Source organism: Dryobates pubescens, chromosome 31, assembly GCF_014839835.1.
Source record: "Dryobates pubescens isolate bDryPub1 chromosome 31, bDryPub1.pri, whole genome shotgun sequence".
Lineage (NCBI taxonomy): Eukaryota > Metazoa > Chordata > Aves > Piciformes > Picidae > Dryobates > Dryobates pubescens.
The window spans coordinates 7,961,901-8,093,120 of NC_071642.1; the positions used below are offsets into that span (position 1 = coordinate 7,961,901).

At 64.8% G+C, this 131,220-nt stretch overlaps 9 protein-coding genes across 12 annotated transcripts in view; 4 read left to right on the plus strand and 5 right to left on the minus strand.

Annotated features, from left to right (window-relative positions):
- The first annotated feature begins 2,478 nt into the window (after positions 1-2,478).
- On the plus strand, positions 2,479-7,045 carry ARID5A (AT-rich interaction domain 5A). Its single transcript, XM_054175368.1, has 5 exons — positions 2,479-2,627; positions 3,493-3,545; positions 4,466-4,563; positions 4,638-4,785; positions 5,327-7,045. Exons 1-5 carry the CDS (start codon positions 2,573-2,575, stop codon positions 6,545-6,547), a joined length of 1,575 nt encoding a protein of 524 aa, XP_054031343.1. The 5' UTR covers positions 2,479-2,572; the 3' UTR covers positions 6,548-7,045.
- A 1,207-nt stretch (positions 7,046-8,252) lies between these two features.
- KANSL3 (KAT8 regulatory NSL complex subunit 3) lies at positions 8,253-37,244 on the minus strand. 3 transcript variants are annotated; one of them, XM_054174884.1, is made up of 21 exons: positions 37,007-37,244; positions 35,205-35,375; positions 33,942-34,032; positions 32,774-32,959; positions 32,502-32,633; positions 31,329-31,445; positions 30,343-30,444; positions 30,157-30,228; positions 29,773-29,847; positions 28,146-28,303; positions 26,099-26,162; positions 24,902-25,102; positions 22,411-22,567; positions 20,576-20,653; positions 17,444-17,623; positions 14,028-14,112; positions 12,637-12,788; positions 12,123-12,235; positions 10,939-11,158; positions 10,017-10,150; positions 8,253-8,311 (listed from the first exon to the last, which is right to left on the minus strand). In XM_054174884.1, the coding sequence occupies exons 1-21, from the start codon at positions 37,231-37,233 to the stop codon at positions 8,309-8,311; spliced, it is 2,718 nt and encodes a 905-aa protein (XP_054030859.1). In that variant the 5' UTR covers positions 37,234-37,244; the 3' UTR covers positions 8,253-8,308. The 3 variants fall into 3 exon arrangements, with proteins under 3 accessions (XP_054030859.1, XP_054030860.1, XP_054030861.1); XM_054174885.1 differs by lacking the exon at positions 20,576-20,653; XM_054174886.1 differs by lacking the exons at positions 17,444-17,623; positions 20,576-20,653.
- A 2,363-nt stretch (positions 37,245-39,607) lies between these two features.
- Positions 39,608-65,906, plus strand: FER1L5 (fer-1 like family member 5). The gene is made up of 51 exons (XM_054174902.1): positions 39,608-39,692; positions 39,921-39,976; positions 40,065-40,156; positions 40,242-40,350; positions 40,434-40,592; positions 40,664-40,792; positions 40,884-40,946; positions 41,038-41,088; positions 41,170-41,200; positions 41,728-41,843; positions 41,930-42,041; positions 44,108-44,205; positions 45,288-45,356; positions 45,486-45,529; positions 46,207-46,283; positions 46,379-46,467; positions 46,890-47,003; positions 47,656-47,833; positions 47,911-48,035; positions 48,978-49,123; positions 49,807-49,993; positions 50,091-50,246; positions 51,515-51,694; positions 51,802-51,965; positions 52,071-52,185; positions 52,274-52,376; positions 52,652-52,755; positions 53,219-53,431; positions 54,080-54,188; positions 54,300-54,377; positions 54,457-54,737; positions 55,141-55,299; positions 55,393-55,491; positions 55,839-55,988; positions 56,102-56,318; positions 56,411-56,436; positions 56,522-56,581; positions 58,055-58,186; positions 58,270-58,425; positions 58,511-58,602; positions 59,151-59,321; positions 60,416-60,564; positions 60,643-60,782; positions 61,447-61,535; positions 61,625-61,720; positions 61,800-61,941; positions 62,916-63,015; positions 63,437-63,639; positions 64,163-64,272; positions 65,063-65,210; positions 65,817-65,906. Exons 1-51 carry the CDS (start codon positions 39,608-39,610, stop codon positions 65,904-65,906), a joined length of 6,162 nt encoding a protein of 2,053 aa, XP_054030877.1.
- Positions 65,907-67,683: 1,777 nt separating this feature from the next.
- LMAN2L (lectin, mannose binding 2 like) lies at positions 67,684-78,332 on the minus strand. Of its 2 annotated transcripts, XM_054174988.1 has the most exons (9): positions 78,193-78,332; positions 77,982-78,100; positions 76,333-76,450; positions 75,327-75,409; positions 73,747-73,779; positions 72,078-72,239; positions 70,818-70,932; positions 68,698-68,817; positions 67,684-68,069 (listed from the first exon to the last, which is right to left on the minus strand). In XM_054174988.1, exons 1-9 carry the CDS (start codon positions 78,320-78,322, stop codon positions 67,927-67,929), a joined length of 1,023 nt encoding a protein of 340 aa, XP_054030963.1. In that variant the 5' UTR covers positions 78,323-78,332; the 3' UTR covers positions 67,684-67,926. The 2 variants fall into 2 exon arrangements, with proteins under 2 accessions (XP_054030963.1, XP_054030964.1); XM_054174989.1 differs by lacking the exon at positions 73,747-73,779.
- Positions 78,333-80,134: 1,802 nt separating this feature from the next.
- Positions 80,135-94,613, plus strand: CNNM4 (cyclin and CBS domain divalent metal cation transport mediator 4). Its single transcript, XM_054174903.1, has 7 exons — positions 80,135-81,593; positions 88,225-88,368; positions 89,204-89,341; positions 90,421-90,590; positions 91,677-91,776; positions 93,626-93,807; positions 94,354-94,613. The coding sequence occupies exons 1-7, from the start codon at positions 80,135-80,137 to the stop codon at positions 94,564-94,566; spliced, it is 2,406 nt and encodes an 801-aa protein (XP_054030878.1). The 3' UTR covers positions 94,567-94,613.
- A 5,247-nt stretch (positions 94,614-99,860) lies between these two features.
- ANKRD39 (ankyrin repeat domain 39) lies at positions 99,861-100,889 on the minus strand. Its single transcript, XM_054175364.1, has 4 exons — positions 100,718-100,889; positions 100,467-100,570; positions 100,168-100,371; positions 99,861-100,078 (listed from the first exon to the last, which is right to left on the minus strand). Exons 1-4 carry the CDS (start codon positions 100,815-100,817, stop codon positions 99,899-99,901), a joined length of 588 nt encoding a protein of 195 aa, XP_054031339.1. The 5' UTR covers positions 100,818-100,889; the 3' UTR covers positions 99,861-99,898.
- A 2,141-nt stretch (positions 100,890-103,030) lies between these two features.
- SEMA4C (semaphorin 4C) lies at positions 103,031-118,620 on the minus strand. The gene is made up of 14 exons (XM_054174904.1): positions 118,506-118,620; positions 114,553-114,701; positions 113,927-113,989; positions 112,858-112,956; positions 111,972-112,068; positions 111,781-111,897; positions 109,972-110,123; positions 108,241-108,416; positions 106,505-106,649; positions 106,188-106,410; positions 105,100-105,215; positions 104,847-105,004; positions 104,679-104,749; positions 103,031-104,435 (listed from the first exon to the last, which is right to left on the minus strand). The coding sequence occupies exons 1-14, from the start codon at positions 118,618-118,620 to the stop codon at positions 103,606-103,608; spliced, it is 2,511 nt and encodes an 836-aa protein (XP_054030879.1). The 3' UTR covers positions 103,031-103,605.
- A 4,087-nt stretch (positions 118,621-122,707) lies between these two features.
- FAM178B (family with sequence similarity 178 member B) lies at positions 122,708-126,522 on the minus strand. Its single transcript, XM_054174905.1, has 13 exons — positions 126,267-126,522; positions 125,618-125,877; positions 125,309-125,370; positions 124,863-125,012; positions 124,677-124,782; positions 124,521-124,593; positions 124,329-124,449; positions 124,175-124,259; positions 123,863-124,039; positions 123,677-123,774; positions 123,262-123,366; positions 122,938-123,190; positions 122,708-122,845 (listed from the first exon to the last, which is right to left on the minus strand). The coding sequence occupies exons 1-13, from the start codon at positions 126,520-126,522 to the stop codon at positions 122,708-122,710; spliced, it is 1,884 nt and encodes a 627-aa protein (XP_054030880.1).
- Positions 126,523-126,938: 416 nt separating this feature from the next.
- SNRNP200 (small nuclear ribonucleoprotein U5 subunit 200) overlaps positions 126,939-131,220 on the plus strand; it is a 45,515-nt gene continuing 41,233 nt past the window's right edge. The window contains exons 1-4 of the mRNA XM_054174887.1: positions 126,939-127,069; positions 127,539-127,702; positions 129,026-129,197; positions 130,004-130,196. Of these exons, the coding sequence (XP_054030862.1) occupies positions 127,025-127,069; positions 127,539-127,702; positions 129,026-129,197; positions 130,004-130,196 (574 nt within the window). The 5' untranslated portion in view covers positions 126,939-127,024. The remainder of the gene's footprint in view (positions 127,070-127,538; positions 127,703-129,025; positions 129,198-130,003; positions 130,197-131,220) is intronic.

Here is a 131,220-nt window from a genome sequence, read left to right on the forward strand (position 1 = left end):
CCCTTTCCTCAGTTTCCCTCCTTGGCCACCTCCGGTTTCGCCTCTTCTCGAGGAAGTTTCGCATCCCGGAATAGGCAGCGGGGGGAGGGCTTGGGAGTGTCAAGAGGGGGGGCGAGGGTTAATTTCTGGGGGGGGGGGGAAGCCAGGGAAGGGTTTGGGCGCCGCCGTGGTCCAAATCACCCCAATTTAGCCTTAATTTTAAGGGGGGTGGGGTGGTCAACAATTTGAGGTGTGTGACACTCCCCCCCTCCCCGGCGCTCCCCTGTTTCATTTCAGCTCCAGGGCCCCCCCAGAAATGAAGGACGAGGCCTCGCCCCCCGCGGAGCAGCAGCCAGCCCCCCCCCAGGACCCCCCTGCTGCTGCTGTGAGTGCCTGGGGAGGGAGGGATTTGAGGAGGGGGCCTGGGGGGGGGGGGTGGCGGCACCCCCTCCCTCCCCTGCTTTGGAGGTGGAAAAGTGAGGATGAGGATGGGGTGGAGATCGAAATAGGCCCAAAAGGGGGTGGGAGAACCTTAATTAATCAGCTCATTAGCCTGGTGGCTTTTAATTGCTGCCTAATAACGACTAGGAATTGGTTTCTTTACTGATCCTGATGGAGAGGTTGGAGCCCTCAGCACCCCCTTAACATCCCCCCCCCCCCCCAATTTGATTTTCATCCTTAATTCTTCCCCTAATCACCCTGTTGGGCCCTAATTATGTCCTAATCATCTAATTATGTCCTAATAACGATTAGAAATTATTGGTTTGATTATTGTTCCTCTTGATGGAGGGGGGGAAAAGGTTGGAGCCTGCCACTCAGCACCCACTTAACCCCCCTCCCACCCCCCCAGCCCCAAACTTGGTTTTCATGCTTAATCCTTCCCCTGATCAGCCTGTTGGGCCCTAATTATGCCCTAATCATCTAATTATGCCCTAATAACGATTAGAAATTAGTATGTTGATGACTTTTCCTCCTGATGGAGGCGGGGGGGGGGGGAAAGGTTGGAGCCTGGCACTCAGCACCCCCTTAAGCCCCCACCCCCACTTTGGTTTTCATGCTTAATCCTTCCCCTAATCACCTTGTTGGGCCCTAATTATGTCCTAATCATCTAATTATGCCCTAATAACGATTAGAAATTAGTATGTTGATGACTTTTCCTCCTGATGGAGGGGGGGGGGGGGGGGGAAAGGGCCACTGAGCAACCTCCTCAGCCCCCCCCCCCCCCAAAAAGAATTGAGGCATCTGAGACCTGCAAAGAGATGAAAACAAAGCAAAAGATGCGAAGGGGGGGGGGGGGGATAATGAATTAATTAATTAATACTACTAATGAAATCATTGAAGCAGCTCCCCCCCCCCCCCCCCCAATGCCTTGTGGAGCAGCTGCTTTGCCCAAAAATAGCAACAAAGTTTTATAACTCCGGAAAAATGTGGAACAAACAAAAAAGAAACAGCCCAGGGAAGGAATATTTTTAGCTGCGGAAGGCGGCGGAGGGAGGGAGGGAGGGAGGGAGGGGAGATGGGGAAGGAGGGAGGGGAGTGGGGAAGGAGGAGGAGGAGGAGGAGGTTTGGAAGCTGAGTTTCTGCTCGTCTGGGGTTCCTGGAAGCTGTTCCTCAGCTTCTCAGCAGCCCTTGCAAAGCTTTGACCAACTTGGCTCGGGGCCCAGGCTTGTCCTACGGCGGAGCTCAAAGCTGGGTGAGGGCTGGCAGCTTGCGGCGGAGGGAGGGAGGGAGGGAGGGAAGGGAGGGAGGGAGGGAAGGAAGGAAGAAGGAAAGTGGGGAGGGAGGAAGGAAGGAAGGAAGGGAAGGGGGGAAGGAAGGAAAAGGGGAGGGGAAGGGGGGAAGGAAGGAAAAGGGGAGGGGAAGGGGGGAAGGAAGGAAAAGGGGAGGGGAAGGGGGGAAGGAAGGAAAAGGGGGAAGGAATGGGGGAAGGAAGGAAAAGGGGGGAGGAAAGGGGGAAGGAAAAGGGGGGAGAGGAAGGGGGGAAGGAAAGGGGGAGGAGGAAAGGGGGGAAGGAAGGAAAGAAAGGAGGGAGGAAGGAAGGAAAGGGGCAGGGGGGAGGAAGGAAGGAAAGGGGCGAGGGGGGGAGGGAGGAAGGGGGAGTGTTGGGTGCTTGCTGGAGGCGTTTGCAGCCAGGCTGGAGGTGGCTGTGAGCAACCTGCTGCAGTGAGGCGTCCCTGGCCGTGGCAGGGGGCTGGGACTGGAGGATCCTGGAGGCCCCTTCCAGCTCTCTGCATTCTCTGCTGCTCGGCCTCGGTTTCTCTTTTGGTTCCTCCTCCAACCAGCTGAGATTGGGTGTGAGGCACAAGCTCTGCACCGCGAGGGTGGTGCAGGACTGGGGCAGGCTGCTCAGGGGGGTGGTTGGGGCCCCCAGCCCTGGAGGTGAGGCTGGAGAGGGCTCTAGGGGAGGATGTCCCTGGTGGGTGCAGAGGGGTTGGCCTGGATGAGCTCTGGAGGTCCCTCCCAGCCCAAAGCACTCTGTGCTTTCCTGTAGGCCCCAGAGGATGGAGCCAGGCAGGAGGAGGCTTTGGAAGCAGCAGCAAGCAGTGAGGAGAAAGAGGAGGAGGAAGCCTTCCTCGTCAGCCTCTACAAGTTCATGAAGGACAGGCACACCCCCATCGAGAGGATCCCCCACCTGGGCTTCAAGCAGAGTATGTCCCAGCAGGACCACCACCAGCTGCTGGCTGTGGCCATCCCCCTGCCCCCCTGAGCCCTCATCTCCCCTTGACCCTCCTGTCTCTCACCCTGGTGTCCCTCTGACCTTGTGTCCCCCCAGCCACCATCTCACCCTGACCTCTGCATCCTCCTTACCCTGTGTCCCCCTGACTCATGTCCCCCCAGCCACCATCTCACCCTGACCTCTGCATCCTCCTTACCCTGTGTCCCCCTGACTCATGTCCCCCCAGCCACCATCTCACCCTGACCTCTGCATCCTCCTTACCCTGTGTCCCCCTGACTCATGTCCCCCCAGCTCTCATCTCACCCTGACCTCTGCATCCTCCTTACCCTGGTGTCCCCCTGACTCATGTCCCCCCAGCCACCATCTCACCCTGACCTCTGCATCCTCCTTACCCTGTGTCCCCCTGACTCATGTCCCCCCAGCTCTCATCTCACCCTGACCTCTGCATCCTCCTTACCCTGGTGTCCCCCTGACTCATGTCCCCCCAGCCACCATCTCACCCTGACCTCTGCATCCTCCTTACCCTGTGTCCCCCTGACTCATGTCCCCCCAGCTCTCATCTCACCCTGACCTCTGCATCCTCCTTACCCTGGTGTCCCCCTGACTCATGTCCCCCCAGCCACCATCTCACCCTGACCTCTGCATCCTCCTTACCCTGTGTCCCCCTGACTTATCCCCCCAGCCACCATCTCACCCTGACCTCTGCATCCTCCTTACCCTGTGTCCCCCTGACTCATGTCCCCCCAGCTCTCATCTCACCCTGACCGTCCCTCTCCCCCCTGCTGTCCCCCCCTGCCCCCCACGCCCCCTGCCCACCAGCATCTCCTTGTTTCCAGTTAACCTCTGGAAGATCTACAAGGCAGTGGAGAAGCTGGGAGCCTACGAGCTGGTAAGGGAGGGGGGCCCTGGGTGCCAGGATGTCCTCTGGGCGCTGAGATTGTACTTGGGTGCCCCCCGAATGCCAGGATGTTCCCCTGGCTGCCAGGGTGGCTCCTGGGTGCCAGCATGTTCCACTGGGTGTTTGGATGTCCCTTGGGTGCCAGGCTGGCTTCTGAGCATCAGGATGTTCCCCTGGGTGCGGGGCTGGCTCGCGAGTGCCAGGCTGTGCCCCTGGGTGTGGGGCTGGCTCCCGAGTGCCAGGCTGTGCCCCTGGGTGCGGGGCTGGCTCCCGAGTGCCAGGCTGTGCCCCTGGGTGCGGGGCTGGCTCCCCAGCGCCAGGCTGTGCCCCTGGGTGCCAGGCTGTGCCCCTGGGTGCGGGGCTGGCTCCCGAGTGCCAGGCTGTGCCCCTGGGTGCGGGGCTGGCTCGCGAGTGCCAGGCTGTGCCCCTGGGTGCGGGGCTGGCTCCCCAGTGCCAGGCTGTGCCCCTGGGTGCGGGGCTGGCTCGCGAGTGCCAGGCTGTGCCCCTGGGTGCGGGGCTGGCTCCCCAGTGCCAGGCTGTGCCCCTGGGTGCGGGGCTGGCTTGCGAGTGCCAGGCCGTGCCCCTGGGTGCGGGGCTGGCTCCCCAGTGCCAGGCTGTGCCCCTGGGTGCCGGGCTGTGCCCCTGGGTGCGGGGCTGGCTCCCCAGCGCCAGGCTGTGCCCCTGGGTGCCAGGCTGTGCCCCTGGGTGCGGGGCTGGCTGCTGAGCGCCAGGCCGTGCCCCTGGGTGCCAGGCTGTGCCCCTGGGTGCGGGGCTGGCTCCCGAGTGCCAGGCTGTGCCCCTGGGTGCCGGGCTGGCTCCCGAGTGCCAGGCTGTGCCCCTGGGTGCCAGGCTGTGCCCCTGGGTGCCAGGCCGTGCCCCTGGGTGCCAGGCTGTACCTCGCTCCCCCGCAGGTGACGGGGCGGCGGCTCTGGAAGAACGTCTACGACGAGCTGGGCGGCAGCCCGGGCAGCACCAGCGCAGCCACCTGCACCCGGCGCCACTACGAGAGGTAGGGCCCCGGCCAGGGCTGCCCTCTGCCTGCCTCACTCTCCCCTCCTGCTTCTCACTGCCCCCACCCCACAGGCTGGTCCTCCCGTACGTGCGGCACCTCAAGGGGGAGGAGGACAAACCCCTGCCCCCCAGCAAGCCCCGCAAGCAGTACAAGGCCTCCAGGGGCAGCCAGCCCGGCGAGAAGGGCAGGAGGGCCAGGAAGGAGAAGAGCCAGGAGCAGGTGTGTGGGCATCACCCCCCCTCCCTGTGGGCATCACCCCCTCCGAGAGCAGCCCCAGAACCCCTCTGCGGGGCTTGGGCTGTGCCAGGAGGGATGTGGCCAAGCTGAGAACTGCCCAGGGAGATGATGGAGTCCCAGCTAGGGAAGCATTCAAGGAACTTGGGGGCAGGGTTTGGTGGCCAGGGTGGTGTTGGGTTGATGTTGGATTTAATCTGAGAAGGTTTTCCCAACCCAAACTACTCAATGATTCCAGAAATCCTCTGGCCATGGCACCTGGGGACAGGGTTGGGTGGCCAGGGTGGTGTTGGGTTGATGGTGGACTGGGTGATCTCCAAGGGCTTTGCCCACCCAAACCATTCAGTGGTGAGGAGCCCAAGGGCTGTGGACAAAGAGGAGCGCAGAGGGGCTGAGGGCAGCCAGAGGTGGGGCTGAGGGCAGCCAGAGGTGGGGCTGAGGGCAGCCAGAGGTGGGGCTGAGGGCAGCCAGAGGTGGGGCTGTGGCAGAGGCCAGCACCCACACCTTGATCCCCTTCTGCTTGCAGAGGCCTCCAGACAAGGTGAAGCCAGAGGATACCAGGAATGAGGCGGAGCAGGGCCAGGTGGCTGAGGGAAGCTCCAGCCCGGTGGTGCCAACCCCCAGCCCCTCAGGGGGGTGTCCCAGCACCTGCAGGCCCCACACTGAGACCTACAAGCGCCTTTTCTCCAGCTTCTACTCCAAAGGCAACCACCACATCATGTCTCCTCTGGCCAAGAAGAAGCTGCTGGCCCAGGTGAGCAAGGCCGAGTCCTTGCCCTGCCACAAACGCCACTGCCCCGAGGGCCAGCGGGCGGCGAGCCAGGCTGCCCACACCCCCCAGCCCCTCCGGCCACCCACCGGCCCCCACCTCCAGCAGCAGGAGAGTCCAGAGCCAGCAGGAGCTCAGGACCCAGCTCAGGGCAGTGGGAGCGAGGTAGGACCCACCCTTGGTGGCAGAGAGACCCAAGGCTGCCCGCGGGCCGAGGACGGGCAACAGGCCCCTGCCACCTTCACCGGCTGCTTCCACGCCTGCCGCAGCGAGGGGCTGAAGCCCCTGGGCTGCCACCCGCTCTGGGGGCACTGCTCCAGCCTGAAGGAGTTTTTGGAGCCACCTTCCAGCTTCCCACCGTCCCCACCCGAGGAGCCCCAAGACCTGAGGAGCCAAGGGGGGCAGCGGTGGAGCGGGGACGGCCAGCGGGCAGCCGGCAGAGGCTGCTGGGTGACCCCCGGGGCCGCGGCGAGCGGCAAGCGCGGCCGGGAGGAGGAGGAGGAGGAGGAAGAGGAGGATGATGAAGAGGATGAGGAGGAGATGGTGTTTAGCCCCAGTGCCAAGCTAGGTGCCATCTCCCCCTTGCTGGAGGGCAGGGACAAGCGCAGCGGGGGCCTGGCCAAGCCCAAGGCGGTGGTGGCCAGCCCTGGGTACAGCCCGGGGGGGTACACGGGCGTGATGCTGCGCTTCCCCCTGAGCTTTGGCAACCCCCTGGAGCACCTCAAGAGCCAGGGGGTGCCAGTGCCCCCAGCCCTCTCTGCCCACCCCTTCATCATTCCTGCTTTCCCCAGCCCTTTGGTGACTGCCTCCACGCAGCTCCCCGAGCTCTGCCGGCCGCTGGCGCCCGGCCCCGGGCACTACCCAGGGTCCTTCGAGGGCTCCCTGCGGCGCCAGCCCTACCCGGCAGCACCCTGGCACAGCCCTGCCAGCTCCAGCTCCCCCCATGTGTCAGCCTTCCACCACCATGCCAAGCTCTAGGACCCATCCTGCTCTGGAGCAGCCCAGGGAGAAGGCAGCTGGATGGGAAAGCACAGAGGCTGAGGTGGTGCTGGAGCTGACACCACTGGAGGGACCAGGAGGAGCCACCTTGGACCTTCTCCTTTCCACTGCTGGGGACAGAGCTGCTTGTAGCCTCCAGGGTGGTGCTGGGGCCTGAGCTGCCAGAGCCTGGGCTCCTCTCCATGTTATATCCATGTCCATATCCATAAAGGCAAAGGGAGCCAAAGGAGGGGCTGGAGGTTTTCTCTTTTGCTGGAGCAGCCCTGGTGCAGCTGAGCCCAGAGCTGGTCCTTGCCCTGCTGCGGTGCCCAGGAGGCTCCAGAGCTCCACTGCTTCACAGCACAGACTGGGAAGACCTTGAGATGATGAAGTCCAACCAGAACCTGGCAGCTCCCAGGGCACCACCAAACCATGGCCCTCAGCACTACATCTGCATGGCTTGGAAACCCCTCCAGGGATGGGGACTCCACCACTGTCCTGGGCCAGGCCTTGACAACCCTCAAGGGCAAGAAATTGTTCCTCTTGGCCAACCTCAACCTGCCCTGGGGTGACCTGAGGCCATTTCCTCTTGTCCTGTTCCTTGGCAGAAGAGCCCAACCCCCACCTGACTCCAGCCTCCTCTCAGGGAGCTGGGGAGAGCCAGAAGGTCTCCCCTCAGCCTTCTCCAGGCTGAACAATTGCAGGTCCCTCAGCTGCTGAGCAGCCCCAGAGGGGAGCTAAAGGAGCTGTGGGGGGCAAGGGGCTGGGGCCAGACTCTGCTCAGTGGTGCCCAGGGCCAGGCCAAGGGGCACAAAGTGGCACCCAGGAAGTTCCATCTGAAGAGGAGGAGAAAGTTGTTTGTTGTGAGGGTGCTGGAGGCCTGGAGCAGGCTGCCCAGAGAGGTTGTGGAGTCTCCTGGTGTGGAGAGCTTCCAACCCCACCCTGGGCACTGTGCTGCTGGGCAAGCTGCTGGGGGTGCCCTGCTGGAGCAGGGGTCTTGGACTGGGTGAGCTCCAGAGCTCCCTCCCCACCTCCACCATTCTATCATTCAAGGTGTGGCTTCACCTCATCCCATTGGCCTTGGCACATCCCCCCCCAGCCTGGCCAGGTCCTTCTGCAGAGCATCCAGCAGCTCCACTCTGCCACCCAGCTTGGTGTCACCAAGTCAGGAGGCACTGAAGGACAACCAAACCCTTTTATTAAACAGCAACAAACCCCAAAGAACATCCCCAGTGTCTGCCCAGCCTGGACCAGCCCCCCCCGGGCCCTGGGGGCTGCTCCTTCCACCCCACCCAGCCAAGCTTGGGCTTCTCCAAGTGCTGGGGGCATTGTCCCTACAGCTGCTGGCTGTGGTGATGATGATGATGGAGGATGTGCCCAGACTGGTGCCCAGCATTAGGAGCAGGGTGCCAGCTCCTCCTGGCAGCAAGTGGCCGCTAGCCAGAGCTTCTCTGGTGTAGGTGTTGGTGCTCCACCATGGATGGAACTCTCCTCAGGGGCTCCACTCCTCCCTTGCCCCCACTGCGTCCCAGAGGTCCATTGCCCTTCCCTGCTGCCAGCAGTGAGGTGAGGATGAGGGTCTCGGGAAGGACAGGGCCCACCTGAGCGTAGCACTGGTGAGGGTGCTGGCACAGGTGAGGGTGCTGGCACAGGAGGAAGGCTGTGTGCCAGGCAGCTCCAGGGGCACAGAGGTAGCCTCAGCCGTCACCGAGAGCCTGGTGCCAGACCTGATGTAGAGCAGCTCCATGGGGCTGCTGCTGCTCACTGCGGGGAGGGGAGGAGTGCTCAGAGCCCCCGGGAGAGCCTCGGCCTCCCCCCCCCAGAGCCCCCAGGAGAGCCTCAGCCTCCCCCCACCTCTGAGCCCCCGGGAGAGCCTCGGCCTCCCCCCAGAGCCCCCGGGAGAGCCTCGGCCTCCCCCCAGAGCCCCCGGGAGAGCCTCGGCCTCCCCCCAGAGCCCCCAGGAGAGCCTCGGCCTCCCCCCAGAGCCCCCGGGAGAGCCTCAGCCTCCCCCCAGAGCCCCCGGGAGAGCCTCAGCCTCCCCCCACCTCTGAGCCCCCGGGAGAGCCTCGGCCTCCCCCCACCTCTGAGCCCCCAGGAGAGCCTCGGCCTCCCCCCACCTCTGAGCCCCCGGGAGAGCCTCAGCCTCCCCCCACCTCTGAGCCCCCGGGAGAGCCTCAGCCTCCCCCCACCTCTGAGCCCCCGGGAGAGCCTCAGCCTCCCCCCAGAGCCCCCGGGAGAGCCTCAGCCTCCCCCCACCTCTGAGCCCCCAGGAGAGCCTCGGCCTCCCCCCAGAGCCCCCAGGAGAGCCTCGGCCTCCCCCCAGAGCCCCCAGGAGAGCCTCAGCCTCCCCCCAGAGCCCCCAGGAGAGCCTCGGCCTCCCCCCAGAACCCCCGGGAGAGCCTCGGCCTCCCCCCAGAGCCCCCAGGAGAGCCTCGGCCTCCCCCCAGAACCCCCAGGAGAGCCTCGGCCTCCCCCCAGAGCCCTCAAAGCAGCCTCGATTTCTGCTCAGATGGTTGGGGAGCCCCAGCCTCTGCCCAGATCCCTCTGGGGAGCCCCAGCCTCTGCCCAGATCCCTCTGGGGAGCCCCAGCCTCTGCCCAGATCCCTCTGGGGAGCCCCAGCCTCTGCCCAGATCCCTCTGGGGAGCCCCAGCCTCCCTTGGCCTGGATCAGCAATGCTGTGGCCAGCCAGACCTGCTGGTGGTGCCGGCCTCCTAAAGGAGACCTTGCTTGAACAAGGCCAAGGTGAGCTAAGCTGGTTCCAGCAGCACAGCAGTGAGAACGAGCAGGAGCTGAGGACCTCCACTGCTATGCCCAACAGCTGCAGGGCCCAGCCTCACACCAGGACATCCAAGGGTCAGAAAGGGTGCTCTGAAGAAGGCTCCAGCCAGCACAGCCAAGCCCTCCTCCTGCCTCAGCGGGCAGGGCACAGATGCTCCACAGGCAGCTCTCCACCCCCCACCAAACCCTGGCACTGCCAAGCAAACCTTGGACCTTCATCCCCACGCTGATCCCAGCTTTCCCAGCCTGGCTGGAGAGCCCTTGGAGCAGCACCAGTGTGCTATGGAGCACAATCCACCCTGCCACCAACTGCCACCAAGGTGACCTGGGGCTTCTTAACCACTGCCCTGCAAAGTCCCTTTCTGTGTAGCCTCAAAGTTGATCACCCCCAAGAGAGAGGCCTCCAAGCACCCGCACTCCCCCACCAAGAGAGAGGCCTCCAAGGCCCCCCACCACCACCAAGAGAGAGGCCTCCAAGGCCCCCCACCACCACCAAGAGAGAGGCCTCCAAGGCCTCCCCACCACCACCAAGAGAGAGGCCTCCAAGGCCCCTCCCCCCCCCCGCCAAGAGAGGCCTCCAAGGGTCCCCCCGGATGACCCCAAGCACACTTTCCCCACAAGAGCTACATCTCCCCTGCTGGGGTAGGTCAGAAGCAGCCCAGAGGAGCAGCAGGAGGGTGCAGGAGTTACCTGAGGTGCCTGGGTCTGCATGGGCTGCTCCTCCAGCTGGGGCTGGACAGTGCCCATGGTGGCCTGGCTCAGGGTGGTCACTCTGCTGGGCTGCCCACGCAGCGTCACAGTGATGGTGGTTGGGGCCTTCAAGCCTAGAGGAGGCAGGAGGGAGATGTCCCTGAGACATGGAGGCTGTGGGCACCAGCCAGAGGTGCATGAGGCCCCTGAGTCATTCAAGGAACCTGCTCACCTGGGCACAGCTATGGCTCAGCAGGCAAATAAGCTTTGGAAAGGTTGGTCTTGGGGTGATGGAGTGCTCCAGGTGCCTGCATCTCATGGAGCCATGGAGTTGTTTGGGTTGGAAGAGATCTTTAAGATCACCGAGTCCAACCTTTAACCCAGCACTGCCAGGGCACCACCAAGCTGTGGCCCTCAGCACCACATCTCCACAGCTCAGAAACCCCTCCAGAGATGGGGACTCCATCACTCTCCTGGGCAGCCTGGGCCAGGCCTGGGCAACCCTCAAGGGCAAGAAATTGTTCCCCATGTCCAAACCTGAACCTCCCCTGGGGCAACTTGAGGCCATTTCCTCTTGTTCTATCACCTGGGAGAAGAGCCCAACCCCCACCTGGCTCCAGCCTCTTCTCAGGGAGCTGCAGAGAGCCAGAAGGTCTCCCCTCAGCCTCCTCTTCTCCAGGCTCAACACCCCCAGCTCCCTCAGCTGCTCCTCCCCAGCCCTCTTCTCCAGACCCTCCCCCAGCTTCCTTGCCTTTCTCTGGCCCTGCTCCAGCCCTCAAAGTCCTTCTGGCAGTGAAGAGCCCAACCCTGAGCCCAGCCCTCAAGCTGTGGCCTCCCCAGTGCCCAGTCCAGGGGCACCATCCCTGCCCTGCTCCTGCTGCCCACTCCACTGCTGCTCCAGGCCAGATGCCTTCTCCCTCACCTGCTGCCTGGTTGGAGATCTGGGCCAGGCCAGGGAGGCTGCTGGCCAGCTTTGCCAGGCCCCCATTGGTCAGCAGCTGGTGAATGGCTGTGGGCTTCCCACTGGCTGAGGCTCCCAGGGACAAGGAGGTGGCGACAGGGATGGTGCGGACGATCGTGCCAGTGCCTGTGGTCATGGCACTCAGGCTCTGGATAGGTGCAGGGCTCTTCACAGCTGAGCTCTGGAAGGAGAAGCAGAAGCAGTGAGTGCCTAAAGGGCAAGGTGAAGTCTGGAGGTCACAGCCTCTCCCTCCTGCAGAAGGTGGAGGTGGGGAGGGAGCCCTGGAGCTCATTCGACCCAACCCCCCCTGCCCCAGCAGGGGCACCCCCAGCAGCTTGCCCAGCAGCACAGTGCCCAGGGGGGGTTGGGAGCTCTCCACACCAGGAGACTCCACAACCTCTCTGGGCAGCCTGCTCCAGGCCTCCAGCACCCTCACAACAAACAACTTTCTCCTTCTCTTCAGATGGAACTTCCTGGGTGCCACTTTGTGCCCCTTGGCCTGGCCCTGGGCACCACTCAGCAGAGTCTGGCCCCAGCCTCTTGCCCCCCACAGCTCCTTTAGCTCTTGCTGAGCATTGCTCAGCTGCCCTCTGGGGCTGCTCTTCTGCAGGCTCTCAGCCCCAGGGCTCTCAGCCTTTGCTCCTCACAGAGCTGCTCCAGGCCCCTCTTCCCAGCCTCCCCTGGACTCCCAGCAGCTCTTTGTCCCTCTGCACCTGAACCCAGAACTGGACCCAGGACTGCAGCTGTGTCCTCACCAGGGCTGAACAGAGGGGCAGGAGAACCTCCCTTGCCCTGCTGCCCACACTCTTCTTGATGCCTCTCAGGATACCATTGAGGCCTTCTTGGCCACCAGGGCACATTGCTGGCTCCTGGTCATTATGTTCAGCTCCAGCTCACCCCTACCCTCCCTGGAGGTGTTCAGGGCCAGGCTGGATGAGGCCCTGAGCAAGCTGGGCTGGTGGGAGGTGTCCCTGCCCATGGCAGGGGGGCTGGAGCTGGATGGTCTTCAAAGGCTCTTCTGACCCAGCCCATTCTCTGAGCCTATGAATCTCTCCTGCTCCCAGAGCAGACAGCTTCCATCCATCTCTACCACTTTTCTGCCTCTCAGCTCCCCTGCAGGGAGGGACCTGCAAGGCCAGCAGTACCTGCACTGGTGACGCCGCTGCGGCCACGCTGGCAGGCAGGGATGAGGACTTGGTGCCAATGTCCTGCAGGCTGAAGCTCAGCCCTTGCAGCAGGCTGCTGGCAGAGGCTGCTCCTGGTGGGGGGGGAAATAAAACAAACAAGAAGAGGCAAGAGGATAGAAATCAGGCTGGGAGCATCCCCAGCTCTGCCACACGACCTGCTGTGGGTTGGAGGAGACCCTGCCAGCTGCTCCACACCCCCCTCACTGCTGCAGCCACACGTGAGCTTCGTGGTGAAGCTGAGGAGCAGCAGGAGGTTGGGTTTGGATCTCAGGGACTAATTGGCCACAAGCAAGAGGTCACCTGCAGGGAGGCCTCTGCAGGCCCTGCCCCAGCCCGGCGCCGCAGAAAGAGACCCCAGCCAAACCCAGAGCACAGCAGGGCAAGCAAGAGGGAGGCTCCACCACCCCCCCCCCCAGCCCTGAACTTGGTTTTACCTTCTCCACCAACAAGAGGGACGCGGAGGGGCAGGTACCTTGGAGGGTGCTGGCTGGCTGGGCCGGCAGCCCGTGGCTGCTGCTGGCCACCAGCCTGCTCTGCAGGGCGTGGAACGCGCTGGGCGCCGTGCTGGGGATGAGGGCTGAGGCAGCAGGGCTGCTGCAGGAGCTCTCTGCTGCTGAGCTCAGCCTGCAAAGCCAGAAGAGGGAAGAGTCAGCTTAGAGAGAAACCACGCAGGGCAAGGCCGGGCGGCTCTGCCGGCCAGCTGCCGCCGGGCCCGAGCTGTCACAGGACTCCTGGAAGGCTCCGGCAGGGAGCTTGGGGAGCTAACAAACACCCAGAGCAAGAGAGGCTTCCACTTGCACTGCAGCAGCTGCTACAGGGAGCACCCAGGGAAAAGCCATGCCCAGGACCCCAGCATGGGGTGGGTGGGAAGGCAGCTCTGGAGCTCACCCAGCCCAACCCCTCCCTGCCCCACCAGGGGCACCCCCAGCAGCTTGCCCAGCAGCACAGTGCCCAGGGGGGGTTGGAAGCTCTCCACACCAGGAGACTCCACAACCTCTCTGGGCAGCCTGCTCCAGGCCTCCAGCACCCTCACAACAAACAACTTTCTCCTCCTCTTCACATGGAACCTCCTGGGTGCCACTTTGTGCCCCTTAGCCTGGCCCTGGGCACCACTCAGCAGAGCCTGGCCCCAGCCTCTTGCCCCCCACAGCTCCTTTAGCTCTTGCTGAGCATTGCTCAGCTCCCCCTCTGGGACTGCTCTTCTGCAGGGCTCTCAGCCTCAAACTGGAATTGAGCTACTCACAGGTGTGCACCAATGGAGGTGATGCAGGAGCTGTGCCCCTGAAAGGAGGCTGGAGCCAGGTGGAGGTTGGGCTCTTCTCCCAAGGAACAGGACAAGAGGAAATGGCCTCAAGGTGCCCCAGGGCTGGTTTAGGTTGGCCTTGAGGAAGAATTTCTTCCCCATGAGGTTTTTTAAGGCCTGGCCCAGGCTGCCCAGGGCAGAGGTGGAGCCCCCATCCCTGGAAGGGTTTCAAAGCCCTGCAGCTGTGGTGTTGAGGGCCATGGGTTGGTGGTGCCCTGGCAGTGCTGCATTAAGGGTTAGACTTGACCCTTTGGTCTCTTCCAGCCAAAAGCTCTCTGTGATTCCATAACTCTGGCAGACCTCAGTCCCTCCCCACGACAGAGTTGAGCAAACTCAGATTGGGAAACCAGACAGGAAGAGCCCCAGAGCCTCCAGACCTTCAGCTCTCATCCACCTCTGCCAGCCTCAGCCTCAACTGCTGCTGGAGCAACGTTCTGAGGAGCCTCCAGCTCCCCAGCTGACACCAGTCAGAAGACAGCAGGAAGCTCCAGAGGCAGGAGCCACCCCAGGGTGCAGCTCCCCATGGGAAGCCTGTCCCCAAGCCCCAGAGCTGGACTCACTTGGGGGTGGTGAGCAGTCCTGACAGCTCCTTTGCGCCTGCCACAGCGTGGCCCACGGCCATGGGCAGCGGCTTCCCAGCGACCACTGCAAGAGAGAACAGAAGGACTCTCACTCTCCTCCTCCACCAGCCTGGCTCTGGGCTTCCCCACCCCTCACCAAGCCCCTCACCAAGCCCCTCACCAAGCCCCTCACAGCGCTGCAGCCCACGGGGCTCAGCCTGCAGAGCACCTTCTGAAGGAAGCCTCCATGAACAGATGCTCCTGAGGGGTCAGGAACATCAAACCTCCACCAGCACAAGCTCCAGAGGGGTCAGGAGCATCAAACCTCCACCAGCACAAGCCCCTGAGGGGTCAGGAACATCAAACCTCCACCAGCACAAGCTCCTGAGGGGTCAGGAGCATCAAACCTCCACCAGCACAAGCTCCAGAGGGGTCAGGAGCATCAAACCTCCACCAGCACAAGCTCCAGAGGGGTCAGGAGCATCAAACCTCCACCAGCACAAGCTCCAGAGGGGTCAGGAGCATCAAACCTCCACCAGCACAAGCTCCAGAGGGGTCAGGAGCATCAAACCTCCACCAGCACAAGCTCCTGAGGGGTCAGGAGCATCAAACCTCCACCAGCACAAGCTCCTGAGGGGTCAGGAACATCAAACCTCCACCAGCACAAGCTCCTGAGGGGTCAGGAGCACCAAACCTCCACCAGCACAAGCTCCTGAGGGATCAGGAGCATCAAACCTCCACCAGCACAAGCTCCAGAGGGGTCAGGAGCATCAAACCTCCACCAGCACAAGCTCCTGAGGGGTCAGGAGCATCAAACCTCCACCAGCACAAGCTCCAGAGGGATCAGGAGCATCAAACCTCCACCAGCACAAGCTCCTGAGGAGCATCAAACCTCCACCAGCACAAGCTCCAGAGGGTTCAGGAGCACCAAACCTCCACCAGCACAAGCTCCAGAGGGTTCAGGAGCACCAAACCTCCACCAGCACAAGCTCCAGAGGGGTCAGGAGCATCAAACCTCCACCAGCACAAGCTCCAGAGGGGTCAGGAGCATCAAACCTCCACCAGCACAAGGCTCCTGAGGAGCATCAAACCTCCACCAGCACAAGCTCCAGAGGGATCAGGAGCATCAAACCTCCACCAGCACAAGCTCCTGAGGAGCATCAAACCTCCACCAGCACAAGCTCCAGAGGGATGGAAGCACCAAACCTCCACCAACACAAGCTCCTGAGGGGTCAGGAGCACCAAACCTCCACCAGCACAAGCTCCTGAGGGGTCAGGAGCACCAAACAGAGCAGAGCTGGCAATAGAAATGAAGGAGCTGCTGGTGTGGAAGTGTGAGGCCAGCTGGGGAGGAAGGACTCAGGTCTGGAGTCTGTCAGCAGACATCTCAAGCCCTCAGCACCAAATCCAAAGCTACCTCCATGAATCTTCCCCCCCCTAAGCCATCCTGGCACAGCTCCCCCATCTGGGCCCATCAGGTGGGCCAGGGCTGGCCACCAGTGGTGGCTCTTGGAGGCCCTTGACAAAGCACACAGGGGAGGCAGGACTCAGAGGATGTGTTTATTGCCACGTCTGGGGGGTACAAGTGCACTGATCCCGGTGTGCCCCTGGGCCAACAGGGGACCTCTGCCTCTGCTCTGTGTCCAGCAGTCAGCTCCTGGCTGTGGAAAGAAGTAAAGGGTTGGAAGATTAAAAGAAAAGGGGACCTGGACCTGCCAGTGCTGCACTGCCTGGAGCCAAGCTAACAATGGGCTGGACCTGGAGCTCTGGGATGCAATGTGAGGACAGGGCCAAGGGCTGGGCCCTGCCCTTGGGGCACAGCAACCCCCAGGAAGGCTCCAGGATGGAAAGTGCCTGGTGGGGAAAAGGCCCTGGGGGTGCTGGGTGCCAGCAGCTGGAGAGGAGCCAGGGGGTGCCCAGGTGGCCAAGAAGGGCACCAGCAGCCTGGCCTGGAGTGGGCAGCAGGAGCAGGGCAGGGATTGTGCCCCTGGGATGGGCACTGGGGAGGCCACAGCTTGAGGGCTGGGCTCAGGGTTGGGCTCCTGACTGCCAGAAGGACTTTGAGGGCTGGAGCAGGGCCAGAGAAGGGCAAGGAAGGTGGGGAAGGGTCTGGAGAAGAGGGCTGGGGAGGAGCAGCTGAGGGAGATGAGCCTGGAGCAGAGGAGGCTGAGGGGAGACCTTCTGGCTCTCTCCAAGTCCCTGAAAGGAGGCTGGAGCCAGGTGGGGGTTGGCAACAGGACAAGAAGAAATGTTCTCAAGGTTGCCCCAGGGGAGGTTTAGGTTGGACATTAGAAGAAACTTCTTGACTGAAAGGGTTCTCAAAGCCTGCCAGAGGCAGGGAATGGTTGGAGTGGATGATCTTGAAGGGCTTTTCCAACCCAAACAATTCTGTGGTTCTCGGCTTCCAAGCATCATTCTCTGGCTCCAGGTGACCAAAGCTCCTGGACTCCTTTGCAAAGGCTGAAGGGGATGAAGATGGAGCCCTTCAGCTCTCCTTGGGCTGCAGGGACCTCTGCAGCACTCCTGCTGCAGAGCTGGGTGAGGAGCTGGGCTTTGGCCGCCCGTGGTGCTGTGGCAGACTTCAGGCCCAAGGGGGACCAGCAGAACCAGCTGAATCACGAAGCCTGGAGGCATGGAGGTCTTCCAGAAGAGGAACATCACTGCCATCCTCAAGCAGGAGCATGTTCCAGGTGAAAGCAGGCAGCAGAAATGAGGAGCAGCTGAGGGACCTGGGGTTGTGGAGCCTGGAGGAGGCTGAGGGGAGACCTCATTGCTCTCTACTGCTCCCTGGAAGGAGGCTGGAGCCAGGTGAGGGTTGGTGTCTTCTCCCAAGGCATAAGGGACAGGAGAAGAGGAAATGGCCTCAAGTTGCCTCAGGGGAGGTTTAGGTTAGGAGAAACTTTGCTCCTGCAAGAGTGGTCAGGGATTGGCAGAGGCTGCCCAGGGAGGTGGTGGAGTCCCCATGCCTGGAGGTGTTCCATAAGCCTGTGTCTGTGGCACCTGGCCATGGTGGTGCTGGGTTGATGTTGGACTGGATGATCTCAGAGAGCTTTCCCAAGCAGAACACTCCTGTGACTAAAAGGTCCCCCAGGACCAGAGTCCTGCTTCCAGCAGCAGCTCAGTGGCTCAGAGGAAGGCGAGAGCTTCACCATGCAGCTCACCAGGCTGGGGTCAAGGCTTTCTCTGGAGCAACCCCAACAGCAATCAAGAGGCTCCTGCCCTGCTCCTGATGCTGCCAGCCCCCAGCACTGCCCCACCAGCCCCAGCCTCCCTCACTACTTGAGCCTCCATCCATTTCCTGCTCCACAAATCCACCACAGCTCCCTCCCCTCCCCACGTGGTGGTGGCCCTGGAGCAGGAGGTCTGGGCACAGCCACTGCCACCCTGCCAGGGTGGTCCATCAAGGAGCAACTCACTTTCAGGCTGGGTGCTGAGGGCTGCTCCTGTGCTGTCAGCAGAAGGGACAATGGTCACCTTGATTTTGGCTCGCTTGGAGGCCTTGGCGCACTGGGGTGGGCTGGGAGCTCGATGCCTCTTGAGTGCTGTCCGTCCATCATCTTTGTCACCCCCTGCCAAGTGCTCTGAGGAGACTGGAACTAGGGGGACACAGAAGGAGCTGTTTGAACATCAAGGGTTGATGGCTCCAGGTTGGGGCTGCTCCGCTGGGTGCTGCAGGGAAGGAGGAGGAGGAGGGACACACGGCCATGCACAGCTTCCACAGCTCCCTCCACGCCAGCCAAGCAGCAGGAACTCCTCCTCTTCACCACCCAAGGCTGACTTCTGCCTGCCCCGAGCTGCTGGCTGAGGGGCAAGGGTTTGGCTCAGCTTCTGCAGCGAAGGAACAAGGGATGCTCACAGCCCCAGCGGGGCAGCGCTGGTGGTTCCAAAGCGTGGCACAAGCGGTCAGGCCCCTTGGCTGTCCCAGGTTTCCAGGAGAAGGGATGAGGGTGCAGAGCCATTGCAGAGCTGGTGCAGGAGCAGTGGGATGGGAGGTCACCAGAGGTGGCTGTCACTCGGCCCCTGCTGGGCGGCCCTCGGGGGGCAGGACGGAAGCGCAGCGTCGTGAGAGGCACCAAGCGAAGCAGCTGGGAGCGCAGGAGGGGCTGCAGCTGAGCCCCTGCCCCAGCAGGGGGACACTGAGGGGCTGCAGAACGTCCAGAGAAGGGCAACGAAGCTGGGGAAGGGTCTGGAGAACAGGACTGGGGAGGAGCAGCTGAGGTGCTGAGCCTGGAGCAGAGGAGGCTGAGGGGAGACCTTCTGGCTCTCCCCAGCTCCCTGAGGAGGCTGGAGCCAGGTGGGGGTTGGGCTCTTCTGCCAAGGAACAAGGGGCAGGACAAGAGGAAATGGCCTCAAGTTGCCCCAGGGCAGGTTGAGGTTGGCCATGAGGAACAATTTCTTGCCCTTGAGGGTTTTGAAGGCCTGGCCCAGGCTGCCCAGGACAGTGGTGGAGTCCCCATCCCTCGAGCAGTTCCAAAGCTGTTAGGAGCTGTGGTGCTGAGGGCCATGGGTTGGCGGTGCTCTGGCAGTGCTGGGTTAGTGCTCTTGACTTGACCATCTTCAAGGTCTCTTCCAACCAAACCATTCTGTGATTCCATCATTCTCTACCCTACACTGCTACTGCCAGGAGATGAACACCAAGCTGAGCCTCCTCTTCCACACCAACATCTCCTTTTGCTCCATGTCCTTGACCCTTCCCATCCACATCATCCAGCCCAGAGCAGAAGCTCCCTGGGGACATCCACAACAAGCCCAAGAGGAGCCACAACTCCAGGCAGCCCAGGAACCAACCACAATCAGGAGCTGCCAGACCCTGCCCAGGTGCTCTCCACAGGTCCCCCACCACTGATGCACCATCATCTGGCCCCAGTTTGAACTGGGTGCTCTGGGTTGAAGTGAAGGCACAGACCCATGGTGGGAGGCCATGCTGGGGACAGCTGAACCAGCTCACTCCCTTCTGATCCTAGGTGATCTAGATGATCTTTGGGATCCCTTCCAAGCAACAGAAGCTCCTGGCCCCCAGACAAGCACCCAGAGAAGCTCCTGGCCCCAGGCAAGCACCCAACTTGCTGTGCTGCTTCCAAGTGCCACCAGCCAAGCAGGACAATGGAACAGCTCATGCACAGGTGTCAAGTGTCCCTCAGAGCATCAGTGAGCAGTGACCCAATGTCCCTCTGTGTCCCCACTGCATCACAGAGGGGTCTGCTCCCCCAGGAGGGGCTGGCTGCACCTTAAGGAGGAGCATCCTGCTCCCAGCTCCAGGAGTGAAGGCTCAGAGATCTTAACCAGCTTTCAGTCCCACCAAAAGGTAGCCCAGGCTGGTGTCAGCCCCTCCACACCTCCCCACCAGCAAGGTCACATCCACTGTGGTTCCTTCTCCCCAGCAGATGCTGGGTGGGAGGACTCTGGGTACGTGCAGGGCTCCACACTTGCTCCCAGACTGACATCACTGTGTGGGGAGAGGATAAAAGAAGGCTCCAGGGAGAAAGAAACCTTCAGAACATGCAGCTTAGGCCAACATTTGGCTCAGAAGCTTGTCACCTTGTTTCCAGACCTGCAGTTTGGACTCTGGTTTGTGTTCAGAGCAAGCAGGAAGCCTGCAGCTCAGGAGTCTCCACACCAGGTGCCAGGACACCACCAGCTTCCCTGCCCCCAGCACTTGTTGAGCTAAAGCAGTGAGGTGCTGCAGAGAGCCTGCTCTCACCCACATCAAAGCTCTCAGCACCCTGGGGTCACCCAAAGGGAGAAGTGACACCTGCACACCACCTCCTGTCATGGACTGCAGCCTCTCAGCCTCTCCTAATCCCAGCTCCACACAGATCCACAGCCACTGCCACTCCACACGTGGCTGGAGCTACACAGTGAGTGTCTCACCCCTCAATCCCCAGCCCCCAGAGCTCCACACACACCAAGCTCCACCTCACTGAGCTCCAGCTCCCAACAGGAGAGACCACATTGCTGCAGGCCACTCACCTCCACATGTCTCCTGCTCCAGGCAGTGTCCATCTCCCACCACCTCATCACTCCCTCTCCCCCTCAACCCTCAGCATTTCTGCACCTCCCTCTGGCCAGGAAATGCTGCTCCACATGCCCACACCTGCCCCTTCCAAGTCACTCAGCAGTCCCTTGTTTCTGCTTCCATGTGTTTGGATGCTCCACCAACACACAAGTGGTCTCTCAGCCTGGTGGCCATGTTCCCTTCTCAGCTCTGGCACAGGAAAGGGTGAAACTGATGACCTCAAACCCTGCTCCAGAGAGTTTTAGTCCAGCTGCCTGTCAGAGGGCACAGCTCCCAAGAAGAGGATTTACCCACTGGAGCTGGGGAGAAGCTCAGGGCTGATGAAGCTCAGAAGCTCATCAGTTAATGCTCTCAGCAGGTTTGTTTGCTTTAGCTTCAAACACAGCAACCAGGCAGCAAAACAAGCAGGGGGACAAGGGCACATGTTGGGCCACATGCCCAGCCCAGCAGAAGGAAGGAGGAAGAGGATGAAAGAATGTAGCAGAGACAGAGAGGAGGAAGGAGATGGAGTGAGAAGTGAGGAGATACTCACCAAAGAGACATGAAGAGGTGCCAGGAGGAAGAGCTTTCCTGCCCAGCATGTTTTGTTTCAGAAAAGCAGCAAACTGAGCTGAAATGAATCAGAGAGAATTACAGATCACAGCTCTGAGGGGGACAGGGACCTGTGGGGACACCACTGCCACCCATGAACAGAGCCCTAGGAGCAGGCAGGGAGCCCTGGAGAGCATCATCCTGCCACAGAGCCCTAGGAGCAGGCAGGGAGCCCTGGAGAGCATCATCCTGCCACAGAGCCCTAGGAGCAGGCAGGGAGCCCTGGAGAGCATTATCCTGCCAGAGAGCCCTTGGAGCAGGCAGGGAGCTCTGGAGAGCATCATCCTGCCAGAGAGACCTAGGAGCAGGCAGGGAGCCCTGGAGAGCATCATCCTGCCACAGAGACCAAGGAGCAGGCAGGGAGCCCTGGAGAGCATCATCCTGCCACAGAGACCAAGGAGCAGGCAGGGAGCCCTGGAGAGCATCATCCTGCCACAGAGACCAAGGAGCAGGCAGGGAGCTCTGGAGAGCATCATCCTGCCACAGAGACCAAGGAGCAGGCAGGGAGCTCTGGAGAGCATCATCCTGCCACAGAGACCAAGGAGCAGGCAGGGAGCTCTGGAGAGCATCATCCTGCCACAGAGACTTAGGAGCAGGCAGGGAGCCCTGAGAGCATCATCCTGCCACAGAGACTTAGGAGCAGGCAGGGAGCCCTGGAGAGCATCATCCTGCCACAGAGACCAAGGAGCAGGCAGGGAGCCCTGGAGAGCATCATCCTGCCAGAGAGCCTTTGGAGAACACCATCCAGCCATGGGGCACAACAGAAACATGGCATCTCCTTTGCTCCAGCACTGACAGTGGCTTCATCCCAGTTTGTCCCTCTCCAGCCCCACAGCCATGGGGAAGAGGCCCAGCTGTCAAGGGATGAAGGCAGGCAGGGCCAGTCTGACCCAGCAGGTGCACCAAGAAGCTGAAAGCAGCTGGGAGATGTTCAGCCAGCACATCCTTGCCCAGCTACAGCCACAAAACACAGGCCACAAGCAGCAGAGCTCCTGTCCAAACCAGGCAGCCACCACACACCCCCTGCTCCTATGTCTAGAAGCTTCCTCCCTCAACCACAACAACAAAGGGATCCATTTCTCTAGGCCAGGGTCTCAGATCCAAGCATCAGCCCCTCTCTGAGGGAGAGAAAGATTTCACACTGCTGGAGAAGACAAGAAGCAGCCTGGCCAGGTCTGTCTTGAGAGAAGACACAAGAGAAGGGAGATGGAGAACCACCATTTGCCAGAAGAGATCATCAACATCAACCAAACCACCACCACCAGACTGAAGCTGCACCCTAAGGTTTTCAACCAGCATCCAAGAGGACATAAAACCAGCCCCAGCTCAACCTGGTTTGCTCTTCAGAGCAGGTTTTCCACAGCCACTTGAGCCAAGATGACTCTGTAAATCCCAGCTCCACTGTTTCAACCACAACTCAACAGCCTCAACCATCTCCTGAGCACCTTCAGTCAGTCACCTTCCCTGCATGGGGCTGAGACACCAGGCAAAGAGGCTCAGGCTGGAGAAGACCCAGAGTGCCTCATGTGGATGGAGTCCAGCAGGGCAAGCCAACTCCTCCCCTGTGAGCAGCAGCAAGGCTCCAGGAGCTGCAGAAACACCAATTCCAACCTAACCTTGACCCTGCTGCCTCCAGGTGACAGGGATGGAGAAAAAGGTGTCACAGGGAGCATGGAATTCAGGACAGGACTCAGAAGACCAAAACTGACACAGGTCAGGATAGATAAAGACCAAAAATCCAGAGGCAAAGAGGGTGGGAAAGCTGCAGAGCATTACCTTGTGCCTGCTTGTGTGCCAGGACAGCATCCATCCTCTGCACCTGCCTCTTGAGCAGCTGTGTGGTGCCCATGGGGCTGGGCTTCTGGATGGAGGACACAGCAGCAATCTTTGTCTTGGGGCTTGAGGTAGGGCTGCTGGAGACACTGGATAAGTCCTGAAAGAAGAGGAGAAACATCCCTTAGCCTCTTGATTCACACAGCCCCAGGCTGGGAAGGGTTGGGAAGGGAAGTTTGGAGCTCACCCAGTCCAAGCCCCCTGCTCCAGCAGGGCACCCCCAGCAGCTTGCCCAGCAGCACAATGCCCAGGGTGGGTGGAAGCTCTCCACACCAGGAGACTCCACAACCTCTCTGGGCAGCCTGCTCCAGGCCTCCAGCAACCTCACACCAAGCAACTTTCTCCCCAGGGGCAAACAGAACCTCCTGGCTGCCACTTTGTGCCCCTTGAACCTTGACCTGGCCCTGGGCACCACTCAGCAGAGTCTGGCCCCAGCCTCTTGCTCCCCACAGCTCCTTCAGCTCTTGCTGAGCATTGCTCAGCTGCCCTCTGGGGCTGCTCTTCTGCAGGCTCTCAGCCCCAGGGCTCTCAGCCTTTGCTGCTCCCAGAGCTGCTCCAGGCCCCTCAGCAGCTTCCCAGCCTGCCCTGGACTCTCTCCAGCACTTCCCTGTCCCCCTGGAGCTGGGGAGCCCAGAACTGGACCCAGGACTGCAGATGTGGCCTTACCAGGACAGAGCAGAGGGGCAGGAGAACCTCCCTTGCCCTACTGCCCATAGTCTTCTCCATGCCCCCCCCGACACCATTGAGGCCTTCTTGGCCACCAGGGCACATTGCTGGCTCCTGAGCACCTTGTTGTCCCCCAGCACCCTCAGCTCCTCCTTCTGGAGCTGCTTCCCAGCAGGTTCCCCTCCTCTGTCCTGCTGCAGGAGGTTGGTGCTCCCCGGGGGCAGAACCCTGCCCTTGCCCTGCTTGAACTTCGTAAGGTTCCCATCCACCAGCTCTGCAGCCTGGCCAGGGCTCACTGATGGCAGCACAGCATGAAGGGATGTGAGCCACCCCTACCAGTCTGGCACCAAACTGGCTGAGGGTCCCTCTGTCCCTTCATCCAGGAGATGCTGAACAACCCTGGCCCCAGCCATGACCACCGGGGAACACCAGGGCCAGGGCAGGGGCTTCATGGTTCCCTACAGGCTGTAACTCCGAGCACAGCATCTCTGAGCTAGAGCAGATCTGCTCCTGAAGGTTCCCCTGCCCCACGACGAACCCTGAGTCCCTCCCTGTGCTTTCATTTCCCTCGTCAAACTTTCCCCACACCCCTCAGCAGCACAACAGCATCTGGACACCGGCCCCACGCGCGGGCACACAGGCCCCAAGCACGCCGGCCTCTCACGTGGGCACGCCGGCCTCTCACATGCAGGCACGCCGGCCCCAAGCACGCTGGGCCCCACGAGCGGGCACGCAGGCCCCAAGCACAAGCATGCCGGCCTCTCACGTGGGCACGCCGGCCCCAAGCACGCTGGGCCCCACGAGCGGGCACGCAGGCCCCAAGCACAAGCACGCCGGCCTCTCACGCGGGCACGCCGGCCCCAAGCACGCTGGGCCCCACGAGCGGGCACGCAGGCCCCAAGCACAAGCACGCCGGCCTCTCACGTGGGCACGCCGGCCCCCATGGGCGGGCATACAGGCCTCACACGCGGGCACGCTGGGCCCCACAAGCGGGCATACAGGCCTCACACGTGGGCACGCCGGCCCCCACGAGCGGGCACGCCAGGCCCCACGCGCGCGGGCACGCCGGCCTCTCACATGGGCACGCCGGCCCCCACGTGCGGGCACGCCAGGCCCCACGCGCGCGGGCAGGCCGGCCTCTCACGTGGGCACGCCAGGCCCCCACGAGCGGGCATACAGGCCTCACACGTGGGCACGCTGGGCCCCACAAGCGGGCATACAGGCCTCACACGCGGGCACGCCAGGCCCCACGAGCAGGCATACAGGCCTCACACGCAGGCATACAGGCCTCACACGCGGGCACGCCAGGCCCCCACGAGCGGGCATACAGGCCTCACACGCGGGCACGCCAGGCCCCCACGAGCGGGCATACAGGCCTCACACGCAGGCACGCCAGGCCCCACGAGCGGGCATACAGGCCTCACACGCGGGCACGCCGGCCCCCACGAGCAGGCACGCCAGGCCCCACACGCGCGGGCAGGCCGGCCTCTCACATGGGCACGCCAGCCCCCACGTGCGGGCACGCCAGGCCCCACACGCGCGGGCACGCCGGCCTCTCACGTGGGCACGCCAGCCCCCACGAGCGGGCACGCCAGGCCCCACGAGCAGGCACGCCAGGCCCCACGAGCAGGCACGCCAGGCCCCACACGCGCGGGCACGCCGGCCTCTCACATGGGCACGCCAGCCCCCACACGCGGGCACGCCAGCCCCCACACGCGCGGGCAGGCCAGGCCCCCACCCATCCCCAGCTCCCCGGAGGAGTTCCCACCTCGGAGCCTGAGGGTGAGGCCGGCACTTTGGCTGCAGGCGAGGCAGGCCTGCTGCTCCTCTCGGGCAGCTCAAAGGACAGGTCCCTCCTGGAGCAGTCCCTTGGCTTCTTCTTCTTCTCAGCATCCAGGTCGCGGGGGTCGGAGCCCGAGTGGCTCTCGGCTCGGGTGAGGACTCCAGTCAGGAAGTCAGCGATTTCATCCTGGCAGTGGTGAGAGAGTTGGAGCAAGCAGTTGGAAGGAGAGGAGGAGACTCCCCAGGGGACACAGGGATTCGTTGCCATGGAATGATTTGGGCTGGAAGGGACCTTAAAGATATCCAGTTCCAACCCCCTGCCATGGGCAGGGACACCTCCCACCAGTCCAAGCTGCTCAAGGCCTCACCCAGCTTGGCCCTGAACACCTCCAGGGAGGGAACATCCACAACCTCCCTGGGCTCTTAGGTTTAACAGTCCCCAAAATGTAACCCTAAAACCTCCCCAAGACCTTGGCTTTCTCAGGGCAGTTCCTCTGCTGGGAGGCCAGGCTGAGAGAGTTGGGGTTGTGCAGCCTGGAGAAGAGAAGGCTCCAGGGAGACCTCTGGGTGGCCTTGCAGTGCTCAAAGGGCTGTCAGAAAGCTGGGGACAGAGTGTTGAGCAGAGTCTGCTGTGGCAGGCCAAGAGGGGATGGATTGAGCTCAAAGAGGGAGATTGAGAGTGGAGAGAAGGGAGAAATGTTTGACCCTGAGAGTGGGGAGAGCCTGGCCCAAAAGCTGCTAGAGAGGTGAGAGCTGCCCCATCCCTGGCACCATCCCAGCTCAGGTTCTTTGGGGCTGTGAGCAACCTGCTCTGTTTGGGGATGTCCTTGCTGGCTGCAGGGGGTTGGATTGGATGAGGTTGAGAGTTTCCTCAGACACAAACCAGTCTGAGATACTCCACTGCCTGCAGACACACACCACAGAACTGTGATGGTTTCTCCAGCAGCTGCCAACCTGCTGCCCCAGACAGGTGGTCTGGAGAAACCACAGCTTGCTCAGCTGTGCTCCCAGGAAGCTCTCACTTCTCCTCCTGGACACAGCCAGCCACTTCCAAACCCCATTCAGGGCACAGAGCACCTTCAATCCAACCCCTCCAGGCAGCAAGGTTAGAACTGGGGATCACCAAGACACTCCAGCACAGGTGTTTGGAAGAGCTGAGGTGAAGGAGGGTTCCTCTGCTTACCTGGATGCATCTGTCCACCATACTCTGGGTTAGGCCTTCTGACTTCTTTTTGGCTTTGCTTATCCTAATAAAAACCCAACAGATGCTTGTCACTCCTCTGGTCTTCCACCTTCACACTCCCAACATCCTTTGTCACCTAATCCAAGCTCCCTTCCCCAGTGAGCCACAGAGGAAGGCAAAAGCCAGCTCCATCAGCTCTCCACTCAAACAATGTCCACTCCCAAGAGGTGCTGAGGGAAGGCCCAGCACCCCAAAGCCCTCTGAGAAGCTGAACTGATGTTTCCTTCTCTCCAGAGCTCTGGCTTCACACCCAGGATCAGACTTTGAAGCTGACTGCTTTCCTCTCCTTCACTGATTACCCTCTACTAGAGATTTCATCTACTGCTGGGTCCACCTTCAGCATCAGACCACCCCTACCCTCCTGAACAACCTGCTCAGGCTTCTCAGAGACTCAATGATGTTGGAAAAGACCTTCAAGATCACCCACTCCAACCATTAACCCTACTCTACCAAGTCCACCACCAAACCACATCCCTCAGCAACACACCCACACAGCTTTGAGACACCTCCAGGGATGGGGACTCCACCACCTCACAGTTGTTTCCAGCCACTCACAAGAGGGACAGGAGAACAAGCTCCTAAGTTCACTGAAACCTTGAGGGCCTCTTGCTTCCTACATCTACCACCTCCCTGGGCTGAGACTTGGGGTTCTTCAGCCTGGAAAAACAGGAGGCTGAGGGGAGACCTTCTGGCTCTCTACAACTCCTTGAGAGGAGGCTGAAGCCAGGTGGGGGTTGGGCTCTTCTCCCAAGGAACAAAGGACAGGGTGAGAGGAAATGGATTCAGGTTGCACCAGAGGAGGATTAGGTTGGACACTGGAAGAAACTTCTTCACTGAAAGGGTTCTCAAAGCCTGGAACAGGCTGCCCAGGGAGGTAACACACTGGTTGGACTCAATGATCTTAAAGGTCAGTTCCAGGTCCCTCAGCTGCTCCTCACCAGACCTACTCCTGCCCCTCAAAGTCCCTCTGGCAGTCAGGAGCCCAACCCTGAGCCCAGCCCTCAAGCTGTGGCCTCCCCAGTGCCCAGCCCAGGGGCACCATCCCTGCCCTGCTCCTGCTGCCCACTCCATTGCTGCTCCAGGCCAGGCTGCTGGTGACCTTCTTGGCCACCTGGGCACCCTCTGGCTCCTCTCCAGCTGTTGATAATGAGCACCCCCAGAGCCTTTCCCACTGGGCACTTTCCAGCCACTCTGCCCCCAGCCTGAAGCCTTCAAGGGGTTGTTGTGACCAAAGGGCAGGACCCAGCCCTTGGCCTCTATCCACCAGACCAGATTCTGAATAGCAAAGCTGACCTTGGTGGAGCATTTTTGTGCACTTCTCACACTGCTTCAGAATGGCCAGCAGGAGCAGGAAGGTCATTCTGCCCCTGTACCCTGCACTGGTTAGGCCACACCTTGAGTCCTGTGTCCAGTTCTGGGCTCCTCAGTTTAGGAAGGAGGTTGACTTGCTGGAGTGTGTCCAGAGAAGGGCAACAAAGCTGGGGAGGGGCTTGGAACACAGCCCTGTGAGGAAAGACTGAGGGAGCTGGGGTTGCTTAGCCTGGAGAAGAGGAGGCTCAGGAGTGACCTTATTGCTGTCTACAACTACCTGAAGGGAGGTTGCAGACAGGCAGAGGTTGGTCTCTTCTCCCAGGCAGCCAGCACCAGAACAAGAGGACACAGTCTCAGGCTGTGCCAGGGGAGGTTTAGGCTGGAGGTTAGGAGGAAGCTTTACACAGAGAGAGTGATTGCCCATTGGAATGGGCTGCCTGGGGAGGTGGTGGAGTCACCATCACTGGAGGTGTTGAGGAGGAGACTTGACAGGGTGCTTGGTGCCATGGGGTAGTTGGTTGGGTGGTGTTGGGTGATGGGTTGGACTCGATGATCTGGAGGTCCCAACCTCGTCTATCCTATCCTATTCTGAAACTTGAGAGCTCTTTTGTACACAGCACACTCAGACCTTGCCCAGTGCTCCTGAGAAGACAGCAGGCAGCTCAGGGAGCCTCACCTGAGGCTGTCATCTGCTCCTCCCACCACCACCATGCTGTTATCCGCTCGGATTTTCTCCCTGAAATCCTCCATGGCTTCGACGTTGGACTGCAGGGAATTCTGCCCGACGACGAAGAGGACAGGGGTCTTCATCTCCAGGAGAGGGTCATCCACGTCCTGCAAAGGCAAAGGCAGCTGCCAGCTGGCAGGACTGAGCCAGCACAAGGAGTCTCTGGAGCTGAATGAAAGGAAGACCTCCCAAAAGGGCCCATTTGGGCTCCACAGCCATCGAGCCAAGCTGTCCCCTCTGGTCCAGGTTGACACGGGCAACAAGTGACCCACACAGAAGACCTCAGGAAGGAGGTGCAAAACCACCTCACAGCAGAGACAGGCAAGCACAGGACTGCCTGTGCTCTGTGCTGCACTCCCACTGCAAGGCACAACTCCTCCAACAAAAAAAAACCACCAAACAAACAACAAAAACCCCCAAAGATACAACAAAAATGACACACAGAGTCCCCCAGAGCTCTTCCAGGTCCCACTGGGCTTCCAGGCCCAGCTCCAGGAACCACCCAGAGAAGTTCAGGCTGGAGGAGTGGGGACATGTCAACCTCACCAAGCACAACACCAAGTACCAAAGCCTGCAGCTGGGTTGGGACAAGCCCTGGTATCAACACAGGCTGGGGATGAAGGGCTGGGGAGCAACCCTGAGGAGGACTTGGGGGTACAAAGCTGGACAGGAGCTGGCACCAAGTGCTGCCAGCCCAGCCCAGCCCAGCCTGGGCTGAGCCCCAGCAGTGTGGGCAGCAGGGGCAGGGAGGGGATTCTGCCCCTCTTCTGTGCTCTGCTGAGACCTCCCCCTGCAGTGCTGGGGGAGCTATGGAGCCCTCAGCACAGACAGGGACCTGCTGGGAGAGGGGCCAGAGGAGGTCACAGCAATGCTGGCAGGGCTGGAAGGGCTCTGCTGGGAGGCCAGGCTGAGAGAGTTGGGGTTGTGCAGCCTGGAGAAGAGAAGGCCCCAGGGAGACCTTCTGGTGGCCTTGCAGTGCTCAAAGGGCTGTCAGAAAGCTGGGGACAGATTTTGAGCAGGGCCTGTGGGGACAGGCCAAGGGGGGATGGTTTGAACTCAAAGAGGGAGATTGAGAGTGGAGAGAAGGGAGAAATGTTTGACCCTGAGAGTGGGGAGAGCCTGGCCCAGGCTGCCAGAGAGGGGAGAGCTGCCCCATCCCTGGTACCATCCCAGCTCAGGCTTGATGGGACTCTGGGAGCAACCTGCTGTGGTTGGGGATGTCCCTGCTAGCTGCAGGGGGATTGGATTGGGTGAGTTTTAGAGTTTCCTTCAACACAAACCAGTCTGAGATACTCCACTGCCTGCAGACACACACCACAGAACTGTGATGGTTTCTCCAGCAGCTGCCAACCTGCTGCCCCAGACAGGTGGTCTGGAGAAACCACAGCTTGCTCAGCTGTGCCCCCAGGAAGCTCTCACTTCTCCTCCTGGACACAGCCAGCCACTTCCAAACCCCATTCAGGGCACAGAGCACCTTCAATCCAACCCCTCCAGGCAGCAAGGTTAGACACTTCAGCTGGATGAACTTTACAAGACCCCTTCAGCCCACAGCATTTGGTGACTCTGTGGTCCTTACCCCTCTGGGGCCATCGACGGTGAGCAGGGGGAAGCCAAGGCACACCACGGCTGTGACGTACTCCAGCACTGACACCTGGGCAGGGGGAGCAACAATCAGCATCCTGCTGGCCAAGTGCAGCCAGGTGTGGAGGCACAGAACCACCTCCCACATTTAGGCCTCAATCTGTTGATTAAACTGTGTGTTTGTGGGGAAATAAACTGATTAACTGACTCCAACTCCTCCTGTCCCCCACCCACCAAGAAACTGTCTGAAAGCCAGGTCTTGGGAAGAGAAAAGGGACAAGGAGAAGCCCAGCAGAGCCTTCACCAGCAGAGTAACACCAATCTAAGCCTGAAGAGGTCCTGTGGGCTCTGAGAGGATGCAAAGGACTCAAGGACTTACGTGACAGGCCACCAAGGCCCCCGTGTTCCACCCAATCAGGATGATAGGCTTGTGGGAGAAGTGGCTGTGAATCTACAGGAGGAAAAGAGACATGGAGGTGAGGGAGGGGAATGATGTGCAGGCAGGGTGAAGGGGTGGAAAGGAGCAGCAGAAGCCCCTGGCAAGGTGCTGGTCAGTGTGACTCACCTCAGCCACTTTGGCCCTGACGGCTCCGATCATGTGCTCCAGGCACTGCAGCACTCCCACCCCGCTGCCGTTGTTCAGCAGGTGAGTGGTGATGGGGATCACCTGCCAGGGAACCAAGGTGACACTGGGGACAAGGACTCACAGCAAGGAGCAGGGACTGCAAACCTGTTAAACCATCAACTCAAGCTTTGCCTCTCCCTCTTCCCCCCTGGAGCCCCACTCAGGGCCACCTCTGGTGCTCACCTGGCTCCTACACACCTTGAGTGGTCATCAGGAGGGGTGTGAGCAGCTCTGAATGCAGGAGAGGACCAAGCTGACCTGGGGCCTCTCTCCTCCAACCTCTCCCACCAGCACCCTCATCAATCCTTAATAAGGGTACCAGAATGATCTAAACTGCTAAAGATGGCCTTGGGCAGCAAGAGTCAGGCAACTGTTTTGGATGGAAGAGACCTTCAAGATCGTTGAGTCCAACCTTTAACCCAGCACTGCCAGGGCACCACCAAAACATGGCCCTCAGCACCACAGCTCAGAAACCCCTCCAGGGATGGGGACTCCACCACTGCCCTGGGCAGCCTGGGCCAGGCCCTGAAAACCCTCAAGGGCAAGAAATTGTTCCTCGTGGCCAACCTAAACCTCCCCTGGGGCAACTTGAGGCCATTTCCTCTTGACCTGTCCCTTGTTCCTTGGCAGAAGAGCCCAACCCCCACCTGGCTCCAGCCTCCTCTCAGGGAGCTGGTGAGAGCCAGAAGGTCTCCCCTCAGCCTCCTTTTCTCCAGGCTGAACAACCCCAGGTCCCTGAGCTGCTCCTCAGACCCCAGACACATCAGGGCTGGGCACCTTTGTGTCCTGTGCAGTGTCTCAAATGCTGAACACCGCAGGGGGCAGGTGCCAGCCTCTGCTCTGGGTGCACTGCAGAGGAGCTCAGCTGGCACAGCTGCTGGCTTGAACTTCCCTCCTCTCAAGGCCACCCTCCCACCCACACCAACCTTGCCCAGGCAGGAGAGCTGGGACTGCCAGAAGCGGTGGCGCCGGGAGGTGGGGAACAGGGAGTTGGAGGGTCCGGAGGAGGCGATGAGGATGAGAGGGGATCCAGGCAGCTTGCTCTGCAAAGGGCAGCACAGAGAAATCAGCTTCCCAGCCTGAGAGCCCCCTGCACTGCACAGCCTGCTCCACACAGCAGGAAGACCTTATGGAGCTCATTGACTGTCCTCAGCCAAAGCTGCCTCAGGTGGGGTGGGAAGGGAGCTCTGGAGCTCAGCCAGTCCAACCCCCTGCTCCAGCAGGGGCACCCACAGCAGCTTGCCCAGGGGCACAATGCCCAGGGGGGGTTGGAAGCTCTCCACACCAGGAGACTCCACAACCTCTCTGGGCAGCCTGCTGCAGGCCTCCAGCACCCTCACAACAAACAACTTTCTCCTCAGGGGCAAACAGAACCTCCTGGCTGCCACTTTGTGCCCTCTGCCCCTTGGCCTGGCCCTGGGCATCACTCAACAGAGTCTGGCCCCAGCCTCTTGCCCCCCACAGCTCCTTCAGCTCTTGCTGAGCATTGCTCAGCTGCCCTCTGGGGCTGCTCTTCTGCAGGCTCTCAGCCCCAGGGCTCTCAGCCTTTGCTGCTGCCAGAGCTGCTCCAGGCCCCTCAGCAGCTTCCCAGCCTGCCCTGGACTCTCTCCAGCACCTCCCTGGCCCTCTGCAGCTGGGGAGCCCAGAGCTGGACCCAGGGCTCCAGATGTGGCCTCACCAGGGCAGACTAGAGGAGCAGGATAATGTCCTTTGCCCTGTTGCCCCCCAGGACACCATTAGCGTGTTCTTGGCCATGAGGGCACACTGCTGGCTCCTGGGCACCTTCTTGCCCCCCAGCACTCCCAGGACCTTCTCCTTGGAGCTGCTTCCCAGCAGGTTCCCCCTCAGCTGTGCTGATGCAGGGGGTTGTTGCTCCCCAGGAGCACTTGCCCTGGTGGAACTTCACTAAGTTCCTCTCCCCTCAGCTCTCAAGCATGAGGGGAATGCATCCAACAGAAGGAACCACCCTCATGGAGTAAAGCTAAAGCAGGAGAAGAGCCCAGGAAACAGGACAGAGGGGACTGCAGAAGGAGGACAGCAGAAGGACAAAGCTGAAGTGAGATCAGGCCCTCAGTGCCCACCCCCAGGGAGGCACTCACTGGTTTGTTATGTGACAGGACACCCACAGCTGGGTCCCAAGGTCTCTTCAGCAGCAGGGACAGAGCCTCAGCCCCTGCTGCCCCTGTCTTGGCAGTGGAGGAGAGCAGCATCCTGTCAATCAGGGTGGGGATCTGAAACCAGAACCAGGAGAAGGCCTGAGAAACTCACCCAGCCCCCCAGGAGCCCCCTCACCACCACCCCCCAATGCAGCTGCCTTCAAGGAGCTTCATGAAAGAAGAAGGTTCCAAGTGACAGCAAAACCCTTCATCACCTTTCCTTTCAGTGTCTGCAGGGCATCCAGGTAAGCAGCCAGCACAGGCAAGCTGAGGGTTTCCACCAGGGTGGTGTGAAGCCACTGGATGAGTTTGGTGTCCCAGTTGACGCTGGCCAGGGCCTGGCGCACCCTGCGGGCACACTTATCCACAGCTATCCTCCGCAGCACCGGCTCGTTGCAGGCCTGCACCAGGGACAGGGCAGAGTCACTCACACAGCCACACACCCAGCCAGGCTGGAAAAGGCCTCAGGGATCAGCAAGTCCAACCTATCACCTATCCCCTAACACCTCCTGACAGCTAAACCATGGCTCCAAGGGCCACATCCAAGCCTTTCCTGAACACCCCCAGGGCTGGGGACTCCACCACCTCCCTGGGCAGCACAGCCCAGTGGCCAATTCCTCTTCCTGGGAAGAACTTTCTCCTCCCCTCCAGCCTAAACTTCCCCTGGCACAGCTTGAGACTGTGTGCTCTTGTTCTGGTGCTGGGTGCCTGGGAAAAGAGACCAACCCCCACCCGGCTACAACCTCCCTTCAGGGAGTTAGAGAGAGCAAGGTCTCCCCTGAGCCTCCTCCTCTCCAGGCTAAGCAACCCAAACTCCCCCAGCCTCTCCTCACAGGGCTGTGCCCCAGACCCCTCCCCAGCCTCGCTGCCCTTCTCTGGACACCTTCAAGTCTCTCAATGTCCTTCTTGAACTGAGGAGCCCAGAACTGGACACAGGACTCTAGGTGTGGCTGCAGCAGCTTGGCTTGAGCCAGGCCACCAAGAGCAAGGGGAGCTTGAAGAGCTGCAGCAGCTTGGCTGGAGCCAGGCCACCAAGAGCAAGGGGAGCTTGAAGAGCTGCAGCAGCTTGGCAGGTAGGATGGGGTGAGATGGAGCATTCATGGAGGAAACAGCATGTCCCAGCAGGAGGGGACTTTCTGGGGCTGAAGAGAGGGGCTCCCCCAGCCCCGCCGCCCGAGCCAGGACCGGGGCTCCCCACCGCCACCCCCAAGCTGGGCCCAGGGCTGTAGAGCACAGAGGGCCCCAAATTCCTCTTGCAGGAAGCAGAGAGTCATGAGGAGGACAACATCCCCAGCCGGAGGAAGCCCAGCGCTGCCTCTTTCCCTAGCAGCCCGGCGCTGCAGCCTGGCCCCCAGGGGCTCGGCAGCAGCAGGCAGGCCTTACCCCCTCGTTGGCCAGCCGGGCCAGCCGGTCCGACTGCAGCGCCTTGTGGATCTTGTTGAAGAGCTTGTTCTGGGCCAGTGTCCAGCCCGTCCTGTGGGCACAACCAGACAGGTCAGGACGGCTCCTCTCAGGGCACAGCAGCAGCTGGCAGCACCGCTGCCTTCAGAACGGACTCGTGGCCACCAAGGGAGGTGGTGGTGAAGGGGCTGGAGAGGAGCAGCTGAGGGGATGTTCAGCCTGGAGGAGGCTGAGGGGAGAGCTTCTGGTGGCCTTTCAGGACTTAAAAGGGCCAAGCAGAAAGCTGGGGACAGCGCTGAGCAGGGCCTGTGGGGACAGGCCAAGGGGGGATGGCTTGAACTCAAAGAGGGAGATTGAGAGTGGAGAGAAGGGAGAAATGTTTGACCCTGAGGGTGGGGAGAGCCTGGCCCAGGCTGCCAGAGAGGTGAGAGCTGCCCCAGCCCTGGCACCATTGCAGGTCAGGCTTGATGGGACTCTGGGAGCAACCTGCTCTGGTTGGGGATGTCCCTGCTGGCTGCAGGGGGGTTGGACTGGAGGAGCTTCAAAGATCCCTTCAGCCCAAACCATTCCATTACCCCATGACTTGAAGATGTCTCAACTCAGCAAGAACATCACCATGGATCAAGTCACACCAAAAACCACACATGCCCAAGGGATGGATATTGAGTACTTGATCCCCACACCTGCTCTCCTCATCCCTGTGCCCCCTTTCCCTGTCTTCATACAGGCTCACAGGATGTTAGGGGTTGGAAGGGACCTCTGGAGATCATCCAGTCCAACCCCTGCCAGAGCAGGAGCAGAGAACCCATCCCAGGGCACACAGGAACACATCCAGACAGGGCTGCAAAGGCTCCACAGAAGGAGACTCCACAACCTCTCTGGGCAGCCTGCTCCAGGCCTCTGGCAGCCTCCCAGGGCAGAAGTTCCTCCTCCTGCTGAGCTGCAACCTCCTGTGCTGCACTTTCCATCCCTTGCCCCTTGGCCTGTCCCAGGGTGCAGCTGAGCAGAGCCTGTCCCCTCCCTCCTGCCCCCCAGCCCTCAGCTCTTGAGAGCCATTGAGCACATCCCTCTCAGCCTTCTCCTCTCCACACTCAGCACCCCCAGGGCTCTCAGCCTCTCCTCCCCAGGCAGCGCTGCAGTCCCTTGTAGCCCTCCACGGGACCCTATCTCTGTCCCTCTTGAACTGCCTGAGCTGCTCTCCCTGTCGCCGGCCCTGCTCTCCCGGGGCCCACCGCGGCGCCTCACCGGTTGAGGTGCTCCTCCCAGTCGTCGGGGGGCGGCGGGGCGTCGGCGTCGGTGCGGGCGAACATGACGTGCCGCTCGCACTCGTTCATCACGCTGCGAGCCTTCTGGTTGTCGTACAGCGGCACCGGCGTGGCCGTCACCGTCTCCACGTCGATGGGGACGTCGGCCTCCCTGACAGCGACCGGCGAGAGAGGAGAGGGGAGGCTCAGCCGCCCCGGCCCCTGCCGGGCTTAGCGACCCGACGGTCACACAGCGCCGGCCGCTCGGTATTGCCGGCGTGTCCCGGGCTCACCCCGGGCCAGCCCCAGTCCAGACCCTACACCGAGTCTTTGCGACCCCGACACAGCTTCCTTCCCTGCTTCCCCTCCTTCCCAGGCAGCCCCGGCTCCCCTCCCTCCATTCCTCCTCCCCAGCCCCGGCTCCCCTCCTTCCATTCCTCCTCCCCAGCCCCGGCTCCCCTCCTTCCATTCCTCCTCCCCAGCCCCGGCTCCCCTCCCTCCATTCCTCCTCCCCAGCCCCGGCTCCCCTCCTTCCATTCCTCCTCCCCAGCCCCGGCTCCCCTCCTCCCATTCCTCCTCCCCAGCCCCGGCTCCCCTCCTCCCAGTCCTCCTCCCCAGCCCCGGCTCCCCTCCTCCCATTCCTCCTCCCCAGCCCCGGCTCCCCTCCTCCCATTCCTCCTCCCCAGCCCCGGCTCCCCTCCTCCCATTCCTCCTCCCCAGCCCCGGCTCCCCTCCTTCCATTCCTCCTCCCCAGCCCCGGCTCCCCTCCTTCCATTCCTCCTCCCCAGCCCCGGCTCCCCTCCCTCCATTCCTCCTCCCCAGCCCCGGCTCCCCTCCTTCCATTCCTCCTCCCCAGCCCCGGCTCCCCTCCTTCCATTCCTCCTCCCCAGCCCCGGCTCCCCTCCTTCCATTCCTCCTCCCCAGCCCCGGCTCCCCTCCTTCCATTCCTCCTCCCCAGCCCCGGCTCCCCTCCTTCCATTCCTCCTCCCCAGCCCCGGCTCCCCTCCCTCCATTCCTCCTCCCCAGCCCCGGCTCCCCTCCTTCCATTCCTCCTCCCCAGCCCCGGCTCCCCTCCTTCCATTCCTCCTCCCCAGCCCCGGCTCCCCTCCTCCCATTCCTCCTCCCCAGCCCCGGCTCCCCTCCTCCCATTCCTCCTCCCCCGCCCCGGCTCCCCTCCTCCCATTCCTCCTCCCCAGCCCCGGCTCCCCTCCTTCCATTCCTCCTCCCCAGCCCCGGCTCCCCTCCTCCCATTCCTCCTCCCCAGCCCCGGCTCCCCTCCTTCCATTCCTCCTCCCCAGCCCCGGCTCCCCTCCTCCCCTCCCAGCCCCACACTAACCTCACAGCCTGCCCAGCCCCACACTTTTGCCTCACAGAACCCCCAGCCCCACATTCTGCCCTGGCAGACGCTTCACCCCCAGTCTCCCCTCACAGACCTTCTAGACCCCCACTCTCCCTTCACAGACCTTCTAGCCGCACACTCTCCCTTCACAGACCTCCCAATCTAACATTTTCCTTCCACAGCCACCCAGCCCCCCACTCTCCCTTCACAGACCTTCTAGACCCCCACTCTCCCTTCACAGACCTTCTAGACCCCCACTCTCCCTTCACAGACCTTCTAGACCCCCACTCTCCCTTCACAGACCTCCCGGCCCCCTATATTCTCCGCTCCCAGACCCCCCAGCCCCCCTCTCTCCCCTCCCAGCTCCCTCAACACCCCCGCAAGCCCCACAGAACCCCTTCTCCCACCCTCCACATTCTCCCCTCGCAGACCCTTCCACCCCCTCCACACTTTTCAGCCCTCACAGAGCAACTCCGGGCTGCCGCCGGGGGGTGAGGAACAGCATCCTGGTGGGCCTGGCCGCGCTGGCATCGGGGTGAGCGCTCCAAGGCTTGGCGTAGCTGTGGTCCAAGCACACCAGATCCAGCTCCCGCTCGTGGGCCGACAGCTGCAGCAACAAGGAGGTCCCCATCCTGCGGGCCGACCACTGCAAATCGCGATCCCGGTCGCGGTCGAGGCCGCGCTGAGACATGGCCGCCGGGGCGGGGGGGGGCGGGAGCCCCGCGGCGCCGCGGCGCGCATGCGCCCCGAGCGGGCACCAGGGGGCGCTCTGGGAGGGGGGGGTAGGGCCCCTGCCGCGCCGCGCATGCGCCCCGAGCGGGCACCAGGGGGCGCTCCGGGAGGGTGGGAGGGCCCCTGCCGCGGCGCGCATGCGCCCGAAGAGGCGGGGCCTTGGGTGGAGGGAAAACGTGGAGAGAGGATCAGGGTGCGAATGGGAATGGAGTCAGGGAAGCAGGGAGGAGCGGAGCGGAGTGGAATATAATGGAATGGAGTGGAATGGAATGGAATGGAATGGAATAGAATAGAATAGAATAGAATAGAATAGAATAGAATAGAATAGAATAGAATAGAATAGAATAGAATAGAATAGAATGGAATAGAATAGAATGGAATAGAATGGAATGGAATGGAATGGAATAGAATGGAATGAAATAGAATAGAATAGAATAGAATAGAATAGAATGGAATGGAATGGAATGGAATAGAATAGAATAGAACACAATAGAATAGAATGGAATAGAATAGAATAGAATGGAATGAAATGAAATGAAATGAAATGAAATAGAATAGAATGAAATAGACTAGAATAGAATGGAATAGAATAGAATGGAATAGAATGGAATGGAATAGAATAGAATGGAATGGAATGGAATGGAATAGAATAGAATAGAATAGAATAGAATAGAATAGAATAGAATAGAATAGAATAGAATGAAATAGAATGGAATGGAATGGAATGGAATGGAATGGAATAGTATAGAATGGAATGGAATAGTATAGAATGGAATGGAATGGAATGGAATGGAATGGAATGGAATGGAATAGAATGGAATGGAATGGAATGGAATGGAATAGAATAGAATAGAATAGAATAGAATAGAATAGAATGGAATGGAATGGAATGGAATGGAATGAAATGGAATGGAATGGAATGGAATGGAATGGAATGGAATGGAATGGAATGGAATGGAATAGAATTAACAGGTTGGAAAAGACCTTTGAGATCCTATCACCCAACACCATCTGATCAACTCAACCATGGCACCAAGCACCCCAGCCAGTCTCTTCTTAAACACCTCCAGGGATGGGGACTCCACCACCTCCCTGGGCAGCACATCCCAATGGCCAGTCTCTCTTTCTGGGAAGAATTGCTTCCTAACAACCAGCCTGAACCTCCCCTGGCATAGCTTGAGACTGTGTCCTCTTGTTCTGCTGCTGATTGCCTGGAAGGAATGGCTTTGGTTGGAAGAGACCTTGAAGGCCGTGGAGCCCAAGCATTAACCCAGCACTGCCAGGGCACGGCTGAAGCACGGCGCTCAGCACAGCTTCTCCGGGGCTTTGAAGCACTCCCAGGGATGGGGATTCCACCGCTGCCCTGGGCAGCCTGGGGCAGGGCTGGGCAGCCCTCAAGGGGAAGAAATTGTTCCTCATGGCCAACCTGAACCTGCCCTGGTGCCACCTGAGGGCATTTCCTCTTGTCCTGTCCCTTGTTCCTTGGCAGAAGAGGCCAACCCCCACATCACTCCGGCCTCCTCTCAGGGAGCTGGACAGAGCCAGATCTTTCCTCAGCCTCCTCTGCTCAACACCCCCAGCTCCCTCAGCTGCTCCTCCCCAGCCCTCTTCTCCAGACCCTTCCCCACCTTCCTTGCCCTTCTCTGGACCTTCCCCAGCTCCTCAATGTCCTTCTTGTCTTCTGTAAAGCCTCCAAGACTCCAGATCAACACTGCCACCCAGCTTGATGCCGTCTGCAAACCTGACCTCCTCATCCAGATCACTGATAGAGAGATGGAAGAGGACCTGGGGCCAAAGGGACACAGGGAGGCAGGGACACAGGGATGTGAAGATGTGGGGACTTGGTGCTGTGGGGACACACAGACATGGGCATGTGGTGACAAGGGGACATGGGAACATGGGGCTGCAGTGACATGGGGATGTAGGGACACAAGGACAGAGGGACATGAGGAAGTGGTGACATGGGGACACAGACATGGGCATGTGGGGACATGAGGAAGTAGTGACGTGGGGCCACACAGACATGTGGGGACACAGTGACATGAGGATGCAGGGACATGGGGACACAGGGATTCATCGGCATGGGGACACAGGGACACAGGGACTCATTGGCATGGGGACACAGGGACATAGGGACACAGAGACACAGGCACATGGGGACACAGGGACATGGGGACACAGGCACACGTTGACATGGTGACAGCCACCAAGCCAACAGCAACATCCCTGCCCTGTCCACCCCCAGGTGCTGTCCTGGTGCCATGGTGACAGCACTTCGGTGACTGCACCTTGGTGACGGTGTCTGGGTGGCACAGCCACCGGGGGACGTGGCCATGCTGCGCCTGCTGGTGGCCGGTGCCCACATCCCCAGGGTCTCTGGCTGTGGGCATGGGGTGCACGTCTCTGCCCGCTTCCGAGGTACTGCTGGGGACAAGGAGGGGGACGCCCTGGTGGCATCAGCCATTGCCACCTGATGGGGTGACATCAGCCAGCCTGGTGGCATCCTCGTGTGACAGGAAGGTGCCAACCACACCTGGGGACGGCGTTGGCTACCCTCACACATGGGCACAGTGCCAGCCTTCCCCTGGTACCTCACTGTCCCCACCCTGCCATGCCACCACCTTCCTTCCTGCGTCCTCCCCCTAGGTGTCCCCAGGAGCACCCGGGTGGTGCCAGAGGAGCACAGCCCCACCTGGAATGAGGTGAGGTGACCCCAAGGTGGCCTGCAGTGGCACGGGGACACTCAGGTCACCCCACCGACCCCTTGTCACCTCCTACCCCAACCCCTAGACGCTGGCATGGCCACTGGGCACTCGTCCCCTGGCCCCCACGGACAGCCTGACCCTGCGCCTCCGGCACTGGGGCCAGCCAGCGTCCCAGGGGTGAGTAGCACCCACGGGTGGGCATCCTGGGGGCACCACCCCTAGCATGTCCCCCCCCAATGACATGACCTACCTGTCCCTGTAGGGACCTGGGTGCCGCCACGGTGTCACTGGACCGCTTGGTGGCCGACCCTGGGCTGCTCCTGACCCTCGGTGACATCCCTCTGCTGGACCCTCAGGGACAGCCCACAGGGGTGAGCGCCCAAGGTGCCCTCAGCCGGCAGCACCCCGGGGGTGCCACCGTGCACAGCCCGGGGTGCCACCTGTCCCTTCACAGTGCACTGCCACCCTCCGCTGCTCCTACACCCCCCGCGGCGGGGCTGGGGACGCCGCCGCAGTGCCCCTGCCAGGGCAGATGCCACCTCCAGCCGCGTCGTCGGGGTCACCACCACAGCCCCGCAGCAAAGCGCCGGCAGGGAGCGAAGAGGATTTCCAGGTACGGCACCCGCGGGTGTGGTGGCACCCAGGGGTGGCGTCCCGCCTGCTCGTTGGGCACCTGTGCCGTAGGTGCGGGTGAGGGTGATCGAGGGCCGCCGGCTGCAGGGCAATGACATCCGGCCGGTGGTGACGGTGCTGATCGGAGAGCACCGCTTCAGGACCAGGATCCGGGCGGGCAACAACCCCTACTACAACGAGGTGACAGCGGGGTGGGCACGGGGGGGCCTGCCAGGGTCCCCTCAGCCCACCCTCCCTCACCCTCCCTTTCTTTTTGTTGCCCAATTTTCAGGTCTTTAGCCAAAACTTCCACCTGACGCCAGCCCAGCTGGCAGCGCAGCTCATCCGCATCCAGGTCCGGTCCGGGGGGGCACCTGTGGCACCTGGCTGGGGGGACAAGGGGCAAGGAGGTGACCTCTGAGGAGGTGTTCCCCTCCTCGTCACAGGTGCTGCACTCCCGAGCCATCCGTGCCAACGCCATCATCGGGGGCTCCCAGGTGAGGCTGGGGGCCTGGGCGCGGCGGCGGCGCTGCCCCAGGGCGCCCGGGCGGCTCTCACTCCCTCTGCCATCCCCACAGCTGGACGTTGGCACCGTCTACCGAGCACCAGGTGGGTGGAGGGCTTGTGGCGATGCCACCACCGAGGTGACACCGAGGTGACAGTGGCAGCTGGCTCTGTGGTGGCTGCAGGCAGGAGGGCAGGGCTGTGCTTTGGGGAATGAGTGGCTGTGGGTGGGAATCCAGAGCGGATGGGGACTGAGCACAGCAGCAGGAGATGCTGGCAGGAGAGGGACTGGATCCTGCCCTGCTTCTCTACAGCAACCTGAAGGGAGGTTGGAGCCAGGTGGGGCTTGGTGTCTTCTCCCAAGGACCAGAGGAAATGGCCTCTGGTTGCCCCAGGGCAGGTTTAGCTCGGCCATGAGGAGCAGCTTCTTCCCCCTGGGGGCTGTCCAGGGCTGGCCCAGGCTGCCCAGGGCAGTGGTGGAGTCTCCATCCCTGGAGGGGTTTCAAAGCCCTGGAGCTGCGGTGCTGAGGGCCATGGGTTGGTGGTGCCCTGGGGCAGTGCTGGGGGAAGGCTTGGACTGAATGCTCTTAGAAGAACAATTCTCTGACCCTCTGCTCTCCCACCCCTGCCAGGACGCTGCTTGAGCTGGAAGTGGCTGAGCCTGCAGCACCCCCAGCGCCCCGAGGCTGGCACCCAGGGGTACCTCCGGCTCAGCCTGGCAGTGCTCCGCGCTGGAGAGACACTGCCGGTGAGTGGCCCCCACACCATCCTCTCCAGCACCCCCAAACCTACCTCCCTTGGTGGGGGGGGATCCCCATTTTCCCACCTCCCCAGGAGCAGGAGGAACCAGGGAAGGATGAGGACGTGGAGGCCAACCTGCTGCAGCCATCGCCCTGCGCAGCCACCCTGCAGCTCCGCATCTACTGCGCTGAGGACCTGCCGCAGGGTGGGCACCTTGGGGGGCTTTGGGGTGTCTTGGGGGGTGAGGAACCCCCCTCTTGTTTCCTTCAGGAAACTGCTTGACCAACCTGACCTCCTGAATGGATGAGGGACAGGCTGAGGGCGGCATCCAGCTGGGTTTAGCCTTTGGCACCGTGCCCCATGGCAGCCTTCTAGAGGCGCTTGTGGCTTGGGGGCTGGAGGCTTTGCTGGGTCAGGAAGTGGCTGAGGATCAGGCCCAGAGAGTGGTGGAGAATGAGTTAACTCCAGGTGGTGGTTGGTCACCAGTGGTGGTCCCCAAGGCTGGGTTCTGGGGCCAGTTCCCTTTAACATCTTCATCAATGATCTGGGTGAGAGGATCAAAGCTCCCCCAGCCACTGCAGCTGGCACCAAGCTGGGTGCCAGAGCTGAGCTGCTGGAGGGGTGGAGGCTCTGCAGAGGGAGCTGTGCCAGGCTGGGTGGATGTGCCAAGGCCAATGGATGAGGTTCAGCAGGGCCAAGGGCTGGGTCCTGCCCTTGAGTCACAGCAACCCCAGGAAGGCTCCAGGCTGGGAAGTGTCTGGTGGGAAAGGCCCTGGGGGTGCTGGGTGGCAGCAGCTGGAGAGGAGCCAGGGGGTGCCCAGGTGGGCAAGAAGGGCACCAGCAGCCTGGCCTGGAGTGGGCAGCAGGAGCAGGGCAGGGATGGTGCCCCTGGGATGGGCACTGGGGAGGCCACAGCTTGAGGGCTGGGCTCAGGGTTGGGCTCCTGACTGCCAGGAGGACTTTGAGGGCTGGAGCAGGGCCAGAGAAGGGCAAGGAAGGTGGGGAAGGGTCTGGAGAAGAGGGCTGGGGAGGAACAGCTGAGGGAGCTGGGGAGAAGGAGGCTGAGGGGAGACCTTCTGGCTCTCTCCAAGTCCCTGAGAGGAGGCTGGCGCCAGGTGGGGGTTGGGCTCTTGTGCCAAGGAACAAGGGGGAGGATGAGAGGAAATAACCTCAAGTTCCCCAGGACAGGTTTAGGTTGGACATGAGGAACAACCTCTCTACTGCAAGAGCGGTCAGGCACTTGCTCAGGCTGCCCAGGGCAGTGGTGGAGTCCCCATCCCTGGAGGTGTTCCAGAAACCTGTGGCCATGGCACCTGGGGCCATGGTTTTGTAGCCTTGGAGGTGTTGGGTTGATGCTGTTGGATTGATGTTGGGTTGGTATTGGATTGATGATGTTAGGTTGATGTTGGGTTGATGATGTTGGGCTGATGATGGATTGATGGTGTTGGGTTGATGATGTTGGGCTGATATTGGGTTGATGATGGGTTGATGATGTTGGGTTGATGTTATTGGGTTGATGATGGGTTGATGATGTTGGGTTGATGTTGGGTTGATGATGTTGGGTTGATGTTATTGGGTTGATGATGGGTTGATGTTGGGTTGATGATGTTGGGCTGATATTGGGTTGATGATGTTGGGTTGATGATGTTGGGCTGATGTTGGGTTGATGATGGGTTGATGATGGGTTGATGTTGGGTTGATGTTGTTGAGTTGATGTTGGGTTGATGATGGGTTGATGATGTTGGGTTGATGTTATTGGGTTGATGATGTTGGGTTGATGTTATTGGGTTGATGATGGGTTGATGATGTTGGGCTGATATTGGGTTGATGATGTTGGGTTGATGTTGGGTTGATGATGTTGGGCTGATATTGGGTTGATGATGTTGGGTTGATGATGTTGGGCTGATGTTGGGTTGATGATGGGTTAATGATGTTGGGTTGATGATGTTGGGTTGATGAAGGATCGATGATGTTGGGTTGATGATGGGTTGATGATGTTGGGTTGATGAAGGATCGATGATGTTGGGTTGATGATGGGTTGATGATGTTGGGTTGATGAAGGATCGATGATGTTGGGTTGATGTTGGGTTGATGATGTTGGGTTGATGATGGATCGATGATGTTGAGCTGATGATGGGTTGATGATGGGTTGATGATGTTGGGTTGATGATGTGGGGTTGGGCCAGGTTGGTGTTGGGTTGACCCCAGAGGGCTTTCCCTACCCAAGCCATCCTGTGGCTCCCTGCCCACCTCTGCCCACCCTCCCTGCAGCGGTGCCAGGCTGCCGCTGCCTGCCCTTGGCAGTGGCTGGCGGTGGCCAAAGAGGCTTCGTGGCAGCGGCTGTGAGAGTCACCTTCGGGGGCAGGACAGTGAGTGCTGGGGGGGCCTGCCAAGGGGGGGGCCTGCTGGGGGGGCATCTACTGGGGGGGTCTGAGTGGGTGGGCGACTGATGAGCTTTGGGGGGGTTGATTGAGTTTTGGGGTTCATTGGGGGGGGTCCAATAAGGTCAGGGGGTTGATTTGGTGTGGGTCGATTGGGGGGGGGACAATTGAGGGGGGAGTGTGATTGGGTGGGGGCTCAGCTGAGTTGGGGGTTCAGTTGAAGGGGGGTGATTGGGTTTTGGGGTGCAGTTGGGTGGGGGTTCAGTTGAAGGGGGGTGATTGGATTTTGGGGGGGCAGTTGGGTGGGGGTTCAGTTGAAGGGGGGTGATTGGGTTTTGGGGTGCAGTTGGGTGGGGGTTCAGCTGGGGGGGTGATTGGTTTTTGGGGTGCAGTTGGGTGGGGGTTCAATTGGGTGTGGGGGGGTGATTGGGTTTTGGGGTGCAGTTGGGTGGGGGTTCAATTGGGTGGGGGGGTGATTGGGTTTTGGGGTGCAGTTGGGTGAGGGTTCAGCTGGGGGGGTGATTGGATTTTGGGGTGCAGTTGGGTGGGGGTTCAGCTGGGGGGGGTGATTGGGTTTTTGGGGTGCAGTTGGGTGGGGGTTCAGTTGAACGGGGGTGATTGGGTTTTGGGGTGCAGTTGGGTGGGGGTTCAATTGGGTGGGGGGGTGATTGGTTTTTGGGGTGCAGTTGGGTGGGGGTTCAATTGAGTGGGGGGGGTGATTGGGTTTTGGGGTGCAGTTGGGTGGGGGTTCATTGAGGGGGTTGATTGGGGTTTGGGGTTCAATTGGGTGGGGGCTCAACTGAGTTGGAGGTTCAGTTGGGGGGAGTTCGATTTGGGGGGGGTGGGTTAGATTCAGGGAGACCCCAACTGGGTGGGGGGGGGGTCTGATTGGGTGGGAGGTCAGACTGGGGGGGGGGGGGGAGGCGCAGTTTTCGGGGGGGACAGTCTGATAGAGTGTGGGGATGTTCGATTTGGGGGGGGGCGCGGTTCAGGTGGGTTTGGGGGTTCCATTGCGGGGGGTGTGTGAATTGGGGGGGCCCAAGGGGGGCTCATGGCCCTGCCCACCGCAGCTCTGCACCCAGGTGATGCCCCCCAATGCCAACCCGGTGTGGAACGAGGTCTTCTTCTTCCCGCTGCGGGTGAGGGGACCCCTCCCCAGCCCCAGCACACGTCCTGCACGCCCCTCCCCGGATAAGGGGGACCCCCAAAATGGAGAGGGCCCCCCCCCATTTCAACAATGACCTCCCCCCTCCCCATTTCCTCCCCAGCTGCCCCCCATCTGCGACGAGATCCAGCTGGCCATCCTGGGCGGGTAGGGGGCAGCCCCAGCCTGGGGGGTGGGGGGGAAACCTCCTGCTTTGGGAGGATTCCTCAGGGGTTTGGGGTACCCCTCGGGGCTGGGACACCTCCCTAGCTTCGGGGGACATCCCCGATTTCAGGGGAACCCCTCTGGTTTGGGGGACCCCCTTGGTTTTCCAGCACCTCCTCTGGTTTTGGGGACCTTCTGCTTCTGGGGGACCCTTCCCAGTTTTGAGAGAGCCTCCTGGGTTTGGGGAATCTCCCAGGTTTTGGGGAAGCTCCCCAGGTTTTTGGGGTACCCTCTCGTTTTGGGGGACATCCCCCATTGTTGGGGGACCCCTCTAGTTTTGTGGGGACCCCCTTGATTTCCTAGCACCTCCTCTGGTTTTGGGGACCTTCTGCTTCTGGGGGACCCTTCCCAGTTTTGGGAGAGCCTGCCGGTTTGGGGGTACCTCCCCAGGTTTTGGGGTACTTTGGGTTTTGGGGAGACCTTCCAGGTCTTGGGGGGACCTCCGTTTGCAGGACCCCTTCTGATGTTGGGGCACAGCCTTACCTTTGGGGTGTTTCCCCCCCTCGCCCCCGTTTTGGAGGACCTTTCCCACTTTTGAAGCCCCTCTGATTGTGGGGGGACACTCCCTCCTTTGGGGGGGACCCTGTCCCATCCTGCCCCCCACCCCGTCCCACCCCCAGCTCCTGCAGCAGCAAGGTCCTGGCCACTGCCACCCTTGACCTCTCCCAGATCTCCTCTGCCGGTGCTGAGCTGGAGGGTGAGTAGGGGGCACCTGGGGGGGGGTCCTCAACATCCAGACCTGCCCCTTGGCACCTCACTGAACCCCCTTTCTCGTCCCCCCCCCCCCCCCAGATGGACCCCCTGGCTTCCTGCCCTGCTTTGGACCTTCCTTCCTCCCCTTCTATGGGCCCCGGCCCGATGCTGCCAGGGCAGCTGGCACCGTGAGCAGCTGGGGGGCACAGAACCCATCCCAGGGGGGACAGCACCCATCGGGGGGGACAGGACTCAGTTGGGGGGGGGGGGACAGGACTCATTGAGGGGGGACAGCACCCATCGGGGGGGGACATGACTCAGTTGGGGGGGGACAGGACCCATCCCAGGGGGGACAGCACCCATCGGGGAGGGGGGACAGGACTCAGTTGGGGGGGGACAGGACCCATCCCAGGGGGGACAGCAACCATCGGGGGGGGACAGGACTCAGTTGGGGGGGGACAGGACCCATCCCAGGGGGGACAGCACCCATTTGGGAGGGTCAGCACTCATTTGGGGGGGGCAGCGCCCATGGCGGGGAGGGACAGCAGCCATTGGGGGGGGGGGGGCGGACAGAACCCATTTGCCCCCCCCCGCCGCCCTTATTCTCCAGGAGCTGGGGGTGGCTTACCGGGGCCGGGTGCTGCTGGAGCTCAGCACCCACATGCGGCCCCCGGATGGGCGCCAGCGAGACAGCATCAGCCCCGAGGACATCAGCCGCGTGCAGGTGGGCACGGGGGCAAGGGGAGGTGAGGGGGGTGATGCCACCTGCTGGGCACGGGGGCACAGGGGAGGGGCTGTGATGCCATCGGCTGGGCACGGGGGCACAGGGGAGGGGCTGTGATGCCACCTGCTGGGCACGGGGGCACAGGGGAGGGGCTGTGATGCCATCGGCTGGGCACGGGGGCACAGGGGAGGGGCTGTGATGCCACCTGCTGGGCACAGGGACAGAGGGGAGGGGCTGTGATGCCACCTGCTGGGCACAGGGACAGAGGGGAGGGGGCTGTGATGCCATCTCCTGGGCACGGAGACACAGGGGAGGGGCTGTGATGCCACCTGCTGGGCACAGGGACAGAGGGGAGGGGCTGTGATGCCACCTGCTGGGCACAGGGACAGAGGGGAGGGGGCTGTGATGCCACCTGCTGGGCACAGGGACAGAGGGGAGGGGCTGTGATGCCACCTGCTGGGCACGGGGGCACAGGGGAGGGGCTGTGATGCCACCTGCGGGGCACGGAGGCACAGGGGAGGGGGCTGTGATGCCATCGGCTGGGCACAGGGACAGAGGGGAGGGGGCTGTGATGCCATCTCCTGGGCACGGAGACACAGGGGAGGGGCTGTGATGCCACCTGCTGGGTGCCCTCCCCACTCTTTGCCCCCAGACCCACCTGCCCCGGTGCCGCTTTGGCCTCTGTGGGGTCTTTTACTCTGCCACCATGGTGCCCCCCGGCCCCGAGCTGCTGCGCTTCGAGCTGAGCCTCGGCAACCATGGGGACAGCAGCGATGCCACCTGCAGGCCGGCTGCCTCTGCCACCCAGCACGGCTGTGCCCTCTTTGATGGTGAGGTGGGGGGTGGGGGGGGGTGGGGGCACGAGGGTTTGGCGCCACGGGGGGTGCTCAGTGCCCTCTGCCCGCAGGGAACCGCTACCACTACCTGCCCTGGTTCGGGGACAAGCCGGTGGTGGCTGTCACCTCCTGCTGGGAGGATGCCAGCCACAGGTGGGATGCCCTCAACCTCCTGAGTGCCCTCTGCCGGCGGCTGGTGAGCTCCTGTGGGTGGCACGGGGTGGGGGGAGGCTGTGAGAGCTGGGGCAGAGGAACCTCATGGAGGGCAAGCAGGGCAAGGGCTCCCCTGGGGAGCAACAACCTCCTGCAGCAGCACAGGGGAGGGGAACCTGCTGGGGAGCAGCTCCAGGAGAAGGAGCTGGGAGGGCTGGGGGACAAGAAGGTGCCCAGGAGCCAGCAGTGTGCCCTGGGGGCCAAGAAGGATCCAGTGGTGTCCTGGGGGGCATGGAGAAGAGTGTGGGCAGCAGGGTGAGGGAGGTTCTCCTGCCCCTCTGCTCTGCCCTGCTGAGGCCACAGCTGCAGCCCTGGGTCCAGCTCTGGGCTCCCCAGCTGCAGAGGGACAGGGAAGTGCTGGAGAGAGTCCAGGGCAGGCTGGGAAGCTGCTGAGGGGCCTGGAGCAGCTCTGGCAGCAGCAAAGGCTGAGAGCCCTGGGGCTGAGAGCCTGCAGAAGAGCAGCCCCAGAGGGCAGCTGAGCAATGCTCAGCAAGAGCTGAAGGAGCTGTGGGGGGCAAGAGGCTGGGGCCAGACTCTGCTGAGTGGTGCCCAGGGCCAGGCCAAGGGGCAGAGGGCACAAAGTGGCAGCCAGGAGGTTCTGTTTGCCCCTGAGGAGAAAGTTGTTTGTTGTGAGGGTGCTGGAGGCCTGGAGCAGGCTGCCCAGAGAGGTTGTGGAGTCTCCTGGTGTGGAGAGCTTCCAACCCCCCCTGGGCATTGTGCTGCTGGGCAAGCTGCTGGGGGAGCCCTGCTGGAGCCAGGAGGGGGTTGGAGTGGGTATGCCCCGGAGCTCCCTTCCAGACCCATCCCGAGCAGGCTGAGGCAGTGTGGGTGGGGGGTCACCCATCCCGAGGAGGCTGGGGCAGTGTGGGTGGGGGGTCAGCCACCCCCCGGCTCCGGGCTGGGAGCCTCGGGGCCATCCCTGCAGGAGAGGAACGTGGGGGAGCTGCAGGACGCTCCTGAGGACTCCAAAGGGACCATCGGCAGGAGGCTGCTGCGGCAGCTGGCACAGGACTGCGGGTCAGAGCGGGGGGGGCAGGGGGTGGGGGGGTCGTGGGTGGCCCTGAAGTGGCGGTGGGTGCAGAGCAGGGACACCCCCGGGCCCGCCAAGTGTTGGGGGGAGGGAGGAATGGGAAAAGGGGGAGGGGAGGGGTCAGGAAATGGGATAACTGGGGGGGGAATGGGGGAACTAGGGGGGGAATGGGATAGCTGGGGGGGAATGGGATAAATTGGGGTTGAATGGGATAACTGGGGGGGAATGGGATAACTGGGGGGAGAATGGGATAGCTGGGGAGGGGAATGGGATAGCTGGGGGGGGAATGGGATAGCTGGGGGGAGAATGGGATAGCTGGGGGGGAATGGGATAACTGGGGGGAGAATGGGATAGCTGGGGAGGGGAATGGGATAGCTGGGGGGGGAATGGGATAGCTGGGGGGGAATGGGATAGCTGGGAGGGGAATGGGATAGCTGGGGGGGAATGGGATAGCTGGGGGGGGGGGGAATGGGATAGCTGGGAGGGGAATGGGATAACCGGGGGGGGAATGGGATAGCTGGGGGGGGAATGGGATAAACGGGGGGGAATGGGATAAAAAGAGGGGGGGCATGAGGAATTTTAGAGGATTTGGGGGGGAAATGGGGGCGTCCAGGAGGCAGAAGGGGCATCCGGGAGGCAGAAGGGGCATTCGGGAGGGACAGGGGGGCATCGGGGGGTGGCAAACAGCTCATTTTCGGGGGGGGGGGGAGGGCTGTGCTTGCAGGCGGGCGCTGCGGCAGCTGGCAGCGCAGCCCACCCCCACGCCGCTGGATGCCCACCTGCGTGCCAGTCGCCTTCACCTGCTGCGGCAGGTGGCAGCGGCGGCCGCGGCGCCGCCGAGGGCCGGCTGGGAAACGCTGCTGCCGCTGGCCGAGGGCTGGCTGCGGCGTGCGGCCGCGCTGGCCGTCGAGGTGGGGGACGGAAGGGCTGCCGGCGGCGGGCGCTGAGCTGAGCTGAGCCGCGGCCCGCTGCCAGCCCTCCGCCGTCTCTCTGCCCGCATCCCCTCAGCCCCAGGCGGCGGTGCCCGACGTGGTGCTGTGGCTGCTGCGGGGGGGCCGGCGGCTGGCCTGCGCCCGCGTCCCTGCCACCCAGGTCATGTTCTCCCCGAGGGGCTCCGCTGCCTGCGGCAGGCTCTGCGGCAGGGTCCAGACCCTCTTCCTGGTGGTAAGTGCCCTATGCGTCCCCCCCCCCCGCCCCTCCATGGCACCTCTGGGGCCCACCCGTGAAGCCCTTCACGTCCCTTCCCCTCTACCTTCTCTCCACATCTCTCCTCTGTCCTCTCCACATGTGCTCCACGTCCCCTTTATGTCCCCTCCATACCCACTCCATGTCCCCTCCATATCCACTCCATGTCCCCTGGGTTCCCTCTCCACCTCCTCCATGCACTCCTCAGGTCCTCTTCTTGTCCCCTCCATGCCTGCTCCATGTCCCCTCTGTCCCCCCACTCTGCTCCTTCCTCCGTTTCCCCTTTACATCCTCTTTGTGTCCCCTGTGTCCCTTTCAGACCTTCTCCAGGTCTCTCTCTATGTCCCCACCCATGTCCCCTCCTCATGCCCATGTCCCCTCGGTGTCCTCTCCATCATGTCCCTCCCATGTCCCCCTTCATGTTCCCTCTCCATCTCCCCCATCACCTCCACAGCTCCTTTGTGTCCCCTCCAAATCCCTTCCATGTCCCCTCCATGGTCCCTTTGGGTCATTCTGTGTGCCCCCACAGCCCCTCCATGTCCCCTCCACATCCCCTCCACATCTTCATGGCCCATCTGTGTCCCTCCTAGACCATTTCCTAGACCTTCTCCTAAACCTACTTCTAGACCTCCTTCTAGACCCCATATTAGACCTTGTCCTAGACCTTCTAGACCCTCTCCTAGGCCCTCTCCTAGATGCTCTCCTAGACCCTCTCCTAGACCTCCTCCTACACCTTCTCCTAGACCCTTTTCTAGACCTTCTCCTAGACCCTCTCCCAGCCCTCTTCATAGACATCCTAGACCCTCTCCTAAACCTCCTCCTAGACCCTCTCCTAGCCCTTCTAGACCCTCTCCTAGCCCTCTTCATAGACATCCTAGACCCTCTCCTAAACCTCCTCCTAGACCCTCTCCTAGACCTTCTAGACCCTCTCCTAGCCCTCTTCATAGATCTTCTCAACCCTCTCCTAGACCTCCTCCTAGACCCTCTCCTAGACTTCCTCCTAGACCTTCTAGACCCTCTCCTAGCCCTCTTCATAGACCTCCTCAACCCTCTATTACACCTCCTCCTAGACCCCCTCCTAGACCCCCTCCTAGACCACCTCCTAGACCCTCTCCTAGACCCCCTCCTAGACCCCCTCCTAGACCACCTCCTAGACCCCCTCCTAGACCACCTCCTAGACTCTCTCCTAGACCCCCTCCTAGACCACCTCCTAGACCCTCTCCTAGACCTCCTCCTGGACCTCCCAGACCCTCTCGGTGCCCCCCTCCCCGTGCCCTCCACCCCCCACGTGCCCTCTGTCCCCGCGGGCGCAGGGCTGTGGGGGCCTCTGTGCCCAGCTGCGGCTGCAGCTGTGGCTGGGCCGCGTGGCGGACAGCAGGGACCTGGCGCGGCACCTCGGGGGCACCCTGCACGTCTACGCCGAGACGGTGAGCCGCGGGCCGCCAGGCTGCCGCCCCGGGGGTGCCAACGTGGGGGCACCGCCTCGGGGTGCCGCCCCGGCCCTCCTCCACCCCAGCCTCTCCCCCTCCCCCAGTACGAGAACCAAACCAAGCTGCTGGGCAAGTGGGGCCCGCGGGGGCTGCTGGGGTGCCCGGGGTTCTCCGACGGCGTGGGCACGGCCGGGCTGCCCAGGCACCGCATCCGGCCCCCCAGGGGCTGGCGCTGGGACGGGCCCTGGACCGTGGAGCCCCAGTGGCGGTGAGTGCCAGCTGCCCATGCCGAACTTGGGTGCCTCCGGGAGGGTGATGCCAACATTGGGCACCTCCAGGAGGGCGATGCCAACCTGGTGCCCTCACCCCCAAGGCTGCTGCTGGACGCCGAGACCAACGTGAGCGAGGTGCTGGAGGAGCTCTACGAGAACCAGAGCCGGAGGCCAGGGGGAGAGTGGGCACCTGGCACCCCTGGCACCACGGACAGCGTGAGTGGGGCGGGGCACGGGGGGCACGGGGGGAGGGGGAGGTGGCAGGAGCGCAGGGCAGGGGCTCAGCGCTCAGCTGTCTCTGCAGAGTGGCGCAGAGATGCCACCCAAGGAGGAGCTGGAGTGCCCCCAGGGCTGGCACATCACCGATGGCTGGCGGCTGGACATGGCAGGGGCTGTGGATGAGGCTGGTGAGTGGGGCACCCTGAGTGGGGGATGCTGAGTGGGTGCCCCTGAATCAGTGCCCCTGAGTGGGTGGCACTGAGTGGGTGATCCTGAATTGGTGCCCCTGAGTGGGTGCCCCTGAACTGGTGTCCCTGAGTTGATGACCCTGGGTGGGTGATGCTGAGTGGGTGGCTGGGATGGTGGCTGGTGGTGGCACCAAGGTGACCTCTGGCTGGCACAGGTTGGGCATATGGGGCAAGCCTGGCCCCTGGCACCCCCCCAGCTTCCTGGCACGCTGCAGAGAAGTCCTACCACAGCCACCGGCGCCGGCGCTGGCTGCGCACCCGCCGCAGGGACCCCGCACCACAGGGACCCCAGCAGGATGTGGCCACATCCCTCCAGCTGGTTGGGGTCCTGGGGACAGCAGGGACGGGGGGGGCCGGGCGAGGGGGCGCAGGGGTGTTAGGGTCAGGGGGGACAGGGATAGAGGTGGCAGGGAGGAGGGGGCAGGAGCAGAGTGGCTGGGACAGGGGTGGCAGGGGTGGGAGTGACAGGGATGAGGTGACAGGATGGGAGTGGCAAGGGGAGAGAGGGCCAGGGATGGGGTGGCAGGAATGGGGGTGACAAGACAGGGGTAGCAGGGATGGGGGTAGCAGGGATGGAGGTGGCAGGGTGGGGGTGACAAGATGTGGGGGGTGGCAGATACGAGGGTGGCAAGCTAGGGGTGGCAGGGATGGGGTGACCAGGACAGCAGTGGCAGGCACAGAGGGAGGCAGGGCCAAGCCTCGGCTCAGCAGTGCTGGGCTGTGGGCAGCCCCGGCCGTGCCCTGGTGCCACACCAGGCTGTCCCCCGTGTCCCCACACACAGCAGAGCCGCGGGGGGGCGGCGGGCACGGAGGGCTGGGAGTATGGCTCCCTCTGGGGCTGCCGCTTCCACCTCCGGCCACGGCCGGGGGACGTCTGCCGGAGACGCCGCTGGCATCGCAGCTTGGTGCCCCTGCGGCCATCGCCCCTGGCACCTCTGTTCACGCTGGAGGGCACCGAGGTGGGAGAGCAGCTGGGGAGCACTGGGGAGGATCCGGTAAGGGGGAGTGGAGGGAGAGGGGTGGAGGGAAGCAGAGATAAGAACGGAGGGAGAGGGAGGGATGGAGAGAAAGGGATGGAGAGGGAGAGAGGGAAGCAGGGATAGAGGGAAGCAGGGAGGAAGGGATAGAGAGGGATGGAGGGAAGGAGGGATGGAGGGAGAAGGAGGGAGGGATGGAGATGCAGAGGTGTAGGGAGAGGTGAATGGAGGGATGAAGGGACAGAAGGAGGGATGAAAGGATGGAGAGATGCTGGGATGGGGGGAGAGAGGTGGAGGGAGTGAGGGAGGAGAGGAGGGACAGGGATGGCCGGATGGAGGGACAAAGGGGTGGATGGAGGGAAAGAGGGAAGAAGGGTGGAGGGATGAGGACAGAGGGAGGGATCAGAGGGTGCAGGCATGAAGGGATGCAGGGAGGGAGAGATGGAAGGACAGAGGGATGCAGGAAAGGACAGATGGAGCGACATAGGGATGGAGGGACAGGGATGAAGGGATGCAAGGAGAGAGGGGTGGAGGGAAGGGGGTGCTGGATGGAGAGTTGTGGAGGTGGAGCGGTAGGACAGCAGGACAGGGGCAGCAGCTGGGGCAGCAGGACAGGGGACAGCAGGGACGAGAAGACCCCAGAAGCCGCCTCCCATCGCCCCGCAGGGCACGGAGGAGCCGGCCGAGGACGACGAACCGGCTGCGACCGAGCGGCGGCCGCGGGGCTGCTCCCGGATCCCCCCGCAGCAGCCTCTCATCCTCTGCACCTTCCAGCGTGAGCCCCTGGGGGGCACACACGGCGGGAGGGGACAGCACCAGGCCGGGGGGAGGGTGTTGGGGTGGGTGGGTGCCAGAACCCCCTGCCAGCCCCTGCCTCTTCCTGCAGGATCCAACTTCTTCCAGCTCCGCTGCTACATCTTCCAGGCGCTGGAGCTGGCACCGCCTGGCACCAAGACCACCGCAGGTGCGACAGCCCTCAGCGCCCGCCCCCTACCCACCCCGGGTGGGCACCGCAGGGTGCTGAGGCTGCCACTGTCACCCAGACCCCGTCGCCCACGTCTCCTTCGTGCACGTCAGCCAGAGCACCCGGGCGCTGCCGGGCACCCTGGACCCCCTCTGGGACCAGACGCTGCTGCTGCAGCGGGTGCAGCTCTACGGAGACCCCCGCAGGGTCCGGGACGAGCCCCCCGCAGTGGTGGTGGAGATCTTCGACCAGGAAGGGGGGGTGCGGCACCTAGGGCTGGGGGGCACCCAGGGCTGGGAGGACGCCCCGGGGGGGGTGACAGGGACGGGGGTGGCAGGGATGGAGGCAGCAACAATGAGGGTGAGAGGAGTGGGGTGGCTTGATGGTAGGGCTGGTGATGGGTGGGGGGCACCCATGGGGTGCCAGCGGGTGGGGTGGCAGGGGTGAGAGGGGCAGTGGGTGAGGTGCCACTGAATGGGGTAGAGGGATGGGGGGGTGACAGGGATGGTGATGGGTGGGGGACACTCATGGGGTGGCAGTGGGACGGGGGGGCAGGGCTGGGGCTGGCAGGGCTGGGCTGACATGGTGGCATGGGTGGTGAGAGGTGGGGGGCACCCGTGGGGTGGCTGAGATGAGGAGGGCAGTGGGCAAGGTGATAGTGGACAGGGTGGAAGGGATGGGGGTGACATGGTGGCAGGGATGGTGATGGGTGGGGGGCACCCCTGGGTGGGGGGAGCGCCCATGCCCCAGCAATGCCTTGCAGGGTGCCAGCGGGTTCCTGGGCAGGAGTGTTTGTGCCCCTGAGGTGTGGCTGGACGTGCGGCGCCGGCGCCCCCCCCGGCTCCGGCGGTACCCCCTGTGGGGGCCGAGGGGGGCAGCCGGGGAGCTGTTGGCAGCCTTCGAGCTGCTGCACGACACCGAGGTGAGGAGGTGGCACAGGGAGTGGCATCGGAGGTGGCATGGGAGACATCCACGGGGTCCCATTGTCAGGGTGTGTGTGCCCCCTCCCGGGCAGGATGGATCCCTGGCAGAGGTCAGCACCCCCCCGGGGAAGGATGGGGTCCTCAGCGTCCCCACGGACATCCGACCCCTCCTCAGGCTGGTGGCACTGGAGGTGAGAGCTGGGGACATCCGGGGGGGTGGGGACAAGGACAGGGAGGAGGGATGGAAATGAGGGTGGCTGGGGACCAGGATGTGGGTTGGAGTACTGACGGCAGGATGAGGACAGGATGAGGATGGAGAATGGGACCGGGACAAGGTCCTTGCCCATCCCAGCGGGCATCCAGCCTGAGGTCACCAAGCTGGGAAGGGGCAGGGGCAGGGTTGGGGCAGGGGTGAGGGAAGGACCTCGAGTGGGTGTCCTGGGTGCTCAGGGGTGGGCTGACCACCCACTCGAGGTGACCCCTGAGCACCCAGGATGCCCGAGGGCAGGGTGGCAGCTGCTGGATGCCCCCTCCCCAGGTGCTGGCCTGGGGGCTGCGGGGGCTGCCTGGCAGCGTGCGGGCACCCAGCCTGGAGGTGCAGTGCGGGGGGCAGACCCTGCGGACCCCCCCGATCCCCGACCCCGCCACCAACCCCAATTTCCCCATCAACGCCTTCCTGCTGCTGCTGGTGAGGAGGGGGACGGGCGGAGGAGGGGGAGGAGCCAGCCCCACCCATGGGTGGTGCCACTGGGGGAGGGTGGGGGTGGCACCCCCGGGCTGACTGGCATGGCTTGGCCACAGCGCTTGCCCGCGGAGGAGGAGTTTGTGCCCCCGATCCGGCTGCGGGTGCTGGACTCGAGGGGCTTCGGGTACCGGCCCGAGGTGGGGCAGGGCTGCGTCAGGGACCTGCGGCAGTTCTGCTGCCAGCCCCACGGCCAGGGGCACCCCCGAGGCGAGGAGCAGCCCCCCAGTCCCTCACCCCCCGCGCCTGGCGCCAGGACGGCTCTGCCCAGCCTTGGTATGGCTCTGCCCCATCCCTGGTGCCTTCTGCCCCATCCCTGCCCCCCTCTGCCCACCCCACGATGGTTCATTTGCCCTCTCCCCCCACAGCCTCTCCCTGGGCCAGGATCGCTCAGGTGAGTTCCCCCCAGGCCCAGCACTGGCACTGCCAGCCCTTGGTGTCCCTGTCCCTGTGCCTCAGTTTCCCTCTGCTCCCTGCAGATGCTGCCCAGGATCACCACTGAGAAGGCTGCAGCCAAGGTGGGCATGGGTGTGAGGCCAGTGAGGCCACCAGGGCCACCCAGGCCACCCATCCCCACCTCACCCTGACCCCCAGCAGGCTGTGGAGGAGGAGGAGGATGAAGATGAGGAGGAAGAGGACTGGTGGAGCAAATTCTACTCAGCCACGGGGGACAAGGCAAAGAGCCACAGGAGGAGCACCAGGGACAGGCTGAAGGTGAGCCACAGCCTGGGACATGGAGCAGGGCACAGGAGGAGAATGGGGACAGGGATGAAGGTGGGGCAGGGATGGAGGTGGGGCAGGGATGGAGGTGGGACAGGGATGGAGGTGGGACAGGGAGGGAGATGGGACAGGGATGGAGATGGGACAGGGATGGAGATGGGGCAGGGATGGAGATGGGACAGGGAGGGAGATGGGACAGGGATGGAGGTGGGGCAGGGATGGAGGTGGGGCAGGGATGGAGATGGGACAGGGAGGGAGGTGGGGCAGGGATGGAGGTGGGGCAGGGATGGAGGTGGGACAGGGAGGGAGGTGGGGCAGGGATGGAGGTGGGACAGGGAGGGAGGTGGGACAGGGAGGGAGGTGGGACAGGGAGGGAGGTGGGACAGGGATGGAGATGGGGCAGGGATGGAGGTGGGGCAGGGATGGAGATGGGACAGGGAGGGAGATGGGACAGGGATGGAGATGGGGCAGGGATGGAGGTGGGACAGGGATGGAGATGGGACAGGGAGGGAGGTGGGACAGGGAGGGAGATGGGACAGGGATGGAGATGGGGCAGGGATGGAGGTGGGGCAGGGATGGAGATGGGACAGGGAGGGAGATGGGACAGGGATGGAGATGGGGCAGGGATGGAGGTGGGACAGGGATGGAGATGGGACAGGGATGGAGATGGGACAGGGAGGGAGGTGGGACAGGATGGGGACAAAAATGGAACATGGGATTGGGACAGGAGTGGTTGGGGACAAGGACATGGATGGGGATGAAAATGGGATAGGGATAAGATCAGGATTGGGAATGGGATGAAGGATAGGGAGAAGGATGGAGATGAGGTGAGGATTGGGACAGAGATGGGATGGGGACAGGGATAGAGATGGGATGGGGACAAGGTGAAGGCTGGAGGTAGGGAGGGGAGCAGGCTGGGGACAGGGACAGTGATGAAGGAGGGGAGGGAATGGGACAGGGAAAAGGAGAGGGAAGAAGAGGACAAGACCCCAAGGACAAGAACAGGGATGAAGATGGGATGGAGACAGGGATGAAGAAGAGGGATGGGATGGAATGGGGTGGGATGGGGAGAAGAACCAAGGTGGGGATGGAGACAGGACCAGGGAGGGATGGGAATAAGGCCAGGGCTGAAGATGGGATGAGGACAAGGATGAAGAAGGGAACAGGGATAGGGGAAGCACCAAGATGGGGCTGGGGACAGGAGCAGGGCTAGGAATGGGTTCAGGGACAGGGCCAGGAAGGGGGACAAGGGCAGAACAGGACTGGGGACAGGGCCAGGCTCCTCTCCCCAGATCTACAGCTGCGAGCTGGAGGCAGTGCCTGAGTTCGAGGGGCTGCAGGACTTCTGCAGGACCTTCCCCCTCTACCAGCCTGGGCACCACCCTGTGCCAGGGGAGGAGCCGGTGCCCGTGGGCGAGTTCAAGGTGGGTGAGCATCCCCCCTGGCACCCCAGAGCCGGGTGGGGGGGACACCGTGGGGGGGGTGCACTAAAGGGTGGCTCTCGCAGGGGCTGTTCCACATCTCCCCCATGCCCGAGGCCCCGGAGGCGCCCCCTCCCCCGCGCCGCTTCCAGCAGCTGCCTCCCAGCCGGCCCCAGCGGTGCCTGGTCAGGGTCTACATCGTCCGAGCCTTCGACCTGCCCCCCCGCGACAGGAACGGGCTGGTAAGGGCACCCCTGGCTGCTGGGCACAGCTCCCCCGGCCTCTCCCCACCCTGTGCCACCCTGACGGTGCCCTCCCTGCTGCCAGTGTGACCCCTACGTGCGCGTCTCGCTGGGCAGCACCACGCTGGGGCAGAGGGACCAGTACGTGCCCAACACCCTGGAGCCTGTCTTTGGCAGGTACGGCCGGGGGGGTTGGCATGGTGGCACTGCCACCGCCGGGCTGGGGAGCCTGGCACGGAGCAGAGGTGCCCGGGAGGGCTGGTAGGGCCAGCTGGCCCCTGTGCCAACCTGCCCACTGCGAACCTCTCTCTGTGCCAAGCTGGCCCTGTGCTGCTAGGTCCCTGTGTCACTGGGTCCCCGTGCCACCAGCTCCCTGTGCCACCAGCTCCCCGTGCCACCAGCTCCCCGTGCCACCATATCCTCATGCCACCATCTCCCCAAACCACCAGCTCCTCATGCCATCATATCCTCATGCCACCAGCTCCCCGTGCCACCAACTCCCTGTGCCACATTCCCCATGCTGGTAAATGCCAGCCTCCACCAGATGCCCACACTCCCTATGCCACCAGGTCCCTGTGCCACCAGATGCCCCCTTCCCCATGCCAGCAGGTCTCCATGCCACCCACTCCTCATGCCACCAAGCCCCAGTGCCAGCGGGTCCCCATGCCAACGGGTGCCAGCCCCCCGGGCTGTCTCCCTGGGGCTGATGGCACCCGTGGTGCCAGGCTGTTCGAGGTGACTGGCACCATCCCCCTGGAGAAGGACCTGAGGGTCTCCCTGCTGGACTATGACCTGCTGCCCCCCGACCAGGAGATTGGCACCACCACCATCGACCTGGAGAACCGCCTGCTCTCCCGCTTCCGTGCCCACTGCGGGCTGCCCACACGCTACCACACGTGGGTGCCCCTCAGAAGGGGCATCGGGGGGTGGGGGGCGTCTGGGTGGCACGGTCCTGAGCCCAGGAGTGGGCATGGGAAGAGGAGATGGGCACAAGGTGGGCATGGTGGGATGAGATGGGCACAGGATGGGAATGAGGAGGGGCACAAGGCAGGCATGGTGGGAAGAGATGGGCACAAGGTGGGCATGGTGGGATGAGGTGGGCACAGGATGGGGATAAGGAGGGGCACAAGGCAGGCATGGTGGGATGAGATGGGCACAGGGCAATGGGGACAGGGGTGGGCACAAGGTGGGCATGGGGATGGGCTGAGCATGGGGATGGGGACAAAGAATGGGCACAAGGAGATGGGGATAAAGTTGGCACAAGGATGGGCACATGGTGATGGGAAGGGAGAGAGCACAGAGGTGGGCACAGGGGAACGGGGGTGGCACAAGGGGATGGGCACAGAAATGGGCATGAGGGACTGAAAATAGGTGGCACAAAGGGACAGGCACAGGATGGGGACAGGAAGGTGGGCACAGAGGTGGGCTCAGGGGGATGGGGTCAGGAAGGTGGGCACAGAGGTAGGCTCAGGGGGATGGGGACAGGAAGGTGGGCACAGAGGTGGGCTCAGGGGGATGGGTATAGGAAGGTGGGCACAGAGGTGGGCTCAGGGGGATGGGGACAGGAAGGTGGGCACAGAGGTGGGCTCAGGGGGATGGGGTCAGGAAGGTGGGCACAGAGGTGGGCTCAGGGGGATGGGGTCAGGAAGGTGGGCACAGAGGTGGGCTCAGGGGGATGGGGACAGGAAGGTGGGCACAGAGGTGGGCTCAGGGGGATGGGTATAGGAAGGTGGGCACAGAGGTGGGTTCAGGGGGATGGGCACAGGGTGGGTACAGGAAGGTGGGCACAGAGGTGGGCTCAGAGGGATGGGGTGGGCACGACAAAAGCCTTGAGGAGGTGGTTCTGGGGTGGGCACAAAGGGGGGAGGTTGGCAGAGGGGGTAGGGTGGAGATGGGGTTGGCACAGGGATGAATGCAGGGGAATGAGGTGGGCACAGAGTTGGGGGGTGCCATCACACACACCCCCAGAGCCCCCCCTGTGTCCCCACAGCACCGGCCCCGGGTGCTGGAGGGATCAGCTGCCCCCCAGCCGGGCACTGGAGCACTTTGCCCGTGCCCAGGGGCTGCCGGTGCCCGAGTTCAACGCCGAGGGCACCGCTGTCACCTTCGGGGACAACACCTTCCTGCTCAGCCACTTCGGTGAGGAGGGGTCTGGGGGGGAGCCGAGGCGGGGTCTGGCCCCTTGTGCCGCGGGGGTGTGACAGTTTGGCCTGGCAGAGAGCGCCCCCCCCGGGCACCCACCGCCGGGGGTGCCCCGCGAGCGCCTGGCACTGCACCTGCTCCACTCCTGCCACCTTGTCCCTGAGCACCTGGAGACCAGGACCCTCTACAGCAGCACCCAGCCGGGCCTGGAGCAGGTGGGCACAGGGCCCGGGGGGTGGAGCCCTCGGATGGAGGGGGGCCAGGGCCAGGGGGGGCACCTTGAGGGGCCAGGGAGCGTGGGGGTGGGTGGCAAGGACCCTCCTCAGTGCCAGGGAGTGAGCCCAGGGGGCTGGCACGGGGACAGCAGAGACCTTGGGGGGACAGGGACAGCAGGGGCGGGGGTGATGGGGACCTTGGGGTGATGGGGACCCCAGGGAGGGGTGATGGGCACCTTGGGGTGACAGGGACCTCATGAGTGAGTGGTGGGCACCTTGGGGGGACAGGGACAGCAGGGGCGACAGAGACCCCAGGGTGATGGAGCATAAGAGGATGCCAGGGGGACAATGGGGACCTTGAGGTGGCAGGGACTCCATGGGGGGGTGATGGGGATCCCATGGGTGGGTGACTGGGACTCCAGGGCAGGGAGGGCTGCTGGGGTGGTGCTGGGGGACAGTGGACCGCGGGGGATGCCAGGGGGATTCGGGGGGGATGCCAGGGGGATTCGGGGGGGATAGGCACCATGGGAGTGAGGAGGTTGGGGTAGCAAGGGGGGATGCTGGGGGTGGGGATGGGTGCGATGGGGACACCTGGGACAAGAAGGGACACACTGGCACAGGGTCCGAGGGCTGCCAATGCCAGCCCTCCCCTCCCCGGTGCCAGGGCAAGGTGCAGATGTGGGTAGACATCTTCCCTGCCAGCCTGGGACCCCCTGGACCCCCAGTGGACATCACCCCCCGCAAGCCCCAGAGGTGAGCTGGGGCTGGGGGAGGGGGGGTGGCGGTGGCGTGGGGACACCCCCGTGGGGGTGCGGCAGGTGACACGTCCTTGTCCCCACGAGGTTCGAGCTGCGCTGCGTGGTGTGGAACACGCGGGAGGTGGACCTGAGGGACAGCAGCTGGGGGGGGCAGAGGATGAGCGACATCTACGTCACCGGGTGAGGGGGACGGGGAGGGGGCGGGGAGGGGGAGGGGGGAAGAGGAGGCTGACAGCACAGCGTGTCCCCCCCGGGGCAGGTGGCTGGACGGGCTGGAGGAGCAGCGGCAGAGGACAGACATCCACTACCGCTCGCTGCGGGGCGACGCCGCCTTCAACTGGCGCCTGGTCTTCAGCTTCCACTACCTGCCGGCGGAGCAGCTCTGCGTCCTGCCCCGCAAGGTGCGGGGGCAGGCAGGGACACCCCGGGAGGGCAGGCGGGGGACAAGCTGGTGAAGGGCCTGGAAAAGAATCACAGAATCACCCAGGCTGGAAAAGACCTCAGGGATCATCAGGTCCAAGCTGTCACCTACCCCCTGACCCCTCCTGACAGCCAAACCATGGCTCCAAGGGCCACATCCAAACCACCTGTAAACACCTCCAGGGCTGGGGACTCCACCACCTCCCTGGGCAGCACATCCCAGTGGCCAATTCCTCCTCCTGGGAAGAACTTTCTCCTCACCTCCAGCCTGAACCTCCCCTGGCACAGCTTGAGACTGTGTCCTCTTGTTCTGGTGCTGGGTGCCTGGGAGAAGAGACCAACCCCCACCTGGCTACAACATCCCTGCAGGGAGTTGGAGAGAGCAAGAAGGTCTCCCCTGAGCCTCCTCTTCTCCAGGCTAAGCAACCCCAGCTCCCTCAGCCTCTCCTCACAGGGCTGTGCCCCAGACCCCTCCCCAGCTCTGTTGCCCTTCTCTGGACACCTTCAAGTCTCTCAATGTCCTTCTGGAACTCAGGAGCCCAGAACTGGACACAGGACTCCAGGTGTGGCCTTGAGCACAGGGCACAATGACCTCCCTGCTCCTGCTGGCCACACTCTTCCTGACCCAGGCCAGGATGCCCTTGGCCTTCTTGGCCACCTGGGCACACTGCTGGCTCATGTTGAGCTGCTGCCCACCAGTACCCCCAGGTCCCTCTCTGCCTGGCAGAGGGAATGGCCTCAAGCTGTGCCTGGGTAGGTTTAGACTGGAGAGCAGGGAAAGAGTGCTCAGGGACTGGGATGCGCTGCCCAGGGAGGTGCTGGAGTCCCCAGCCCTGGCTGTGGTGCTTGGGGGGGGACCCTTGCAGAGTGGGGTTCTGGGTCAGACTTGGGGGTCCTGAGGGTCTTGCCCAAGCTGAATGTTTCTGTGATTCCCTTTCCTCCCCCCCCCCTTCAGGAGCATTTCTGGAGCCTGGACGAGACGGTGCTGAAGGTGCCCCCCAAGCTCATCCTCCAAGTGTGGGACAACGACAAGTTCTCAGCTGATGATTTCCTGGGTGAGGCCCGGGGGGCACTGCCAGCCTGGGGCCCTGCCAGGCTAGGGGGGCAGCCAGAGGGGGCACCCACGAGTGATAAAGAGCAGCCGTGGGTAATGGGAAAGGCACCCAGGTGACACCCACGAGTGATGGGGGGCACCCGTGGGTGACAGGGAGCACACCAAAGGGCACCCCCAAGTAATGGGGGCACCTATGGGTGATGGGCAGGACCCACGGGTGCCAGGGAGCACCCCAAAGTGGCACCCCCAGGTGATGGGGGGCACCCATGGGTGCCAAGGAGCACCCCAAAGTGGCAGCAAGTGATGGGAGGCACACATGGTTGACAGGGAGCACCCCAAGGTGGCACCCCCAGGTGATGGGGAGCACCCATGGGTGCCAGGGAGCACCCCCAGGTGACACCCCCCCCGACTTTTCCCCGCAGGTGTCCTGGAGCTGGAGCTCACCAGGCTGCCGCGGCCGGCCCAGAGCCCCCGGGACTGCACCCCCGAGCCACAGGGCACCCCCCGGAGCTCCTGGCCCTGGCAGGGGGCGAGAGCCCCCCCCCGGCTGTCCCTCTTCCGGCACAGACGTGCCAGGGGCTGGTGGCCTTGCACCGTGCAGGACGGGGCGCAGCGGCGCCTCTCGGTGGGCTGCGGGGGGCAGGATGGGGGGGAAGGACACCGGGATCGGGGTGGGGGGGACTGGGACTATGGGGGGGTCAGTGTGTGGGGGGAAACACGAGGATGGGGGGGGGGACGACACCAGGATGGTGGTGGTAGGGAACACTGGGATCATAGGGGGGATACTGGGATAGTGAGGGGACCCTGGGATGGCGGGGGGGGCACTGGGATGGTGAAAGGAAACTGGGATCATGGTGGGGGGACACCGGGATGTGAGGGGGTGGGACACTGGGATCATAGGGGGAGACAGTGAGGGGGAAACCAGGATGGTGGGGGGGACACCAGGATGGGGGGGGACACACACTGGGATAGTGAGGGGACCCTGGGTTGGTGGTGGGGGACACTGGGATCATGAGTGGGACACGGCGGGGGGCGGGGGAACACTGGGATGGTGATGGGGGGCCCGGGGATGATTGGGGTGACACCAATGATGGGAATCGGGGGAGGGGAGGGAGGGACACATCCTGCTCCCCCCCCCCCCCCCGCAGGGCAAGCTGGAGCTGAGCCTGGAGCTGCTGACGGCAAAGGAGGCTGAAGAGCGACCTGCAGGGAAGGGTCGGAAGGAGCCCAACATGCACCCAACGCTGCCAGAGCCTCCGTGAGCCCTGGGGGGGCACCCCGGGGGTGGGTGGCGGAGGGGACAGGGAGGGTGGCACCGAACCGCCGAGGCTGGAGAAGGAACCACCACGGCACAGCCCCGGCTGCCACGGCCGCAAGGCTTCCAGCGCGGCTCCGGGCATGGGGACTCCGCCGCCGCCCTGCGCAGCCCGGGCCAGGTCCTGAGCGCCCTGCCAGGGGAGAAGGTTCTCCTCGGGGCCAACCTAAACCTCCCCTGGGGCAACCTGAGGCCATTTCCTCCTCCTCTCTCACCTCACACTGGGCAGGAGAGACCTTCGCGGCTCTCTCCAGCTCCCTGAGAGGAGGCTGGAGCCAGGTTCCACCTGGCTCCAGCCTCCTCTCAGGGAGCTGGAGAGAGCCCAGGAGGTCTCCCCTCAGCCTCCCTCTCCCCAGCTCCCTCAGCTGCTCCTCCCCAGCCCTCTTCTCCAGCCCCTTCCCCACTTTCCTTGCCCTTCTCTGGCCCTGCTCCAGCCCTCAAAGTCCTCCTGGCAGTGAGGAGCCCAACCAGCCCTGCCCTGCTCCTCCTGCCCTTCTCGGCCACCTGGGCACCCCCTGGCTCCTCTCCAGCTGCTGGCACCCAGCACCCCCAGGACCTTTTCCCCTCACCAGGCACTTTCCAGCCTGAAGCCTCCCTTGGGGTTGCTGTGCCCCAGACCCAGCCCTTGCCCCACGGCTCCGGGTCCCTCCCCGCAGAGCCTCCACCCCTCCAGCAGCTCCAGCTGGGTGCCAGCTGCAGTGCTGGAGGGTGCTGAGCGCTGGTGCCCCGGCAGGAGGCCGGATTGGTCCTTCCTGTGGCTGCAGGCTCCGCTGCGCTCCCTGCGCTACAGCCTGTGGCAGCGGTACCGCTGCCGGCTCAGCCTGGCGCTGGCCCTGCTGCTGCTGCTCGCCCTGCTCCTCGCCTTCGTCTATGCCGCCCCGGTGAGCTCCCGGGGTGCGAGGGGGGGAGGGACCCCTCCTCACGGGCTGGATCCCCCCCACACACACTCCTGCCCTCCCAAGAGCTCCCTTTCCACACCCGCTGGACCCTCCATCCCACCCCAGATCTCCCCCTCCTCACCCCTTAGACGGTTCCCCCTAGATCTCCCCCTCCTTACCTGCTGGACTCCCCCCACCAGATCTCCCCCTCTGCACCTCCTGGATCCCCCCCCAGATCTCCTCCTCCTCACCCCTTAGACATTCCCCCTTAGATCTCTGATGCCCTCCCCCCCCCCCGATCGCCCCCCTCCTCACCCCCTGGACACCTCCAGATCTCCCCCTCCTCACCTGTTGGACCCCCTCCAGATTTCCCCTTCCTTACCCCCTGGACTTCCCCCCCCCAGATCTCCTCCTCCTTACCTGCTGGACTCCCTCCCCCAGCTCTCCCCCTCTGTACCTCCTGGATGCCTCCCAGATCTCCCCCTCCTCACCTCCTGGACCCCCCCCCCCCCCCCCCAGTTCTCCTCCTCCTTACCCCCTGGACCCCACCCCCAATCTCCCCCTCCTCACCCTCTGGACCCCCCAAGCTCCTCTCTCCTCTCCCCCCAGGGTTACTTGGCCATGAAGTTGGTGAACCCCATCCCGAGCCTGCAGCTTGCTGCTGGGGAGCACCAGGGGCAGGCTGGGGGCAAGCCCTGAGGCAGCACCACCAGGGATGCCACCCAGCCCTGGCACCTCTGCAATAAAGCCACAGCTGATGGTGGGCAAAGTGCCCCCAGCTCTGTGGGCTGGGGATGGCTCTTTTTTTGGGGGGGGGGGGGGGGCATGAGGGGGACAGCCCCAAGTGATGGTGTCCTGGGAGAGGAAATGCTGCACCCAGGGGCAGAGCAGTGCCAAGGGGCAGTGCCAGGGTGTCACACACACACACCACTGTTTATTCCAGGCCCCCACTTACAGCTCCAGGGAGGCTCCTGGGTGTCAGGCAAAGAAAAAGCAACCAAACAAGAGGCAAAGAAGCCCTCACAGAGCCTCCCTCCAGGCCACAGCCACCTCTGAGAGCTTCCAAAGGAGCTGGCACCTCCCTTGGTGCCCCCCAGAATGCAGCCAGGTGCCCCCCCTCTGCCTGGGCACAGCCAGGAAGCCTCCTTCCAGGCATCCATCCTGGCTGCAGCAGCAGGACACAGCTCCCCAGGCCAGCACTGGGAGGGTGCTGGGAGAGGAGGAGGTGGCAAATGTGCCTCCCAAGACTTCCCCCCCCCGGGGCAAAGTGACCTCAGGGCTGCTGCAGCCCACCCTGTGGGCACCAGGCTGGGGGTGCCAGGGCGGGGGGAGGGGGGAGGTGGCCGTGCCAAGAAGCCACCGAAGCAAAGCAATCCCTGAGGTAGGAACAAAGGACTCCCTGAAAGGCAGCGTGGGGGAGGGGGGAGGGAAGCATCCCCTGGGGGCAGCTCCTCTTCCTCAGAGGAAGCACCCAGGGGAGGGGGTGGGGAAGCTGCCAGAAGCCACAGACACAGAGAGCATGCAGGGGGCAGCGGCATGCGGAGGGGCTGGCACCCGCAGGGCAGGGGGCACAGGGCCCAGCAGGCAGGCAGGAGCCTGGCTTGGCACCGGGCAGGCTGGCAGCAGAGCCTGCTCCAGGACACCCAACCTGCAACACTGGGGGTGCTCCAAGGAGGGAGGGACCCCAAGGAGCGAGGGGACCCCCAAGGAGGGGAGAAGCAGCCTCAGAGGAGGGAAGGGAAGGGAAGGGAGGGGGAGAAAGCCTCCAAGGAGCAAGGGGGGGGGTCACAGGCACTCCAAGGGGCGGGGGGGGAAGGACACTCCAAGGGGCAGGGGGGGGAAGGACACTCCAAGGGGCAGGGGGGGGGAAGGACACTCCAAGGGGCAGGGGGGGGGGAAGGACACTCCAAGGGGCAGGGGGGGGGGAAGGACACTCCAAGGGGCGGGGGGGGGGGAAGGACACTCCAAGGGGCAGGGGGGGGGAAGGACACTCCAAGGGGCAGGGGGGGGGAAGGACACTCCAAGGGGCAGGGGGGGGGAAGGACACTCCAAGGGGCAGGGGGGGGGAAGGACACTCCAAGGGGCAGGGGGGGGGGAAGGACACTCCAAGGGGCAGGGGGGGGGGAAGGACACTCCAAGGGGCAGGGGGGGGGAAGGACACTCCAAGGGGCAGGGGGGGGGAAGGACACTCCAAGGGGCAGGGGGGACGACACGGACTCCAAGGCCAGGCCAGGGTGGGAAGCAGCCGGAGCAGGGTGAGCAGCTTGGGAAGGTCCTCCTGGAAGTGAAGTGTTGCAGAGCAAGGGGCTGTGGGAAAGCTGCCAGGGCAGGAACCCACTGAGGAAGCTCTGGGGTGCCACAGCCCAGGTGGTGCCAACTGCCTCTGCTCAGGGCTCCTCGTGGGGCAGAGTCAGCTCAGCGCCGCCGGCAGAGCTCCTCCCGGGAGCCGCAGCAAGGTCCCAGCAGAGCTCCTCCAGACACCACGCTGGGATCCCACCTGCAGTGCTGGAGCCCAGCAAGGAGCAGTGACTGAGTCCCCACCGGGCAGCTCTGGGGCCTGGCAGTCCCCACCGGGGGCCTGGCTGTCCCCACCGGGCAGCTCTGGGGACACACACACACATGTGAGGGTCCATCAGTCTCTGGCCACTCTGGGGTGGGTGGGAGTCAGGATGTGGCTGGCCAGGAGCCAGCCATGGAGCACCTCCCAGGGTTTCCCAGGTCAGTAGAAGTGTTTCCTGCTCTGCTCCTGCCACTTGTTGTAGACGATGACTCCGATGACGATGGCGAAGACCAAGGCCACCAGGGAGAAGAAGACAATCAGGAAGAGAGCCAAGCCACTCATGGGCTCCAGCGGGGCCTCCACTGCCAGGGGAGGAAGGAACACAGCCCCTGAGACCCCCCAGAGCCCCAGACACAGCCCCCCACCCCAGCAACCCCCAGCCCCCCACCCCAGCCCCAGCAGTAACCCTCAGCCCGCCCCAGCAAGCCCCAGCCAAGGTTCCAACCTCCACCAGGTGGGGAACTGACACCACTGAGGTTCCAACCTCCATGGGACCTCAGCAACCATCACCAAGGCTTCCAACCTCCACCAGATTTCAGGTGGGGAGAAGACACCACCAAGGCTGCAACCTCCACAAGCTGCCCAGCACAGCCCATTTAGGGCATGGCCTGACCCAAGTGGAGCAGAACACACTGAGGCAGGCAGGCCAAGGACCTCCAGGAGCTTCTCTGAGGGCAAGCAGTGCTGCACCAGAGCCAGGTGGTGCCACACAGAGGGTGAGAAGGACCAGCAGTGGAAGGAACAAGGCCATGGATCTCCTGATCCCAGCTGGAGCTCAGGGAGGCTGTGGATTACCCCTCCCTAGAGGTGCTCAAGGCCAGGCTGGAGGAGGCCTTTAGCAAGCTGGGCTGGTGGGAGGTGTCCCTGCCCATGGCTGGGGGTTGGCACTGGATGAGCTTTGAGGTCTCTTCCAAGCCAGCTCCTACTCACTTCCTGGCAGCTTCAGGTTGTCCACCACTGGCAGATAAACTTCTCTGTCCCTCTTCTCCTCCTCTGGTGTCCTCTCCACTGTCAGCTGGTAAAGCTTCAGAGAGATGATGTCGTGGTTGTCTGGAAGCAGAGACACAGCCCTGAGGTGCCACCCCCACATGGATCTCACAGTGCCACCCCCAAGGGGAGCCCCTGAGGTGCCACCCCCACATGGATCTCACAGTGCCACCCCCAAGGGGAGCCCCTGAGGTGCCACCCCCACATGGATCTCACAGTGCCACCCCCAAGGGGAGCCCCTGAGGTGCCACCCCCACATGGATCTCACAGTGCCACCCCCAAGGGGAGCCCCTGAGGTGCCACCTCCACCTGGGGCTCTCCCAAGTGCCTCCTCCAGCTGGTTCTGAGCAGGGGGTTGAGTGCCACAGAGGAGCACCATGGGATGGTGTCTGGGGCCAAAGGCTGCAGTTGTGCCCTCCTGGGGGGTGGGGCAAAGCCACTTCTGCAGGGCAGGGGATGAGAGGTGAACTCCAGACTCTGCCACCAGAGAACCTTCTAAGCTCCTTAGGCTGCAACCCAAGAGCCCAGAGGAGATCATCTGACTCCAAAGCCCAGGGAACGTGGCAGCACCGACCTCACGTGGTCCCTGCTTGTGGTGGTGCTGGTAGAGGAGGTACTGGAGAGGCTGAGGAGCTGCTGCCAGCTCCTGGGCAGAGCTGGGAGGGAAGAGGAACCTTTTGTGGGGAGCCAACAACGGGCCCAGACACACCAAGCAACAAAGAGCTTTGGTGGGGATGGAGCTCCAGAGGAGCTTAGAAGCTGCTGGGAGAGGCACAAGGGGGTGAGGGTCAGGCCTTGGAGGAGCTGAGCTCCCTGAAACCCTCAGCTGCAGCAGCACTGCTTGGAGGCCTGCTTAGTCCTTCTCTTCATGGTGGGGGTGTGATGGCTCTGGGGGGATGGAATCATGGAATGGGTTTGGTTGGAAGAGACCTTGGAGACCATGGAGCCCAACCCTTCACCCAGCACTGCCAGGGCACCACCAAACCCCATGGAGGCCCTCAGCACCACAGCTCCAGGGCTTTGAACACCTCCAGGCATGGGCATCCACCACTGCCCTGGGCAGCCTGGGCCAGGCCTGGACAAGCCTGAAGCAGAGGATATTGTTCCTCATGGCCAGCCTGAGCCCTGGGACAAGTAGAGGCCATTTCCTCTTGTCTGGCTCCAGCCTCCTTTCAGGGAGTTGTAGAGAGGCAGAAGGCCTCCCCTCAGCCTGCTCTTCTCCAGGCTCAGCTGCTGCCCCCCAGCCCTGTTCTCCAGATCCCACACACCCAGGCATGTCCCAGAGGTGGACCTGGGAGACCTTCCAGCTGAGCTGGTGGAGCTGCTTTGCTGCCATGGGACTGGCTGACCCCACAGGAGCTCCTGGGAAGAACTCCCTGGACAAAGCCCTGAGGAGAACCTGCCCAGAGCAGGCTTTGGGCTCCTCAGGAGATGCTGCACCAAGGCTCCCACTCAGCTGGAGGCTGTTTGAAGCATGAGAAGGTCCTCAAGTGCTTCTGAAAGCCCCAGCAGGTACTGAGCTGCACCTCCTTGAGTGCTGAGGGCAGGGTTGGGCTCCTCACTACCAGAAGGACTTTGAGGGCTGGAGCAGGGCCAGAGAAGGGCAAGGAAGGTGGGGAAGGGTCTGGAGAAGAGGGCTGGGGAGGAGCAGCTGAGGGAGCAGGAGGCTGAGGGGAGACCTCCTGGCTCTCTCCAACTGCTTGAAAGGAGGCTGGAGCCAGGTGGGGGTTGGGCTCTCGTGCCAAGAAACAAGGGACAGGACATGAGGGAATGGCCTCAGGGGAAGTTTAGGTTGAACATCAGAAGAAGCTTCCTCACTAAAGGGGTTCTCAAAGCCTGGCCCAGGCTGCCCAGGGAGACGGTGGAGTCCTGGAGGCGTTTGAAAGCCTCAGAGCCGCGGTGCCGAGGGCCAGGGCTCAGCCCCAGCCCTGCTAAAGCCAGAGAAGGGTTGGGCTGGATGACCTGGGAGGGCTTCCCCAGCCAAACCCACGCCATGGTTCCATGGCCTCAGCCATGCCAAGGTGTGCAGGAGCCACTTGGGAAGCCAAGCAGCAGGGCAGTACCTGACAGGTCCCCGGTGACAGAGGAAGTGCCGAAGTAGTAGCCGCGGGGCAGGCGCACGCCCGGCACGTCGATGCACTCCCTCCACTCGTGCTTGCCCTCGATGTCGATCAGCACCTGGCACCAGAGCAACCTCCTCCTGAAGCTGCTCCTCTACAACCACCTCCCCTAGAAGCAGCTTCTTCAGTAAGCAGCTCCCCCCAAACAAAACGAAGACCCTCCAGAAGCAGCTGAAGCTTCTCAAGAGGCTCCCCCAGAAGACATTGAAGCTCCTCCAGAAGCAGCTCCCTAGAAACTGAAGCTCCTTCAGAAAAAGCTCCCCCAGAGGGTGAAGCTTCACTAGAAGCTCCCCTAGAAACTGAAGCTCCTCCTGAATCTCCCCCAGAAGAAGCTGCTAAAGCTCTAGAAGAGGCTCCCCCAGCAGCAGCTCCCCTAGAAGCTGAAGCTTCCTCAGAAGCTGAAACTCCCCCAGCAGCAGCTCCTGCTCAAGAAGCCAAAGCTCCCCTAGAAGCTGCTGAAGCTCCCCCAGAAGCCAACTCTCCCCCCAAAGCTGCTGAAGCTCCTGCAGAAGCAGCTCCCTTAGAAGCTGCTGAAGCTCCTCCAGAAGCTGAACCTCCTCCAGCTCCCCCAGCAGCCACTGAACTTCTCCCAGAAGCTGAAGCTCCCCCAGGAGCAGCTGAAGCTCCTCCAGAACCGGAATCTCCCCCAGCCCAGCTCCCTCAGAAGCTGAAGCTCCCCCAGGAGCAGCTGAAGCTCCTCCAGAACCGGAATCTCCCCCAGCCCAGCTCCCTCAGAAGCTGAAGCTCCCCCAGGAGCAGCTGAAGCTCCTCCAGAACCGGAATCTCCCCCAGCCCAGCTCCCTCAGAAGCTGAAGCTCCCCCAGGAGCAGCTGAAGCTCCCCCAGAACCGGAATCTCCCCCAGCCCAGCTCCCTCAGAAGCTGAAGCTCCCCCAGGAGCAGCTGAAGCTCCTCCAGAACCGGAATCTCCCCCAGCCCAGCTCCCTCAGAAGCTGAAGCTCCCCCAGGAGCAGCTGAAGCTCCTCCAGAACCGGAATCTCCCCCAGCCCAGCTCCCTCAGAAGCTGAAGCTCCCCCAGGAGCAGCTGAAGCTCCTCCAGAACCGGAATCTCCCCCAGCCCAGCTCCCTCAGAAGCTGAAGCTCCCCCAGGAGCAGCTGAGCCTCCTCCAGAACCGGAATCTCCCTCAGAAGCCGAAGCTCCGCCAGCCCCAGCAGCTGCATCCCCCCCGTGCCGAGCCGCTCACCGTCAGCCTCCTCTTGACGTAGCGAATGACCAGGAAGGTGTCGTGGTTGAGGTTCCTGACCATGGCTGTGCAGCCTCCCAGCTCGGTGGGGCGCCCGTCCCGGTCGTGGTCGTAGGTCAGGGAGCCGTTGTTGACCATGGCCGAGATGTAGGGGAAGACACGCTGCCGGGGGCGAGGCTGCCCGTCAGCTCCGGGGGTCCCCACGCCGTGCCCACCCGCCCCAGCGCGGCTCCAGGCAGCCCTGGGCGACCCCAAAACTCCCTTCAAGCCTTGGGGACCTCGAGAGTCTTCCTCGGCAGGAGAACAGCAGGAGCCTGCCCCAGCCCCTGGCTCCCCCTGGCCGCCCGTGGCTCCCTCCGCACCCCCTGGCTCCCTCCGGCTCCCCCTGGCCGCCCGTGGCTCCCCCTGGCTCCCTCCGCAACCCCTGGCTCCCTCCGGCTCCCCCTGCACCCCCTGGTCACCCCTGGCTCCCCCCGCACCCCCTGGCTCCCTCCGGCTCCCTCCGCACCCCCTGGCTCCCTCCGGCTCCCCCTGGCTCCCTCCGGCTCCCCCTGGTCACCCCTGGCTCCCTCCGCACCCCCTGGTCACCCCTGGCTCCCCCTGCACCCCCTGGTCACCCCTGGCTCCCCCTGCACCCCCTGGTCACCCCTGGCTCCCTCCAGCTCCCCCTGGTCACCCCGGCTCCCTCCGCACCCCCTGGCTCCCCCTGCACCCCCTGGTCACCCCTGGCTCCCTCCAGCTCCCCCTGGTCACCCCTGGCTCCCTCCAGCTCCCCCTGGCTCCCTCCACCCTGCCCTGCACCCCCTGGCCCCCAGACACACAGGGTGGAGGACAAAGGGTGGCCAGGAAGCCTCTGCTGGCTCCCACTGGGATTGTGGGGTTCACAGCGGGATTGTGGGGTTCACAGCGGGATTGTGGGGTTCACAGCGGGATTGTGGGGTTCACAGCGGGATTGTGGGGCTCACACTGGGATCTGTGGGGCCTTATCCAGAGATTTCAGGGCCCACCTCAGCATTTTGGGGCTCACAGTGGGGTCTGGGAGGCTCACCTCAGCACTTTGGGGCTCACAGTGGGGTCTGGGAGGCTCACCTCAGCATTTTGGGGCTCACAGTGGGGTCTGGGAGGCTCACCTCAGCATTTTGGGGCTCACAGTGGGGTCTGGGAGGCTCACCTCAGCACTTTGGGGCTCACAGTGGGATTTCAGGGCTCACCTCAGCACTTTGGGGCTCACAGTGGGGTCTGTGAGGCTCACCTCAGCATTTTGGGGCTCACAGTGGGATTTCTGGGGCCTATCCCAAGACTTCTGGGGCTCAGCCAAGGACCTGTGAGGCTGACTGCAGGATTTCTGGGCTCACCCCAGGACCTCTGGGGCTCATCCAGAGATGTCTGGGCTCACACTGGGGCTTCTGAGACTCACCCCAGGGTTTTTGAGGCCCAGCCCAAGGTTTTTGAGGCCCACCCCAAGATTTCTGGGGCTCACAATGAGATTTCTGAGGCTTATCCACAGCCTTCTGGCCTCACCCAGGGACCTGTAAGGCTCACACCAGGAATCCTGGGCTCAAACTTTTTGGGGCTCACCCCCTGGCAACTCCTGGGAGCTGGAAAAAGGCAATCCCATGGCTGTGACCCCCAAGAAGCTGGGGGGGTTGCACCCTGGCTGGGTCAGTACCTGGTTTCCAGGGCTGTACCTCCTCTTCTGAGCCTGTCCAGGTTATGGCAAAGCAAGAAAGAGCACAGACAGAAGCAAGAGGGTCACAGATTGGACTTTAGTGTCACCTGCAACCTGGAGGTGGCCTCTCTGGAGGGCTCAGAGGTAGCAGAAGCTAAAGCAAGGAGGAGGTTCAGGTGTTAGGTGCTGAAACCCCCCCCCAAAACACAAGACACACAGCAAGAAGCTGCCCCTGGCAGGTGGCAGCCACCCCAGGAGCTGGCACCTGCAGCACTTCTCCTCCTCACACAGGAGCCAGCACCCCAAAGAGGGGACACAGAGGGCAGGACAGCTCCTTGGGGACCCACAACTATCCTGTCCCTCATCCCTCTGCTTTTTTTTTGCCTCCTAAAGGGGAGAGAGGAGGCAGCTGTGGAGCCAGGCAGCAGGGTGGGGAAGAAAAGGAGCAAAGAAGTCGTGGAGGAGCCAAGCCTAGAAGGGGTCAGAGCCAGGTGGGATGGGGCCTGGAGCAAGCTGGGCTGGGAGGAGATGTCCTTGCTCGTGGCATGGGGTTGGAATTAAGACCTTGGAAGGTCCTTTCCAAGCCAAACCATTCCAGGATTCCTCCACCTTTACCTTTTTTGGGTGCTCTCTCCAGCTGCAGACTGCACCAAGGAGCCACAGCCCAAGCTTCTACTCCTGATTGAGGACCTGTAGGGAGGTGGCAGTGCTGGGGGACAGGAAGGTGCCCAGGAGCCAGCAATGTGCCCTGGTGGCCAAGAAGGCCTCAATGGTGTCCTGGGGGGCATCAAAAGGAGTGTGGGCAGCAGCAGGTCAGAGGAGGTTTTCCTCATCCTCTTCTCTGCCCTGGTGAGGACACAGCTGCAGCCCTGGGTCCAGCTCTGGGCTCCCCAGTTGCAGAGGGACAGGGAAGTGCTGGAGAGAGTCCAGGGCAGGCTGGGAAGCTGCTGAGGGGCCTGGAGCAGCTCTGGCAGCAGCAAAGGCTGAGAGCCCTGGGGCTGAGAGCCTGCAGAAGAGCAGACCCAGAGGGCAGCTGAGCAATGCTCAGCAAGAGCTGAAGGAGCTGTGGGGGGCAGGAGGCTGGGGCCAGGCTCTGCTCAGTGGTGCCCAGGGCCAGGCCAAGGGGCACAAAGTGGCAGCCAGGAGGTTCTGTTTGCCCCTGAGGAGAAAGTTGTTTGGTGTGAGGGTGCTGGAGGCCTGGAGCAGGCTGCCCAGAGAGGTTGTGGAGTCTCCTGGTGTGGAGAGCTTCCAACCCCCCCTGGGTACTGTGCTGCTGGGCAAGCTGCTGGGGGTGCCCCTGGTGGGGCAGGGGGCTTGGACTGGGTGAGCTCCAGAGCTCCCTTCCAGACCTCACCATGCTGGGATTGTGTCACTCTCCTGCTCTGGAAGGCTTTTCTCTGGGTAAAGCTGAGCACAGAACCACCTCTCAGTAGGGAAGGAAACCAAAGCATGCAGAGCACACAGGGACAGGCAGCAGAGAGGAAGCACAAAGTCACCTTGGGGCAGCCAAGAGCTGCAATGAAAGCTACACAAGCCCAGGCCATGCTTCATGTGCAGCTCCTTTCTCCCTCCCAGCTCACCTCCTGCTGCTTCTCCTCATTGGGGTAGGTGTCCACAAACACTCCCAGGCCCAGGAAGTTATCCTTGCTTCCAAACACAGGTCCTAGAAGGAAAGGATAAGGCTGGTAAGGGCTGGTGGGCACTGAAGATGCTGAGGGGCCTGGAGCAGCTCTGTGAGGAGCAAAAGCTGAGAGCCCTGGGGCTGAGAGCCTGGAGGAGAGAAAGCTGAGGGGAGACCTCCTGGCTCTCTACAGCTCCCTGACAGGAGGCTGGAGCCAGGTGGGGGTTGGACTCTCCTCCCAAGGAATAAGAGAGAGAATGACAGGAAATGGCCTCAGGGGAGGTCTAGGCTGGAGATGAGGAAAAACTTCTGCACTGCAAGAGTGGTCAGGGATTGGCAGAAGCTGCCCAGGGAGGTGGTGGAGTCCCCATCCCTGGAGGTGCTCCAGAAACCTGTGACCATGGCACCTGGGGCCATGCTTTGGTGGCCATGGTGGTGCTGGGTTGATGCTGGACTCGATCTCAGAAGGCTTTTCCCACCCAAACCATTCCCTGTCTCTATGCCAGGGCTGTGTCACCTCTGTAAAGGCCACAGAGCTCTACACAGCCTTGAGTGGCTCTTTGGGGGACCAACCCCCGCCAGGCAGGGGCTCAGCAGAGCAGACTAAACCCCAAGCCCTCCCTCTGCTGCTCAAGGATCAACCTCCCCCTGCTTCTTGAAGGAGCTGCCTCCCAATGGGACACCCCCAGCTGAAGAGCAGGGCAACACAATCCCCACTCCACATCCCCCTGAGCTGACCCCAGCCTCCCAGCACCCCCAGGCCAAGGTGCTGAGGCTCAGAGGCAGCCTCAGTGCTGCTCCCTCTTCACCCACCAGGGACTCAAAAGCCTACAAATTCCCCTCCCTGTGACCCTCCCAACCAAGCCTCCAGCCCAGGAAGGGCAAGCTAGCTCCTTGAGAAGGTGGCCATGTGTCACCCAGCCAGGTCCCCTGGGGGCATGGCCTCCCCCCAGCAGCTGCCCTACCTGGCTGCATGCGGTCCTTGGTGTACCAGATGGCAAAGCCATCTCCATTCAGGTTCTTCTTGCCCTGCCCATGGATTTTGAAGTGCACCTGCATCTCCCAGTCCCTCAGGTAACAGGGCTGCAAGAGGAGAGAGGGGAGGAGGGGCCATCAGGGTGGCCCTCACGCCACCACACACCCCCCAGGGAAGCCCAGAGAGGCTGTGGAGCTTCCTTCTCTGGTGACTTTCAAGCCCCATCTGGATGTGCTCCTGAGTGACCTGCCCTGGGGGATCCTGCTTGGAGTGGATGATCTCCAGAGGTCCCTTCCAGCCCCTAACACGCTGGGCAGGTCCAGCAGGAAGGGACCAGCACAGCCTGGAGCTCCTCATTTCCCTTCAGGGCTCCAGTGCTCTTCCCACAGCTGTGGAAAGCTGTGGGGTGGTTCTGTGGTCAGGAGAATCCCCAAATCCAGCATGGTGGAGCTGGAAGGGAGCTCTGGAGCTCACCCAGCCCAACCCCCCCTGCTCCAGCAGGGCTCCCACAGCAGCTTGCCCAGCAGCACAGTGCCCGGGGGGGGTTGGAGGCTCTCCAGACAATGGTTGGCCTGGGTGACCCTGAAGGGCTTTGCCAGCCAAACCACTCTGTGTGGGCACAGCAAAGGGGGCAGCAGGCACATTCTGGCTGTGGTGGGCCTAAGAGAGACCCCAAGATGGTCAGGACACCACCAGGAGCTGCCACACCAAGGGCCAGAAGCTGAAGCCACCACTGCTGCCCCCCGGCTCAGAGCCCCCATGGCCCTTCCCTGCTCCACTCCACACCCCCAGCCAGCTTCCCACCACCTCTTCCCTACAACCCCCACAGCTCACCCTGACTCCCACCCCCACCTTCACCCAGACCCCCAAACCTCCCCAGCCCAATCCTCTGTCCCCACAGACCCCCAAAATCATCCCACCCCCAAACTCCTCATACCTGCTGGCCTGGACCCCCACCCACCCACCCTCCCTCCCTCATTTGGGCTAGGCCTGCTCAGCCTCCCCCCCAAAAACCCTTCCCAACCTCAGCAAGCTCCTCCCAGCTCGAGTCCCTCTTCCCCCCCAGCCCCCCCCAAATCCTACCCACACATTTATAGCCCCAGCCCCCTCACTGAGGTCGATCCCCCCCCCAAGCCTCCCCTACAACTCTCCCCTGGCCCCCATGTACCCCAAATGCTCCTCCACTGCCCCTCGACCTGTCCTGACCCCACTCCCACGAGAAAGATCCCACGGTCCCGGCTCCCCCCTTCCCATCATCCCACCCCACGGCCCCATGCCCATCTCCCCCCCGCCCCCATCCCACCCTCACAGAGGGAGACCCCACGGCCCCAGGCCCCTTCCCCAGTCCATCCTGGTGCCTCCCTCTCACCATCCCACCATCACGGGGGGTTCCCTACAGCCCAAATCTTCTTCTCCAACCCATTCCGGTACCCCCCCAAGCACGCAGAGCCTCCCCCTCCCGTCCCACCCTCACGGGGGGCACCCCACGGCCCGGACCCCCCCTCCTCGCTATTCCCCCCCCCCAACAGGGGGCACCCCCCGGGGCCAAGCCCCCTTCCCCACCGTGTCACCGCTGCAGGGGGCGCCCCACGGCCCCGGCGCCGACCCCCTCTCAGCCCGCGCCCCCTCAGGACTCACCACGCGGTTCCAGACGGCTCCCTGCTTGCTCTGCACGTCGGGGGTCAGCCGGATGTACTGGGTCATGACCATGGCGTTGCCCAGCAGGTCCCACAGCCCCGAGCTGGCCGAGCCCACACCTACGGCCCGCGCACACACACACCCCGTCGGTACCGGGCAGCGGCGCCGGGCAGCGGGCCGCCGTCCCGCCGCTCCCCCGCGCCCCACTCACCCTGGTAGGGCTTGGAGAGCGAGTGCTCGCGCTTGAGGTGCTCCTCCGTCTGCTCGGCCCGCGAGCCGCCCAGCCCCAGCGCCACGGCCAGCAGCGCCAGCCCGGCCCGCCACCGGCCCGCGGCCGCCATCTTCCCTCCGCCCCCCCGGCCCGCACGCTCATTGGCCCGCACGCTCATTGGCCCGCACGCTCATTGGCCCGCACGCTCATTGGCCCGCACGCTCATTGGCCCGCACGCTCATTGGCCCGCACGCTCATTGGCCCGCACGCTCATTGGCCCGCACGCTCATTGGCCCGCACGCTCATTGGCCCGCACGCTCATTGGCCCGCACGCTCATTGGCCCGCACGCTCATTGGCCCGCACGCTCATTGGCCCGCACGCTCATTGGCCCGCACGCTCATTGGCCCGCCGGTTGGCTGCGCTGTTTGTCAGCTGGGAGGCGGGGAGAGCGCGAGGCACGATAGGCAGCGTGGTTCCGCGCTCCTTAAGGGCACGGCGGCGGCACCTGCCGCCGAGTTCTGCGCACCCCCCTCCCACTCCCCCCCTCCCCCCGCCGGGACCTAGTGCCCCTCCGCCAGGGCCTGTCGTCCCCTCTAGGTCCTAGTGTCCTCCTCCTCTACGTCGTAGTGTGCCACCAGTCCTAGTGCCCCCCCCCCCCCCCCCCTCTAGGTCCTACTATCCCAGTAGTCCCAGTGTCCCCCTACAGGGTGTTAATGTACCCCCAGTCCCAGTGTTCCCTTCCAGGGTCCTACTGTCCCCTCTAGGTCCTAGCGTCCCATCAGCCCTAGTGTCCCCCTCCGGGGTCCTAGTTTACCCCCATCTCTAGTGCCACCTCTAGGTCCTAGCATTCCCCCGCGTCCTAGTGTGTCCTCCCACAAGGTCCTGACGTCCCCCACCCCTAGCATCTCCCCATTTCCTCCTGTGTCCCCCCAGTACATCTAGTTCCCCCCCAGTCCGTGTCCTCCCCTAGGGTCCTATTGTCCCCTCTAGTCCTAGCGCCCCCACATGGCCGAGCGTGTCCACTACAGCAGGTCCTGGCGCCCCCCCCGGTCCTCGCCTGTGTCCCCTCCCAGGTCCTAGTGTCCCCACCCCTCTCCGGCTCTAGTGTTCCCCAGGTCCTAGTGCCCTCCCCAAGGCCCGGCGACTCCACGTCAGTTCCACTCAGGTCTTACAGTCCAATCTTCCCCTCGCTTCCAGGTCCTAGTGCCCCCCTCCTTGTTCTGCTAACGCAGTGCCCCCTGCCCCAGTACTAGGCTCTAGGGTATGTGTCCCACCTGCCCTGGTCCTCGTTTTCCCCCTGGCCCTAGTGCTCCTCCAATTCAAACATCTCCCTCCCTATCCCAGTTTCCCCTCCAGGCCCTAGTGTCCTCCCCCGGCTCCTTCTATTCCTCCCCAGATCCTAACACCCTGTGTCCTCCCCTGGTCCTAGTGCGCCCCCTAGCTCCTACTGTGTAGCACAGCACATCCCCTCAGCTCCTAATGCCCTCCCGGGTCCTAGTGCGCCCCCTAGCGCCTACTGTGTAGCACAGCACAGCCCCTCAGCTCCTAACGCCCTCCCGGGTCCTAGTGCCCCCCCTAGCTCCTACTGTGTAGCGCATCCCCTCGGCTCCTAACGCCCTCCCGGGTCCTAGTGCGCCCCCTAGCTCCTACTGTGTAGCGCATCCCCTCAGCTCCTAACGCCCTCCCGGGTCCCAGTGCGCCCCTCTCGTTCCTGCCCCTCCCCCACCCCCTCGCCGCGTCTCTCTCCCCGTTCATCCTCCTTCCCTCTCCCAGGCTGGCGCCCCCGCGCACGCCGTTGCTCCCCGCTCTTTCTCGCTGCCGCGGCCCCTTTAAGGCCGGAGCGGGGCGGCGGGGCCTGGGCTGTGACGCCGCAGCCCCCGCGAGGGGGCGTGGCGCCGCCGGTGACGCTGCCCGCGAGCGCGGCGGCCGCGAGACACCAACATGGCGCCTGGCGGCGGGCGGCGGCGCAGCGGCGGCGGCGGCGGCGGCAGCGGGCCCGGGCCGGGCCCCGGGGGGGGCGGCGGCGGCGGGGGGGGGTTCCCGTTGCCGTCTCCTCCCCCGCTGCTGCCGCCGTTGCTGCTGCTGCTGGCACTGCCCAGCGGGGCCGTGCCGTCGGGGGACAGCGTGATCCTGGGCATGAGGCTGGAGGAGAGCACGAAGCCGCCGGCGGGAGCCCCGACCCGCGGCCCCATCCGTGTGACGGAAGGCAGCGAGGTCTTGCTGCGGCTCTACGGGCGCGGCCTCGGGCCCCGCATCGGCGAGCGGGTGGCGTTCGCCGAGCTGCTGAGCGCCGCCGGGAACTCCTCGGTGGCCAACGGCACCTGCCCGGAGCGCTCCCAGGACCTGCTGGTCCAGCCCGGCCCCACCGAGGCCAGCGACACCTCGGCGCTGCTGAGGGTCCGCGTCCAGCCCCTGCGCAAGGACGAGCAGGCCAAGACCTACGTGCTGTGCACCCAGCAGCAAGCCGGCCAAGCCTGGCTGCCCCACCAAGGCCCCGACGGCTGGATCGTGGTGCTGGAGGAGAAGAAGTCGCTGCTGCCCCTCTGGCTGCAGGTGATCCTGATCGCCCTGCTGCTGGTGCTCTCGGGGATGTTCAGCGGCCTCAACCTGGGGCTGATGGCCCTGGACCCCATGGAGCTGCGCATCGTGCAGAACTGCGGCACCGAGAAGGAGAAGCGCTACGCCCGCAAGATCGAGCCCATCCGCCGTAAGGGGAACTACCTGCTCTGCTCCCTGCTGCTGGGGAACGTCTTGGTGAACACCACCCTCACCATCCTCCTGGATGACCTCATCGGCTCCGGCATCGGCGCCGTGGTCGCTTCCACCATCGGCATCGTCATCTTCGGGGAGATCGTGCCCCAGGCCCTCTGCTCCCGCCACGGCTTGGCCGTGGGCGCCAACACCATCGTGGTCACCAAGTTCTTCATGCTGGTGACCTTCCCCCTCTCCTACCCCATCAGCAAGCTCCTCGACTGCATCCTGGGCCAGGAGATCGGCACCGTCTACAACCGCGAGAAGCTGGTGGAGATGCTGAAGGTGACGGAGCCTTACAACGACCTGGTGAGGGAGGAGCTCAACATGATCCAGGGGGCCCTGGAGCTGCGCACCAAGACGGTGGAGGACGTGATGACCCCCTTGCAGAACTGCTTCATGATCAGCAGCGATGCCATCCTGGACTTCAACACCATGTCCGAGATCATGGAGAGCGGCTTCACTCGCATCCCCGTCTACGAGGAGGAGCGCTCCAACATCATGGACATCCTCTACGTCAAGGACCTGGCCTTTGTCGACCCCGACGACTGCACCCCCCTCAAAACCATCACCAAGTTCTACAACCACCCTGTCCACGTCGTCTTCCACGACACCAAGCTGGATGCCATGCTGGAGGAGTTCAAAAAGGGTGAGAGGGAGAAGGGGGAGGGTGGAGGGGTCAGGGAGGGTCCCCTCCGCTTGCCCTGCCTCCGGGTGCTGCTTTCTTAAGAGTCAGAGAATGGTTTGGGTTGGAAGGGGCCTCGGAGTCAGGGAATTGGGCTGGAAGGGACCTCAGAGTCAGGGAATTGTGTTGGAAGGGGCCTCAGAGTCAGTCAGGGAATGGTTTGGGTTGGAAGGGACCTCCGAAGGGCATCCAGGGGAAGGACCTCCGAAGGGCATCCAGGCCAACCCCCTCTGCAGTCAGCAGGGACATCCTCCACTAGATCAGGTTGCTCAGAGCCCTGTCCAGCCTCACCTCGAATATCTCCAGGCCTCAACTACCTCCCTGGGCAACCTGTTGCAGTGTTCCACCACCCTCGTGGTGCAGAACTTGTGCCTCACATCCAATCTCAATCTGCTCGGCTCTGGTTTGAAGCCGTTGCCCCTGGGCCTGTCCCTGCAGGCCTTTGGGAACAGTCTCTCTGCAGCCTTCTTGTAGCCCCCTTCAGCTACTGCAGGGTTGTTACTAGGTCTCCTCAGAGCCTTCTCCAGGCTGAACACCCCCAGCTCCCTCAGCCTGTCCTTGTAGCAGAGCTGCTCCAACCCCCTGATCATTTATGTGGCCTCCTCTGGACCCTCTCCATCAGCTCCATGTCCTCACCTCAGCTCCAGACCTCAAGCCTGGCCCCAGGGGCTTCATGGAATGGGTTGGAAGGGACCTCAGAGCTCATCCAAGTCCCAACCCTGGGGCAACCTGTTGCAGTGCAGAACTTGTTCCTCACATCCAATCTAAATCTGCTCTGCTCCAGTTTGAAGCTGTTGGCCCTGCTCCTACTCTTCTCTTCCTCTTCCTCCTCCTTGGCTGGCAGAGGCCAGAAGCCAAACTCGGTGTCCATGCCCTGGGGTGCCCGTGCTGTGGGTGGCTGTGCTCTGGAGGGGACAGGTTCCCTGGGGACACTGTTGTGGTGCTGCTGGGGATGGGGAGCGAGGCCCCAGCCCAGGGGCAGCTGCCCTGTGCCTGCAGCTTGGACCTTGCAGGGGTTGGTGTCGTGCCAGGGAGGGAAAAGCTCAGCTCCCAGCCTCGGGAAGCACTTGGGGAGCGCTGACTCGCTCCTTGGGTTTAATTATGGGCCCTGGAGGCCCTTGAGTAGCTGCCTGAACGTTGCTCAGCTGCCTGCTCTGGGCTGGGCACCTTCCTCCAGGCACTTCCTCGTGGTGAGGAACCGGTGCTGGCCTCCATCCCTGCTCTCCTGCCTGCCCCTGGCACCAAGGCACCTCGCAGAGACAGCTCTGGAGGGAGGGCTGGGAGGAGGGGCAGGACCTGGTTCCAGCAGGGGCTGAGCCCACTGGGAGCAGGGAAGGCTCTGGGGCAGCATTTGTCCATACTCAGGGCTTTGCCAGCCCAGGGAGAGGTCTCTCTTGCCCTCCCCAGCCTGGGGAGGAGTGGAGCTTGGAGCCTGCCCATGGAGCAGCTGTGCTGTGCAGGACACGACCCCCAGCTCTCCTCCAGCTCCCCTTGCCCAGGTTTGCTGCCTCCTCCTGCCTGTTTTGGGAGGGCCAGGCTGAGACTGAAGGGCTCTAAGGATTCCTCCTCTTCCTGCTGAGCTTGGGTGAAGGCTTGGGGGTTGATAGTACCTGGAGCACTGTGCCCAGTCCTGGAGCCCCCAGCATAAGAAGGGCACAGAGCTGTTGGAGAGGGTCCAGAGGAGGCCACAAAGATGATCAGAGGGCTGGAGAACCTCTCCTGTGGGGACAGGCTGGGAGAGTTGGTGAAGAAAACTCCAGGGAGACCTCAGAGCAGCCTCCCAGTACCTGCAGGGGCTCCAGGAGAGCTGGGGAGGGACTTTGGACAAGGGCTGGGAGTGCCAGGATGAGAGACAACGGCTTTGAGCTGGGAGAGGAGAGATTGAGAGTGGAGATGAGGAAGGAATTGTTGAGAGTGAGGGTGGGGAGAGCCTGGCACAGGCTGCCCAGGGAGGCTGTGGCTGCCTCCTGCCTGGAGGTGCTCAGGGCCAGGCTGGATGAGGCCTGGAGCGAGCTGGGCTGGTGGGAGCTCAGGTTGGAGCTGGCTGAGGGGGACATGGAACTGTTGGAGCAGGTCCAGGGCCTTGGCACTGGCTGATCCTGAAGGTCCCTTCCAGCCCAAAGCCATTCCGCGGATCTGTGAACCTCGCGGCCTCGGAGCCGCCCCGAGGGTGAGAAACCTTAGCAAATGCTTTGGCTCCACTTTGAGGCCATCTCATCCCTCCACCCCCCTCCTCCCCCCCACCTCCAAAGCCCAGCAGTTGCAGGAGCAGAGTCCTGCTGCAGGCTGTGGAGGGCTCCTGGCTGCTTGGCAGCAGCTTTCCCTCTGCCGAAGCCTTATTAAGGGATTTGCAGCTCCGCCGGTTCCGGCCGCAAAGCTGCCCCGGGCCCCTGGGGGTATTTTTCCATCAGGTAATTTGTGAGGCCTGGGATGGCTCTGAGGTCACTTTCTGAACCCCAGTCCCTCTGGAGGCAGCAGAGCAGCGACCCTCAAGCTTCGTCCCAGCGATCCAGGCCGTGATGGGAAGCGGGGAGCAGAAGGACCAAGAGGGAGAGCTCAGCGCCGGTGGTTCCCAGGCTGGGGCCTGGCACCAGGCTTCTCCCCTCATGGAAGGGCTTGGGCTGGAAGGGACCCTCAAGATCATCCAGTCCCAACCCCCTGCCATGGGCAGGGACACCTCCCACCAGCACAGCTTGCTCAAGGCCTCATCCAGCCTGGCCTTGAGCACCTCCAGGCAGGAGGCAGCCACAGCCTCCCCTGGGCAGCCTGTGCCCAGAGCCTCCTCACCCTCACTGCCAAGAATTTGTTCCTCATCTCCAGGCTCAGTGTCACAAAGGTGTCCCAGATGCTGGCTGTGGGGTGGCAGCTCCCAGTGACATCAGTGCTTGGCTTGCTGCCTTTGCACAGAACCACAAACTCACAGGCATGGAAGAGACCTTGAGGTCACTGAGTCCAGCCACAGCCTGGGCACAGCTCCCTGGGCACAGCTCCCTGGGCACAGCTCCCTGGGCACAGCTGGTGGAGCATGGCCCTGAGCTCATCCAAATGCCTTTGAAACCCCTCCAGGGATGGGGACTCCACCACTGCCCTGGGCAGCCTGGGCCAGGCCTTGACAGCCCTCAGGGGCAAGAAATTGTTCCTCATGGCCAACCTCAACCTGCCCTGGGGTGACCTGAGGCCATTTCTTCTTGCTCCTAGGGAGAACAGCCCAACCCCCACCTGGCTCCAGCCTCCTCTCAGGGAACTGCAGAGAGCCAGGAGGTCTCCCCTCAGCCTCCTTCTCCCCAGCTCCCTCAGCCTCCCTCTCCCCAGCCCTCTTCTCCAGACCCTTCCCCACCTTCCTTGCCCTTCTCTGGCCCTGCTCCAGCCCTCAAAGTCCTTCTGGCAGCCAGGAGCCCAACCCTGTCCCCAGCTCTCAAGCTGTGGCCTCCCCAGTGCCCAGCCCAGGGGCACAAACCCTCCCCTGGTCCTGCTGCCCACTCCAGGCCAGGCTGCTGCTGCCCTTCTTGGCCACCTGGGCATTGCTGGCTCCTCTCCAGCTGCTGGCACCCAGCACCCCCAGGGCCTTTTCCCCACCAGGCACTTTCCAGCCTGGAGCCTTCCTGGGGTTGCTGTGCCCCAGCTCCTCTTGGTGTGGAGTTTTGAGTGGGATAGAACCCTGTGGGGTTCTCCCAAGGCTGTTGCTCACCCTGCTCATGCCAGGCCCATCCCAGCACAGGGTGCCCCCAGGGTCTGTCAGCCAGCCCCATGCCCTTTGCTCCCCACAGGCTGTTTGCTTTGCCACCAGCCGCTCCCCGCTGGTCCCAGAGAGGACCCAGCTGCTTGAGTCATCAGGGCTGCTCCCACACCCCAGCCCTCTCAGCTCCTGCTCTGGAGGACCCACCACACCTTGGATGCTTGCACAAAAGCTTTGCCTGGCCCAAGCCACGACTGGAGGAGCTTTTTGCTCCTCTTTCTGCAACAGGCTGGCCTGAGCCACAGCAGCTTGGCCAGAGGAAGGAGGAGAAGGGCAGCTGTGTGCTGCCCAGCCCTGGAATCAGCTGTCCCTGAGGGATGAGGAAGGTGGAGGTGATGAGCAGGGTGGCCCCTGGGACACCTTGGCCAGAGGAAGGAGGAGAAGGGCAGCTGTGTGCTGCCCAGCCCTGGAATCAGCTTTCCCTGAGGGATAAGGAGGGTGGAGGTGATGAGCAGGGTGGCCCCCAGGACACCTTGGCCAGAGGAAGGAGATGGAGGACATCTGTGTGCTGCCCAGCCCTGGAATCAGCTATCCCTGAGGGATAAGGAGGGTGGAGGTGATGAGCAGGGTGGCCCCCAGGACACCTTGGCCAGAGGAAAGAGGAGAAGGGCAACTATGGGCTGCCCAGCCCTGAAATTAGCTATCCCTGAGGGATGAGGAGGGTGGAGGTGATGAGCAGGGTGGTCAGCAGGACACCTTGGCCAGAGGAAGGAGGAGAAGGGCAGCTGTGTGCTGCCCAGCCCTGGAATCAGCTATCCCTGAGGGATGAGGATCCTGTGACCACCAGCTGGGATGGAGGCAGTGAGCAGGATGGTCAGCAGGTCAGCTGGGGCAAAGGGAGGAGGAGAAGGGCAGCTGCCTGGTTCCCAGCCCTGACATCCACTTTCCCTGAGGGATGAGGATCCTGTGGCCAGCAGACAGGGTGGAGGTGGTGAGCAGGGTGGCCCCCAGGACACCTTGGCCAGAGGAAGGAGGGGAAGGGCAGCTGTGTGCTGCCCAGCCCTGGAATCAGCTTTCCCTGAGGGATGAGGATCCTGTGGCCAGCAGACAGGGCTGAGGAGGCTGGAGGTGGTGAGCAGGATGGCCCCCAGGACACCTTGCTGGTGGCCCAGGAGTGAGTGTGGTGCTTGAGGAGGTAGAAGTGGCTTTGTTTTGGGGTGTGTTGAGGTCAGGGAGGGAATGTCACCATCCTCCATGCCTTGGTGTCCCCAGGCTGGGGACAGCTGCCCAGCAGGTCGCTGCCTGGCTCCTCTCCCACAGCAGAGGTGAATGTTCCTCCTCCCAGGAGTTTTCCCTGGGGTTCAGTGAGATTTGGGGATGGAACTGGAGGAACAGCACAGAGAGGCTGAGCCTGGCAGGGGCAGTGAGAGCTTTGGTGTGGTGGAGTGGTTTGGGTTCAGCTGGAGTAAAGCCACCTGTGGTAGAGGAACCTCATGGAGGGCAAGCAGGGCAAGGGGAGGGAAGGAGCAACCTGCAGCAGCACAGGGGAGGGGAACCTGCTGGGGAGCAGCTCCAGGAGAAGGAGCTGGGAGGGCTGGGGGACAGGAAGGTGCCCAGGAGCCAGCAGTGTGCCCTGGGGGCCAAGAAGGCCTCAGCAGTGTCCTGGGGGGCATGGAGGAGACTATGGGCAGCAGGGTGAGGGAGGTTCTGCTGCTCTGTTCAGCCCTGGTGAGGCCACAGCTGCAGCCCTGGGTCCAGCTCTGGGCTCCCCAGCTCCAGAGGGACAGGGAAGTGCTGGAGAGAGCCCAGGGCAGGCTGGGAAGCTGCTGAGGGGCCTGGAGCAGCTCTGGCAGCAGCAAAGGCTGAGAGCCCTGGGGCTGAGAGCCTGCAGAAGAGCAGCCCCAGAGGGCAGCTGAGCAATGCTCAGCAAGAGCTGAAGGAGCTGTGGGGGGCAAGAGGCTGGGGCCAGGCTCTGCTGAGTGGTGCCCAGGGCCAGGCCAAGGGGCAGAGGGCACAAAGTGGCAGCCAGGAGGTTCTGTTTGCCTCTGAGGAGAAAGTTGTTTGTTGTGAGGGTGCTGGAGGCCTGGAGCAGGCTGCCCAGAGAGGTTGTGGAGTCTGCTGGTGTGGAGAGCTCCCAACCCCCCCTGGGCACTGTGCTGCTGGGCAAGCTGCTGGGGGTGCCCCTGGTGGGGCAGGGGGCTTGGACTGGGTGAGCTCCAGAGCTCCCTTCCCACCCACACCACTCTGGGGTGCTGGGATCCTGTCCTGCCCACATGGGCTGAGGCCAGCAGTGCAGAGATGTCTCCTCCAGGAGGTCTTCCTGCTGGCCAGGGCCTGGCTGCTGGGGGCTGGAGCTGGCTGGGCACTGCCTGGGCACTGCCTGGGCACTGCCTGCCTGCCCCTGGCTCTCTGCCCTCGGTGCTGGGATCCAGAGGCTGCTGCAGCTCCAGGTGTCCTGAGCCTTTGCACCAGGCTGGGCCAAGCCTGGCTCAGCCTGGCAGAGCTGCTGAGGAAGCTGGGAGAGGTCAGGGCCCTGGCACAGGCCTGATTCAGGGCTGTGGCATTGCCAGCGCCGTGCCAGGGTGCCCGCGGGCGCTTGCCTGGCACCGTGCCGCAGCCTGGTGACGCTGTGCTCGCCCAGGGACGCGTCCAGGGACACATCCCTGGCTCCCTTGACCCCCCTGCCCGGGGCTCACACCCCTCTGAGGCGCCTGGCAGGGCCTTAATGGCCCTCATTAGGCTGGGGGTGGTGCCCAGCCCCGGGGCTGGTTTGGCTTTGAACTGCTCTATTGTTCCCCGGTTGGCTGGGGAGGTGGTGGGGAGGGCAGGGTTGGGCCTGCTGGAAATCTTGGGGTGCTGGCACCCAGCAGAGGAGCTGGGGGTGGCTCTCATGATGCCCATCCACCTGTCTGCCCACAGGCAAGTCCCACCTGGCCATCGTGCAGAAGGTGAACAACGAGGGCGAGGGAGATCCCTTCTACGAGGTGCTGGGGCTGGTGACCCTGGAGGATGTCATCGAGGAGATCATCAAGTCAGAGATCCTGGATGAGTCAGACACATACAGTAGGTCCTGGGGCTTCCCCCACTCCTCCTCGTGGGCTGGGGTCCTGCCAGGCCACCCTGCAGCTGGGCAGGAAGAAGAAGCTGCAGCAGCACAGGTTGGGAGGGGATCTGCTGGAGAGCAGCCCCAAGGAGAAGGAGCTGGCAGTGCTGCTGGGCAGCAAGGGCTGCAGGGCACAGCAATGAGCCCTGGGGGCCAAGAAGGCCAAGGGGGTCCTGGGGGCATTCAGAGGAGTGTGGCCAGCAGGGCCAGGGAGCTTCTCCTCCCCCTCTGCTCTGCCCTGCTGAGGCCACACCTGGAACATTGCATCCAGCTCTGGGCTCCCCAGCTGAGGAGGGACAGGGAGCTGCTGGAGAGAGGCCAAGGGAGGGCTGCAAGGCTGCTGAAGGGACTGCAGCACTGCCTGGGGAGGAGAGGCTGAGAGCCCTGGGGGTGCTGAGTGTGGAGAGGAGAAGGCTGAGAGGGAGCTGCTCAATGGCTCTCAAGAGCTGAGGGCTGGGGGGCAGGAGGGAGGGGACAGGCTCTGCTCAGCTGCACCCTGGGACAGGCCAAGGGGCAAGGGATGGAAAGTGCAGCACAGGAGGTTGCAGCTCAGCAGGAGGAGGAACTTCTGCCCTGGGAGGCTGCCAGAGGCCTGGAGCAGGCTGCCCAGAGAGGTTGTGGAGTCTCCTTGTGTGGAGCCTTTGCAGCCCTGTCTGGATGTGTTCCTGTGTGCCCTGGGCTGGGTTCTCTGCTCCTGCTCTGGCAGGGGGCTGGGGCTGGGAGCTCTGTGGAGGTCCCTTCCACCCCCTGAGCTCCTGGGAGCTGTGGCCCTGACAGCCTTGGCTCTCCCCACAGCTGACAACCACAACAGGAAGAAGGTTGGCAACCAGAAGAGCAAGAGAGACTTCTCAGCCTTCAAGGACCCAATCAATGAGCTGAAGGTGAAGGTCTCCCCACAGCTGCTGCTGGCTGCCCACCGCTTCCTCTCCACAGGTGAGCTCTGGGGGGAGCAGACTCCCAGATCCAGGTCCCCCCCAGCTGGGCAGTGGAAGCACAGCTGTCAGCCATGAGGCCTCCCTTCCCACCTGCCCACCCACAGAGTGTTGCCCCAACCACCTTGGCCAGAAGTTCTGAGCTGCTTGTGTCCCCCTCCTCCCCCTCCTCCCCCTCCTCCCCCTCCTCCCCCTCCTCCCCCTCCTCCCCCTCCTCCCCCTCCTCCCCCTCCTCCCCCTCCTCCCCCTCCTCCCCCTCCTCCTCCTCCTCCCCCTCCTCCCCCTCCTCCCCCTCCTCCCCCTCCTCCCCCTCCTCCCCCTCCTCCCCCTCCTCCCCCTCCTCCCCCTCCTCCCCCTCCTCCCCCTCCGTCACAACAAGCCCAGGAAGGCTCCAGGCTGGAAAGTGCCTGGTGGGAAAAGGCCTGGGGGTGCTGGGTGCCAGCAGCTGGAGAGGAGCCAGGGGGTGCCCAGGTGGCCAAGAAGGCCTGGAGTGGGCAGCAGGAGCAGGGCAGGGATGGTGCCCCTGGGCTGGGCACTGGGGAGGCCACAGCTTGAGGGCTGGGCTCAGGGTTGGGCTCCTGACTGCCAGGAGGACTTTGAGGGCTGGAGCAGGGCAAGGAAGGTGGGGAAGGGTCTGGAGAAGAGGGCTGGGGAGGAGCAGCTGAGGGAGCTGGAGGTGTCCTTTTCTCCTGAGGCAGAGGAGGCTGAGGGGAGACCTTGTGGCTCTCTGCAGCTCCCTGCCTGGAGGCTGGAGCCAGGTGGGGGTTGGGCTCTTCTGCCAAGGAACAAGGGACAGGACAAGGGGAAATGGCCTCAGGTCACCCCAGGGCAGGTTGAGGTTGCCCCTGAGGAACAATTTCTTGCCCTTGAGGGCTGCCCAGGCCTGGCCCAGGCTGCCCAGGGCAGTGGTGGAGTCTCCATCCCTGGAGGGGTTTCCAAGCCCTGGAGCTGTGGTGCTGAGGGCCATGGGGGGGTGGTGCCCTGGGGCAGTGCTGGGTGAAGGGTTGGACCTTAAAGGTCTCTTGCAAAGCCATTCTGTGGCTGTGTCTCTGACCCCCCCTCTTCCCCTCTCACTCCCAGAGGTGTCTCCCTTCACTCCCAACTTCATCTCAGAGAAGATCCTGCTGAGGCTGCTCAAGTACTCCGACGTCATCCAGGAGCTGAAGTTCGATGATCAGAACAAGAGGTCCCCGCGGCACTTCCTCTACTGCAAGAACAAAGCTGCTGACTACTTCATCCTCATCCTGCAGGTACCCAGCCAGGGGCTGCCACTGCCACCACCCCCCTGACCCAGCACCCTGGCAGGCCTCTGACTGGGGTGCTCTCATCCAGCCCAGCACCATGAGGCAGGGAGCACAGCTCCCAGGAGCTCAGGGGTTTGGAAGGGACCTCCCAAAGAGCTCCCAGCCCCAGCCCCCTGCCAGAGCAGGAGCAGAGAACCCAGCCCAGGGCACACAGGAACACATCCAGACAGGGCTGCAAAAGCTCCACAGAAGGAGACTCCACAACCTCTCTGGGCAGCCTGCTCCAGGCCTCTGGCAGCCTCCCAGGGCAGAAGTTCCTCCTCCTGCTGAGCTGCAACCTCCTGTGCTGCACTTTCCATCCCTTGCCCCTTGGCCTGTCCCAGGGTGCAGCTGAGCAGAGCCTGTCCCCTCCCTCCTGCCCCCCAGCCCTCAGCTCTTGAGAGCCATTGAGCAGCTCCCTCTCAGCCTTCTCCTCTCCACACTCAGCACCCCCAGGGCTCTCAGCCTCTCCTCCCCAGGCAGTGCTGCAGTCCCTTCAGCAGCCTTGCAGCCCTCCCTTGGCCTCTCTCCAGCAGCTCCCTGTCCCTCCTCAGCTGGGGAGCCCAGAGCTGGATGCAATGTTCCAGGTGTGGCCTCAGCAGGGCAGAGCAGAGGGGGAGGAGAAGCTCCCTGGCCCTGCTGGCCACACTCCTCTGAATGCCCCCAGGACCCCCTTGGCCTTCTTGGCCCCCAGGGCTCATTGCTGTGCCCTGCAGCCCTTGCTGCCCAGCAGCACTGCCAGCTCCTTCTCCTTGGGGCTGCTCTGCAGCAGATCCCCTCCCAACCTGTGCTGCTGCAGCTGCTTCTGCCTGCCCAGCTGCAGGACTCTGCTCTCCTCCTGGCTGAGCCTCAGCAGGTTGCTCTCTGCCCAGCTCTCAGCCTCTCCAAGCCTCTCTGAGTGGCCTCACAGCCTTCAGGGGTCTCAGCCAAGCCTCCCAGGACCATCAGCACACTTGCTGAGCACACCCTGTCTGTCTGTCTGTCTGTCCCCTCCTCAGTGTCATTGATGCAGCTGTTGAACAAGGTCCAACTCTCTGTTTTTTGCCCCCTCAGGGCAAGGTGGAGGTGGAGGCTGGCAAGGAGTGCATGAAGTTTGAAGCTGGAGCCTTCTCCTACTACGGGGTGATGGCTCTTGGGCCCTGCCCTGCCACTGGTAAGCACCTCCTGCTCACCTGGGTGCCAGGGTGGGCAGAGCTGCTTGGGGGGCTGAGGAGATGCTGCCCACCCTGGTGCCCCTCCAGCTCTCCTGGGGGGCTGTGAGGTCATTTATTGTTCTCAGGGAGCCCCCAGGGGTGCCCAGCAGCGGGCACAGGGGCCGTGCCCAAGCCTGCAAAGCCTCTGCCAGGCTCTGCAGGCAGCCAGAGCCTGCCTCCCTGCTCAGCTTGGCATCATGAGGTGGCCAACACCCCTCATGGGCACAGCAAAGGGCAGAGGTGCCCGCAGCCACCGCCCTCTCCTTCAACCCCAGAGGCTTCTCTTGACCTTGCCCTCTGCCCATGTGTGTTGTGCCCTAGCCCAGCCCCAGTGCCCAGCCCAGTGCTGTGTTGCCAGGGTGGGGACAGCATGGTAATGAGGTGCCAGGAGGGCTTGGCATGCCAGCTCACCATGTGCTGGAGACTCATCCTGCTCCCTCCCCATGCCACCAGCTGCCTCACCCTGCGTCTGAGTGCCACTTCAGGAGGCACAGCTCCTGCCCTGCTGTGGGCACAGAGTGGGGCTGAGGCTGGGCACACTGATCCCTGGTGGCACCTGACCCTGGGGTGCTGCATGCCCCATGACCACCACCCTCCTATCTGTTCTCCCTGGCTGTGGCTGAGGAGCAGGGCACCAGGTGTGGTGGTTTGTCCCATGCCAGCTGGCTGCTAAGGAGGTGCCACTCTCCCTGCCACCTGCTGTGCCACAGCAGCTCCCAGGACATGGCACCAGGCCCTCCTTGTCCCCACAACCCCCACCTCAGCCCTACCCCATGACCCCCCAGTTAGCAGTCACAGTGTCCTTGTCCTGTCCCTCAAACGATCACACCTGGGCAGTACCCAGCCTGGCACAGGAGGCCCAGAGGGGCTCAGGACTCCCTGGCACTGGTGGTGGCTGTTTGGTAGGGATCAAACCTGGCACTGCCTGGCACAGAGCTGTGCCAGTGCCCAAGAGCAGCTCCAGTGCCCATCCCTCCCTGGGCTCTGTGCCCAAAGCTCTGCCTGGCACCTTCTGCTGTCACCATGGGCAGCTCCAGTGCCCATTCCTCCCTGGGCCGTGTCCCCAGTGCCCTGCCTGGCACCTTCTGCTGTCACCATGGGCAGCTCCAGTGCCCATTCCTCCCTGGGCTGTGTCCCCAGTGCCCTGCCTGGCACCTTCTGCTGTCACCATGGGCAGCTCCAGTGCCCATTCCTCCCTGGGCCGTGTCCCCAGTGCCCTGCCTGGCACCTTCTGCTGTCACCATGGGCAGCTCCAGTGCCCATTCCTCCCTGGGCTGTGTCCCCAGTGCCCTGCCTGGCACCTGCTGTCACCATGGGCAGCTCCAGTGCCCCTTCCTCCCTGCCTGGCACCTTCTGCTGTCACCATGGGCAGCTCCAGTGCCCATTCCTCCCTGGGCTGTGTCCCCAGTGCCCTGCCTGGCACCTTCTGCTGTCACCATGGGCAGCTCCAGTGCCCATTCCTCCCTGGGCCGTGTCCCCAGTGCCCTGCCTGGCACCTTCTGCTGTCACCACGGGCAGCTCCAGTGCCCATTGCTCCCTGGGCTGTGTCCCCAGTGCCCTGCCTGGCACCTTCTGCTGTCACCACGGGCAGCTCCAGTGCCCATCCCTCCCGGGGCCGTGTCCCCAGTGCCCTGCCTGGCACCTTCTGCTGTCACCACGGGCAGCTCCAGTGCCCATCCCTCCCGGGGCCGTGTCCCCGGCGCCCTGCCTGGCACAGCGTGGTGCCCGCGGGGGCGGCGCGGTGCCAGCCCCGCCTGGCAGGCTCCGGGGGCGGCAGCGGTGAGCTCCCCGGTGCCGGTGTCCCCGCAGAGCCGCGCTCCCCGTCGCACGTCGGCAGCCTGAACCGCTCCGCCTCGCTCGGCCACCAGGAGCGCTCCGAGTCGGTGTCGTCCGCGGTCAGCGGCAGCAGCAATCAGCTCAGCGCCGCCGCCGGCCACCAGTACGTGGCCGACTTCAGCGTCAGAGCCCTCACCGACCTGCAGTTCGTCAAGGTGGGGCAGGGGGACAGGGGGTGTGGGCAGCAGGGCAAGGGAGGCTCTGCCCACAGCTGCAGCCCTGGCTCCAGCTCTGGGCTCCCCAGCTCCAGGGGGACAGGGAAGTGCTGGGGAGAGTCCAGGGCAGGCTGGGAAGCTGCTGAGGGGCCTGGAGCAGCAAAGGCTGAGAGCCCTGGGGCTGAGAGCCTGCAGAAGCTGAGCAATGCTCAGCAAGAGCTGAAGGAGCTGTGGGGGGCAGGAGGCTGGGGCCAGACTCTGCTGAGTGCTGCCCAGGGCCAGGCCAAGGGGCACAAAGTGGCAGCCAGGAGGTTCTGTTTGCCCCTGAGGAGAAAGTTGTTTGTTGTGAGGGTGCTGGAGGCCTGGAGCAGGCTGCCCAGAGAGGTTGTGGAGTCTCCTGGTGTGGAGAGCTTCCAACCCCCCCTGGGCACTGTGCTGCTGGGCAAGCTGCTGGGGGTGCCCTGGTGGGGCAGGGGGCTTGGACTGGATGAGCTCCAGAGCTCCTTTCCCACTTCCCCAGCCTCTTCTTCCTCTCTCCCTGCACAGATCACACGGCAGGAGTACCAGAACGGGCTGACGGCCTCCCGCATGGACAGTTGCCCGCAGTCCCCCGACAGCAACACCCCCAGGGCGGAGCCGGCGGGGGCGGGGGAGAAAGCGGAGCCCTGCGCGGCTCCCGACGAGACCACAAGCCTGCTGAGCTCCAGGAACTGCCTGGGCCGCCGCCCCCCACACAGCCCCCTGGAGAACTCCATCTGACCACGGCCCCCCACCCCTGCCGGGGCTCTCCTGGCCGTGCCCCTGCTCTGCTTCGGTTTTGCTCGGGCCCCTTTGCTCCGCCCCGCCGGGAGCAGCGGGGAGGCCCCCGCCGGGGGCTGGGAGCGGCGGTGGCAGAGGCAGGAGCTGGGTTTTGCTGCTGCGGCTCTCCAGGGTAGCTTGGGGGTTGGCTTAGCTTAAACGGAGAGCGGCGGAGGCAACGGGGGGGTGGAGATGGGGGTGGTGACACGGCGGTGGTGGAGATGGCAGCGACAGCAGGGGTGAGCCTGCTGGTGGTGGAGGTGGCAGTGACACCAGGGGTGAGCCTGCTGGTGGTGAAGGTGGCAGTGACACCAGGGGTGAGCCTGCTGGTGGTGAAGGTGGCAGTGACACCAGGGGTGAGCCTGCTGGTGGTGAAGGTGGCAGTGACACCAGGGGTGAGCCTGCTGGTGGTGAAGGTGGCAGTGACACCAGGGGTGACCCTGCTGGTGGTGAAGGTGGCAGTGACACCAGGGGTGAGCCTGCTGGTGGTGAAGGTGGCAGTGACACCAGGGGTGAGCCTGCTGGTGGTGGAGGTGGCAGTGACACCAGGGGTGAGCCTGCTGGTGGTGGAGGTGGCAGTGACACCAGGGGTGACCCTGCTGGTGGTGGAGGTGGCAGTGACACCAGGGGTGAGCCTGCTGGTGGTGGAGGTGGCAGTGACACCAGGGGTGAGCCTGCTGGTGGTGGAGGTGGCAGTGACACCAGGGGTGAGCCTGCTGGTGGTGGAGGTGGCAGTGACACCAGGGGTGAGCCTGCTGGTGGTGAAGGTGGCAGTGACACCAGGGGTGAGCCTGCTGGTGGTGAAGGTGGCAGTGACACCAGGGGTGAGCCTGCTGGTGGTGGAGGTGGCAGTGACACCAGGGGTGACCCTGCTGGTGGTGGAGGTGGCAGTGACACCAGGGGTGAGCCTGCTGGTGGTGGAGGTGGCAGTGACACCAGGGGTGAGCCTGCTGGTGGTGGAGGTGGCAGTGACACCAGGGGTGAGCCTGCTGGTGGTGAAGGTGGCAGTGACACCAGGGGTGAGCCTGCTGGTGGTGAAGGTGGCAGTGACACCAGGGGTGACCCTGCTGGTGGGGATGGTGGTGAAACCAGTGCTGAACCCCACTGCTGAAGGTGATGGTGACACCAGTGGTGACCTCCATGGTGAAGGTGGTGACACCAGTGGTGACCTCCATGGTGAAGGTGGTGACACCAGTGGTGACCTCCATGGTGAAGATGGTGACACCAGTGGTGACCTCGGTGGTGAGCCCGTGGCTGAAGATGGTGATGACCCCCGGTGGTGAAGCTGGTGGTGACAACAGTGGTGACCCCCGGTGCTGCAGGGGGTGGTGACCCCAGTAGCGACCTCGGTGGTGCCCCCCTGCCCCGGTCAGGGCGGTGTGGTGCTGCAGGGGGTGGTGACACCAGCAGGACTCTCCTCCGGCCGCGCTGCCGCCGGCGCTCGTTCAGCTCAGGGAGCTTCAGGTCTCGGACGTCGCTTGGGGGCGCCACCGTAGCCCCCCGACCCAGGTTGGGCCGTCCCGGGGGGAGGCCTCGTTGGTGTCCTCGAGGCGTGGCGGTGGGCAGGGACACTTTGGGTACAGCCTAACGGTGGCAGAGGCTCTCCCTTGCCCCCCGGGGGGGCGAGGCCGTTCCCCTTTCCCGGGAGCAGGGATACTGGGCGGGGTGGGGGGGGGAGGCGGCGGTGGGCTCGGGGTCTCCGGTGGTCAGCCGGCTGTGACCCCAAGCCCCTCTGCCTTCCCGGGAGAACCCGCCCCCCTCTCCCCTTGCCCTCCCTCCCCACCCCCCCAGCTAGTGACCAAAGTTGTACAGGCAGGAGGGGGTCAACGCCATGTCCCTCCCCCCTCCCCCTAGATCTCCCAGTTCGCTATTGGGGCAACCTGGTAAGCCCCAGCGCGCCCTTCCCCTCCCCGCGGCAAGGTACCGGGAGCTTCGTGCCCGGGTTGGGGGAGTGGGGTGAGGGGGAGTGGGGAGGCAAACAGCTCCCCCACCCTTCCCCTCCCTCCAGGGCACCCCCAAGGCCTCTCCCCCTCCCCCCTCTTTTCCCGTCCTTTCCCCCCCCCCCCCCAAAAAAAATAAGCACAAGTTCCCTGGGGTGAACTCTGTAAGTTATTGGGAGAAGGTTTTTAATTGTTATGGTTTTTTGGGGGGGGTTGTTTGTTGATCACATCTCGGCGGTCAGGCCCTAGGTCCTCCCGCGGGATGCCGTTAGGAGAAGAGTAATTAATAATAATAATAATTAATAATAATAACAACAACGGTGACAAGAAAAAAAGAAAAAGAAAAGAAAAAAAAGCTTTTTTTAAAAATGAAATCTTCCTCTATGCAAATCTCCTCCTCCCCCACCCCAAATTCTTTCCTTTCCCACCCCCTCCCCTCCCCCCCCGCCGCCTTTGGAACTTCCTATTTATTTTCCTCATTCGGCTCAGATTTTATAGTAGGGGAAGGCCGGTCCCGGGAGGGACGGGGGGAGGCCGGGCCTCCCCTTTCCGGTTGTGCCCCTCCCCCACCGCCACCCCCTTTCCTCCTCTTCCTCCTCCGTCCCCCCCACCCCCCCCGGTTGTAAAGGCGACCGCGGGGTTTTATTTGATGGGGTTTGGGGTAATTTTTTTGTTGCCAGTTGGTTAATAAAATTCTATATCTGTACGTCGGCCGCCTCCGTTCTTCGCGCTGGGGCTGGGAGAGCCGAGGCGGGCGTGGAGATGTCACCCGGGGTAGGCTATTCCGCCGCCGCCTCCGCTTTAGGGCGCGGCCCCTTTAAATCCTGGCCCGGGGCTTGTTTACGGAGAGGAGCGTGGCACCGCCCCCCTCGGGAGGTGATTGGCTGCGCTGCGTGAAACGAGCGGTGATTGGTTGCGAGGAGGAGAGGGGCTGGGCGTTCGGCGCTTGGGTGCGGCGAGAAAGAGGTGAGGCGGCCACTGATTGGCTGCTGTCGAGGGAGGTGGGCGGAGAGCGGCACGGGACACTCTGGCAGGCCTGGGCGGTAGGAGCGGTGACGCACGCCGGAAGCGGAAGTGGCGTCACAGGGCGGCAGGCCGGAAGCTGGGTGATGGCGGTGGGGCTCTGCGGGGATTTTGCCGCCTTGGCGGGCAGCGGCCGGGCTCGGACGCTCGCCCGTTGGGGCGAGCGCCCCCACTTGACCGAGGTGCTGCACTGGGGTGACCTTGGTGAGGCCTCGGGGGCCGCCCGCCCGCGCTCAGCGCCCCCAGGCACTTCGTCCTCAGCGGCACCGGCTTCAAGTTCAGGCACTCCCGGCGCTGCCACCGCTCTCCCAGCTCCTCCGGTCCCGCCCGCGGGGACGTCCCGGTGAGCCGCCATGTGGAAGATGAATGACGAGAGGCGTGAAGACTCCGGTAACGAGGTGCTGCGGTTGGTGACGCTGGAGGACTTTATGGGGGATGGCCAAGTCTGGAGGATTGCAGCGCTGAGACTGGGAAAGGGAAGCGGAGTCGCTGCCGCGCACCCTTTAAAGTGTGCTCCTGGAGGTGCTGAAAGCCCAGCCCTGCCGTGGCTCCACAGGGAGGATGTCTCCTTCTGATAGCACCAGCACGGTGGCCTGGTGATCACACAACGCTTCCCGGAGCGAGGTGAGTGCGGGACGGAGTGCACTCCCTGCACCCTGCCAGCTGGGCTGCCCAGAGGGTCCGAGTGCGGTGTTGGGGGCTTCTTCGTGGCACCAAGCCAGCTCTGGCTGCACTCCCCACAGAGCTGGACCCCTTCAGCCTGCCCCAAATCTCCCAAGAGGCTGTGCTGCCCTTGCTGAGCTGTCCCAGCAGCGCTCAGGAGCTGTAATTTGATGGGAGCAACACTTGGCCCCACTTCATCCTCATCCTGCAGGTGTGGCACTGGGACGTGGCCGTGTGCCACCAGGCCTGCCTGCAGCTGATCAGCCCAGTATGTGTTCCCTCTGGGGGCTGTGTGGTGCTGAGTGCTCCTTACCACCCATCAGGGCATGCTGAGGGGCAGTGCCAGAAGCCCTCCTGAGCAGTTTTGGCAGCGCTGTGCCTGTGCCAAACTGCCCCAAAGTCTCCCACCGTGCCCAGTGCTGCTGCCACACCATGGCTGTGCCATGTGGCCCTGACCCTTTCCCCCTCCATGTGACACAGCTGCAGTATCTTGGTGCCCTCACATCCTCCAGAACCCCAATCCAGCCAAGTCATCATAGAATGGTTTGGGTTGGAAAGGACCTCAAAGATCATCCAGTTCTAACCCCTTGCTATGTGCAGGGACACCTCACACCAGGCCAGGATGCTCAAGGCCTCATCCAGCCTGGCCTTGGAACACCTCCAGGGAGGAGGCAGCCACAGCCTCTCTGGGCAACCTATGCCAGTGTCTCCCCACCCTGTCAAGAATTCCTTCACCCAACAGCATTGTGCCAAAAAACCATCCCCAGCAGCTGAACCATGCTCCTGAGGCACCACACCAGGGCAGGAACTGGACAGAGCAGTGATAGCTGCACCAGTAGCCCTGCTGTGAAGGGTCCAGGCTGGTGGTGGAGCCACCACCAGCAAGAAGCTAAGGCAGAGCAGCAGAGCACCTGCCACAGGTGACACCAGAACCCCCCCCCAGGGAAGCAGAGAGGCAGGGCTGAAGCCCTTCTGCCCCCTTGGTGCTCCTGTTGGCTGCAGAATGAGCCCAGGCAGCCTTTCCTGCTTCAACAGGAGGTTGTTTGTCACTTTTAATGTGTTTGTTTTAGGAAATAAAAAGTCACTGTGGGGGTTGGGGAAAGCCTAAAAAAGATGCTGTAGCTCCCAGCACGTGGCACAGGAGACAGAGAGGTGGAGATGGCACTGAGTGCTTTGTTTATCCATTGGAGATGAGTCTGGTAGCAGCCTGTGTCCCATGGCATGGTGGCTCTGCCCCCCTCAGGCCTCCTCCAGTGGGTCCTGGTGGCTCTGCCCCCTCAGGTCTCCTCCAGCAGGTCCTGGTGGCTCTGTCACTCTCAAGTCTCCTCCAGCAGGTCCTGCTGGCTCTGTCCCTCTCAGGTCTCCTCCAGCAGGTCCTGGTGGCTCTGTCCCCCTCAAGTCTCCTCCAGCAGGTCCTGGTGGTTCTGTCCCCCTCAGGTCTCCTCCAGCAGGTCCTGCTGGCTCTGTCCCCCTCAGGTCTCCTCCAGCAGGTCCTGCTGGCTCTGCCCCTCTCAGGTCTCCTCCAGCAGGTCCTGGTGGTTCTGTCCCTCTCAGGTCTCCTCCAGCAGGTCCTGGTGGCTCTGTCCCCCTCAAGTCTCCTCCAGCAGGTCCTGGTGGTTCTGACCCTCTCAGGTCTCCTCCAGCAGGTCCTGCTGGCTCTGTCCCTCTCAGGTCTCCTCCAGCAGGTCCTGCTGGCTCTGTCCCTCTTGGGTCTCCTCCAGCAGGTCCCTTACCACCGGGTGTGCCACATCCCGGGGACGCTGCCCCCTGGCATCGCAGACTCCGGCCAGCGCTGGGCTGTGCTGCAGGAGCAGGACACAGAGCTCCCGGTGGCCTTGCTCAGCCGCCTGTAGGTGGCACATTGGCATCAGCGGTGCGGTGGCACAGTGACAGGCTCCGGGGGGGAGGGAGGGACACCCCAAGCCCTGCCACCCACCTTGTGCAGGCTGCTGCGACCATCCTCGTCGGTGGCCGCTGGATCAGCGCCGTGGGCGAGCAGGAGCTGGGCCACGGCCAGGTGGCCGCAGTAGCTGGCACGGTGCAGGGGGGTGGCACCGCCGGGGGTGCGGGCGTTGCAGCAGGCTCCCCGCTGCAGCAGCAGCCGGCAGACCCCCAGGTGCCCGTTGCGGCTGGCATAGTGCTGGGGGAGGACACGGAACGGGCAGGGAATGGGCAAGGGGCTCTGGCTCACCCGCTCTGATCCCGCCCCCACCCTGTCTGTGTCCCCCACGTTACCAGCGCCGTGTACCCTGCCAGGTCGGTCTGGCCGGGCTCCCCTCGCCGCTCCAGCAGCTCCAGCACCCGGGGCTCGTCCCCGTCCCGCGCTGCCGCCCAGATCCCTGTGGGCACCGGAGGGCACACATCAGGCAGGGATGGACGCCCCCCTGGCCTCCCTCGTACCCCAGCCCCTGACCGGAGCCCCCCACCCCCGTGCCCTGCCCGTACTCAAATTCCGGCCCGGAGCGCCCCCCGTGCCCTTCACCCACCCCGCTCGAAGTCCATCTCGGGCAGGCTCTGGTACACGCTGGGAACCGCCACCCGCGACGGGCAGCAGCGACCGGGCGGCGAGTGCCTGCCTGCCGCCATGGCCGGACCGAGCGGGGCCGGAGAGGGGGCCGAAGGGAGCCGAGGGAAGCCCGGAAGGGACGAAAGGGACTGGAGGGAAGGCGAGAATGGTCGAGCAGGGCAGAAGGGTTCCGAGCGGGGCAGGAAGGAGCGGAGGGAAGCTGGGAAGCGCCGAAGGGAGCCGAGCGGGGCCGAAGGGAGCCGAGCGGGGCCGAAGGGAGCCGAGCGGGGCCGAAGGGAGCCGAGCGGGGCCGAAGGGAGCCGAGCGGGGCCGAAGGGAGCCGAGCGGGGCCGGGAAGGATTGAGCAGGAGCGAAGGGAGCCGAGCGGGGCCGAAGGGAGCCGAGCGGGGCCGAAGGGAGCCGAGCGGGGCCGAAGGGAGCCGAGCGAACCCGGGAAGGATTGAGCAGGAGCGAAGGGAGCCGAAGGAGGCCGAAGGAGGCCGAGAAGGGCCGAGCCGCGCCACGGCGCATGCGCGCTCCGCCGAACCCGTCCCACGCAGGCTGTGGCCGCAGTACCCACCCGGCTATGGGGGCACCCCCGCGTCCCCCAGCCCTGTAGGGGTCCTAGCGGGGGCTCACCCCGCTGTCAGCAGGGTATTTGGCGCCCCCTTTCCCGCGGCTGTGAGGGTCCAGCCCTCACCCCCCTCCCCTGCGGGTGCCCAACCCCCACCCCCCAAGCCCCGCTTCCCACGGCCCTGGCAGCCCCTGGCCCCATTCCCAGCTTCCCCTCACCACCCCCCGCCTCCACCTCGGTCCTGCTTCCTCCCAGCTTCCCAGCACAGCCTCCCTGGGGAACCCCCCCCCCCCCAACCTCCACTCCCTCCTTCCCAGCTACCCCCCCCCCCCAGCATCCGGGGCCGGCGGGACACGGGCGTGGGGCCAGCTCCGGGCCGTACCCAACCCCCCACCCCGGGAGCCCAACGGCATCCCTGGGAACGGCTCCGAGCTGCCCTTTTATAGCTCCCAGCGAAGCCTCTTCGGTTTTTCCATGAGCTCAGATTCCCCCGGGGCGGGGGGGAAGGGGAGGAAGGGGTCCTCTCGCACCCCCTCCCCCACCCCCTCCCCCTTTCCAGATCCCAGGCCATTTATTGAGGGGTTTTGGAGCTGGGACTTTGGGTTTTTTTGGAACTGAATCTTTTTATTCTTAATATAAAAATACTCAAAATATTTACAGCAAATAAATATATTTCGGTAACAAATAAATTACACTGGGGGGGGGAGGGGAGGGTTATACAAAAGGGAGCTCGGAGGGCTGCGTGCAAGGGGGGGGGGGATGGGAAGTGCAGGCAGGGGAAGGGTCTCTACAGCCAGGGCTGGGGGGGTACAAAGCCCCGGGGGGGGGAGGGGGGGGGGTCAGGAGGGCATTAGAAAAAGTTTTGTCACCCAAAAGGGTCCAAAATCGGCCCCCAAAAAACTCAGCCCTGGGGGCTGCCCCTTGGGGTAAAGCAGGAGGGGGGGGAAGGGGAAGGGGAGGGGGGAGAGGGGAGGGGAATGGTCTCGGTGGTGTCCTCCCCCCTGCCCCACCCAAAGCTGGTGGCTTGGCCCCAAGGTGGGGGGCCCAGGGTGTGGTACCGAAGGTGGATGTGGTGAGCAGAGCGGTGCCCTGGCCCCAAGGCGGGCACCAGGGTGGCAGTCTTGTCCCCAGAGCGGGGTGGGGGGGGTGGGGGGTGGCAGACCTGTGCCCAAGATAGGTCCCTGGGTGATGCCCCCACCCTTCCCCCCTCCCCCCCCGAAAAAACGTGTGGCACGAGGCCAGTGCCACAGGTCCAAGTCGGTACTGGGATTGGCAGTGCCAGCCCTGAAGGGGGTGGTGGTGCCACGGCTTCAAAAGAGGTGCCAAGGTGGCAGCCCTGTCCCCTAGGCTGGTGCCAGTACCCCGAGCGTGTGATATGGTGCCAGAGCTATGGCCCCAAGACGGGTACCGCTGCTCGCATGGCAGTGCTGTGCCCAAGCTGGGTGCCAGTGCTGTTGGGGCAGTGCCCAGGCCGGGTGCTGGCACTGGGGTGACAGCCTTGTCCCCAAGACCGATACCGGTGCCAGAGTGGCAGTCCTGTGCCCAAGCTGGGTGCTGGTGCCAGTGCCACAGTCCCCAAGACAGACACCGGTGCCAGAGTGGCAGTCCTGTGCCCAAGCTGGGTGCTGGTGCCAGTGCCACAGTCCCCAAGGCAGATACCGGTGCCAGAGTGGCAGTCCTGTGCCCAAGCTGGGTGCTGGTGCCAGTGCCACAGTCCCCAAGGCAGATACCAGTGCCAGAGTGGCAGTCCTGTGCCCAAGCTGGGTGCTGGTGCCAGTGTCACAGTCCTCAGAATGGCTACCAGCAGCAGGGGTGGCAATCCTGACCCCATGGTGGGTGCCACTGTGGCAGTGCCCAAGACAGATACCAGTGCCAGAGTAGCAGTCCTGTGCCCAAGATGGGTACTGGTGCCAGTGCCACAGTCCTCAGAATGGCTACCAGTGGTGGGGTGGCAATCCTGACCCCACGATGGGTACTGGTGCCGGTGCCACAGTCCCCAGCAGGGCTCCTGGCACTGGGGGTGTCAATTCCTGTCCAACAGGCGGGCGCCGGTGCCCCAGCCCCAAGACGCTGGCACCGGCCAGCACGGCAACCCCGTCCCCAAGACAGGTGCCAGCCCCAAAGCGCCACCCCCGCCCCCAAGCCGGGGTGCCAGCGCCACGCTCCCCCCAAGCCGGGGTGCCCAGCGCGTGGTGCCGAGGCGGCGACGACGACGACCTCGCCGCGGGCGCCGGCACCGCCGGGGTGCCCCTGAGGTAGGTCGGGCGACGGCAGCGGTGCCGGGGGGTGGGGGCTCAGACCGAGGACTCCTCGGGGTTGGAGTCGGGCAGGGGCTGGCGCTGCTGCAGCTTGCGGCGCAGCTCCTCGGCCAGGTCGGCGCAGGGCTGGCGCTCGTCGGTGCCCAGCGCCAGGCGGATGTAGCCGTTGGAGGAGGAGCCGCGCAGGGGGCCCAGGTGGATGCGGGTGGGAGAGTGCAGCGGCTGCCCGGGGATGGCGCTGGGCGGCGAGGCGGCGCCGGGGGGGCCGCCGTTGCGGCAGGCGGCGTGGCCCGGCACGATCTTCAGCGAGCCCTCGGAGCAGTAGTAGCTGGCGGGGTCCCAGAGCTTCTCGTCCGAGTCGGAGCCGGCGCTGGGCACGAAGCGGGGGCTGGGCGGCTCCTTGGGCAGCTCGATGGGGTACACCAGCGTGCTCTCGATGGCCTTGGCGCCTTTGCCCAGCTCCTCCCGCAGCCGCCGCCAGAGGGAGAAGACCACCAGCGCCAGCACCAGGCAGAGGGCGCCCAGGCAGACGGCCACCACCCACACCAGCCCCAGGCTCTCCAGCGGCGCCCGCGTCTCCAGGGGCACGCCGGCGCCCGCCAGCACCTCCACCCTGTAGACCTCCGCGCCCAGGCGGGCGCCCTGCTCCTCGGAGAAGCAGCGGTAGGTGCCGCTGTGCTGGGCGCCGGCGCCCGGCACCACCAGGGCGCGCAGCCGGGCATCGCGCGGCACCAGCGCCGGCTCGGCCGCCAGCGCCTGCCCCTCGAAGGTCCACAGGGCCTGCGCCAGGTTGGAGCCCAGGCGGCAGGTCAGCACCAGGTCGGTGCCGGCCACCACCGTCACGTTCTTGGGGGTGATGCTGGGGCCTGTGGGGACAGGGAGGGGCACGCTGGCACAGGCTGCCCAGGGAGGTTGTGGATGCCACCCCCCCGGCAGCGTTCCAGGCCGGGCTGGGGGGAGGTGTCCCTGCCCACGGCAGGGGGGTTGGCACCCGATGAGCTTTGAGGTCCCTTCCAACCCAACCCAACCCATTCCACGGTTCCATGGCACCAAGAGGGGCACTGCCAGGCCACCCCCAACCTCCCAGCTGCCCCCCAAGGGTTCCTCACCTTGCTTGGCCACCTGGGGCTGGGTGCAGGCTCTGGTGTCGGAGCTCAGCACATCCTGCACCAGCTGGGACCTGCGGGAGGGGTTGGGGAGGAAGGAGTAGAGGTGATTCTGGGGGCACCATGACACAGCCAGGAGTCCCCAGCCGCGCCCAGGGGTGCTCCCCGTACCCGTTGAGGCCGTGGGTGGGCACGCAGAGGCTGGCATTGTGGCTCCAGGCGCAGTAGGGGTCCCGTGCCAGGACGCAGTCGGTGCAGGACTGGTAGCGACCGCAGTCCGCCAGGGGCAGCTGTGCCACCTGGAAACGGGAGCCGGCGAAGAGCAGCTTCTGCAGGGGCAGGGAGAAGGGCTGAGCTGGCACAGTGGGGTGGCACAAGGAGGGGGCACAAGGAGGGGCTCCCCCAGCAGCTTGGCACCGCTCACCTTGCGGCTGGCCAGGACCAGGCTCTCCACAGGCTGTGCTGGCTCAAAGACCTGCAGCTCCTCCACCAGGTGCACCTCGGTGCCCAGGTTCAGGGCCTTGTGCACCCAGCCATCACCTGCAGGGCATGGGGGGGTGGTCAGGGATGTCCCCCACGCCTGGACCCCCACCCACAAGGCTGCACTCAGGGTTGCAGCTCCCAGGAGCTCAGGGGTTTGGAAGGGACCTCCAAAGAGCTCCCAGCCCCAGCCCCCTGCCAGAGCAGGAGCAGAGAACCCAGCCCAGGGCACACAGGAACACATCCAGACAGGGCTGCAAAGGCTCCACACAAGGAGACTCCACAACCTCTCTGGGCAGCCTGCTCCAGGCCTCTGGCAGCCTCCCAGGGCAGAAGTTCCTCCTCCTGCTGAGCTGCAACCTCCTGTGCTGCACTTTCCATCCCTTGCCCCTTGGCCTGTCCCAGGGTGCAGCTGAGCAGAGCCTGTCCCCTCCCTCCTGCCCCCCAGCCCTCAGCTCTTGAGAGCCATTGAGCAGATCCCTCTCAGCCTTCTCCTCTCCACACTCAGCACCCCCAGGGCTCTCAGCCTCTCCTCCCCAGGCAGTGCTGCAGTCCCTTCAGCAGCCTTGCAGCCCTCCCTTGGCCTCTCTGCAGCAGCTCCCTGTCCCTCCTCAGCTGGGGAGCCCAGAGCTGGATGCAATGTTCCAGGTGTGGCCTCAGCAGGGCAGAGCAGAGGGGGAGGAGAAGCTCCCTGGCCCTGCTGGCCACACTCCTCTGAATGCCCCCAGGACCCCCTTGGCCTTCTTGGCCCCCAGGGCTCATTGCTGTGCCCTGCAGCCCTTGCTGCCCAGCAGCACTGCCAACTCCTTCTCCTTGGGGCTGCTCTGCAGCAGATCCCCTCCCAACCTGTGCTGCTGCAGCTTCTGCCTGCCCAGCTGCAGGGTGGCCTGGCAGGACCCCAGCCCACCAGGAGGAGTGGGGGTGGGGGAAGCCCCAGGACCTGCTGCTTGTGTCTGACTCATCCAGGACCTCCACCCCAGGACCCCACTGCCCTTCTTGTCCCCTGCCCAGCTCCCCCCCGGCCGCGGGCACCTGTGCCGATGAAGAGCACCTCGTAGACGGTGCCGTCCAGGCCGGGCACTCTGTCCACCACCAGCTGGGTGAAGTTGGCATCCTTCTTGAGGAGCAGGGGCCGGCCCTGGTGGGGCAGGATGGGCTCATCCATCAGGGGGTGCTTCTTGGCGAAGTTGAGGGTGTTGTCGGGCAGCTCCAGCGAGCTGGCGAAGCCGTTGCGCCGGTGCCAGTCGGTGATGCACTGCGGGGAGGGGGAGCAGAGAAGAGGGCACGGCGCTGGGCACGTGCTGCCCGAGCCCCCCCCCCCGTCCCCACCCCCCCGTGCCCGGACTCACGGCGCCGGGGCGGGGGCTGGGCACCTCGTCGGAGTAGCGCCCCCACTTCTGGGCCTGCTCGCGGTACTCCTTGTAGGGCCCCTCGAAGGCCTTCCTCACCTCCAGGATGTGGTAGCGGCAGATGGCAGAGACGTCCACGTCCCCCCTGCGGGCACAGGCCGGCGCTGAGGGCACCGCTGCCGGCCCTGCCCAGCCCGGGGCTGGGGGAGGGCACCCAGGCTCCTGCGGCGCCGCACCCACGGGGCCCTGGGCGGTGGGGGGGGGCACAGGGTGGCCCCAGAGTGGCGGTGGTGGGGCACAGGGTGGCCCCAGGGCGGTGGTGGTGGGGCACAGGGTAGCCCCAGGGTGGTGGTGGTGGGGCCCAGGGTGGTGTTGGTGGGGCACAGGGTGGCCCCAGGGCGGTGGTGGTGGGGCACAGGGTGACCCCAGGGTGGTATTGATGGAGCCCAGGGTGTCTCAGGGTGGTGGTGGTGGGGCACAGGGTGGCCCCAGGGTGACGTTGATGGTTCCCAGGGTGGCCCCGTGGTGGTGTTGGTGGGGCACAGGGCATCCCAGGGTGGTGTTGATGGGGCCCAGGGTGGGTTGATGGTGCCCAGGGTGGTGTTGATGGGGCCCAGGGTGTCCCAGGGAGGTGCTGATGGAGCCCAGGGTGGGTTGATGGAGCCCAGACTGATCCAGGCACTGCCCCAGGGATGTGGGACAGAGACCTTCATCTGCAGGGCTGGGATGGGACACAAGGGGATCAAGGCTCCCTCAGCCACTCTGCAGCTGGCACCAGGCTGGGTGGCAGAGCTGAGCTGCTGGAGGGGTGGAGGCTCTGCAGAGGGAGCTGTGCCAGGCTGGGTGGATGTGCCAAGGCCAATGGATGAGGTTCAGCAGGGCCAAGGGCTGGGTCCTGCCCTTGGGGCACAGCAACCCCAAGGGAGGCTCCAGGCTGGAATGTGCCTGGTGGGAAAGGCCCTGGGGGTGCTGGGTGGCAGCAGCTGGAGAGGAGCCAGGGGGTGCCCAGGTGGCCAAGAAGGGCACCAGCAGCCTGGCCTGAAGTGGGCAGCAGGAGCAGGGCAGGGATTGTGCCCCTGGGCTGGGCACTGGGGAGGCCACAGCTTGAGGGCTGGGCTCAGGGTTGGGCTCCTGACTGCCAGAAGGACTTTGAGGGCTGGAGCAGGGTCAGAGAAGGGCAAGGAAGGTGGGGAAGGGTCTGGAGAAGAGGGCTGGGGAGGAGCAGCTGAGGGAGCTGGGGAGAAGGAGGCTGAGGGGAGACCTTCTGGCTCTCTGCAGCTCCCTGAGTGGAGGCTGGAGCCAGGTTCCACCTCTCCTCTCAGGGAGCTGGAGCCAGGTTCCACCACTCCTCTCAGGGAGCTGGAGCCAGGTTCCACCTCTCCTCTCAGGGAGCTGGAGCCAGGTTCCACCTCTCCTCTCAGGGAGCTGGAGCCAGGTTCCACCTCTCCTCTCAGGGAGCTGGAGCCAGGTTCCACCTCTCCTCTCAGGGAGCTGGAGCCAGGTTCCACCTCTCCTCTCAGGGAGCTGGGGAGAGCCAAGAAGGTCTCTTCTGCCTCACGTGAGGTTGCAACCAGCTCTGGAGCTCCCCGAGAGGAGCCCGGAGCCAGCTGGGGGTTGGGCTCTTGTGCCAAGGAAGAAGGGGCAGGACAAGACCTCTCTCCCCCGGCAGCCTGGCACAGAGGGCTTTCCCCTTCCCCTTGCCCCCCCCCGAGGCCAGCCCCTCGCCGGGTGCTCACCACCGTGCCTGGAAGACCCCCAGGAAGGCGGTGTCCTGCCAGCGGGGGGCGGGCAGGGTGCAGACGGCGGCCAGGCGGTTGAAGTGCAGGCGCAGCTCGGGGGCGGCGCACACCAGCCTGGCCTTCAGGAACGTCGTCCACTTGCGCTGCAGCGTGCGGGCGCCGCCCACGTCCCCCTGCCGGGCACCGCCCGCTCACGCCCTGCCGCCACGCCCCGCCGCCGCGCCACGCCCCCCCCAGCTCTGCCCCCCCCCCCCAATCCCGGCCCCGCGCTCCCCCCTCCAGCTCTGCCCCCCCCCCAATCCCGGCCCCGTGCCCTGCCGTCCAGCTCTGCCCTCCCCCCAATCCCGGCCCCGCGCCCCCCCCTCCAGCTCTGCCCCCCCCCAATCCCGGCCCCGCGCCCCCCCCTCCAGCTCTGCCCCCCCCCCCCCAATCCCGGCCCCGCGCCCCCCCCTCCAGCTCTGCCGCCCCCCCCAATCCCGGCCCCGCGCCCCCCCCTCCAGCTCTGCCCCCCCCCCCAATCCCGGCCCCGCGCCCCCCCCCTCCAGCAGAGCCCCCCCCAGCCCCCCGCCCCCCGGCCCCGTGCCCTGCCGTCCAGCAGAGCCCCCCCGGCCCCGTGCCCCCCGGCCCCGTGCCCTGCCGTCCAGCAGTGACCCACCCCAGCCCCCTGCCCCCCGGCCCCGTGCCCCCTGGCCCTGTGCCCCTCAGCTCTGTGCCCCATGGCCCCATGCCCCCCAGCCCCGTGCCCCTGGCCCTGTGCCCCTCGGCTCTGTGCCCGGCACTGAGCAGTGCCACCAGCCCTGTGCCCCTCAGCCCTGAGTGCCACACCCAGCTCCAGTCTCCCTATGCCACGACCCTGTCCCCATGCCCCATCCCCTGCCTCTGTGCCACTCTCCCTTTGCCACACCCCTATCCCATGCCCCATCCCCTGCCCCCTCACCCTTGTGCCACCCCCACTCTCCCTCTGCCATGATCCCTGTCCCCATGCCCCATCCCCTACCCTGGTGCCACCCCCCACTTTGCCATCTCACTATCCCATGCCACATCCCCACCCCTGTGCCACCCCCACCTGTGCCATCCCCACTCCCCCTTTGCCATATTCCTTGCCCCCATGCCCCATCTCCTCACCCCTGTACCACCCCCACTTCCCCTTTGCCATGCCACTATCCCCATGCCCCATCCCCTGCCCCCTCACCCCTGTACCACCCCCACTCTGTGCCACGTTCCCTGCCCCCATGCCCCATGCCCTGCCCCCTGTGCCACTCCCACTCTGTGCCACGTTTCCTGCCCCCATGCCCTGCCCCCTGTGCCACCCCCACTCTGTGCCACGTTCCCTGCCCCCATGCCCTGCCCCCTGTGCCACCCCCACTCTGTGCCACGTTCCCTGCCCCCATGCCCTGCCCCCTGTGCCACCCCCACTCTCCCCGTGCCCCATCCCCTGCCCCCTGCCCCCTGTGCCACCCCCACTCTCCCCATGCCCCATGCCCTGCCCCCTGTGCCACCCCCACTCTCCCCATGCCCCATGCCCTGCCCCCTGTGCCACCCCCACTCTCCCCGTGCCCCATCCCCTGCCCCCTGCCCCCTGTGCCACCCCCACTCTGTGCCATGTTCCCTGCCCCCATGCCCTGCCCCCTGTGCCACCCCCACTCTCCCCATGCCCTGCCCCCTGCCCCCCAGGGCGGCGGCGGGGCGGGGGGCGCCCGGGCAGGGTGTGCCAGGCGCGGTGCCCACCTTGCAGACCCGTGCCACCCGTGCCACCAGCTGCTCGCTGTAGCAGTCGTACTCCACGGCCCTCTCGCTGAAGAAGAAGTAAACTTTGTCGTCGTCGCCGGTGCTGCTGCCCAGGCTCTCGGGCACGAAGGCCGAGCCCACGAAGTGAGGCTCTGGGGAGGGGGCACAGGCCACGGGGGGGCGCTGTCAGCAGCCTGCTGGGCTGGCAGCAGGAGGGAAAGGGGGATGCCCGTCCCTCCCCCCCCCCCCCCCCAACCCGGTGCTGTCCAACCCCGGGCACAGGGACAGCCTTAGGTGCCCCCCCTGGGCACAGGGACAGCCTTAGGTGCCCACCATGGGCACAGGGACAGCTCTGGATGACTGCCCTGGGCACAGGGACAGCCTTAGGTGCCCCCCCTGGGCACAGGGACAGCCTTAGGTGCCCCCCCTGGGCACAGGGACAGCTCTGGATGACTGCCCTGGGCACAGGGACAGCCTTAGGTGCCCCCCCTGGGCACAGGGACAGCCTTAGGTGCCCCCCCTGGGCACAGGGACAGCTCTGGATGACTGCCCTGGGCACAGGGACAGACTTAGGTGCCCCCCCTGGGCACAGGGACAGCCTTAGGTGCCCACCATGGGCACAGGGACAGCCCTAGCTGGCCCCCCCCAGGCACAGGGACAGCTCTGGATGACTGCCCTGGGCACAGGGACAGCCTTAGGTGCCCCCCCTGGGCACAGGGACAGCTCTGGATGACTGCCCTGGGCACAGGGACAGCCTTAGGTGCCCCCCCGGGCACAGGGACAGCCCTAGCTGCCCCCCCCCAGCACACCCCCCCTGCCCTGCTCCCTCCCTCCCTGCACACTCCCAGAGGTCACTTTCCCCCCTCCTGCCTGGGGTCAAAGGCTCTCTGGCAGAGCTCTGCTGCCAGGTCTGGGGAGGGAGGAAAAAGGGAGGGGAGGGAAATGGGAGAAAGGGAAGAAAAGGAGGGGGGAAGAAGAGGGAGGGGAAGGAAATGGGGGGAGGGGAGGGAAGGGGGGGAGGAAGAGGGAGGGGAGGGAAAGAGGGAGAGAGAAATGGGGGAGGAATGGAGGAAAAGAGAGGGGAGGGAGGAAAAGGAAGGGGGAAGGGAGGGGAAGGGGGTGAGGGAGGGTCAAGGATGAGGGTCAGGGGGTGAGGTAGGGTCCAAGGGGGTGAGGGGGATCAGGGGTGCCCACCGTTGAGCCAGGAGGCAAGGGAGGGGCAGGGGGTGAGGGGCAGGGGGGTCAGGGGTGGGGGTCAGGAGGGTCAGGGGGTTCAGGTCAGGGGCTCAGGGGGTTTGGGGGTGGGGGTCAGGGGGCCAGGGCTGCCCACTGTTGAGCCAGGAGGCCAGGGAGGGGCAAGGGTGAGGGTCAGGGGGTTCAGGGGGGGGGTCAGGGGTCAGGGGTCAGGGTGCCCACCATTGAGCCAGGAGGCCAGGGAGGGGCAGGGGTGAGGGTCAGGGGGTCAGGGGTCAGGGGTCAGGGGTCAGGGTGCCCACCGTTGAGCCAGGAGGCCAGGGAGGGGCAGGGGTTCGGGTCAGGGGGTCAGGGGTCAGGGATCAGGGTGCCCACCATTGAGCCAGGAGGCCAGGGAGGGGCAGGGGTTCGGGTCAGGGGGTCAGGGGTCAGGGGTCAGGGTGCCCACCGTTGAGCCAGGAGGCCAGGGAGGGGCAGGGGTGAGGGTCAGGGGGTTCAGGGGGCGGGTCAGGGGTCAGGGGTCAGGGGTCAGGGTGCCCACCGTTGAGCCAGGAGGCCAGGGAGGGGCAGGGGTGAGGGTCAGGGGGTTCAGGGGTCAGGGGTCAGGGTGCCCACCGTTGAGCCAGGAGGCCAGGTACTCTGTCTTCATGGAGTAGTGTGGGCCCAGGTTGCGCAGGATCACCGGCTCCGTGCCCAGGAAGTTGTTGAAGGTGGCAGAGTAGAGCTCTCCATCTGCCGGGGCAGGGGCTCAGAGGCTTGCCCAGGGCCCCCTGTGCCCCCCCCGGGGTGCCAGGGGTGCCACCTACCCACGATGAGGGCCGTGTGCCCCTTGGTGGGGTCGTAGGGACACTTCCCTTTGCCGTCCTCGAAGGCCACCTGGTCCAGGGTGAAGCCTGAGAGCTCCTGAGGGGCACAGGGGGGGGAGGGGTGAGGGGGGGGGGCAGGGGGCACGGGGAGGGGTCCCCAAACCCTCCCGGCCCCAGCCTGGCCCCGGGCACAGGGATGCTCCTCCAGGTGACTGCCCTGGGGACAGGGGCAGCACAGGGTGACCCTCTGGGGACAGGGACAGCCCTGGGTGACCCTCTGGGGACAGGGACAGCCCTGGGTGACCCTCTGGGGATGACAGGGACAGCCCTGGGTGACCCTCTGGGGACAGGGACAGCCCTGGGTGACCCTCTGGGGATGACAGGGACAGCTCTGGGTGACCCTCTGGGGACAGGGACAGCCCTGGGTGATGGTCCTGGGGACAGGGACAGTCCTGAACCACCCTCACAGGCACAGGGACAGCTCTGGATCACCCTCCTGGGGACAGGGACAGCTCTGGCTGCCCCCCCGGGCACACAGCCTCCCCTAGCTACCCCCCCCGGGCACAGGGCCTCCCCTAGCTACCCCACCCCCTGGGCACAGTGCCACCCCTAGCTGCCCCCCCCGGGCACAGGGCCTCCCCTGGCTGCCCCTGCCGGGCACAGCAGACGATGCCACCCTAGCTGCCCTCCCTGGGGGGCACCCCTGCCCGGCTGCCCCCTGCAGAGCTGCCTCTCCTTGCTGCCAGAGGCCTCTCTCCCACCTCCTGTCTGGGGGGCAGAGGCTCTCTGGGAGCACTTTGGGGGGCGGGGGGGGGCCGGGGGGGGCTGTGGGTGCCCGCGGGGGGGGGCGGGGGGGGCTGTGGGTGCCCGCGGGGGGGGCACTCACGATGTAGGTGCACTTGGGCTGGAAGGCATAGGTGCCACAGGCGTAGAGGTGAGAGCTGTTGTAGCTCTGCAGGAACCGCACGTAGTTGAAGCAGTCCGTCTGGGGAGGGGGGACACACACCTCAGGGTGGGCACAGCACCCACGGGCAGGGGACACACACCTCAGGGTGGGCACAGCACCCACGGGCAGGGCACAGCACCCACAGGGTGGGCACAGCACCCACAGGCAGGGGACACACACCTCAGGGTGGGCACAGCACCCACAGGCAGGGGACACACACCTCAGGGTGGGCACAGCACCCACGGGCAGGGCACAGCACCCACGGGCAGGGCACAGCACCCACGGGCAGGGGACACACACCTCAGGGTGGGCACAGCACCCACGGGCAGGGCACAGCACCCACGGGCAGGGCACAGCACCCACAGGCAGGGGACACACACCTCAGGGTGGGCACAGCACCCACGGGCAGGGCACAGCACCCACAGGGTGGGCACAGCACCCACAGGCAGGGGACACACACCTCAGGGTGGGCACAGCACCCACGGGCAGGGCACAGCACCCACGGGCAGGGAACAGCACCCACGGGCAGGGAACAGCACCCACAGGGTGGGCACAGCACCCACGGGCAGGGCACAGCACGGGGAGGGGGAGCAGAACAGAGCAGTGGGGGCAGGACAGGCTGGGGGGGGGAGGGACAGGAAAGAGCAGGGGGGGATAGAGCAGGCTGGGGGGGGCAGGACAGAGCAGTGGGGGCAAAACAGGCTGGGGGGAGAGAACAGGCTGGGGGGGCAGGACAGAGGGGGGGCAGGAAAGAGCAAGGGGGGGATAGAGCAGGCTGGGGGCGGACAGAAGAGGCTGAGGGTTCAGAACAGAGCAGGGGGGAATAGAGCAGGCCTGGGGGGGAACAGAACAGCCTGGGGGGGACAGAATAGATCAGGGGGGACAGCACAGGTTGGGGGGGACAGAACAGATTTGGGGGGGGGGACAGCACAGGCTGGGGGGGACAGAGCTCAGCAAGCAGACCTCACACCCTGCCCCCCCCAGCCCCCAGCCCTGCTGCTGCCCAGACCTGGTTGTTTTTGCCCTTCTGGATGCATTCAGCTTTCTTCTCCACTGGAGCTGCCCAGGAGATCTGGGAAGGGGTTGGGGGGCAGAGGAAAAGGGGGGGAAGGGGGGGGGGCAAATGAACCCATACAGCCCTGCACCCCAAAACAGCCTCCCACCCCTGCCCCCCAAAACACAGCCCCTCACCTACACCCCAAAACACAGCCTCCCACCCCTGCACCCCAAAACACAGCCTCCCATCCCTGCACCCCAAAACACAGCCTCCCACCTCTGCACCCCAAAACCAGAGCCTCTCCCCTCTGCACCCCAAAACAGCCTCCCCCCCAACCCCCCAAACCAGAGGCCCTGGTCCCTGGCACCCCAAACCAGAGCCTCCTCCCCTGCACCCCAAACCAGAGCCCCCCCTCCCATCCCACAAACCGGAGCCCCTGCCCCCCCAAACCAGAGCCTCTCCCCTCTGCACCCCAAAGCAGCCTCCCCCCGACCCCCAACCAGAGCCCCTGCCCCCTGGCTCCCCAAACCAGAGCCTCTCCCCTCTGCACCCCAAAGCAGCCTCCCCCCGACCCCCAACCAGAGCCCCTGCCCCCTGGCTCCCCAAGGCAGAGCCCCCCGGGGGCACTGCTGCCTCACCGCTGCCTTCATCTCGACGCTGCCGGTGGCCAGGGCGAAGAGAGCCTCCCTGGCGCCCACGTAGAGCAGAGCCTCCGCCTCGTCCAGCGTCAGCGTCAGGTAGTGCGAGACCCCCCCCTGCCAGAACCGCTTGGCCACGGCCTGCAGCTCTGCGGGGGGAGGGGACAGGGGCCGCGGCACGCTGAGACCCCCCCCCGGGCACAGCGGGAGCCCCGGCGGGCACCGCACCCCGCGGCGGGCACCGCACCCCGCGGCGGGCACCGCACCCCCCGGCGGGCACCGCACCCCCCCCCCCGCTGCTGCTGGCAGCCCCCTCCCCCCAGCCTGCAGCTCAGGGGGGGGTGGGGACAAAGGGGACAGCAGAGGGAGGCCACCCCCAGCCCCTCCCCGTGCACACCAAGTGGGCACCGCTGGCACCCTTCGGGGCAGCACCTCCCACACCCCACTGCCAGCAGCTCCCTGCTTGGCCACATCCTGCAGCTCTAGGGGGGGGTTGGGGACAGGGGACAGCAGGGGGAGGGCACCACCAGCCACCCCCTGTAGATAACACAACCCCAGGGTGGGCACTGCTGGCATCTTGCAGGGCAGCACCTCCCACACTGCTGCTGGCAGCTCCCTGACCTGCAGCTCTAGGGGGGGGCTGGGGACAGGGGACAGCAGGGGGAGGGCACCACCAGCCACCCCCGTGGACACCAGGAGCCACTTGGTCACATCCTGCACCTCTGAGGGTGCTGGGGACAAAGGGGACAGCAGGCTCAGGACAGTGCCAGCCGCCCCTCGTGCACACCAAGAGCCCAGGTGGGCACTAAACCCCCAAGTGGGCACCGCTGGCACCCTTCAGGGCAGCACCTCCCACACCCCACTGCCAGCAGCTTCCTGCTTGGCCACATCCTGCAGCTCCGGGGGGGGTTGGGGACAGGGGACAGCAGGGGGAGGGCACCACCAGCCACCCCTGTGGGCACTAAGAGCCCAGGTGGGCACTAAACCCCCAAGTGGGCACCGCTGGCACCCTTCGGGGCAGCACCTCCCACACCCCACTGCCAGCAGCTCCCTGCTTGGCCACATCCTGCAGCTCTAGGGGGGGGCTGGGGACAGGGGACAGCAGGGGGAGGGCACCACCAGCCACCCCCTGTAGATAACACAACCCCAGGGTGGGCACTGCTGGCATCTTGCAGGGCAGCACCTCCCACACTGCTGCTGGCAGCTCCCTGACCTGCAGCTCCGGGGGGGTTGGGGACAGGGGACAGCAGGGGGAGGTCACCCCCAGCCACCCCCATGGACACCAGGAGCCACTTGGTCACATCCTGCACCTCTGGGAGTGCTGGGGACAAAGGGGACAGCAGAGGGAGTGCACCACCAGCCACCCCTGTGGGCACTAAGAGCCCAGGTGGGCACTAAACCCCCAAGTGGGCACTGCTGGCACCCTTCAGGGCAGCACCTCCCACACCCCACTGCCAGCAGCTCCCTGCTTGGCCACATCCTGCAGCTCGGGGGGGGTTGGGGACAGGGGACAGCAGGGGGAGGGCACCACCCTGGGCAACATGACCCCAGGGTGGGCACTGCTGGCATCTTGCAGGGCAGCACCTCCCACACTGCTGCTGGCAGCTCCCTGACCTGCAGCTCGGGGGGGTTGGGGACAGGGGACAGCAGGGGGAGGGCACCCCCAGCCACCCCCACGGATACCAAGAGCCACTTGGCCACATCCTGCAGCTCGGGGGGGGGTTGGGGACAAAGGGGACAGCAGAGTGAGGCCACCCCTGTGGACACCAAGAGCCCAGGTGGGCACTGCTGGCACCCTTCAGGACAGCCCCCTGCTTGGGCACATCCTGCAGCGCTGGCAGGGGGCCCTGGGGACACAGGGGACAGCAGAGGGAGGCCACCCCCAGCCACCAAGAGCCCAGGTGGGCACTGCTGGCATCTTGCAGGGCAGCTGCCCCCCCCGAGGAGGGGGTTGGGGACAAAGGGGACAGCAGAGGACACCCCCCGCGGACACCACGCCCCCCCCCCCCCCCCAGCGGGCACCGCTGGCACCCTTCAGGGCAGCCCCACCCCCCGCCCCCCCCCCCGCCAGCAGCCCCCCGGCCCCCGGTGCCACACAAAGGACTCTTTGTCCCCCCCGGGGCGCTGGCGGTGCCCAGGGAACACAGCAGCCATTGGAGGGACCCCAGGGCCCCCCCTGCCCACCCCCAGCCCCGCAGAAAGGCCTCATTGATAGGCAGGGCACAGGGCCCCCCCGGGGCAGGGGTGGGGACAAGGGGCTGGCACGGCATGGGCACGGCATGGGCACAGCATGGGGACAGCATGGAGGGCACAGGGGGCTGGCACGGCACGGGGACAGCGGTGCTGGGGGAGGGGGGTGGCACAGGGACGGTGCCAGGGCAAAGGGAGGGAGGGGCTTGGGGGTGGCACAGGGCCAAGGGGCACAGGGACAGTGCCAGGGCAAAGGGATAGAGGAGCTTGGGGGTGGCACAGGGCCAAGGGGCACAGCGTGGGGACAGTGGCACGGCAAAGGGGCGAGGGCAGAGAATGGGGGCACAGGGCATGGCAAAGGGACAGGGGGCTTGGGCACAGGGATGGCACAGGGACAGGGCACATGGCATGGGGATGGTGGCAAGGCAAAGGGACAGAGGTCTTCTTGGCATGGGATGGCACGGGGACATTGGCATGGTGCAGGGACAGAGGGCACAGGGCACTGCCACTGCACAGCAGCTGGGAGTGGGGCAAGGGACAATGCCACAGGGCATGGCACAGGGTCCTGGCACGGGACAGGGGGCTGGCACAACAGAAGGATGGCACCTCGAGGTGCTGGCACAGCAGAGGGGGGGGGACAGGGGACATGGCACAGGGCATGGGGAGCGGGGTGATGGCAGGGCACAGGGCCAGGGCACAAGGAGAGGGGGCACAGCACAGGGCATGGGGCCAGGGCACAGCACAGGGCACAGGGTGCCCATCCCATCCCCCCCGTGCTCACCACAGCCCCCTCACAGCCAAGGTGAGGTCCCCACGGTGCCAGCGAGCTTGGGGCAAGTGCCAGCAGCTGTGCCCTGCCTCGGCGCGGGCACAGCCAGCCAGTGCCAACCACGCTGCCGGCAGGGACTGCCCTGCCCCTCCTGTGTGTCCCCAGACCCCATCCCCGCGGCTGGCAGGAGTGGGGGTGCCACCCTCACCCCCAGACCCCATCCCCGCGGCTGGCAGGGGTGGGGGTGCCACCCTCACCCCCAGACCCCATCCCTGTGGCTGGCAGGGGGTGGGGGTGCCACCCTCACCCCCCAGCCCCCTTCCCCACAGCTGGCAGGGGGTGGGGGTGCCACCCTCACCCCCCAGACCCCATCCCCGCGGCTGGCAGGGGTGGGGGTGCCACCCTCACCCCTCAGACCCCATCCCTGTGGCTGGCAGGGGGTGGGGGTGCCACCCTCACCCCCAGACCCCATCCCCGCGGCTGGCAGGGGTGGGGGTGCCACCCTCACCCCTCAGACCCCATCCCCGCGGCTGGCAGGGGTGGGGGTGCCACCCTCACCCCCAGACCCCATCCCCGCGGCTGGCAGGGGTGGGGGTGCCACCCTCACCCCCAGACCCCATCCCCGCGGCTGGCAGGGGGTGGGGGTGCCACCCTCACCCCCCAGACCCCTTCCCCACAGCTGGCAGGGTGTGGGGGTGCCACCCTCCCCCCCAGACCCCATCCCCGCGGCTGGCAGGGGTGGGGGTGCCACCCTCACCCCCCAGCCCCCTTCCCCACAGCTGGCAGGGTGTAGGGGTGCCACTCTCAACCCCCATCCCCGCAGCTGGCAGGGGTGGGGGTGCCACCCTCACCCCCCAGGCCCCTTCCCCACAGCTGGCAGGGTGTAGGGGTGCCACTCTCAACCCCCATCCCCGCGGCTGGCAGGGTGCAGGGGTGCCACCCTCCCCCCCCATCCCCGCGGCTGGCAGGGGCGCGGGTGGCACCGGGTACTCACCGGCGTAGGGCACGGTCTTGCGCGGCACGGCGCTCCAGGAGGAGCCCGCGGCGGCGGCACCGGCGGCGGCAGAGGCGGCAGCGGCGAGCAGGGCCAGCAGCCAGCGGGGGGCCATGGCTCTGGGGGGGGCACGGAGGGGAGCTGGGGGGGGGCACGGGAAGAGCCCTGGGCAGGGGGCTGGGGGCGCGCGGAGCCAGGACCCCCCCGGGGCCGTCACGCGGGCAGCGTGGGCACAAGGCGGGCATTGAGTGCCCGGCGTCACGAGAGCACCCACGCCGCGGGGGGGGGGAAGCGGACCGGGGGGGGGGGGGGGGGCACAGGCAAGGCGCAGGAGGGTCCCCAAGCCGCCGTCCGTCTGTCCGTGTCTGTCTGTCCCCCTCCCCGTCCGGTGCCGGTCCCTGTCCCTTCCTCCGGCAGTGACCGAGGCCCCCCGGGGCCGGGGGTGGGGGTTGCCCGGGCGGGAGGAAACGGAGCCCTTCCGCTTCCCACCCCACCCGCGTCCTGCCCCGGGACCCCCCCAGCCCCCCTCCCCCACTGGTGTCACCGAGGGGGTGTCCCCTGCTGCGTCACCCACTCCGTGCCACCCCCTCCCTGCCCTGCTGCCACCGGCCCGGGGCGGGCAGGATGCGGCCGGCCGGGAATTGTTCAGCCCTGCCCGGCGGGAAGCAGGAAACCGGGGGGGGGGTCCCGGGAGGGGGGGGAGGGGGGGGTGGGGGAAGGGTTTCCGGGATGGGGGTGGGGGGAGGCCGGCAGCGGGCGTGGGAATGGGGGTGCCAAGGAGGCTGGGGTACGGCTGGGGGTGCCACGGGCATGGGAAGGAGGTATGGGCACGGCCAGGGTGCCAGGGGCACGGCCAGGGTGCAACAGGCATGGCTGAGGTGCCAGGGGCATGGCCAGGGTGCCAGGGGCACGACCAGGGTGCCAGGGGCACGGCCAGGGTGCAACAGGCATGGCTGAGGTGCCAGGGGCATGGCCAGGGTGCCAGGGGCACGGCCAGGGTGCAGCAGGCATGGCTGAGGTGCCAGGGGCATGGCCAGGGTGCCAGGGGCACGGCCAGGGTGCAGCAGGCATGGCTGAGGTGCCAGGGGCATGGCCAGGGTGCCAGGGGCACAGCCAGAGTGCAACAGGCATGGCTGAGGTGCCAGGGGCACGGCCAGGGTGCCAGGGGCACGGCCAGGGTGCAACAGGTATAGCTGAGGTGCCAGGGGCATGGCCAGGGTGCCAGGGGCACGGCCAGGGTGCCAGGGGCACGGCCAGGGTGCAGCAGGCATGGCTGAGGTGCCAGGGGCATGGCCAGGGTGCCAGGGGCACGGCCAGGGTGCAGCAGGCATGGCTGAGGTGCCAGGGGCACAGCCAGAGTGCAACAGGCATGGCTGAGGTGCCAGGGGCATGGCCAGGGTGCCAGGGGCACAGCCAGAGTGCAACAGGCATGGCTGAGGTGCCAGGGGCACGGCCAGGGTGCCAGGGGCACGGCCAGGGTGCAACAGGTATAGCTGAGGTGCCAGGGGCATGGCCAGGGTGCCAGGGGCACGGCCAGGGTGCCAGGGGCACGGCCAGGGTGCAGCAGGCATGGCTGAGGTGCCAGGGGCATGGCCAGGGTGCCAGGGGCACGGCCAGGGTGCAGCAGGCATGGCTGAGGTGCCAGGGGCACAGCCAGAGTGCAACAGGCATGGCTGAGGTGCCAGGGGCATGGCCAGGGTGCCAGGGGCACGGCCAGGGTGCAACAGGCATGGCTGAGGTGCCAGGGGCATGGCCAGGGTGCCAGGGGCACGGCCAGGGTGCAACAGGCATGGCTGAGGTGCCAGGGGCACGGCCAGGGTGCAACAGGCATGGCTGAGGTGCCATGGGCATGGCCAGGGTGCCAGGGGCACAGCCAGAGTGCAACAGGCATGGCTGAGGTGCCAGGGGCACGGCCAGGGTGCCAGGGGCACGGCCAGGGTGCAACAGGTATAGCTGAGGTGCCACAGGTATGGCCAAGGTGCCAGGGGCCTGGCCAGGGTGCAACAGGCATGGCTGAGATACCATGGGCACAACCAGAGTGCCATGGGCATGGCCAGGAGCTATGGGCACAGTCAGGGTGCCACAAGCACAAGTGGGGTGCCATGGGTAGAACCAGGGTGCAACAGGCATGGCAGAGGTGCCAGGGGCATGGCCAAGGTGCCACAGGCACCATCGAGGTGCAGCAGGCATGGTGAGGGTGGCACAGGCACAGGCTGGCTGCTACAGGCATGCCCAGAATGTCATGGGCATGACCAAGGTGCCATGGGCATGGTCAGGGTGCAATGGGCATGGGCAGGGTGCAAAGGTTGTGGCCAGGGTGCCACGGGCACAGCTGGGAGCTGTGGGCATGGGCAGGGTGCCACAGGCATGGTGAGGGTGCCGTGGGCAGGGTGCCACAGACTCAGCTGGGGTGCCATGGGCACGGCTGGGGTGCCACGGGCACAGCCCTGGGGACAAAAGCACTGCTGGGGTGCCACGAGGTCACCAGCAGGGTGCCAGGGGCAGGATAGGGTCCCCAGGGTCCCCAGTTTGGGTGCTGGCAGCCTGCGGCTGTCCCACGGGGGGGGGGGCACTGGGGTGCCACGGCCGCGCCAGTCCTGGGGGGACCCCACGCTGGTGCCACCCTGGGGGTTGTGGGGGGAGGGGTCTCAAGACGATGCCATCCCGGAGGTCCCCCCACGGCGGTGCCATCCCGGAGCGGGGTGCCCACGGCGGTGCCCGACACGGGGAGGCTGGGGGGGGGTCCCGGTGCACCGACGGATCGCGACTTGGCGGCGGGGGGGGGGGGGGGTTGGGGGCTTCCCCGTTCCCGGGGGGCTGCCCAGCCCCCCCAGCAGCCCGGGGAGGGGGGGGACACACGATCCCCGGTACCGGGAGGAACAAAAGCCTCCTCCTCCTCCCCCGCCCCCGCCGCTCCGCCACAACAATACCGGGGCGGGGCGGGAGGGGGGAACGGGACGGGACCGGGGCGGGCCCGGCGGGGCGGGGGCCGGGAGGCGGCGGTGGAGCGGAGCGGGAGGCGGGAGCGGGGGGGGTTTGCTCCGGTACTCACCTCGGGGCGCGGCGGCGGCGGCCGGGCCGGGGCGGCGGGAGGCGGCGGCGGGAGGGAGCGCGCGGCGCGGCCCCGTGCGGCCCCGCCCCGCCCGTGACGTCACGGCCGCCCCGGGGAGGGGGCTCGGGGGCGGGGGGGGATCGGGATGGGATCGGCTCGGCTCGGGTGGGATCGGCTTCAGCCGGCTCGGCCCGGCCCGGCTGGTTCCGGTTTGCCTCGGCTCGGCTTAACCTAGCTCGGCTCGGCCTGGTTTGGTTCAGCTTAACCTGGTTCAGTTTGGCCTGGTTTGGTTCAGCCAGCTCAGCCTGGCTCAGCCCAGCCTAGTTGGGCTCAGCTCGGCCTGGTTTGGTTCAGCCCAGCTCAGCCTGGCTCAGCCCAGCCTAGTTTGGCTCAGCTTGGCCTGGTTAGGTTCAGCCCAGCTCAGCCTGGCTCAGCCCAGCCTAGTTTGGCTCAGCTTGGCCTGGTTAGGTTCAGCCCAGCTCAGCCTGGCTCAGCCCAGCCTAGTTTGGCTCAGCTTGGCCTGGTTAGGTTCAGCCCAGCTCAGCCTGGCTCAGCCCAGCCTAGTTTGGCTCAGCTTAGCCTGGTTAGGTTCAGCCCAGCTCAGCCTGGCTCAGCCCAGCCTAGTTTGGCTCAGCTTGGCCTGGTTCAGCTCAGCCTGGTTTGGCTTAGCTTAACCTGGCTCAGTCTAGCCCAGTTCAGCTCTGCTCAACCAGGCTCATTTTAACCCAGTTCATCTTGGCTCACAACCAAGTTATGTTTAACCCAGTTCGGCTTGCCCTGCTTCAGCTCAGTTTGGCTCAGCTCATCCCAGTTCAGCTTGGCTCAAGCAAGCTCAGCTTAGCCAGGCATGGCTCAACCTGGTTCAGCTCAGTCTGATTCCATCACTTCTGGCTCAGTTTGACTCAACCAGGCTCAGCTCAGCCCAGTTCGGCCTGGCCTAACCAGGCTCAGCTCAGCCCAGTTCAACTCAGCTTAACCAGGCTTGGCCCAGCCCGGCTCAGCCCAGCCCAGCCAGGTGCCAACAGCCACCGATGCCACTCACCCGACGCTCCGTGGGCACAGAAAGAGCTGTAGCTGTTTATTGGGTAGGGGGCACCCACTGGCACCTGTGGGCACCCATTGGCACCCATGCCAGGGGGCAGTGCCCCTGCTATGCCAGCATCTCCTGCCACCTGACCAACAGCAGGGTGACCAAGCTCTCCAGCTGGGCACCGCAGAGCTGGGTGCCCCTGCGCCGCCCACTCCTGAAGTGCCGCTCCAGCCGGGCACACAGCTGCTGCAGGGCACCCTGTGGGCACATGGCAGGGGGTCAGGGACACGGCAGGACCTCCCCACCCCCACCAGTCGCCAGGGGTGCCCTCCTCAAAGTCTGGCACTCACCCTCTGCTCGGCTGCCGGGCACTCGGTGCCCACCACGGCGCTGGCGAGGAGGAGGAGGCTGCGGCTCAAGTAACAGACCTGCGGGCAGCAGCGGGCACAGGGGCTCGCCCGGAGGGCTGCGGGCACGCTGGAGGGTGCCCACAAAGTGGGGGGCAAAGGGGGCACCCACCTCCAACTCGGCGTCCTGGGCCGGCTCCAGGCGCCGCAGGGCATCCGGCTGCGCCAAGGCCAGGAGCCGGCACAGCAGCTGCAGCTGCGGGCACAAGGCAGGCGTCAGGGCGCCCGCAGCCTGTGCTGGGTACCGGAGCCCTGGCACCGCCCCGCCCGGCTGCACCCACCTCTGCCCCTGCCCCGGGGGGCGGCACGCTGCCCGGGGGCTCTCCCAGCAGCCCGGCCACGGCGTGGAGGCTCAAGAGCTGGCGCAGCTCCCTGGGGAGAGGAAGGGTCCGGCCGGTGCCCACGTGCCCACCCCCCGCTGCGCCCGGCCCCGGCCTGGCCCCGGCGCCCTGCGGCTGCCCGCGGCCGGCCGCTGCCCGCTTTGTGCCTGGGCAACCAGCTGGAAGGAAGGCATTAGGCAGAGCCACAGCCCAGCCCTGGCGCCGTGCCCTGGGGCCGTGCCAGCTCCCACCAGGCTGCCAGCACGCCGCAGGGGCGCGGGTGGCACGGGACGCTTGGCAGCTCCGCCTGGCGCCGAGCCCAGCCACGGGCACAGAGGGCACAGAGGAGGGCAGGGCCTTACCTGCCCCTGCTCGTGAGGTCTGGCAGCAGCTGGACCAAGGCAACCAGGTTGTGGTGGTGCCGCGAGAGCTGGCACAGGGCCTGGCACAGGGCAGGCAGCTGGGGGCAGAGAGGGAGGCAGCAGGAATGGGCAGGGCGGGTCCAAAGTGGGCACAGGGCAAGATGATCCCTCCCCTGCTCTGGGTACCTGCTCCTGCCAGTCCCTGATGCCCTCCAGGAGGCAGTGGAGGAGGTGCTGCAGCTGGGGCAGGGGTTGGCAGCGCAGTGCCCGGGCGAGGCCGAGGAAGGAGAAGAGGGTGAGGAGTGCCAGGCGGGCACCATCGCTGTAGCTGCAGGGCTGGGTGACCACACACAGTGCCAGGAACTGCAGGGGGAAGGTGGCACATCAGCCAAACCCACTGTGGGGCACCCCTCCAGCAGCTGGCACCGGTGGCCACCCGGTCAGCAGGGCAGAGACAAGCAGGGCACAGCGCAGCCGGAGCTGGGCACAGCCTCCCACCTGGCAGACGTCACCCAGCTGTGCCACCAGGGCCAGGCTGCTGTTGGCATCGGCCTGTCTAGGGGAGCAGGATGGGTCCAGGTCCCTGGAAGGAGTAGCAGAGGTTGGCAGGGGGCGTTGGCAGCACCCTCCTGCCCGCCGTGCCAGGGCTCACCTGGTGCTGGCAGGGCACAGCTCGGGGGGCAGCAGGTGCCGGTGGAGCAGGGGGCTCAGGTTGGCACCGAGCTGGGAGACAGCCTGGGTGATCTCCTGCAGCGTGGGGCACCAGGGCTGCTCTGCAGGTGAGAGGAGGGTGAGGGGAGGGACCAGGTTTGGGGGGCACCCCCGGTGCCCACCCCGCACTCACCACCCTCAGTGCCAAGCCAGAGGTCGCAGAGTGCCTGCAGAGCGTTTGGGAGTGGTGGGCAGAGGGTCAGCAGCTGCCAAAAACACACAGGAGGTGACCAGGCTGGCACCAAGGAGCCAGGGGATGCCATCCTATGAGCCGGTGCCAGGGGCATACCTGGAAGAGCCAGCGCAGGACTGGCACCGGGCAGGTGGGCACCGAGTGGTAGAGCAGCCTGAGGCCTCCAGCGTGGACCAGAGCTGCCTGGCACGAGGGTGATGACCTGGGGGGGGCACACAGAGAGGGGGTGAGAGGGGCTCTGCCCCCTTCATGCCACCCCGGGACGTCCTGCCTGGCACTCACCAGAGGAAGAGCCTCTCCAGGGGGCTCTGAGGCTGCAGCCTGCGGGCATCGAGGGTGGGCACCGGCACAGGCTGGGCACAGAAGATTGGCTCCCCGGGGTGCAGGGTGGGCATGGAGCTGCTGTGCGTGGAGAAGTGAGCCAGGAAATCCCTGAGGGGGGCAGAGTGGCATCGTGTGGGCAGCAGGCACCGTGCTGGCACCACCCTGGCCCGGGCACAGCTGGCAGGGGTACCTGTGCTCCTCGGGCATCTGGCTGTCCTCATCCAGGGACTTGCTGGCACTGCTATCATCATCCTCCTCTCCCCATGCCAGGCTGCCCTGCAGTGTGCCTGCCTGGCTCTGCTCCCTGCCACCAGGTGGGTGGTTAGGGTGGGGGGGGAGGGCACCACACGATGCCCAGCAGCACCCCTGTGCCCGCTCCCATGCCCAGGAGGTGCCAGCCTCACCTCTTCTCCCAGAGCAGTGAATCCAGGCTGTTGACAAGAGGCTCCTGCTGGGGGCACACAGCCTGGGCACAACAGGGATGGAGACGCTTCAGCGGGCACCACAGCACCCAGCGGGCACCAGGCTGTCCCCAGGGTGCCCCCTTGATGCCCAGGCAGCCACCTGTGGGCACCACCTACCTGCTGGTGGCCTTCAGGGCTCAGGGGCTCATCCCCTGCCAGCAGCAGGTCCCTCAGAGGGATCAGCTCTTCCTCCTCCTCCTCCTCCTCCTCGCTGGCTGGGGGGGACACAGACCCCCTGGCAGTGCCCACCTGGTGCCCCCTGTGGCTCCTGCCTGCCTGCTGTGGCACTGTCCCGGCTGTGCTGCTCCGCTCACGGTCGGTGCCACCCCTCGAGGACCCTGCAGCCACCACTGGGATGTGCCTGGCACCGCCCAGCGCTGCCTGGCGTGGGCGAGGGCGCCGGCTGGGCACATCCTGCCCCTTGGCACGGGGCCGAGCGGTGCCAGCAGGCTGCTGCCTTCTGCTCCTCCACTTGCGGCTGCCGAGGCAGACCCTGGGGCGCCGGGGGGCTGTGGGGGCAGCACAGGAGCCACCTCAGAGCGCTTTGGGGCAGGGGAAAGGGCACGGGGACGAGGTGGGGGTGCCCAGGACCCCGCCCGGGACCCAGGGAGGGCTGCGGGGGGTGCCCAGGGGGCACCTTATGGTCTGGTGAGAACTGTGGGGACAACTCTGGGCGACCAAGAGCCCCTCTGGCTCAGGTGGGGATGAGCAGGGCATGGCTTGGCACACAGGGAGGGCTGCGGGGACCCCGCAGGGAGCAGCTGGCAGTGCCCTGGGGCACGGGGAGGGCCTTGGGGACAAGGCGGGGGATGTCCCCGGGCCCCCTTGGGGCACCGTGGGTCCAACGGGAAGGTCACAGCTCCCCTCAGCCCCATCCGCAGGGCAGAGCAGAGCTCACCTTGCACCCAGGCGGCGCCCCGCGGGCGGCGGGAGGCCCGGGGGGGGCTGGCAGGGGGCGAGGGCCCGGGGGGCTGCAGCAGACTGGGGGGCGGCGGGGCGATGGCGCAGCCCACCCGCAGGCGCTTCGCGGCGCGGAGCCGCCGGTAGCGCTGGAGGCTGTCCTGGAATTTGTAGCTGAAGAGCCCCGAGCGGGGGACGCAGGCTGAGGAGAGGGGCATCTGGAACCAGCGGAGCCTCGCCCGGTACGGGGCCATGGCGGGATCGGGCCCCGCAGCGCACACCCTAAACCGGCGGCCACGGGCCCGGCATGGGGAGGGGCGGGGCTGTGAGAAGTGGGCGGGGCCGAGGCAGGGCACAACCAATGGGAAGCGGCGCCCCGCCGCTTTCAAAGCTTCAACCGCTAACGGCCCAACTGGCCAATTGCAGTGCGCGGGGGAGGAGCAACGGCGCGATTGAGCCAATCACAACCGGCGACCGCTCGGGGGGCGGGGAGCAGCCGAGAGGGGCGCTGCTAGCCAATCAAAATGCCTCTTGGCGGGGGCGATGCGTGCTGGGAGCGAGAGTCTGAGAAGGGAAGTCGCGGTGCATGCTGGGAGGGGTTACCCCCGGCCCTGAGGGCGTCTGCCAGAAGTGCTTCCGGGTTGCATGCGCACGGCGGGACAGAGTCTCTTCCGGTTTTGCCGGAAGTTGCGTTCCGCGGCCTGATCCGGTGCTCGGTAGCGGCGGCGGCAACGCGGCCTCTAGCCCGGCGGAGCCATGGCGGACGTGACCGCTCGGAGCCTGCAGTATGAGTACAAGGCGGTGAGTTCTTGCCCCTACCGGCCTCCCTCTGGTCACTATCCCTTCCCCGCTCCTTCTCCGTTCCCTATCCCTTCCCTTCCCCGCTCTTTCTCCGGTCTCTATCCCTTCCCTTTCCCGATTCTCCTGCGGTCCACATCCCTTCCCTGGTTCCCCTGCAGTTACGATCCCTTTCCTTCTCCGGTCCCTATCCGTTCACTTCTCTGGCTCCTCTCTGGTCCCTTCCCCAGTCTCTCTCTGGTCTCCATCCATCCCCTTCCCCTTTTCCTTCCAGGTACCTTCCCCTTCCCAGCTCCCTTTCCACTGCTCATCTCTCCCCTTCCCTGGTCCCTCTCTGATCCACATCCCATCCCTTTCCTTCCCCGGGCTGGGGCTCACACCCTTGGAGGTCCTGACCAGACCCACAGGAGGAGGTCATCTCCTCCTCAGCTCCTCACCCACCCTGCTCAGCTTTGGTCTCCTCTCCTGCCAGAACTCCAACCTGGTGCTGCAAGCCGACCGCTCGCTGATCGACCGCACGCGGCGCGACGAGCCCACGGGAGAGGTCCTCTCCTTGGTGGGCAAGCTGGAGGGGACCCGCATGGGGGACAAGGCCCAGAGGACCAAACCCCAGATGCAGGAGGAGAGAAGAGCCAAGTGAGTGTGGATCCAGAGCTGAGGGCCTGCAGAGCCCTGCCTGAGATCATGGGAAGCCCTCCAGGGATTTAATTTTCAGTGGAAGGGGTTGGGCTGGAAGGGAGCTCAAAGCTCAGCCAGCTCCAGCCCCCTGCCATGGGCAGGGACACCCCCCACCAGCCCAGGCTGCTCAAGGCCTCATCCAGCCTGGCCTTGAACACCTCCAGGGAGAGGGCATGAGCAGGCTCCCTGGGCAACCTGTGCCAGTGTCTCACCACCCCCATGGGGAAGAATTTCCTCCTAATATCCAATCTCAATCCAGCTTCATGCACTGCGAAGCCATCATCCTTTGTCCTGTCATTCCAGGCCTTTGTCCAAAGTCCCTCTCCAGCTTTCCTGGAGCCTTCTCCAGGCTGCACAACCCCAACTCTCTCAGCCTGGCCACACAGCAGAGCCTTTCCAGCCCTGCCAGCATTGCTGTGGCCTCCTCTGGCCCTCTCCACCAGGTCCCTGTCTGTGCTGAGGGCTCCAGAGCTCCCCCAGCACTGCAGGGGGGGGGGTCTCAACAGGGCACAGCAGAGAGGCAGAATCCCCTCCCTGCCCCTGCTGCCCACACTGCTGGGGATCAGCCCAGGCCAGGCTGGGGCTGGGCTGGCAGCGCTTGGTGCCAGCTCCTGTCCAGCTTTGTACCCCCAGCACCCCCAAGGCCTTCTCCTCAGGGCTGCTCTCCAGCCTGGATTTGTGCCTGGCATTGCCCTGACCCAGCTGCAGGACTTTGCACTTGGCTTTGGTGAACCTCCTGAGGCTGGCACTGCCCCAGCTCTCCATCCTGCTCAGGTCCCTCAGGATGGATCCCATCCCTCCAGCATCTCATCCCTCAGCTTGGTGCCATCCCCAGCACACAGCTTGGTGCCATCCCCACACTGGTGGTGGTGCCTCCAGCCCACTGCCCACATCACCCCCAAAAAGCTGTTCAGCAGCACTGGTCCCAGTCCCAGCCATGAGGGGCACCACTCCTCACTGCTCTCCACTTGGACACTGAGGCATTTGCCCCAGGTTTTCCTTCCTCTCTTTGCTTTGGAGGTACAATCTGGGGGAGACCTCAGCAGGTTTTGGGGGGGTGTTTTGTAGTGAAAACCAGTTTGGAGCTGCAGCCTGAAAGCCACCAGCCTGGAAGGTGCAGAGGTGTTCTCCTCCCCCACCTTGAGCTGCTGGTTCTGTACCAGGGTGCTCCAAGTGAAGTGCGAAATGGAAACAGCTCCACTTTTGGCTTGGGTTTTCCACCTTAGAAGAGCCTGGCCAAGCCCCTGGGCCTCAGCCAGGTGCTCTGCTCTCTCCCTGCAGGAGGAGGAAGCGTGATGAGGACAGGCATGACATCAACAAGATGAAGGGTTACACCCTGCTCTCAGAGGGCATCGATGAGATGGTTGGCATCATCTACAAACCCAAGACCAAGGAGACCAGGGAGACCTATGAGGTGCTGCTCAGCTTCATCCAGGCAGCTCTTGGCGACCAGGTAAGGGTGGGGACAGCCTCATGGGGTTCAACAGGACCAAGGGCAAGGTCCTGCAGCTGGGGCAGGGATATCCCAAGCACTGATACAGGCTGGGCAGGGACTGGCTGGAGAGCAGCACTGAAGGAAAGGACCTGGGGGTGCTGGGGCAGGAGAGGCTCAACAGGAGCCAGCAGGGAGCACTTGCAGCCCAGAGAGCCAAGCAGAGCCTGGGCTGCAGCAAGAGAAGTGTGGCCAGCAGGGCCAGGAAGGGGATTCTGCCCCTCTGCTCCACTCTGCTGAGACCACAGCTGGAGCTCTGGGGCCAGTTCTGGAGCCTCTGTGCCAGGAAGGCTCTGGAGGGGCTGGAAGGTGTCCAGAGAAGGGCCAGGAGGAGGAGCAGAGGGCTGGAGCTGCTCTGCTGTGAGGACAGACTGAGGGAGTTGGGGCTGTGTAGGCTGGAGAGGAGAAGGCTCCCAGGAGACCTTCTGGTGGCCTTCCAGTGTCTGCAGGGGGCTGCAGGAAAGCTGGGGAGGGACTTTTGAGGGTGTCAGGGAGGGATAGGGCTGGGGGGATGGAGCAAAAGTAGAAGTGGGGAGATTGAGATTGGCTGTGAGGAAGCAGTTGTACCCCATGAGGGTGGTGAGAGCCTGGCACAGGTTGCCCAGGGAGGTGGTGGCAGCCTCCTGCCTGGAGGTGTTTGCAGCCAGGCTGGAGGTGGCTGTGAGCAACCTGCTGTGGTGTGAGGTGTCCCTGCCCAGGGCAGGGGGCTTGGAGCTGGCTGAGCCCTGAGGTCCCTTCCAGCCCTGACAATTCCTGTGCCCCCCCAGCCCAGGGACATCCTGTGTGGGGCTGCTGACGAGGTGCTGGCCGTGCTGAAGAACGAGAAGCTGCGCGACAAGGAGCGGCGCAAGGAGGTGGAGCTGCTGCTGGGGCAGACCGACGACACGCGCTACCACGTGCTGGTCAACCTGGGCAAGAAGATCACCGACTACGGCGGAGACAAGGAGATCCAGAACATGGGTACGGGCCGGGGCCTCCCAGGGGCTGCTGCTGGGCACCCGGCCGCCCCCCGCTGCCCACCCAGCAGCCCCCCGCTGCCCTCCCGGCCGCCCCCCGCTGCCCTCCCGGCCGCCCCCCGCTGCCCTCCCGGCCGCCCCCCGCTGCCCTCCCGGCCGCCTCCCGCTGCCCTCCCGGCTGCCCTCCCGGCCGCCCCCCGCTGCCCTCCCGGCCGCCATCCCGGCCGCCCCCCGCTGCCCTCCCGGCCGCCCCCCGCTGCCCACCCAGCAGCCTCCCGCCGCCCTCCCGGCCGCCCCCCGCCGCCCTCCCGGCCGCCCCCCGCCGCCCTCCCGGCCGCCTCCCGCCGCCCTCCCGGCCGCCCCCCGCCGCCCTCCCGGCCGCCTCCCGCCGCCCTCCCGGCCGCCCCCCCGCCGCCCTCCCGGCCCCCCCCCGCCGCCCGCCCGGCCGCCCCCCGCCGCCCTCCCGGCCGCCCCCCGCCGCCCTCCCCGCCGCCCCCCGCCGCCCACCCGGCCGCCCCCCGCTGCCCTCCCGGCCGCCCCCCGCTGCCCTCCCGGCCGCCCCCCGCTGCCCTCCCGGCCGCCCCCCGCTGCCCATCCAGCAGCCTCCCGCTGCCCTCCCGGCCGCCCCCCGCTGCCCTCCCGGCCGCCCCCCGCTGCCCTCCCGGCCGCCCCCCGCTGCCCATCCAGCAGCCCCCCGCTGCCCTCCCGGCCGCCCCCCGCTGCCCTCCCGGCCGCCCCCCGCTGCTCTCCCGGCCGCCCCCCGCTGCTCTCCCGGCCGCCCCCCGCTGCCCTCCCGGCCGCCCCCCGCTGCCCTCCCTGCTGCCCCCCGCTGCCCAGCCAGCAGCCTCCCACTGCCCTCCCGGCCCTCAGCAGCCTCTCGCTGCCCTCCCCGCAGCCTCCTGCTGCCCACCCAGCCCGGGCCTGGGGGAAGGGTTTTTGGCTCACTTGTAGCTGAGGTTGGGAAAGGTTGGAGGGAGACTGGGGAGGTTCTGAACCACATTCTCCTCATCTTCTGGGTGCAGAGAGCT

What these genes read in the sequence shown, in the direction of transcription:
- ARID5A (XM_054175368.1), top strand. Translation starts at nt 2,573, where the DNA reads ATGAAGGACAGGCACACCCCCATCGAGAGGATCCCCCACCTGGGCTTC. An exon ending in CCACCTGGGCTTCAAGCAGA is followed by an intron (nt 2,628 to 3,492) that starts GTATGTCCCAGC and finishes CCTTGTTTCCAG; the next exon opens with TTAACCTCTGGAAGATCTAC. An exon ending in AGGAGAAGAGCCAGGAGCAG is followed by an intron (nt 4,786 to 5,326) that starts GTGTGTGGGCAT and finishes TTCTGCTTGCAG; the next exon opens with AGGCCTCCAGACAAGGTGAA.
- KANSL3 (XM_054174884.1), bottom strand. Translation starts at nt 37,233, where the DNA reads ATGTCTCAGCGCGGCCTCGACCGCGACCGGGATCGCGATTTGCAGTGG. An exon ending in CACCTCTTCATGTCTCTTTG is followed by an intron (nt 17,624 to 20,575) that starts GTGAGTATCTCC and finishes GTGTCCCCCTAG; the next exon opens with TTCCAGTCTCCTCAGAGCAC. An exon ending in GATCTCCAACCAGGCAGCAG is followed by an intron (nt 10,151 to 10,938) that starts GTGAGGGAGAAG and finishes TGCCTCCTCTAG; the next exon opens with GCTTGAAGGCCCCAACCACC.
- FER1L5 (XM_054174902.1), top strand. Translation starts at nt 39,608, where the DNA reads ATGCTGCGCCTGCTGGTGGCCGGTGCCCACATCCCCAGGGTCTCTGGC. An exon ending in CTCAGGGACAGCCCACAGGG is followed by an intron (nt 40,351 to 40,433) that starts GTGAGCGCCCAA and finishes GTCCCTTCACAG; the next exon opens with TGCACTGCCACCCTCCGCTG. An exon ending in TCCAGACCCTCTTCCTGGTG is followed by an intron (nt 50,247 to 51,514) that starts GTAAGTGCCCTA and finishes TGGACCTCCCAG; the next exon opens with ACCCTCTCGGTGCCCCCCTC.
- LMAN2L (XM_054174988.1), bottom strand. Translation starts at nt 78,322, where the DNA reads ATGGCGGCCGCGGGCCGGTGGCGGGCCGGGCTGGCGCTGCTGGCCGTG. An exon ending in GGTACAGCCCTGGAAACCAG is followed by an intron (nt 72,240 to 73,746) that starts GTACTGACCCAG and finishes CGCCCCCGGCAG; the next exon opens with CGTGTCTTCCCCTACATCTC. An exon ending in ACGTCAAGAGGAGGCTGACG is followed by an intron (nt 70,933 to 72,077) that starts GTGAGCGGCTCG and finishes CTCTGGTGCCAG; the next exon opens with GTGCTGATCGACATCGAGGG.
- CNNM4 (XM_054174903.1), top strand. Translation starts at nt 80,135, where the DNA reads ATGGCGCCTGGCGGCGGGCGGCGGCGCAGCGGCGGCGGCGGCGGCGGC. An exon ending in GCTGGAGGAGTTCAAAAAGG is followed by an intron (nt 81,594 to 88,224) that starts GTGAGAGGGAGA and finishes GTCTGCCCACAG; the next exon opens with GCAAGTCCCACCTGGCCATC. An exon ending in ACTTCATCCTCATCCTGCAG is followed by an intron (nt 90,591 to 91,676) that starts GTACCCAGCCAG and finishes TTGCCCCCTCAG; the next exon opens with GGCAAGGTGGAGGTGGAGGC.
- ANKRD39 (XM_054175364.1), bottom strand. Translation starts at nt 100,817, where the DNA reads ATGGCGGCAGGCAGGCACTCGCCGCCCGGTCGCTGCTGCCCGTCGCGG. An exon ending in CGAGATGGACTTCGAGCGGG is followed by an intron (nt 100,571 to 100,717) that starts GTGGGTGAAGGG and finishes CGGTGCCCACAG; the next exon opens with GGATCTGGGCGGCAGCGCGG. An exon ending in GTCGCAGCAGCCTGCACAAG is followed by an intron (nt 100,079 to 100,167) that starts GTGGGTGGCAGG and finishes TGCCACCTACAG; the next exon opens with GCGGCTGAGCAAGGCCACCG.
- SEMA4C (XM_054174904.1), bottom strand. Translation starts at nt 118,620, where the DNA reads ATGGCCCCCCGCTGGCTGCTGGCCCTGCTCGCCGCTGCCGCCTCTGCC. An exon ending in AGAAGGGCAAAAACAACCAG is followed by an intron (nt 112,957 to 113,926) that starts GTCTGGGCAGCA and finishes CCCCCTCCCCAG; the next exon opens with ACGGACTGCTTCAACTACGT. An exon ending in GGGGTCTTCCAGGCACGGTG is followed by an intron (nt 106,650 to 108,240) that starts GTGAGCACCCGG and finishes CTGTGCCCGCAG; the next exon opens with GGGGGACGTGGACGTCTCTG.
- FAM178B (XM_054174905.1), bottom strand. Translation starts at nt 126,522, where the DNA reads ATGGCCCCGTACCGGGCGAGGCTCCGCTGGTTCCAGATGCCCCTCTCC. An exon ending in TCACTGCTCTGGGAGAAGAG is followed by an intron (nt 125,013 to 125,308) that starts GTGAGGCTGGCA and finishes TGCCCCCCTCAG; the next exon opens with GGATTTCCTGGCTCACTTCT. An exon ending in GACCTCACGAGCAGGGGCAG is followed by an intron (nt 123,367 to 123,676) that starts GTAAGGCCCTGC and finishes TCCTCTCCCCAG; the next exon opens with GGAGCTGCGCCAGCTCTTGA.